At 39.2% G+C, this 144,179-nt stretch overlaps 1 protein-coding gene across 1 annotated transcript; it reads left to right on the top strand.

Annotated features, from left to right (window-relative positions):
* Positions 1-818: 818 nt before the first annotated feature.
* Positions 819-120,380, top strand: DERA (deoxyribose-phosphate aldolase). Its single transcript, XM_032391742.1, has 9 exons — positions 819-943; positions 52,764-52,861; positions 54,225-54,372; positions 55,834-55,929; positions 57,901-58,035; positions 73,988-74,116; positions 115,072-115,184; positions 118,982-119,131; positions 119,450-120,380. The coding sequence occupies exons 1-9, from the start codon at positions 913-915 to the stop codon at positions 119,504-119,506; spliced, it is 957 nt and encodes a 318-aa protein (XP_032247633.1). The 5' UTR covers positions 819-912; the 3' UTR covers positions 119,507-120,380.
* The last annotated feature ends 23,799 nt before the right edge of the window (positions 120,381-144,179 follow it).

A 144,179-nucleotide genomic window follows, 5' to 3' on the forward strand; every position in this document is an offset into this window, starting at 1 on the left:
CTGCTCACACTCTCATGCGCGTGCTCTCTCAAACAAATAAAATCTTTAACAAAAAAATAAAATAAAAGCACCTCGCACAGTGACTGGCTCATGGTGGACAAGCCACAACTGAGTTTTCTTTCTCCCTACCTCTGTGAGTAGAGATGAGTTGACTAGTAGTCTATGTTGAGTGACTCTGGACAATTTTAACCCGGTTACAGAAGAGTTAGGCTGAAAAAATGTTAGTATCACAGATTCAAAGTTTAGGGCTCCAAGAAATTGTCAAGGTCATTTCTTAGAGATGAGGAAAATGAAGCTTAGAAAGGCAATTGATGTGCCCAGTGTCCCACTTAATTACTGTCAGTGCTATGCTGAGAAACCGGACTTCTCACTCCTAGAGCCCCCTCCCCTCCCGGCCCCCCCCTCCCCAGGCAACGGAGCGGCTTCACTTCATGAGGTCTAGGTTAGAGTGACAGAGTGCTCTGAGCCCTATTTGCTCGCTGGCCGCCCTTACACGGCCAGGGGATCACCGCTGCCCTTCAGGTATGGGGCTGCAGAGCTCTGCGCTTGGTCAGTAACTGGCAGGGATCCATCCCCCTCTCGTTACTTAATCTTACAGTGAAAAGTTTCCAAACGTCTTTATTCAGTGCATTTGGCAATTCAAACATTTTAAAACGGGTTTTGGTAGCATTATTTCGGGAGCCAGAACTCGAGTCCCGCACCTGGGGGAAGAGGGCAGGAGAGGGGCGGCAGGATTTCTCCGCAGGGCAGCGGGCGGGAGTCAGACCACCGGACCGCGATCCGCGGCCCCGCCCCCAGAGGGAGAGGGGCGGGGCGAGCGCGGCGACGCCGCGGGGCGGGCGGGAAGCAGGAAGGGCAGGGCGGAGGGGAGCTCGGCGTTGAGGAGCTGGCGACTGCTGCAGCTGCCCCACCATGTCCGCGCGCAACCGGGGCACGGAGCTGGGTAAGGGCCCCGCGGGTCGTCCCCGCCCGTCTCCATCGCCTCGCGCGCCCCCGCCCTCTGCCGCTCGCTAGACTCGCCTCGCCTGGTGCTTTGGCGTCGGCCGCCGGGGGTGCTCGCCAGGACGGGAGGCGGCGGCGGCGGATCCGTCCGCACCCACCCTGAGCAAAGGCCGGTCCACCCAGACTTAGGAACTCGTGCACATTGGCACCCAGGCCTTATGTGGTGAACGGAAGACATGGGAAAGGATTCGACTTTTTCATTTTCCAGCTTAATTTGTTCACCTTCTAGCTCCCTGGTTGCAAAAAACAAACCAAACCAAAAAACCAAACCAAAACCCAAGCCCAAAAAACAAAAAAACAAACCCTCAAGCCCCCAAAACAAACAAAAACAACCCAAATAAAACAAGATAAAAACCTTCCTTACCCACTCAATGGAACCCCTGTGCGATTTAATGCGGGATTTCCGTAGATAATTTTACCACTGCTGTATCCCTAAAACGGCCATGCTGGTGGAAAAGTTGTCAGACCTTTGTACTGTATAATTTATTGTAAATTGTGTATGATTTTAGAAGTACAGAGGTTTGTGAAAGTGCCTGAATTATTTCATAATTTTTCATCTTACAGATATTATCAAATATGACTGGGAAGAAAAATTTAGTTTTGATTTCCTAAAATGTAAAAAATTTGTAATTCAAACGTAAGCAGAACCATAATCAGAGCCAAAGGTTAAGGATCTCAGTTTAAGTATTATAGCTTGGATATCTGTATCCTGGATCTTCAATTTAGCTGTGTGACTTTGGGCAAATTACTTGATCACTCTGTGCTTAAATTTCTTAATCTGTAAAATGATTATACTTCATAGGGCGGTTTGGAGATCAAATGAGAGGATTTAAAGTGTTTGGTACTTTGTGGGTACCTAGTAAGTTAATTAATAGTAGTATGATACAGAATTCTGATTTTAAGGCCTGATTTTCAGAAAATTAGCTATGATTCTATATAACACATACAGGCACTTTTTTTTTTTCCTTTAAAAGTGATTATTCTAATGAAATAGGCTAGACTTTAAGAGGTAGTTCAGGACTTCTGTTAAATGGTAAGCGTCTGTCTCTATAAAGACACTTGATTTCTTCACCAAATTGATTCTCCTTTAGTCATTGCCCTTTAGCATATTATGTTTTAAACTCTAGTTGCATCCCTGAAATGTGGACTTTAGTAATAAAGGAGTATTTCCCTAGACTAGGAGATCCAGAAAGATGGTGGATGGAGTACAGGGATGGTGTAGGTCTTACCTTGGTATCCTCAGGGATATGGCTCTCTAACTCTGTACACATCGAGGATTTAACGATTATTTTTCCAAAACTTAGACGTTTATTTATTTATTTTTCAAGAAATGCAATTAAAGCCATTTTTACTTTCTTTTTTTAATTGGTGTAATTGACACATGACATTTTGCTTTCTTTATTTGCAAGAATTAGCGTCACATCCATACATTTGTTGAAAAGTAACAGTCAAGACAAAAGACAGTTGCTATGTAGAATAATAGTAAATTTGATTTTTATGCAGCTATTTAAAGGATCATAGTTTTGTTTTATTCTCTTTGTTTAAATAAAATCAGATACATTTCAAGGATTTTTTTTTCCTTCACTGGTATTAATCATTAATCCAGGCAGAGGTTTAGCCTAAAATGTAAAATAAGTTATTTGAATTATTTATGTACTAGGAAAAAAAAATCATTCAGTATTAATTTATGTGGTATATTAACTGATGCCTTTTATAGTTTTCTAATTAAAAGTCTTTTTGAATAAACACTGTCACTTCTTTTTAAAAATAAATTAACTTGTATTCCTTTATTACAAAAGGAATTCATGTTCATTGTAAAAATTTTAGAAAATACAATTAGCACAAAAAAACTAAAATTATTAATAATCCAATCACTTATTTATATTTTAGTGTATATACTTCTAGTTAATAGACTTTTTTAATAAATAGGCTCATTTGAGACTGAACCTCACCCTCATGATAAAACCCTTTAGGGAAAACATTCTTTTATCATGGCATTTAGATATGTGAAAGAAAGAACAAATCCTCTAATGTTAATTTTTATGTCCGTGTTTAGTGATCAGTGCTGTCTGCTTAAGGTATTTTATACTTAAAACGTTCATTTCTGATTTTCTCCAACTCAAAGCTAAAAAACCTTTTCATTGGGCAGTGTTTGCCTTAAGTGGATAAAAGCTTGTCAGTTTGGAGTCAGAAGGGGAAAAAAAAAAACCCTAAATCTGGGCCTGGTTTTGAGTAGCCTAGGGTTCTGGCCAAGTCAGTGGTTGTCAAAGTTTGCTTCCTGGACTAGCACCATTGACATTGTATGAGAGCATATTAGAAATGCAAATTCTCAGGCCCTGTTGAGATCTTAATGAATCGGAAGCTCTGGGGTGGGTTTGGGCCTTCTGAGTATTGATTAGTCCTCTGGGTGGTTCTCAGCACACCCAGGTTTGAGAACCACTAGCTTGATCTCCATGGTGCTATGGAACGCTTCTGGCCCTACATATTCTATTAAAATGTTATTCTCTTTATTCTCCTAGATGCCTCCAAAGTTTTGCCTAAAATGTAGGTACAGCACAGGCAGTGATCTTTCTTTTTGTTCAGTGATGTATCTCAGGCACCTAGAATAGTGTCCACCACACCAGAGGCCCTCAAACATGTCTGTTGAATGAACAAATTAATTTAGAACTACTCCTTGCTTGGGAGAACTGGGGCATCCACGTGGGCCTTTCTGTGTAGGCAGGTGCTGGTGGATGTACACCTCCCCCTTTTCTGAATATTATTAAAGTTTAGATTTGTTACTTTTGTCTCAAGAGGCTTATGAAGGATGTTGACTATGGGGCTTCCTTTCAAATGTGATTTTCTTTGGAGGCATCTGGAAAATAGGGCTGTTGTCTTAGGTGACTTCTAAGGACCTCCCTACTCTGTATATCTGTAAGCTCTTGTGTGCAGAAAGAAAAATTTCAAAGATATCTGAAAAACAATAGGAAAAAAAGTAATTGAAAGCTGATTTTTAATTTGGAGGGATAGGAACAGTTCTATGGCTTTCCTGTATTGCATTAACAAGAGATGGTTTTAGGCATATATCCTCAGTTGGAATAATCAGGGACCATGATTACTGAGGAATATGAAGATTATTTTACTCTGTGGAGGCACTTTCTATAGTGCAGGTCAGAACAAACAGAAAGGGTAGCTTATTTGTTTAAAACACAGATAAAGGAGATTAGCTTTGGCTAGTTGCCAAACCAAGAACCGTGATGGGATTTTGTATTTTACAAAGCACATTTATTCATTCAAAAAGTAGTTATTGAGTACCATTTGTGCACTGGGTAGTATTACCTTGGATACAAGATGGACAAGGATAGTTCCTGCTTTTACAGACCTAGGTCTGATGCAGGAGCTGGGCATCACGCCAGAGCTACAATTAAAATAATTGCAAATGTGATAAGCAGTTATTTTTCATTTATTTTTGTCTTTTTAAGAAATTAGATAGATGTGCCTAAACTGTACCATAAATGGATTGTGATAACCAAGTGTTCTGCCTTCTTACATTATAACTTTTATTTTTCCCTTGAAGAACTCAGATAAGAACCAAGAATGTAGGGAGTTCCTTTTTGCCCCTCCTGCTAAGGCATAACTTTGATGTAGAATGTAGATTTTGGTAATAGTGATTTTTCCACTGCAAAGTTATATTTAAACAATTTAAAAAATATATTTGGAATGCAATTTTAAATCTTAAAGTTAGGCCAAGCACAGGATGCTTGAGAATAATTCTAGGTACAAAGATAGTGGTTAACATAGAGCTGTAGCTATGTGCCAGGTCCTGTGTTAAATACTTTTTGCGTTATCTCAGTTACTCTTCACCACAGCCCTGTGAAGATTCTATTATGATGCCCTTTTTACAGATGTGCAAACTGAGGTACAGAAGAGTTTTAAGTAACTTGCCAAAAACCAGTTAGGCAGAGCTTAGGCAGAGCTAATGTGGCAGAGCCAGAATTCAAACGTAGGTGGTTTGGTGCTGACGCTGCTTGCTTAACCACCACATATTGTCTCTGGGTGCTAATTGGGGGCATTCAATCTGTAATGCGAGAGAAGGGAAGTCAGTAGCTGGTGACTCTCTTAGGTTTTGTCTGTGTCTTTGTGAGAGCTTTTTGTTTTCTTACCATAATCCACATCTTTTTCTTTTTTTTTTTTTACCTTTTTCTTTCTTCTTCGTTTTTTTCCTTTTTTAAAGTAAACTCTATGCCCATTGTGGGACTTGAACTCATGACCCTGAGATGAAGACTCGAGTGCTATACAACTGAGCCAGCCAGGTGCCGCCCACCTCCCCCTTAATCCACATCTTTTTTTTTTTTTCATAATCCACATCTTAACCATTGCAATTTGTTTTAGAGAAGATGAAGTTTATCTTGAGAGAGAATGGAAATATCCAATCTTTGGCATATTAGGAGAGTAGGTTTACATGTCACTGAATAAGACATTTTCTGGGATGACATGTAAAAACCAGCCTTCCTCTGGGAACTTTTTTTTTTTTTTTTAAGATTTATTTATCTTGAGAGAGAGAATGAGAGAGAGAGCAGTAGAAGGGGCAGAGGAAGAGAATCTCAAGCAGATTCCCAACTGAGCATGGAGCCCAAGGTGGGGCTCGATCCCACGACCCATGGGATCATGGCCTGAGCCAAAACCAAGAGTTGGATGCTTAACCAACTGAGCCACCCAGGTGCTCCTGGGAATTCTTAATGTAGATGTGCTGATGTGCCTCAGAGCATCATGGGTGAGACCTGGGAGTGATTGCCAAGTGATCAGAGTAAAGGGGTTTTAGGTTTTTTAATTTCTTTTTCTTATCTCTTTGTATGTTTATAAAACCCCAGTTCTCATGTTTCAGTCTTTGGGCTGACCTTGGCTTGCTGGGTTTAAGAACCAATCCTGTCTCTTGATGTCATCTTAAGATTAAAAAAAAAAGAAAGAAAATAAATACTGAAAATTTGGGGCACCTGGATGGCTTGGTCAGTTAAGTGTCTGCCTTTGGCTCAGGGCATGATCCCAGGTTCCTGGGATCGAGCCCCATATCTGGCTCCCTGCTCAGTGGGGAGTCTGCTTCTCCCTCTCTCTCTGCCACTCCCCCTGCTTGTGCTCACTTGCTCTCTCTCTCTCTCTCAAATCAATAAAATCTTTAAAAAAATAAGTACTGAAAATTTGTAATAATTTTGTTGATTTGAGATGACTTTTTTGTCCATTTTGTTTTTTTGGATTTCTAAGTCTGAGACCTCTAATTTCCTGAGAACTGAAATCTCTTTAGTTGTGAACAAGGCAAACAGTTTAAGGAATCTATAGATTTTGGGGGAGAAATGACATAAATCACTCTTCAAGAATTCCATTTATTTATTTAGTTAGTTAGTTAGTGAGACAGAAGGTTGTTAAAGTTTGTCTTTGAGTTACAAAAGTCAATCCCTGCTTAAAAACAAAACAAATTGTAGGGTAGCAAATTCTTTATTAGGTGGCATATGAAAATTTGGCTATAGTTCAAGTTAGGTAAGAATAGAATTTAAAGATTTATAGATTTCTGTAGGGAATGGCCCAAGTGGAGTTGAGATTTTTTTTTAACATTAAAATTGATTTGTGCAATATTTTAAGTTAGTGTAAATTTTGTATCTGAATCCAATATTTTTTCTCCTTAATACTTAACATATGTATATATTTTTTAGTTTTAAAAGGGTAATTTTGCAAACATTTTCTCTCTTAATTCTCCTAGTAATCCTTTGTGGAAAGATACTAATTATCTTATAGATGAGAAAACTAAAGCATTGAGAGCATAAGTAACTTGTTTAATGTTTCATAGTTAGTAAGAGTTGAGGTCATGATTCAAATCCAGAACTTCTGGTTGAAAGTTCTTTGTACCATAGCTCTGTGTGTGTGTGTGTGTGTGTGTGTGTGTGTGCGCGTGTACATGTGCATGCGCACGCGTATACACTTAACGTACGTGTGCACAATATTCTAGGTGCTAGGGAAGAAAGATAATATGAAAGTAATTATTTTTATGTAATTATGATGTTGGTAATGATGCATTTATTATCCTCCCATTAAATATAGATTATAAATCAGAATAACAAAATTTTTATTTTTTTGCTACACTTTTTTCTTTTAACCTTTAACTTTTAGCCTCAAACTTTTAGGAAAGTCATAAGTATAGTTGATTTTTTTTCTCTGAACCATTTGAGGAAAATGGCTGATTGACATGATGTGTCACTACCTCTGGATATTTGAGTATTTCCTTGAGGATATTTTTCTCAATAGCTACAACAGCATTGCAGCCATTAAAATGAGAACATTAACATTGATGGATTATTACCATCCAGTCCATGAATTTCATTCAAGTGTAGTCAGTTTTTCAAATAATGTGCTTTATTAAAAAAAAATCCAGCTCAGAATCATACGTTGCCTTTGTCATGTCTCTTTAGTCTTCTTCAGTATGGAGTAATTACTCAGCCTTTCACTGGCTTGCAGGATCTTCATGCTTTTGCAGTCTACAGGCCAGTTACTTGGTAGAATTTTCCTCAGTTTCTGTCTGCATTGTTTTTTCGTGGTTAGATGTAGGTTATGCATCTTTGATAGGAATATCAGAAAAGAGGCTGTGTTGTTCTTTTTGCATCCTTTTAGGTAAGTACACGATTTTGATATGTCTCATTATGGATGATGTTCATTTTGATCACTTGGTTAAGGTGGTATCTGCTAGCCTTCCCACAGTAAAGCTCGTTTTTAACCTTTGTAATTAATATGTATTTTGTGGGGGTGGTACCTTTTTTTTTTTTTGGGGCATGGAGCCCAACACAAGGCTTGAACTCATGTCCCTGAGATCAAGGACTGAGCTGAGATCAAGAGTTGGATGCTTAACCTGCTGAGCCACCCAGGCATCCTGTGGGGTGGTACTTTGAAACTATTTAAATACCCTGTTCCTCCGCAAACTTCCAATTTATTTATATTTGCTTATTTATATTAGTATGTATTTGAGGTTTCTTATCTTCCCAATGGGTCGTAATTGTTACTATTATTATTTAATATTCAGATTGTTCCAGATTTTGCTAATGGGAGCCCCTTCAGCCTGGCTTCTCTCTCTTTTTGACCTGACCATTACTTTTAAGTACTTCCTCATTTTCCGGCTTCACAGGTTATTCCAGGCTTATTTTATATTTTCTCTGCCCCAGCACCAGAGCCAGCCATTTCTCCAAGGAGTGTTTCTTTTGGTGGATAATGGTATTTAGAAGCCAAGATATGGGCGGTTGGTATGCTCATGGTAAATGGAGTGTCTCTGTTCCCAAGCCTCCCACTTGGCAGAGCTAGAGAATGTATGTACTGCCCATCCCATACACACACACACTTACTTCTATATTCATCTAATTATCATCTATATCTCTCTCTATAATGAAAACCTTGCTTATGCTCTCCCCTCTTTTGCCCTCCCCAAACAATGGTCAGGAAGGGAAAGGGAAAGGGGGGACAGAATAAACTTTTAGAATTTATTTTTATATATTATAAATTTCTACAGTTTTTTAAAAACAAACTGTGTGGAGTGCCTGCTGTTCCTGGCACTTGTTTCTGGATGTTTATAGTGATGGCTGGGGTATCAAAGTAAGCATTACCTGTTCTCTGCTCTCCCCGGAGCTCCCAAGGGAGATAGTCCTGTAAATCATTACAGAGGAGTAGTCAGATTGCAGAGATACAGAGGAATTCATAGACAGTTCAGGGGAGGTTTTTTGGTAAAGGATATTTTTGACACGGAGTAGTTTCTGCAAAGGGACTGAGTAAAACCAGTGTGGGCATGTTTCGTTAACCATAGGAGCCCAATTTTAGGTTTCTAGTGTAATCTTCTCATTCTCTTATAATGGCTAAGAGTAATATTTTAGTGAAGAAAGAATCCTTCGTATTTTGTGTATGAAATACACAGTCAATATAACGATTATGTACATTTTCAGATTTTAAATTGGGCATCCTTTTATGAACGCTTTGATTTTTACCTTATAAGTCTTCTACTTATGAGCGTGAGTGATGAGGCTGTCTTTTATTATTCTGATACTGTTCTGATAAATAGAAAAAAAACTATAAAGTAATAATTGGGGTTGGTCGTATAATTAAATAATTGAAAGTCCTTCATGGTGCCTCCTAAGTTAAAAACATTTTTTTAAGCATCTAAGCCCCATAGATTTTAATTGTTAGGAAGACGAACTTCAAGCAATCACTTAAAGTGGGATGCCTCTGCCAAGAAAGAAAGACTAGTAAATAGGACAGCAGATAGAGCCTTAGAGGATGCGATTTAAACATGTCACTAGAAATTGTTTAAGTGGAGAGCTCTGGCCCTTTTAAAACACTGTGTGTCACTTGAGGATTGGGTCACCTTGAAATGTGTTCGTCTTTGAGTTAGAGGCATAAAAAGGCACTTTGAAATTTCTCAGTTAACTTTGGCGTGTGTTGTGTGTGTTTCTAACGGATGTACCTCTCGTCAGCCTGCCTCAGCTGTAAGTCGGTCCCCTGGAAACCAAAGTGCTTGCAAGAGAAGGATAAATGTTTCATCTCAGCTCCAGCAAGCTATACAGAATTTTTAAAATGTTGAGATACTGGCTGCAACTTCTGACTCTCTTTGTATAGTCAGGTCTTCCTCCCCTAAAGCAAAGTCTGAGATAAGAGTACCTTCTGGTAATTACTTCCTAAAAGAGTGCCACTTAACTGGTGCTTTGGTTCTTTTGGAATGTGGTTAATGATGTCAAGATTGTGGTCTTTAGAGTCTGGTAAGAATATCCGAATTAACTATTCTTGTAATCCAGATTTGGATAAGCTTTTCAGTTGAACACCTAGTGGACACACTCCTGCCCCCATGGCCACAGGTAGGAGAGTGTGTGTGTGTGTGTGTGTGTGTGTGTGTGTGTGTGTGAAATTTCATTCAGATTTAACATTTGACACTAAACTCGGTGTCCGGCATACTTAAGGTATGCAGACCCCTCATCTCAGGTGTTGAGTTCCTTGAATGAACGTTTTTGAGCCCCTCAATAGCTTTAACTATCCATAGCAGGGGGAGGAGCCCAGGAATCTGCATTTTCACAAGCTCCCCAGACAGTTCCTTTGAACACTTCAGATTCAGAACCCTTCAGGAAATTGTAGAGTCATCCAGATTAATTAGAGATTCAGAGAATCTTCAATTACTGTATATCATTTTTGACAAATCCTCTGTCACCTTTATGTTTAATTACTTTATCATATTTTTTATATTTGGTTAGCGACATTTCTGTAGGCAAATTTAAGAAGAAATTAGCCTTTTATTTTTTGATTGCAGGAAGTGAAGAAATGAGCATGAAGGCATCTTGGAAAAATCGGGGGGGTGGTTAGGCAGTTAAGTAGTTGCATCTAACTGAAAAGTGCATTGTTTCTGAAAAGGAGCATATTTTATTCAAATAATGCCGGTGACTAATGGGAAATAGAAGTGCTCTTCATGGTGATTTTGGAAATTGACATGAGTGTATCTTCTCCATGGTCTCAGGCACTGGAGCGGACAGACCCTAAAGATTTCTCATTACCTGAAGATGCAAGATGATCTACCAGAAAGAGTGATTTAGTTAATTTCCTGGTGGAAAAAAAAAAAGAACATATTGATGTTTCCTTGGAGATTATTAAGTTTGTATTGTGAATTCAGTGGGACGGTAGGTTGTGACAATTCTCATTATATTTGTATTTGGCAAAGTAACTCAAGCTCTGTTTTGATGTGTTGAGGGAGGTATTTTTTCTCTTTAGTATATAGGGAGAAGCTTCATTGCTTTTGATAGTTTTCCAAAGAAGAAACAAGAAACGTATCTTAGTCGTCTTCTTTATAAGCAGAGTTTGTTTTCCTTTTTTCTTTTAACGTAAGCTCCATGCCCAGTATGGAGCCCCTTGCTGGGCTTGAGCTCACGACGCTGAGATCAAGACCTGAGCCGAGGTCAAGATTCGGATGCTTAACCGACTACCCAGATGCCCCTATTTTCCTTTTTATTTTTTCAACTTTTGACTCTTCAGGATACAATCATTATTATAATTCAAATTCTTTTATTCAGCAGGGATATATATGGAGAGGGTACCTACCGTATACTCTGTACTTTCCATGTCTTTGTGAAAGACACAAGAGCAATAGAAGTTAGGAGGCCCTGCCCTCGAGAAACTTCCCTTAATCAAACTAAAATATCACTGGGGAGGCGCACTGCTGTACACAGAGCAGACCTTGCTGGTCATCAGCATATGCAGCTGCCCTGTTTCAAATGATGAACCAACCAACATTGGATTATTAACCTTTAGATAATCAGTTTAAAATACTGTGGGAAATCTCTCCATATAGGCAAAGATCTGATACGGACCTCTATGAGTGAAAACGCCTCCATAGATCTGGCTCCAGGAAGAAAAAAAAAATCAGTTTCAATCTGTAGATGGATACTGTGTTTGATTGGTTGTGGTATTCCTTTAGTAATTACATAATATAGAGACTGTGTGGGACATAGTGATTCGCATGTAGAGTCTAGACAATAGGCATCGATGCTAACAATGCTGATGATGTCCCAGAGAAAAGCAGAGTTCTCTCTACTCCCAAAAGAAAGTTGTTTTGGTACGTGACAGTGGTTACTTGTACAGACCAAGGTGAAATTTGGTATCCTATGGGATGAATGATGGGAATACGTACTTGGCCATGTAAGCTTCACTGAATGCGTTGTGGTTTATTTGGGAAGAATATAGGATTGGGACTTCAGCATTTTGGTCCTACCTCTGCATCTGGCCCTGTGACCTTGGGCAGGGGACTTCAGTGTACTGGTTTATATGATGGAGGTTCATCAGTTGTAACAAATGTTCTTCTCTAGTGGGGGATGTTGATAACGGGAGGAGGCTGTGCATGTATGGGGGCAAAGAGAGATGGGAAATCTCTGTACCTTCTGCTCAGTTTTGCTGTGAACCTAAAACTTCCCTAAAAAATGAAGTCTATTTAAAAAATTAAACAAGGGCGCCTGGGTGGCTCAGTCGTTAAGCGTCTGCCTTCGGCTCAGGTCATGATCCCAGGGTCCTGGGATCGAGTCCCACATCGGGCTCCCTGCTCAGCGGGAAGCCTGCTTCTCCCTCTCCCACTCCCCCTGCTTGTGTTCCTGTTCTCGCTATCTCTCTCTGTCAAATAAATAAATAAAAATCTTTAAAAAAAAAAAAAATAAAAAATAAAAAATAAAAAATTAAACAAAAAAGCAGACACATGATCTCTGAGAATCCTTTCAGTTCTGAACTTCTTCGAGTCTTCTGATCATTACTTAGAATTACTCTTCTGTGGAACTCTAGGTGTGTGATGTTCCCTGTGCTTGGAATTCATACGTTTTTATTCCCCCCCTGGCAATCACAGTCCTCTCTGGCTTTTGAGGCTCTAAGTTCCAGTGATTGGAACATTCCAGTGATTTACATTCCTCCCACCCCCTTTCTCTGATGATTGAACATGATTGAATACATAACTATATATTTTCTTTCTCTCTAGATGTTTCATGAGTGTGCATCTTGACTTCATAAATCTTTATGTAGGCAGAGCCTTTTATTTTGTATTTATTCCTCTGCATGGCAGAGTATTGATTATAGTCTTACTGTATCGTCCATAAAAAATATCTTGTGGATTCACCCTTTTCTCTTTTCTTTTATTCCTGTGCTTGGCTTGTTCTATGACACACCTAAATCACAATGGTGGCCTCGTAGCTGATTTCTCCACCTCTGGTCTGTCTTATCTGCCTGCCCCAGGAAAATCTATATTCGGCTAAACTTTTTCTTACTGTTTGTTCACACAGAACAAATTATATTTATCTTCTCAGATTTGCTATTTTGGTTATTCGGTTTCTTTAAGATGTACTTCCATTTCATGAGAAGTATCTACCCCTACTTAATCAAATTAACATAACCACTGTCTTTAGTCAAAGGAAATACTTGAGTTAGTGGGGACAGCCAAATAGTGCTGGCAGGAAGTGGTGAATGGCTTTAGCCAGGGAGAAATTCTCAGAAGACTGGGAATAGAAATGTCTGTTAAATTCTGTTAAGATTGTATGTCAAGTAGTTGAATTAGTAAATGTGTTTCTCACTCTACTGATTGTATGTATAGCATTCTAGAAGTAAATTGGGTTTGGAATCCTAGAGACCTGTGTTTGAATCTTAGCCCTGACGTGTCCTGCGTGATCTTGGACAAGTGATTTCATCTCTGAGTGTCAGTTTCCTCATCTGTAAAACGGACCGAATGCCTACGTGGCAGAGTTAGTGTCAGTATTCAATGAGAAATACAGTTGGATCACCCTTAACTTGATGAGTGACTAATAGATGGTAGCCATTATTCCAGTAATCTTCCTAAAATACTGCTTACATTATTTTATCTCCTCTGTGAAGACTCTTTGTCTCCTCTGCTGGACTGTTCATCACTCATCTGCTGAGGTCCTCTGCCTTCTCTTCTGATACCTACTGATTTCCATCTTGTGATTATAAGTTATAATGATACTTTATTAATAAGCCACTTGAGGGTAGGACCTGTGTTTGTTAGGCCTCTGTATCCCTCCTTGCACTTAGAACAGTACTTTTCATGATGTAAGTAATTTATCAGTGTTTATTAAATGGAATGAATGAAGAAACATTGTCGCCTTTTCTAGGAACTTACAGAGTGGCTTTTTATTGCCTTGTGTGCAAATTCCAACACTTCTGCTTTTTCTTTCTTTGAGGATCCTGGGTCATTTGGCCTGTTCCTACTACCTCTACCCACCTCTGCCCTTTGAGGTCAGGTCTGATCCCCGCCCCCCTTTCATGAAAACTTACTCCTCTTGTTTGATAGAAGTCTGTTAACAATTATTTTGATTTTTTTTCTCTACAAGTTTTCTTCTCACCATTTTGATCACATTTTCCTTAACACTAAGGACAATAACTACTATATAAGATACATATCTATCTGTGAACTTTGGAGAATGGATCACTGTGAAATGATTTAAAATGTTTAAAACTTATGTCACCTGGGATGAAATTTTCATAAAATTAAGTATCTTTAAAAAATGTTTTGGTCTACTTACAGAGGTAATACACAGTCATTATAGAAGTTTTTGAAAATTCATAAATATAAAGAAGGAAATAAAAATTCCCTGGTATCATCCCATGGAGCAGTAGAACTCTGAAAGTTTAGTTCCTGTCTCAGGAAGAGTACACTGAGTAGAATTTTAAGAGTTTTGGGGGACTTGGAGGATCATCGTTACAAGCTAAACTCCTTGTGAGTTCTCAATATTGTAAATACTCAGTAAATATTAACTTCTAGTATGAAAGGCATAAATGGACTCCTGAGGCTTTTAGAGCTACTTCCCTCTAATTAGGTGGCCAGGCTGCTCTGTTTTTTTGGTTCACTGAGTGTATTTTTAATAAACTTTTAAATTTCTCTCCTGTGTTCACTCCTCTGCTCTAGAGATTCCTACCTTCTGATTTGTTTGTTGTTTCTAATATGCTTGAGACAAGAGCATCAAGGTTACTAGAAATAGAGCAAGAGGGTTCTGTGTGTAGGTTCTAGCAGCCTTCAGCAGTTGGGGTTCTGCATAAGAATTAAGCCTTACTGCCCTAAGGCATCCATTATATATCACAAATTAACTTCTCTCTGATGCATCCAGAAGGGTACTAGTTCTCCTTTGGGAGGAATGAGAAAATAGTCATTCAAATCATTGTTTTATTCTCTAGTTCAGTTGAGGAACCCTGTCTGAGAAATGCTGCTGGGCTCTCCTGATGAGTCCTGTGCATAAGCACCATCTGTGGATGCTGTGAAATCCCTATTCACAGATCAAAGCCCTTCCCTTTCCTTGTTCTTTGGTTCTTGGCAACATGCCAGAAAGGTAAAGTTGATGCCTCCCTGCTTTTTCTTTTTAAGCAGTGGTTAACTGTTATCTCATGTCACCAGTTCTATATTGGGCTCCTGGAGGATTCTTATTATATACTGATGGACCAATTGATTCTTTTTAACCTTTTAATTATGAAGGTTTTCAAACATTCACAGAAGTGGAGAGATTAGTGTAATGAACTCATATACCTGTCCCCCGGTTTCAACAGAAATCAATTTTGCCACCCTTGCTTCACTAGCCCTCCTTTTTTGCTGTAGTAACTTAAAGTAAACTCAAAATGACATCATGCCATTTTGCCCCTACTACTTTGATATGAGTCTCTAGAAAAACATCCTGTTGTTACACAACTACTTGATTGTTATCATGCTAACAAAATTAAAATTGGTTTACTTAAAAGATTTTGAAAGGGAGATGATCTTGTCTTCGTGAAGATAATATAAATATGATAAAAGTTAATATTTATCGAATACTTAAAATATGCAAGGCATTGTGCTAAGTACATGGAGTAGCCTGTGCTTTACTCTTCCCAACAATTTTATGTAGTCAGGTTTCATCCTGGTTTTACAAATCCGGGGGCTGAATTTTGAGAGGTAAAGCATCTTGTGGTCATACATCTAGCAAGAGAGTGGTGACTTGGAATTCAGCCCTGGTCTCTGTGACTGAAGAGACTGCTTCTACCCTGAGAACCACACTGCTTCTATATTATTTAAAAAAAAAAAAAAGTTTTTTTACTTATATTTTTTGTTGTTGATATCACCTCACATTCCACATATGACCACTTGCTCATGACCTGTCTTAACTCGAAACCTGAAATGAAGGGAGATAGGATATTCTATAGATAATCTCCAAATGTTATTTTATTTTTTTATTTTTTATTTTTTTTAAAGATTTTATTTATTTGACAGAGAGAGAGAGAGTGCACAAGCAGGGGGAGTGGCAGGCAGAGGGAGAGGGAGAAGCAGGCTCCCAGCTGAGCAGGGAGCCCGATGTGGGACTCAATCCCAGGACCCTGGGATCATGACCTGAGCCGAAGGCAGACCCTTAACTGACTGAGCCACCCAGGCGCCCCTCCAAATGTTATTTTAATTAATAATTTTTAAATTTCCTGTTCATTCTTCCTCTTAGGGGGATTTTAAAACAAAAATGATTAAAATTCAGCTCTGTATATATACATGCTGGACATGCCATGGGCAAGCAATGAGAACGGGAAAAGGCCAGGGGCCTAGATCAACCTGTTTGGATCATCAATCTCTGAGTAGTTGAGAGTCAGCTGGTATCAGGGATACTCCTTGTGAGGCAGGGGAAATTTTGCCTCTGGGTGCACCAACCTCTTGTTGCACACTTTCTGCACCTCTGAGGTGTCTACTTTCAGGGTACCCTTCCCCTTGTTTAAACACTCTCTGGGAGAACAGAAAATTCACTTCCCACTCATGTCTGAGAGATTGATGACATCAAGAGCTGCCTTTTCCTGGGAATGCTAGATTGAGTAAGTACCAAGGAATGATACTTTAATTGTGTAATTTGGAATATTTACCCGTAGGGAATATTGGGTGATGGGGAGCCTTCTTGCTAGACCTGAAATCCCACCATTTTCTCTTGTGGCTGCTCTGTGTTTTGTCTAGTCGACCTAAAGTCAAGTCTCTCAGCCTTCTCGATCTGTGGCTGTTACATCCAGCCTGCACACAGGGGTAGCCTTCTCTGTGAAAATTGGACAAGACCCAGCTTCCCTAGAAGGCTGACTCAGTCACATGACTTCCACAGCTGCTTCAGGTTGCCCCAGCACCAAGGAGCAGGCTGCGGGAAGCCCAGTGTTGCTGTGGTGCCCCACCAGGGGGAATGCTTCCAGATGAACGTGGCCGCCACGTTGTTATCGTAGAGCTCACTCAGACTAACTTCTGAGTTGGCACATCTAATGACTTTGTAAAAGGAAGGGTGGTGGGGCTTTAAAGTTTCTGGTGACTTGTCACAGAGCATCTGAAAGCACCGGGAAAATCAGCCACTTTATCAAAACCTGTGCCATGAAAGAACTTCCTGAGGAGACATTGCAGAAGGAGATGAGGTGCTTGGGGGAAGCGGTGTTTTGAATCAGCACCCAGCAGGTGGTGAATACCACTCAGATTCAGTTTGGAACAGATATTCCCAGGCAGTGTTGGCAATCGTTGTGCTCCATAATGTAGCAGGGGTTTGTTTGTTTTGGAAGACAATATCACCTCGAGCCCTGTCTGCTTACAGGCAGGGTATTTTAGCACATGTTAGATGCCTGCTGCTTAAGGGGTACACCTACATGCCAGGCTCCTTCTGCGTGTGTTTAAATATATTTTGAACACATATAAAGGCATTACCAGAGAGCATGAGACGGTGGTAAGTAGGGATCTGGAAAGCATTTGATATTTTCTGCAAATCAAAGGGTACGGAGGAGGTGATATAAGGCTTGTATTAATACATGTGGTAGCTCTACCAGAAATGTTTCTCGTTTTTAAATTTTTCTTTTTCTCTCAAAACTTATTTCACTTTGGCTGTTCACTTAGTTCACCTAGTTCAAAGGATGATTTCTTATTTAAGTTTGAGAATTTGCTTCTGTAGTTCTAGATGACCCGGATTAAAATTTTCTGCAAACAAATCTATGCTTGAGATGGTTACCCATTTAATTAAATAGAGCTTTTTGGGGGAAAAGGAAGTTGGACTTTGAAGTCAGACTGCCTGGGATTCAGATCCTGATTCATCCATCTATGATTTTTGAGTTTGCACACCTAAAATAAGGTGGTGGATAAAAGCTATGTTATAGAATAATTGTGAAGATTAAATGAGGTATTACAAGTAGAGCAGCTGGCATGGTGCCTGGAACGTAGTAAGCCACAATGAGAATAATTTACCCTTCCCTTTACACAGATGGTGTAGGCATGTTGGAAAGTTCTGACCTTAAAGCTAAAGAACTGATTGTGAACAGGTGTATTTGTTGACTAGACTATAACATGGGATTATGAGGAAGAGATTCAAAGGGTCTGGAGCAAGTGGAGCCCCAGTATATGCTGGAATGTAATGGGGGTTGAAACTAGATATATACTCAATACCTTTATAGTGATTTGCTTTCCTTCATACTGAAATGTGATAAAAAGTAGATATCACTGGGTTTTTTTTTTTTTTTTTTTGCCCAGATGGGAATTTATTCATCCCATATTCTTTTATTTTTCTAATTTTTTCTTCTGTTATCAACATCTGTGGAAATTGATCAGTACACAGACTATGGAATAGGTGTTCATTCAGTAAGTCTCCTTGGTGCCACTCTATGACCATTTTAGGTAAATAATCATAGACAAGTACTTATATGCCATTCAACTGAGAATAGCAATATTTTTTGGTAAAAGTAGACATGGGTTTCAAAATCCAAATATACAAATTTTAGTAGCAGAATTGTACTGATTCTCAGTAGGTCATTTAAAACATATTTGCCCAAAAGGTTAAGTATCAGGAATAATATAAATTCACAAACTTTTGGAAATAATTCAACATCCTTTATAAAACTTGTCATTCATTGTTTACTATATCTTACCATAGAGGTAAAACTTAAAAGTATAGGTTCCTGGGAGAGGTCATATATTACCTTAAAATCATGAATAAAGTGCAAATGACCAATAATAGATTTTTCCTGAAATGAGGTTTAGGTGAGATAGTGTATGGTGAGAGCAGAAGGACATTGCGTACTGGGCAGTGGAAATGAGGCAATAGGTTTCAGGAAAAATAGGAATAGGTTTTATATAAATCCTAGGTTTCGTTAACAGGTTTATTCTTTCTTTTCTTTTTTTTTATTCTTTATTTTCTTGAGCTTAATGTACTCATTTAAATTTAACTGAAATAGAGTTTATTATTATTGTTTGTTCTGTTCTGTAGCATTTAAATTATGTTTCTGATATTTCGATGGGGTGAGTTGTTTTAGCGCGTAAGTGTCCTTGCAGACTCTTAACTTGTGTGACTAGCACAGCATCTGGCACAGGTAGCAGCTTTATGAATAATCTTTTCTGTTGCCTTATGGTAGGAACTCATTAAGTAACAGGGCATTTTTGGACATTTTCAGATTTTAATTTAAGAAAGTCTGTCATCAACTTCTCATTGGGAGGAAAGAGTAAAATAGATTTTCTTGGCAGCTCTTAGCTCCTGGAATAATTGATCAAATCTTCTCAAAGGACTGAGAGTTGTATCTTTACCCAACAGGGGGCCACAGTTGTCTAGCTTCTTGGTGAATTTCTCTGAGGTCTAATGATTCTTTCTGAACACTAGGCACATTTAGGGGCTTGGGGAAATTCTCATCAGAAGTTTTCCCGGAGTACATTAAATTGAAAGACTGTGTATTTGGAAATCCAGACATGGTGTATCTTCATGAGAGTGTAAAGGAGTAAAACCAAGATCTTGGCAATGAAATATCTTGTGATATGGGAAATTTTGTCTATTAGCAATTTTATTTAAGATGTTAATTTGACTGAAAAGCGTGGAAGAAGTGATTTTTAGGTGACAGTTTCGAAGGGTATTGTCAGTTTAAGGATTAATTCACAGCAGTGTTTGGTATGTAAATGTGTGTGTGTGAGTGTGTGTGTGTGTGTATGTGTGTGTATGTTTCAAATTTGACAAGGATGTATGAAACCCATGTAGATCCCTAACTTGCTTTGCCTGAAAAAGTCACAGGCACAGATAGAGGTGAATAACTAATACTTGATTTGGGTGGACAGAGTAAGTTCATTTCATAAAGGTAAAGGACAGGCCAGTTAGGCAGTAAAAGAAACTGTAAAGGGGCACCTGGGTGGCTCAGTCGGTTAAGCGTCTGCCTTTGGCTCAGGTCATGATGATCCTGGGGTCCTGGGATCGAGCCCCAATCTGGCTCTCTGCTCAGTGGGGAGTCTGCTTCTCCCTCTCCCTCTGCCCCTCCTGCCCCTGCTCATGCTCTCTCTCTCAAATAAATAAATAAAATCTTAAAAAAAAACCAAACAAACCCAACTTTTTGTCTTCTTGCTTCTGGGATACTTTCTCTTATCCTTATAAAGCAAAGCATCTGGAATACAGTGATATTTCAGTCATGGTGTAAGTCCATATGTTAAGTCTCGAATGTAAGTCCTGATGGTCTGTAAGAAAGGAAGAGCTGCCTCATTTAGGAATATAATGGTTTCTAAGGACATTGCTGAAATAGAGGGAAAATGAAGTAGCAGAATGGAACTAGAGAATTATTGGGAGACAGTCAGTGACCCTTAATGTTGGATATGTCCCTGGCAGCAAATCTCTTGGGGGAATTATTAGAGTGATAAAGGAATTTGTAAATATCCAGTAGTTTATAAACACTAAGGAGAGGTTGGCTCTTTGGTTTTAATCTTGGGCTCAAACTCTCACACCTGAGTTTTTTGGTCAGCTAGTCCTTTGAGAGAACAAGAGAAATGTAATCATGTTCTCCACACCCTTTTGTTGTAAGCCTGCTGGTATTGTCTTGATTAATTATAAAATGCTTCCCCTTCCTCCCTTTTATTTATTTATTTATTTATTTATTTATTTATTTATTTGACAGAGAGGGACACAGCGAGAGAGGGAACATGAGCAGGGGGAGTGGGAGAGGGAGAAGTAGGCTTCCCGCTGAGCAGGGAGCCCGATGTGGGGCTCGATCCCAGGACTCTGGGATCATGACCTGAGCCGAAGGCAGACGCTTAACAACTGAGCCACCCAGGCGCCCCTCTCCTCCCTTTTAAAATATTATTTTTATTGACCATATGTGTGAGTATGTGTGTGTGTATGTATGTATATATATAAATATATATATATATATATTTATTGACCATAGGTTATACTCTCTAACTCCATCCATGTTGTTGAAAATGGCAAGATTTCATTCTTTTTTATGGTTGAATAATATTACATTGTATGTATATGTACCACATCATCTTTATTCATTAATCTATTGATGGACACTTGAGGTGCTTCCATAATTTGACTATTGTAAATAATGCTGCAGTAAACATAGGGGTGCATATATCTTTTCAAGTTAGAGTTTCTACATTCTTTGGGTAAGTACCCAGGAGAGAAATTACTGGATCATATAGTAATTCTATTTTTACTTTTTTGAGGAACCTCCATACTGTTTTCCAAGTGGCTGTACCAGTTTGCATTCCCACCACAGTGCACAAGGTTCCTTTTTCTCCACATCCTCCCCAACACATGTTATTTTTACTGTTTTTGATTTTAGTCATTCTGACAGGTGTGAGGTGGTGTCTCATTCTGGTTTTGATTTGCATTTTCCCCTATGATGAGTGATGTTGAACATCTTTTCATGTGTCTGTTGGCCATCTGTGTGTGTTCTTTGGAGAAATGTCTGTTCATGTTTCCTGTCTATTTTTATTTTTTTATATTTATTTATTTTCTTTTTTTAAAGATTTTATTTATTTATTTGACACAGAGAGAGAGATAGAGAGAGAGCACAAGCAAGGGGAGCGGCAGGCAGTCAGAGGGAGAGGGAGAAGCAGGCTATCCGCTGAGCAGGGAACCTGATGTGGGGCTCGATCCCAGGACCCTGGGATCATGACCTGAGCTGAAGGCTGCTGCTTAACCGACTGAGCCACCCAGGCGCCCCCTGTCTATTTTTAATTGGATTATTTTTTGGTGTTGAGTTGTGTAAGTTCTTTGTATATTTTGTATATCAACCCTTATGGAATATATCATTTGCAAATATCTTCTGCCATTCAGTAGGTTGTCTTAATTTTGTTGATTGTTTCCTTTGCTGTACAGAAGCTTTTTATTTTGATGTAGTCTCAATAATTTATTTTTACTTTTGTTTTCCTCGCCTCAGGAGACATATCTAGGAAGATGTTGCTGTAGCCGATGTCAGAGAAATTACTGGCTGTCCTTTCTTCCAGGATTTTTATTATTTCAGGTCTCACATTTAATCCATTTTGAGTTTATTTTTGTATACAATGTAAGAAAGTGGTCCAGCTTCATCCTTTTGCATGTACTGTCCAGTTTTCCCAGCACCATTTGTTGAAGAGACTTTTTCCCATTGCATATTCTTGCCTTCTTTATTGAAGATTAATTGACCATATAATTGTAGATTTATTTCTGGGATCTCTCTTCTGTTCCATTAATCTATGTGTCTAATTTTGTGCCAGTACCATACTGTTTCGATTACTACAGCTTTGGTAGTATGTTTTGAAATTTGAGATTGTGATGCCTCCAGTTTTGTCCTTCTTTTCCAAGATTGCTTTGGCTGTTTGGGGTCTTTTGTGGTTCCATACAAATCTTAGGATTGTTTGTTCTAGTTTTGTGAAAAATGCTATTGGTATTTTGATAGGGATTGCATTAAATCTGTAGATTGCTTTGGGTAGTATGGACATTTTAACAGTATTTGTTCTTCCAATTCATGAGCACAGAATATCTTTCCATTGGTCATCTTCAATTTCTTTCATTGGTGTTTTATAGTTTGCAGAGTATAGATCTTTCACTTTCTTGCTTAAGTTTATTCCTAGGTATTTTATTATTTTTGGTGCAGTTGTAAATGGAATTGTTTTCTTGATTTCTCTTTCTGCTGGTTCATTATAGTGCATAGAAATACAACAGAATTTCTGTGCATTGATTTTGTATCCTGTGACCTTACTGAATTCATTTATCAATTCTAGTAGTTTTTTGGTGGAATCTTTAGATTTTTCTTTTTTTTTCAAAAAGGATTTTATATATTTGAGAGAGAGAAAAAGCGTGTATGTGCATTTGGGCAGGGGGAGGGAGAGGGAGAGAATCTCAAGCAGACTCTGCTGCGTGTGCACCAACACGGGGCTGAATCCCATGACCCTGAGACCATGACCTGAGCCAAAACCAAGAGCCGGATGCTTAACTCACTGAGCTACCCAGGTGCCTTGAGGTTTTTCTATATATAGTATCATGTCATCTGCAAATAGTACAAGTTCTACTTATGTCTTTGGATGATTTTTATTTCTTTTTCTTGTCTGAATTGCTGTGGCTAGGACTTACAGTAGTATGTTGAATAAAAGTGACGTCTTGTTCCAGATTTTAGGGGAAATCTCAGTTTTTCACAGTTGAGTGTGATGTTAGCTGTGGATTTTTTCATGTATGGCTTTACTATACTTTGTACTGTACTTTGTTGAGGGCTTTTTTATCGTAAATGGTTGTAGTACTTTGTCAAATGCTTTTTCTGCATCTATTTACATGAACGTACAGTTTTTATCCTTTCTCTTGTTGAGGTGATGTATCACATTGATTTGCAAATATTGAACCACCCTTACATCCTAGGAATAAATCCTACTTGATCGTGGTGAATGATTTTTTTTTAATATATTGTTGAATTCTGTTTGCTAATATTTTTTTGAAAATTTTTTCATCTGTGTTCATCAGAGATACCGGCCTGTAGTTCTTTTTTTTTTGTAGTATCTTAATCTGGTTTTGGAATGTTGACCTCATAGAATGAATTTGGAAGTTTTCCTTCTTTTTTTGGAATAGTTTGAAAAGAATAGATATTAACTGCTCTTTAAATGTTTGGTAGAATTCACCTGTGAAACTGTCTGGTCCTGGACTTAGGTTTGTTGGGAGTTTTTTGATTACTGATTCAATTTCATTGCTGGTAATTGGTCTGTTCAAATTTTCTATTTCTTCTTGCTTCAGTTTTGGGAGGTTACATGTTTCTAGGAATTTATCCCTTTCTGGGTTGTCCAATTTGTTGACATATAATTTTTCATAACATTCTCTCATAAACCTTTGTATTTCTGTGGTGTCAGTTGTTATTCTCTTTAATTTCTGATTTTGTTTGAGTACCCCTCCCCTTTTCTCTCTCTCTTTTTGATGAATCTGGCTAAGGGTTTATCAATTTTGTTCATCCTTTCAAATAACCAGTTCCTGATTTCAGTGAACTGTTCTATTGTTGGGGTGCCTGGTGGTGCAGTTGGTTAAGTGTCCGACTTTTGGTTTTGTCTCAGGTCATGATCTCAGGTTTGTGAGATTGAGCCCTATGTCGGGCTCTGTGCTGAGTGTAGAGCCTGCTTGAGATTCTCTCCCTCTCCCTCTGCCCCCCACCCCGCACACTCTCTCTCTCCCAAATAAATAAATAAATCCTTTTTTTTTTTAAGAAATGTTCTATTTTCTTAGTTTCCATTTTATTTCTGCTCTAATGTTTATTATTTCCTTCCTTCTACTGGTTTGTATTTTGTTTGCTCTTCTTTTTCTAGCTCCTTTAGGTGTAAGGTTAGGTTGTTTATTTGAGATTTTTCTTGCTTCTTGAGGTAGGCCTGTATTGCTATAAAATTCCCTCTTGGAATAGCTTTTGTGGCATCCCAAAGATTTTGGTCTGTTGTGTTTTCATTTGTCTCCATGTATTTTTTCATTTCCTCTTTAATTTCTTGGTTGACCTATTCATTGTTTAGTAGCATGTTATTTAACCTCCATGTATTTGGGTTCTTTCCAGACTTTTCCTTGTGGTTGATTTCTAGTTCCATGGCTTTGTGGTAGGAAAAGATGCATGGTATGACTTCAGTCTTTTTGAATTTGTCGAGACTTGTTTTGTGGCCTAATATATGAAATATTCTGGAAAATGTTCTGTGTGTACTTGAAAGAATGTGTATTTTGCTGTTTTAGGATGGAATATTCTGAATATATCTGTTAGATACATTTGGTCCACTGATCATTCAAAGACACTGTTTTCTTGTGGATTTTCTGTTTGAATGATGTGTCCTTAGATTAAGTGGGGTGTTAAAGTCTTGTAGTATTTTTGTATTCTATCATTACTTCCTTTATGTTTGTTATTGGCTGCTTCATGTCTTGGGTGCTCCTGTGTTGGGTGCAGAATTATTTACAATTGTTACCTCTTCTTGTTGGACTGTTCCCTGTATGATTATATTGTCCTTTGTCTATTGTTACAGTCTTTGTTTTAAAGTCTGTTTTGTCTGACATAAGTATTGCTACCTCAGCTTTCTTTTCCCTTCCATTTTCATGATAAATGGTTTTCCATCCCCTCACTTTCAATCTTCATGCCTCTTTAGGTCTGAAATGAGTCTCTTATAGGCTGCATATAGATGAGTCTTGCTTTTTTATCCATTCTGGCACCCTATGTCTTCTTTTTTTTAATATTATTTTATTTTATTATGTCCGTCACCATACAATACATCATTAGTTTTTGATGTAGTGATCCACGATTCATTGTTTTCGTATAACACCCAGTGCTCCATGCAGTACATGCCCTCCTTAATACCCATTACCAGGCTAACCCATCTCCCCATCCCCCTCCCCTCTAAAACCCTCAGTTTGTTTCTCAGAGTCCATAGTCTCTCATGGTTCGTCTCTCCCTCCAATTTACCCCCCTCCATTTTTCCCTTCCTTCTCCTAATGTCCTCCATGCTATTCCTTATGTTCCACAAATAAGTGAAACCATATGATAATTGACTTTCTCTGCTTGACTTATTTCACTTAACATAATCTCCTCCAGTTGCATCCATGTTGATGTAAAAGTTGGGTATTCATCCTTTCTGATGGCTGAGTAATATTCCATTGTATATATGGACCACATCTTCTTTATCCATTTAGCTGTTGAAGGGTATCTCAGTTCTTTCCACAGTTGAAAGTGGGATAATATATTCATTTATCAATTCTAGTAGTTTTTTGGTGGAATCTTTAGATTTTTTCCATTGCGTATATGGACAGTTTGGCTATTGCAGACATTGCTGCTGTGAACATTGGGGTGCATATGGCCCTTCTTTTCACTACATCTGTATGCTACCCAGAACAATCTATACCTTCAATGCCATCCTGATCAAAATTCCAATGACATTTTTCAAAGTACTGGAACAAACAATCCTAAAATTTGTATGGAATCAGAAAAGACCCTGAGTCGCCAAGGAAATGTTGAAAAAGAAAAACAAAGCTGGGGGCATCACGTTGCCCGATTTCAAGCTCTATTACAAAGCAGTGATCACCAGGACAGCATGGTACTGGCACAAAAACAGACATATAGACCAATGGAACAGAATAGAGAACCCAGGTATGGACCCTCAACTCTATGGTCAAATAATCTTTGACAAAGCAGGAAAAAATATGCAATGGAAAAGACAGTCTCTTCAATAAATGATGCTGGGAAAATTGGACAGCCACATGCAGAAGAATGAAACTCGACCATTCTCTAACACCATTCACAAAGATAAACTCAAAGTGGATGAAAGACCTCAATGTGAGACAGGAATCCATCAAAATCCTAGAGGAGAACATAGGCAGACGTAGTGAAAAGAAGGGCCATATGCACTCCAGTGTTCATAGCAGCAATATCTGCAATAGCCAAACTGTCCATATATACAATGGAAAAAATCTAAAGATTCCACCAAAAAACTATTAGAATTGATAAATGAATATATTATCCCACTTTCTTCTGGCCTACAAAGTTTCTGCTGACAAATCAGCTTAATAGCCTTATGGGGTTTTTCTTGTATGTAACTGTTTTCTTTTCTCTTGCTACTTTTAAAATTCTCTCTTTATCACTACGTTTTGCCATTTTAATTACTGTGTGAATTGGTGTGGACCTACTTGGGTGATTTTGTTGGGGGCTTTCTGTGCTTCTTAGATCTGGATTTCTGTTTCCTTTCCTAGACTCATGAAGTTTTCAGCTGTAATTTTTTCAAGTCATTTTTATGCCCCCTTTTCTCTTTCTTCTCGTGATTGCTATAATGCAAATTTATTATGTTTGATTTATTATTATTATTTTTTCTCTCACCTGCTCAGCTTGATTGCTTTTCATTACTCTTTCGTCCAGGTCACTGATCCATTCTTCTGCTTTCTCTAGTTTACTATTTATTCCATCTAGTTTATTTTTAATTTCAGTTATTGAGTTCTTCATCTCTCATTGGTTTTTCTTTACATTTTCTGTCTCTTTGTGGAGAGTCTCACTGAGGTCCTTCAGTCTATTCTCAGGTCCACTGAATATCTTTATGACCATTATTTTAAATTCTCTGTCAGGCATGTTATTTATTTCCATTTCATTTAGCTCTCTTGCTGTGATTTTTGTCCTATTCTTTCATTTGGGACATATTCCTCTGTCTCCTCAATTTATCTAACTCTTTGTGTCTGTTCCTGTGCGTTAGGAAAGTCAGCTATGTCTCCTGCTCTTAAAAGTAGTGGCCTTGTGAAGAAGATCCTGTAGTGCCCTAAAGTACCATGTCCCCTGTTTACCAGAACCTGGCACTATAGGGGTGTCTCACGTGTGTGTTGTGTGCACCCTGCTGTTTTGGCTGAGCCACTTTTGCCTTCAGTCCAGTTGTCTGCGATGGCTGTCTTTGCCTATTGTGGCCAGGGTTTTGTCCCTGTGTTGTTAGTGGGCCAGTCTGGGACCACCTTGGGCTTGAGTTGAGTCAGACCAGGCATTTACCAGAGATGCAGTAGCACTGAACTGTAGGGCACTTTCCTTGTGTTGTCCCCTGAGAAGTGTTCTTTGGTCAGTGGGGCCTGCAGTCAGACCAGATGTCTGCCCCCAGCCCACTTTTGGGGCCATAGTCAGACTGGTGTGTGTGGTTATGTTCCCCTCTCCTCAAGGCAGGAGTCACTTTGGGGTGGTGCTCTCCCCTCTCAAGGCTGCTTGCATACTGCAGGCTTGTGGCACCACTTTGGATGGGATGTGACCAGGGTTGTAGTGGAGGGGGCAAGTCTGCTGGAGAATGCTGGTCTGTGGTACACAGTGTTAGCAGGGTTGGTATAGGTCTGCTGTGGGAGGGAACTTGGAGCCATTTTAGGAAACCCATGCCGCAGGACTGGAAGGGCGTGGCGAGTCCTCAGCAGAATGCGGGGGTGGGATGCATAGTGTTAGCAAGGTTTGTGGGGTCTGGAAAGGAGACCTGGCTGGAGGTGGCCAGTGCACAGGAGAATGTGGGGGCGGGGTGCTGTTAACAAGTGAGGTGGAGAGCATTGGCCGGTGCTGGTTCCTACCAATGTCCATGTGTCTGGGTGGGGGGCAGAGGAGGAAAATGGCGACCACTAGCTCTTTGGTTCTTGGAGAGGTCTTGCAAGGATCCCTGCCTCTCCAGCACACTTTCTGAGATTAGTAAACAAATCTCCCTTCCGCATACCCCAGGCATTTTCAAACTGCTGCTTCTGTGCTGTATCTCCCCAGGGGCTGCTTGTTGTGCCCTCTTTCCAAGGCCAGAACTCAGTTTCCTCTCCCCGCTGCCCTTTGACTCTCCCAGAGCTGAGCCTGCTGATTTCTAAAGTGCCAGGTGTTAAGCCCTGCTGATTGTAAGGACTCATGAAATTAGGCCCCTCTGGTTTTCAAAGCCAAATGTTATGGGGATTCATTTTCCTGGTCTGGGTTCCCTGTACCTGGGGTGCTTGGGGGGAGGGTCTGTTTTTCTCCCCTCTTTGCACCTGCATGTCTCTCCCTCCTGAGGACAGTCTGGTGGTCTGCCCTTCTACCCTCTTCTGTGTGGCCTCTTCTCTGCATTTAGCTGTGGAGAGTCTGTTCTGCCAGTCTTTGGGTTGTTTTCTGGGTTATTTACACTGATGTGGGTATTATCTAGTTGTATTGTGGGAGGAGGTAAGCTTAGGATCTTCCAATTCTGCCATCTTCCCCAAAGTCTACCGTATTCTAGACTCTATCGGTGTTCCTATTGACAAATTTGTTACTATTCTTTTTTTTTTTTTTTAATTTTATTTATTTATTTGACAGCAGGAGAGCACAGGCAGGGGGAGCGGGAGAGGGAGAAACAGGCTCCTCACTGAGCAGGGAGCCCGATGTGGGGCTCGATCCCATGACCCTGGGATCATGACCTGAGCTGAAGGCAGTTAACCAACTGAGCCACCCAGGCACCCACATTTGTTCCTTTTCTCATCCCTATCATATAATGTGATCTCCTTTATTTTTCTTTCTGGAAGGTGGAAAAATTTTCTCATTGTCTTCAGGGTTCTGAAATTTCATGGTGATGTACTTTGGTGGTGTGAACTTCTCATTTCTGCCATCACATTTTTAATTTCTAAGAGCTCCTTAGCTTTATAAATGTTTCTTTTTTTCTTTCTTCTCTCTCTTTTTTTTTTTTTTAAAGTATCCTCCATGCCCAGCATGGAGCCCAACGCAGGGCTTAACCCCACAACCCTGAGATCAAAACCTGAGCTGAGATTGAGTCAGATGCTTAACTGACTGAGCCACCCAGGTGCCCTTAAATGTTTCTTTTTCTTTCTTTCTTTTTTTTTTTTTTTTTTTAAAGATTTTATTTATTTATTAGAGAGAAGGAGAGAGCACAAGCAGGAGAGAGGAGCAGAGGGAGAGGGAGAAGCAGACTTCCCGCTGAGCAGGGAACCTGATGTGGGGCTTGATCCCAGGACCCCCGGGATCGTGACCTGAGCCAAACACAGATGCTTAACTGATTTGAGCCACTCAGGTGCCCCAAATGTTTCTTTTTCTTAATAGCTTTCTTTTCTCCCTTTGTGGATGAGGATGTTACTTACAGTCATTTTTAAGTTTTCTTGGCTTCCTATGAAACTTCAAGTTTTCTTCTGCTTCCTACAATGTTTCATTTCCTCTAAGTGGCCTCCACTCTCTCCTCTCTACTCCCCTCCAGTTGTTTTTATTCTGCATCTTTCTTATTAGAAGCTTTCCTCATATATCAGGCAATCCTTTTTTGTCCATTTATATTTAAGAATGAGACACTTGTGTGGTAAAGAATTTAGTCTTGTCCAAAGAGGTGTCTCTTTTGCCCTTGGCCCATATGAGGTAATCTTAAGCTCCTGAAATGTCTTGCCTTGTAGAGTGTCTTTGTTTATTTGGGGGCTTTGGGCCATGCCAGATAGTCTAACAGTGTGGTTCATGTTGAATTGCTTTGGGTCAAGTGGTCTCAGTTCTTACCCCAAAGGGCTGGAGACTGACCACATCTTTGTGACCAACCCCCAGTAAAAACTCGGGACACCAAGGCTCAGGTGAGCTTCCTTGGTTGGCAGTACTCTGCATATTCTCACACATTGCTACCAGGAGGCGTTAATGCTGTCCATTGCTCCACCGAGAGAGGACAGCTGGAAGCTCTGCATTTGGAACTCTCCTGGACTCTGCCTCATATGTCTCTTCCCTTGGCTGAATCTAATCCATATCCTTTTGTTGAGATAAAGTATCACCATGAGTATAACAGTTTTCTAGCTTTTGGTGAGTTCTGTAAGCCTTCTGGTAAATTACCAAATCTGAGGTGGTCTTGGGGATCCATGCCCCACAAGCTTGCAATTGGTATCAGAAGTGAGGGTTGTCTTGTACATTTCCTCCAAGCTTTGTAGCAGTAAGAAGCTCATTAGAAGCTTTCTGGACATGGATGGGCTTATAAGCCATAGAGTGATCTTGCTGGGTCGTTTCATTGAAATACTCCAAGTTCAGTGTCTGTGGGTCTTTTTTCTTGGCCTGGGCAGTTTTTGCAGAAATGAATCCTCCAGTCTTTTGCTTAGGTGAGCATAAACCTAACTGCTAGTATGTTCAGAGTTGAGTAGGGGGAGGGTAATAGCACTGAATATTGACTTTCATTTATTCCTTTTATTTTTCTCTATAATAGTCTTAACAGCAGAAGCAGCACAGGGTGTTGAGGGAGTACATTGACAGGGACACTGAATGTATATGGGGCATCAAGGAAAGATTCATAGAGAATGTTTAAGTGGATACCGACGGGTGGGTGGAGGAAGCTAGCTAGGTGAGAATGGAGGGAATGGTATTCTAGGCAGAGGGCTCATAAATTTATTTGAATATATGTGTCAGTTTTACTTGGGAAGGGGGAGCAAGTAAGGTGTCAGTTTGTTATAATGGTCCATATAATCAGAAAAATAGTACCAGGGATATAATACCATAGGCAATTTGTAGATTATAGGCAATACCTCTGTTGGTGGTTAATTGTGTTAACTAGTCAATACCATATCTTTTTCATATATGTATATAAAGGCATTGAGGACCTAAAGTAAATTTTTGTTTAGGAGTCAGGATTTAAACTTACCACACTGGGTAAGTTGAATATTTACATGAGTCATATATTTTCTTGTTAATCTGTATTGAGTTCTTTGTTGAATTTGGCTTCCAGATATCATGAGTTTTTTGTTTTACAATGGTAATGTGGCCAACTAGAGTAGTTTTAAGTAGATACTGAAACTTAGATTATCTATTGCTTATACCTTAGTATTTAGATGGCTTGAAGAACTTTTGAATTTACCTTTAGAATACTAGGGCACTAGTAATATACTTCCCAGGTTTAAAACTTTCAATGTCGGGGCGCCTGGGTGGCTCAGTTGTTAAGCGTCTGCCTTCGGCTCAGGTCATGATCTCAGGGTCCTGGGATCGAGCCCCGCATCGGGCTCCCTGCTCGGCGGGAAGCCTGCTTCTCCCTCTCCCACTCCCCCTGCTTGTGTTCCCTCTCTCGCTGTGTTTCTCTCTGTCAAATAAGTAAATAAAATCTTTAAAAAAAAATAAAACTTTCAATGTCTTCCATTTGTCTATTGCATTAGATTCAATATAGTGTTAATCTTCCAATCTTCACCTTTCATGATATGTTCCCAACCTGTCTTTCAGCCTTTGTTTCTGTCTCTATGTTAAAAAAAAAAAAAAAAAAGTTTGATTATTCCTGAACTAAATTTGAGTTCTTTCCCTTCGGTGTCTTGCTTAGAATGCTCTTCTTGCCTTCTCAGCCACCACCCCCCACCTTAGAGAATGCATGTAAGTGTTCTAAGTTATACTTGTTCAGAATATCCCTTCAGGATATCCCCATTTTATTTATATCTTCATTTGACATTATAATTTGATATCAAAGGCAAAAGAGCCCGCCCATTTGGCCCAGCCCCCCTCCCCCATTTTTACCTTTTTCTTTTAACCATTTTATTTATTTATTTATTTTAAAGTTTTATTTATTTAAGTAATCTCTACACCCAACATGGGACTTGAACTCACAACTGCGAGATCATGCTCTTCCGACTGAGCCAGCCAGCCGCCTGTCTTTTAACCATTTTAAACTAAGCTTTAGTTTTTCCCTCCCAGGTTTTTAAAGAAGTAAATGTTCATTATACAGAACTGGGAGAAATTTGACCATAGTTTTTCCCTTTTTCCATTCTACCGTCTACACCAACTGATCAAATAAATTAATAGCGACCCAATATTTCAAGTGTGCAGTGTCTTGTGGCTGAATTTCAGGATTCTCTGTGACCTGGTACCACCTTACCTGTGCAACCATATATTTACTCTCAAACACACCTTTTTGCCATTGTTAGTATTCTGGGAACGGACTATACCCATTCCTATATTGGTCTTCATTCAGATCATACCCAATAGTTGAAATGTCTTCCTTCTCCTTGACCTGTAATTAATTTCTACTAATCTCTCAGGGCAGGTTGGCTTGTTGAAACCTTCTCTGGCCAGCCTGGAGTTCTCATTATGACAGAGTTGGAGCTAGTACCCGGTCTCTTGCCTTGTTTTTCATTGTCATGCCCTCTGCACTGTCATGCCAGATTGATTGAATGATGCCTGTGGTTAAGGTAATCAGAGAAGACCTACATTGTCAAATTAGCTATACTGGGATAAAACATTATAGGACCCCTACTGAGTGCCTGGCATAGGGTCGGTGCATCATCAACAGTTGTCCATGGTTTTCCAATTCCAAATCCAATGATGACACATATCACAGAGCCAGAATGTGGAATTCCTTTCTGGGTAGTGCTGTGTACCCAGAGCTGACACCCCCACGAGCCTATGAATCTGCATTGTTGCCAGTCCAGTATTAAGCCCCAGTAGATAGCTGATAGGTTCGGGTTGTTACCACTCTACTGTTGAAGCTTTTACTGTAAACTCACTCAGAACTATAGTAAATTAAAAACGAAATAGGTGGGAAACTGTTGGATATTTTAACTGCCTCTTTCTTTCACTTCTTGATTCAAGCCAAGAGAACATTTCTCAAACAGCTTTGATATGTGGATTGCTGAGGAAAACTATAGTGTTCCAACCTGGCAGGTTAAGAATTCTTTGAAATAGTTAATGAAATGCTTCATACTGGGAACCTAGTAGAAATGCTTAGTTTCTGAAAAACCTTTTGATAATGCTTCCCTTAAGAGTTTAAGAAAAATGCCAACAGAGTAAAAAAGTATTGCTTTTTTCATAGATTTGAACATATTTAAACAATAGTAAAAAAAAAAATGCCAGTGAAAAGCTGCTGTTCATTCCCCAGAGAGGTCAGCCATTGGTCAACACCAGTTTTATTATAGTGCATGGTATTTTCAGTGCTAACAGAACTCTTTGGAAGACAGTTTAGAAAAACAATTGGTGGAGATCAAGTTTTGAAAAGCTAAAAAATACGCAAGCTTTGTAAATAAATTTGGCTGAATTTAAAAACATGGGTGTCCATCACAATGATATTTAGCTTCTAGAGTTTCACTAATTTCTGAAAATAAATTTAATTGAAGTATGTCTTAGTCTGTCCAGACTGCTGTAACAGAAATACCGTAGACTGGGTGGCTTATAAACAACAGAAATTTATTTCTCACAGTTCTGGCGGCTGGGGAGTCCAAGATCAAGGCACCAGCAGATCTGGGTTCAGATGAGGACTGGCTTCCTCATCGATGGCTGTCTTTCACTGTAACCTCATATCTCTCTGGGGCCTCTTTCATAGGGGCACTAATCCCATTCTAAGGGCTTCATTCTCATGACTCATCAATTCCTAAGGGCCCTACCTCCAAATGCTGTCACACTGGGATTAGGTTTAAACATATGAATTTGTGTGTGTGTGTGTGTGTGTGTGTGTCAGGGGAAATGACATAAACATGCATTCAGACCATTAAGACATAATATATATATGGTGAGATGTACTAATCGTAAATATATGGATACCTGTACAAACGAGTTTCAGTATAATTTGATTTGTTCATTTCCATTAGTGGAGTGTTAAATATTTACATTTTATTTTATTGTTTTAAAGATTTTTATTTATTTATTTGACAGAGACACAGCAAGAGAAGGAACACAAGTGGGGGGAGTGTGAGAGGGAGAAGCAGGCTTCCTGCTGAGCAGGGAGACCGATGTGGGGCTTGATCCCAGGACCCTGGTATCCTGACCTGAGCCGAAGGCAGACGCTTAACGACTGAGCCACCCAGATGCCCCAAATATTTATATTTTAAAGTTTGGGGAAAAAAATAACTCTTAGTCTGTCATTTTATACTTGGGACGCTGTTTGCTGTTGGCGCCTTTTCATATTGGTTTTTGTATGTTATGTATTACTATGAAATAATTGGCTCCAAAACTTAGCAACCTAAAACAATAACCATTTATTATCTCACAGTTTGGGGGGATCAAACTTGGGAGTGGTTTAGCTGTGTGGTTCTGGTTTGGGGTCTGTCATGAGGGTGTAGTGAAGTTATCAGCCAAGGCAGTAGTCACCTCTGCTTTCAAAGTGGCTCCCTCTGATGGTTGGCAAGTTTAGTGTTGGAAACTGGTCAGAGCCCTCAGCTCTTTGTTATGTGGACCTCACCTTAGGGCTACCTGAGTGTCCCTGTGACAGGGCACCTGGCTTCTCCCAAAAAAGAGTGATACAAAGTAGTAAGGTCAGAGCCACAATGCCTTTTATTACCAAACGTTGGAAGTCATACACTATTTCCCCAGTATCTTAGTGGTTACATAGGTCAGTCCTAATCATTGTGGAAGGAGCATGAATACCAGGAGACGAGAATCACTGGGGGCAATTTTGAAGACTATCACGGTTTCCCTTATTCATTATGTTATTTATTTTAGCTTGCCTTTGTTTACCGTTTCCTTTAATTACTAAAAATTTCAAACATTCTGAAAAGTACGACTAATGTAAAATCACCCATAGATACCAATCACCTAGAGGTAATAGCTGTTAATGGTTTACAGTTTGCTTTGGCAATTTTTTCTGAAATATTTTAAATTAAAATTATAGACATCATGACATTTCATTTATAAATACTCGTTTGTGTCTTTAAGGAATAAAGATATTTTCTTACAATATCATATCATTATCACAATAACCAAATCTGAAATAATTCCCTGATATTATCTAATACCAAGTCTTTATTTAGATTTCTTCACTTGTCCCCAAAATATATTTTGTAGCTGGTTTGTTCAAGCCAGAATCTAAGTTAAGGACCATGCATTATATTCAGTTGTTGTATTTGTCTCCCTTCATCTGGAATAACACTCGTTTCTTTTACTGCCGTGAGTTTAATGATTAGGGGTTATCTAACTTGTAGATTGCCCCAACTTTAGGATTTATCTGATTATTTCCTCATGATGTCATTTAACTTATTTTTCTCTCTCCTGTATTTCCTTTAATTTGGAAGTCATATATTTCGGTTCTCTAGAAAAACAGAATCAGTAGTAGATATATGAAGAGATACAAATATAGATGAAGAGAGTTAATATAAGGAATTAGCTCACGTAATTATGGAGTCTAGGAAGTCCAAGATCTGCAGTTAGTGAGCTAGAGACCTAGGAGAGCAAATGCTGCAGTTCTAGTACAAGTATGAAGGACTGAGAGCCAAGAGAACCGATGATATCAGTTCTAGTCCTAGTCCAAAGGTCTAAGACACAGGTGAGCAGATGGTATAAGTTCCAGTCTGAGTCTGAGAGCCTGGGAACCAGAAGAGCCAATGGTGTAAGTTCTAGTCCAAGTCCAAGTCCGAAGGCAAGAGAAGACCAATGTCCCACCTCAAAGATAGGCAGAAAGAATTCTTTCTTACTCAGCCTTTTATTCTATTCAGGCCTTCAGTGGATTGGATGATGCCCAGCCACATTGGGGAAGGCAACCTCCTCTACCCAGTCTACTGATTCAAGTGTCGATCCCATCCAGAAACACCCTTGTAAGACACACCTGGAAATTATGTTTAAACAAATGCCTGGGCATCCCATGGCGCAAAGTTGATGTATAAAATTAGCTATCACATATTTAAAACCTGATTAGATTCAGATTAAAGAGTTCTGGTAAGAGTACTTCATAAGTGATGCTGTATATTTTATATCATGAGGCTCATAATGAGTGTCTGGTTATCCCACTATCAGTAATATTAAGTGTGATCATTTGTTTAAGGAGATTGCAGCTGCATCTGCCAATTGTATAATTCCAGTTTACTCCCCCCTTTTTTTTTTAAGATTTTATTTATTTATTTGAGAGAGAGAGAGCAAGCAAGAGAGCACAAGCAGGGGGAGCGGCAGAGGGAAAGGGAGAAGAAGGCTTCCCCGCTGAGCAGGAAGCTGGATGTGGGGCTCGATCCCAGGATCCTGAGATCATGACCTGAGCCAAAGGCAGACAAATGACTGAGCCACCCAGGCACCCCTCCAGTTTACCCCTTTTGAGCTACAAGTAATGTATGAGGTGATACTTCCATACCATGTGAATATCTGGCTCCCCACAAACTTTTCACTCAGTGTCTTCTGCATCCAGGTCTCTGGGGATTAATCTCTCCTACAGCATTGATTCGGGCTGCCCTTGACTCACTTTAACCAATAGAATGCAGCAGAAATGAAGCTTTAATAGCTGTTTTTATGATTTTGGGAGCCCTGAGCTGCCTTATAAGAGGTTCAGCTACCCTGTTGGGGAAGGCACTTGGAAAGGGAGAGGTTCTGGTCCTAGATAGAGACCTACCTTCCCAGCAGAGCTTGCCTGTATCCATTATTAAGTGTGGCAAAATAATGTAGTTTGTTTTAATTTGAGTCTTTGTGTTAAGTCCCACATTTTTCTTCTCCCTTCCTCTCGGATGTCAATACTTCTTCCATAGTCTTTGCTGTTTTTGAATCCTTCTTCCTTGTCCTTTCATTCTGAGGTTTTCTCAACAGATAGCTATGTGATGAATCTTGGTTAAGTGAATGGCTGTAATTCTTTTGTTCTAGTGTATCAAGGCTTCCTCAGACTGTCATTCCCCTTTCTCTATAATCTATGTGCGTTTTAAAAAAAGATTTATTTGAGAGAGAGAGAGAGAGAGAGAATGCGGGGGGAGGGGCAGAGGAAGAGGGAGAGAGAATCTTACACAGACTCTGCCTGCGCTGAGTGCAGAGCCCAATGTGGGGCTCGATCTCACAACCCTGAGACCACAACCTGAGCTGAAACCAAGAGCTGGCCACTCATCTGACTATGCCACCCAGGTGCCCCTATAATCTATGTGTAATCATTGATTCCTCAAGTGTTTATAGATGATTTGCTGCGTGTCACTTAAGTGCAGTGATGGGGAGCTGGGCTGGGGGAGGTAGAAATTTGTATACTAATGAAATGGTCTGAGTCTCTTAGCTTTGTGGAAGCTTCTCATGTTGGCAACATCTAAATTGTGCAACAAACAGTCCAACATAACCACTAGATTATGGGCTCGTGCCTGATACATAGTAAACACCTAAATATTTGGTGACTGACTTGGGTAAGAATTGTAATTGTATATTATCTATTAAGGTTCTAGTGGAGCCCAAAGGAAGGTTTTGTGCTTGAAAGGCTTGGGTAACTTGCTCAGGTGAACATAGAGTAGGAGTTTTGATAGGGAGAACCTAGCGTGCAAACTAGATACTTTTGACAGCGAAAAAGGGCGTTATAGTACTTAAAATGATATAATTAAAAATATTTATTTCTTGACTGACAAATTGTTTTTATATTTTTAGTGACCTTCTATTCAAGAGAAAATGGTTCTATTCAAAAACTTTAAAAAAAACATTTCACTCTAAAACAAAATATATTCATGTACATCAAAGCCAAAAAATGTATTCATCTTAATTATCTCAACGTATAAAACAATATAAGTTGAGTCATTGCTCTGCTTTAACCAGTTTCTGAGCTGTATCAATCTGTTATGCATTGGTATCTTTTTGAAGAACATTGAAAAAATTTTTTAAGTAATTAATGTGTTCGTCAATTTTTTTAAAGTTGCAATTTATGTTTCTTAAATTTGAAATTCTTGACAATTCTTCTCTGTGGAACATATTTCTAATTGAGAAAATATTTTCTCTATGGATGCTGAGGTATCTGGTAAGCTTAGAGCAAATTCTGTAAGTAGAGGTTGTTCTTAGTTCTCATTTTTTAAAAATTGAAATGTATAAATATTTTGGCACAAATAGTTTCACAGCTAATGTATTTCTCTTCTATGCCAAGGTAAAATAATATATATTTTTATAAGACAAAACTTGTCAAATAAAATGTCTCTGTTTAAGGTTCTTTTGAATGTTTTGCTAAATCTAAATACTATAAAATCTCAAGCCTTCTCAATTACATTTCTTTCCAGTACAGAATATAAATGTATCCCATTTAAAATAGGAGTTTGTGGTAACTAGTCTCCAAAGATGGACCGGGTCTCTTGGATTGCCGTCCCCTATAGCATTGATTTGGGCTGCCCTTGATTCACCTTGACCAATAAAATACCGCAGAGGTGAGGCTTTAATAGCTGTTTGTATGATTTGGGGAGCCCTGAGCTGCCTTGTAAGAGGTTCAACTACCTTGTTGAAGAAGGCACCTGGAAAGTGAGAGGTTCTGGTCCTGCATGGAGAAAGAGAGGGACACCTAGTGTCCCAGCAGAGCCCAGTCTTCTAGCCGCCTTCTCTAAGGCACTGGGTATGTGAGTGAAGCTCTATTGCATGTTCCAGTCCCACTCAACCCACAGAATCAGGAGAAATAATAAAGGGGTTGTTGATTTTAGCCGGGACATTCTGTGGTGATTTGTTTTACAGCAGTAGATAGTTAAAACAGATAAGTTGTGGTATTCCAAAGTGCAATTTTAGAATTTTGAAACTAAGCCTTGTTTACTGGTTGAAATGCCCTCCTCATTTAATTTGTTGAAATCTTGTCTTCACTTCTGTAGGGATACATTTTAGTGTCTTCCTGTTTGCATTGTTTACAAACAGTTGTCATCAGTAATTGTGGTTCACAAAGTTTCAAAAGCTGGAGGCTTTTGGTGTTTTATTTACTTAACAGGTTTTTTTAAAAAAAGATTTTCAACTGATTTTGAAAAACAATAAAGCCAACTTTAAAGGTCTGATTTACAAAATAGTTCAGGATTAGTTGTACATCAGCTTAGATTGACAAAATGGTTCTTCCAAGAGTCAAAATGTTTCTAATATTCAGCTGATGATGATCAGTAAAGAGATAGTACATACTGCCAGGAAGAAGTATTTATTTTTAATTAAACATCAGCTTTCTCACAAAGATCAGGTAGTTCACTTATTCTGTGTATATATAAAATATTTAAAATTTGACAGCTACAGCTTGCACTTTGTTACAATATGGAAGCTTATTTGGATGAAATTATAAATTATTTGTCTATCACAACCATATCCAAGTGTATTTCTGCTCTGTAGGTTTCTTAATAAGAAATTTGTTTCTATCATGATACTATATTCCAACAAAATTTGTATCCATGTTATCATTGCAAAATCAAATAATTATATGTTCAACACCAGCCTATTTAACTGAATTTATGGGGGCAGTCAAAATGATGTCAGATGTTTTACCTTCAACAAAATAGACTTCTAAAATTTTTCTTTGGGCACCTGGGTGGCTCAGTTGGTTAAGCGACTGCCTTCGGCTCAGGTCATGATCCCGGGGTCCTGGGATTGAGTCCCACATCAGGCTCCCCCTACTCAGCGGGGAGCCTGCTTCTCCCTCTGCCTCTGCCTGCCAGTCCCCCTGCTTGTGCGCACTCTCTTTCTCTCTCTCTGTCAAATGAATAAATAAAATCTTTAAAAAAAATTTAAAAAATAAAATTTTTCTTTGATTTGATAAATTAGATTTTTAAAATGAGCCAATATTTGAGTTAATCTAATAGATTTTCTCTTTGAAGCACCTGTGCCTCTGATTTAAAACTGGTATTTTCTAGTTGTGAAATTCTGCTTCTGAGGCCAACAAATTAATAACTATTTCTTTACTTTCTATACATATACTAGGAAATTTGGATGTAAAAATGAGCTATATTTAGAGGACAGATCTTCCTCGACTTATGGTGGGGTCATGTCCTGATAAACCCGTCATAAGTTGAACATACTGTAAGTCGAAAGTGCATTTAATACAGTCACCCACCGAACATCATAGCTTTGCCTAGTCTACCTTAAACATGCTCAGAACACTTACCTTAGCAAGTGGGCAGGATCATCTAGCACAAAGCCTAGTTTATAGTAAAGTGTTGAGTAGCGCATGGAATATATTAAATACTGTACTGACGGTGAGAAACAGACTGGTTGTTGTGGGTACAGGATGGTTGTCACTGGATTGGTGGTTTCCCCTCGTGACCGCATGGCCGGCCAGGAGCTGTGGCTGCCGCTGCCCAGCATTCCAAGGGAGGATCCTACCACATGTTGCTAGCCTGGGAAAAGGTCAAAATTCCAAATTGGAAGTATGGTTTCTACTGAATGCATATTGCTTTTACACCATCATGGAACTGAAAAATTGTCAATCGAACCATCGTAAATTGGGGACCATCCATACTCATTTTATCTAACTGGAAAGTCATGCTTCAGAGCTTTCTGTCACTGCATCTTCTGAGGCTGTGTTAAATTGCCATCTTTAAGTGCAGGCTTCTTAACATAACTGCTAATTTTTGCAGTGTATAAAGATGCTTGTTAGCAGATTTGGGTCTTGGAGTCAGTGATATCTCTGTAGAGCTATTTTGGCACGTGATAGATGTTGAAAAGCATTTTGTGCAAATTACAGATCATCAACTTTTCTGAGAAATGGAAATTCAGAATTTAATATTTCATTAAGCATCCTTTTTTGGAGCTCATTGTTGCTAATAGATTTTTTTTTCAAAATGAAAAGGGTAACCCTAAATAGGTTTAGATTTATAGAATATAAAAATGACAAAAGCATTGCTTTCAGTTAGTTCCCCTCTAGGAATCTAGATATTCATACTGCTTATTCACCTTACCTATAGGTTCTCATACTTCTCATCCCCTACTGACTGGGGGCGTGGTGTGTCTGTGTCTTCTGTGGGCTTGGGCCCGGGCCAGGGCACGACTGGCTCGTATCTTCAAATGACTGCAGAGACAGAGCATCGCGTACTTCTACCACCACCCAAGACTGGAAGGAATCAGCTGTTTTTTTCTTTCTTTCTTTCTTTCTTTTTTAAGATTTTATTTATTTGTCAGAAAGAGAGCGAGCGAGCACAAGCAGGGGGAGTGGCAGGCAGAGGGAGAAGCAGGCTTCCTGCTGAGCAAGGAGCCCGATGTAGGGCTCGATCCCTGGACCCTGGGATCATGATCTGAGCCAAAGGCGGACGCTTAATGACTGAGCCACCCAGGCGTCCCAGCCAGCCATTTCTAGCCATAAATATTTCAAGTGCCCTCAGTTGTCTGTGAGTGCCCTGCATGCCGGAAGTGTTAATTTTTCTGTCTGGGAGATGGGGAATAGTCGAGTTTTCTCCTTACCGAGTGAACCACATGTTCAAATGAGGTCTCTGTTCACTGCACTTTCCTCTTACCCTCTGACTAGAGAATGTGGTAGAAGCTGGTGTCTACGAAACCCAGCCTGGTTTATGTTGTTTATTAAAACATGAAATATAGAAGCAAATGCTCAACTGGATGGGACAGGGAAGGGTAAATGGGGCACATCCTGGGCAAACCAGGATGATGGGGTCATCCTAGTGAGGACCAGAAGCTCAGCAGACGGAGGATTGGGAAGAGTAGTCGATTTTACTCCAGCAGTCAGGGCCTGGAGGCAGGGGGTCAGCTCTGATGGTTTGTTCCAGTCTGTGAACTCTTCCATACACAGACTTATCTGAGCACATTTATGGGTCCTGACCAGAAGGAACTCTTCCTTGAATTTTGTGCTCTGTGAACCTTGGAGCTGCTTCTGGAATATCAACTTTTCTTGGACTGGTCACTCTCCAGACCAGAGAATGAGCAGCTCATATTTGTTTGAAGGCAAATTTTAAAGACAGAATACAAATGCTACAGCCAGTGCACTGACGAGATTTTGACCATTCTCTCCTCCCCACTACTATTGTTCTGGTTCAAGCTACCACTTGCTGTTGGCTTACCCTTAGCAGCCAGAGGGGCTTTTTAAAAATGTAAATCTAAGTGAGATCATTTCATTCCTCTGCACAGAGTTTCTGAAGACTTCCTGTCTCACCTCTAAAGTCCTTTCCATGCTGAAAAAGTCCTTCTTGAGGGGCTTTCAAACCTTACGGGCCATGCCTCACAACAGGCCATGTATTTTATATTGCCACACAGGACATGCCTACATATGTATAATTGAAACAAAATTTCTGTAAATGACCCCTACTTGTAGTATATATAAGGTGTCCTGATGTTTTACATTTTATTGTTTCTTCTTCTTTTTAAAAAATACTAGTGGCAGCTGACAAACTTGATTTCATGACATGTCCATGAGTCATGACTAGAGTTTGGAGGACATTTATATGATCTGGTCCTTGCCCTGCCTCTCTGACTTAATCTCCACCACTCCCAGTCCTCCTTGCTTACTGTCCTCCAGTTACACCTGTGTCCCTACTCTGCCACAAATATGACATGTTCACTCTTGCTTTAGGGCTTTTGCATTTGCTCTTCTTTCTGCCTAGAACACAGTTTCCCCAGGTTGATGGTCTCATTGCTCATTTCCTTATTTTTTTTAAAGATTTTATTTATATATTTGACACAGAGAGAGAGCCAGAGAGCACAAGCGGAGTGAATGGCAGAGCGAGAGGGAGAAGCAGGCTTCCCACTGAGCAGGGAGCCTGACATGGGGCTCGATCCCAGGACCCTGGGATCATGACCCGAGCCCAAGGCAGACGCTCAACCATCTGAGCCACCCAGGCACCCCTCCTTATTTTTTGTTTTAAAGATTTTATTTATTTGAGAGATTGAGAGAGAGAGAGAGAGAGCACGAGGTGGGGAGGGGCAGAGGAAGAGGGAGAAGCAGGCTCCCCACTGAGCAGGGAGCCTCACGTGGGGCTTGATCCCAGGATCCCGAAGAGGATGAGCCGAAGGCAGATGCTTATCCGACTGAGCCACCCATGTGCCCCTCACTTCATTATTTTATAGGGGACTCTGCACAGTTGTTTTCTTATAGGAGACTCCCTGACCATTCCCCCCATCTCGCCACTATCCATTCTCTTATCCTGTGTAACTTTTCAATGTAGCCCACATATATTGTGTAATAGATTCGACATATATTTACATGTTTGTCTCTTTTCTTTTTTTTTTTTTAAGATTTTATTTATTTATTCATTAGAGATAGAGAGAGAGAGGCAGAGGGAGAAGCAGGCTCCCAAGGAGCAGGGAGCCCGATGTGGGACTCGATCCCTGGACCCTGAGATCATGACCTGAGCCGAAGGCAGACGCTTAACCATCTGAGCCACCCAGGCGCCCTGTTTGTCTCTTTTCATGAGAAGCTTTGTGAAAGTAAGGATTTTGGTTTTTCATTCACTGCTGAACCCACTGAGCCTAGAGCAGTGCTGGCATCATCATATGTATCCCTTTTTTTTTTATTAGTTGAATGAATGAATAAAGGTAATTCATAGACAGATGTATATTGACCAAACTTTCTAGGAGCAAAGTCCCTAACCTGTCTTCTATCTTAAGTTTAAGGTACGGACTTTGGGTCGGGAGACCCCTGTAGACTCTGGGAGCAGACCAAATGCCATTTGGTCTGGGAATTCTGGGGTCCTGCGCACCTTGCACTTAGACTGGAAGGAGAATGTGATCTCGGGGAAAGTCTGGACCTTTGACTCCATAAACTCCTTAACTATGGGGAAGGGCATTGCTATGGGTGGGCCAATGAGGGCCCGTCTCACTCAGGTGTGATCTTTGTATCATCTAGGATTTATATACTAATCAGGTTCTGTCTGGTGGCCCGGGTGCTAATGTTTTAGTGATCTTTTCTATGGGAGCAATAATAGTGGCGTTCAGAGGTTATCATTTCTGCCTGGCATCATGCAGCTAAGTCAGACTGGATTCGTGGAAGGACTCAGTGGCAGAGTTTGGTCATGACAGATTTGGGGTGTGAAATGCCCCAGGGAGGCGTTGTACGATGCTGATGCCTGGACCATAGCAACAGCCATCTCGCTGGTTTACCTACTGTAGTCTCTTTCTACCTGTCTTGCACACTGCTGCTTGGCAATGCCTCTCAATTGAAAAGAGTTAAGTATATTTTGTTTTTACTGCTCAATAAAGTAATGCATACTCTTGGTAAAAATTTTCAGTGTTATGGAACTGTATAACATGAGAAAGTAGAAATCTTACGTAATTCTAGCTCTGAAGAGAAACTCTTCTATCAATTTGGTATATATTCTATTATTTTTTTGCACAGGTACCAACAGATATATGTTTTATACTTGTATTTTTGTTTTTATAAACATTTTTATTTTAGAAAATCACAGCTGTGCAGGCTACTTGTTTTCACTGAGTAAAGTATCATAATCGGTTTTCCATGACAGTATTTACTGATCTACCTCATTCTTTTTAATAGCGGGTCATATTCTATATTATGGATCTGCTATATTTGAAGCAATCATGGATCTTGGTGTCACAACAATACTAACATAAATACCTTTTCATATTTGTACTTGCATTTTTGTGTAAGCATTTCTATGGGACATATTCTGTATGCTGATTATTTTTAGAAAATACTTCTTTAATTCTGTTACAGCCCAGTTTGGAAATCTTCGGTGGCTCTGATCACTTACAGGATAAAGTCTAGCCCAGTGCTGTCTAAGAGAAATATAATATGCAACAAAAGTAATTTAAGATCTTCTAGGGTGCACATTATAAAAGGTGAAAAGAAACAGGTGAAAATAATTTTAATACTTTTTATTTAACCAAATGTATCCCAGATATTATATTTTTGGTGTATAATCAATATCAAAACGTAATTACAGAGGGGTACCTGGGTGGCCCAGTTGGTTGAGCATCCAACTCTTGATCTCAGCTCAGGTCTTGATCTCAGGGTTGTGAGTTCAAGCCCCACATTGGGCACCACGCTGGGCTTAAAAAAAACCCAAAACCAAAAAACATAATTACAGAGATATTTTATGTTCTTTTTTTGTATTAAATCTTTGAAATCTGCTGAGTACTTTACACTTAAAGCACATCTCAAATTGGATTGTTCCACATTTCAAATGCTCAGATGGCCACATGTGACCAGTGGCTACTGATTGGATAGCACAGATCTAGACTCTTAGCCTAGTACTTAAGCTTTACAGATCAGCCACAGTGAATCAAATAGAGCCAGCTTGCCTCTGTCTCTGACACTCCTGTTTCCCATAAACCTTCAGTGCTTCCTTTTTATTTTTCCCGAATCCTGCCCATCCTTTGGGTAGGGTTTCTCAGCTGTGGCACTGTTGACACTGGGGGCCAGTTAAGTCTCTATCATTGGGCTGTTCCATTGGTCCTGAGACTGTTGATGGTAGCGCCCTTGGTTAGGAATGCCTGCGGTGCTCACTTGGGCACATCACCTGTGGCAAATTCCATAGACAGTTCCCCTCCCGGGGCTCCTACTTATGGGTGGTCTGTCTTTTCCGGTTCTTATTATGACTGCAGAACACACAGTTCAGCAAAAACCATCAGGGATCTCTGAGGATCAGGATTTATTACTCACAAGTCCTGGAGAGTGCATGACATACCCAAGGGCTGCACTGTGAGGTTTCGGGTAGAAAGAGCCAGTGTGCACACGCAAGCAATGACCTGAGTCTTATTAGGGTCTGAGGGTGGGATGTCTAGGGTTTTGTGCGTTAACTCTTTATTGGCTAATTTAAAGCAAAAGAGCAGGGATTGGGGCATGCGAAGGGGAAGCAGGGTCACTTGAGCAGGCAGTTATTTAGGTTACCCAGGGCTTTCTGAAAGAGGAACCTTCGTGTGTGGGAGCTGTCTAGTTCTGTGTTGGTTGGTTGGTTAGTAGCTGTGTCATACGACTGGCCATATGTTTATTGGATGGATGTCTTTTGAAATGGATCCCTCAGCAATCAAAAGCTTAAGGTCAGGCACTTATGCTACAATTAGAAAGCTTAGTATCAGGCACTTACACTATTGAGAGACTGTCTTGTACATTGTAGGATGTTTACCTGGCCTCCACCCCACTAGGTGCAAGTGGCACCAAAGATGTCTCCAGACTGAGAACCTCTGCTTTAGCATCAATTGCACATCTCCACTTGATCTAAGAGTTTTTTTTAGACAACTGGATGAGCCTACTCTGACTTTCCCTTTCTCTGAACTTGACTTACTGTCCATCCAGTGTGGTAAGCATATGTTCCAGGGAAAAAGCCAAATGTGGTCAAGTGTTTGAGAAATGCCGAATCAAAGACCATTCGAGAGATTTCTTTCCTGTGGGACTTTGTCATAGAGTCTAATGTGCCCAATGCTTTATGCATCTCCAAGAGAAGCCAACCCATCTAGCATGTTCCAAACTCACGCTCATTGTAATAGAAATTTGTCATTTTCTGCCTGGCCAGCAACCAACACGCGTCCTCTTAGTATTGGGTCATTCTATCTATAGAACGTAGATCAGGTTGGAGGCACTACAGAGGAAGGAGTGGATCTTCCCTCTTCCCTGCCCCCCACAGGCATGCATGGGTCAGGCTTCGGATGCTTTCCCATGGAACTTGAGGCTCTGAGTGAGTTGGGGTAAACAGCAGTGGTGTTGTTTGCAGCCGCTGCTGTGAAATCTTGGCCAGGCTGTTGCTGATCAATGCTGGCCTTGTTCTTCTAGCTTTGTCTCTGTATTGATGTCTTCGGTTCCTGTCTGTTGTCTGAGCTTGTTCTTCCAATCTCTTCTCAGTTATCTGAGCTTTTACCATCCTTCCCGTTTTGGTCCCATCACCAAAGTCAGTTTTCATCATTTTTAACTGAAAGATTCCTGACTGATGTGACCAGTGGGACCAGTTGGAGATGTTGGTTAAACGCATTGATTGCTCTTTGTCCCCATATGTTTGCTTATATTTTCTCTAATTCAACTCCCCCAGGTGGTGGCGTTATTCCCTGAGCTTTGTCTGGACAGCAGCAACCTATTTCAGGCCACTGTGTTTCTTGCATTGTGTTGCACGGAGCCTGCACACCAGAAAGGCTAAATGCAGAGGCGGTAGGACTTGCACATGGGCGCCTCCCTCTGCTGAGGGCTCGTGGCTCTCTAGCTACCTAACTGCAGCCACCACCTGCTGCTGAACTGTGGAGGCTGGTGACTGAGTGGTGAAGGGCATCCTGGGAACAAGTGGAACAGAAATAGGCAACCTGGGGACTGCACTGAACAGTATGTTGATGTCAGAATAAGTGACTAGGTTCTCCTTCTAGTGCCTCGATCAACCTACAGACATGAGCTGATGATCGAGAAGGAGAGTAATCGACAGAAATTGATTAGTAAAGAGCAGCGATAGCCGGGAAAGGGCTAATGTCTCAAGGAGGGATGAAGGGTAAGAGGAAGGAGGGAGACCTTAAAATCCCCACATGATGCTACTATGTGAAGCCAGGTCCAAGAGCACACGTATCTTGTAATGTGAACCCAGACTCTGTTCCACTGTGATGATGTGTTCTGAGAATGTTATAATCCATGTGGCTGTGGATACAAGACATACTGGAAATGACAGTCAAAAGGAAGAGGAGTATAAGCAGAGAATATTCAAGGTTGGTACTGAAGGAACAAGTGAGCAGATCACGTTGGCCTTTAGCTTGGTGCCAGAAATCTACATTGAAGTATTTTAGAGGGTGTAGTAAACTCATCACTCACCTGGACTTGGATTGATATCCTAAAGAATGGTTAGGGATGGAGAATGTATGTGGGATGGGAGTTGGAGATTAGAGTCAGAGCAGCTGTGGGGAGATGTCATAGTAGTAAGGCTCTGTGAGCGGTGGCAATATATGCTGTCAAGTTGTTGGTGTCTTTGTTTCTAGACCATCTCTCTGGGTTCTAAGGATTGGGCTTACACGGTAGAGTGTTAGAAGAGTTGGCTCGTGTCCACTGGGGGCATAGATGCCCTAGAGAGCTCACCCGGGGCTTATGGGGTGGTAGACTAGACTTTGGGAAGAAAACAAATTCTAGTTTCTACCTGTTAGTAAGGATGAAGCTCCCGGTATGGTTTCTGTCTTGTGTCTTTGGTTAGGAACTGGACAAGGCCGAGTCTGCTCGTTTATAGAAGTTGAGTATCTTCTGAGCCTGAATGGATCAGGCATGCACTGACATCCAGGGCTCTTTTTTCTAGCCAAGCTAACCTTTTCCAAGGCTAAGATTGAAAGACTAGACATGATCAAGTTGATATTTCACTGGTTTCAGTGTCTGAGGTAAAAAATAGATGTATTGTGATGCAAGGGGTTTATTGAGCAACTATTTCTATGCTGGGCACTTGCACATATGGGAAGTTGTGGCTGATTCCCAGGAAGTTGCAAATTAGAATTGAAAATAAAAAGAATGAAAAGAGAAAACATGGGAAATTTAATCTTTCTTTTCCCAAATTTGGGAAAAAACAATCTCTAGTAACATATCACAATTTACTTCTCTCCATTAGGAACAAAGGTAAAATCAAAATGCAAAATAAACCCCCCTTCACAGAGTTATCGTTTGGTGTTCGTGTTTTAGGAATATTGTGAAGAAGCACGAGAACATCCATGGGAGCATCAATGGACGTGGCAGAAAGACCACATGGTGGATTTGTAGGGAAGTGATTTGTCTCCACTGAGACATAGGAAAAATAATAATAATAAAAAATTGTGAGAAGAGTATTTGAGAACAAATTTATAACTGACAGAAGGGCCCGAAAGCCACCCAAATGACATACTAAGAGACACAATAGGATATTTTTTCACGGGAGAATTTTGAGAAAAGAGTATTATTGTTCCAATTATGGCTTCATGTCTCTTCTCCCCAAAGGCACGTGTACTTGAAACACTTCTTGGCCCCCGTAAGAGAAGATTCTATGGTACTGATGAGATTGTGTGCATTAGAATCACTTCTCCTAGAAAGGAGATGCTAAAGGGTACTCGAATAAAATATTAAAAATTATGAAGGACATAACAAAGGCCAATCAGTCCTTTCTTTTCCCCAGACCCCATAATATGAGAACAGGGGTTATTTGATGAAATTAAAGAGTAGCAAATTAAGTGCTAATAAAATGAGATAGTCACTTATATAATTCATTACCATGGGAGGTCACAGAGGCAAATTCTGTGGCTGGATTAAATATGGGGCCGGATAATTTTATGACCGCTAATGATATTTTTAACAGTGGAGGCTGATATTGCAAGAAGAGTAATCCTATTACATCCTCCAGGAGGTGGTTCACAGGGACCTCTGGCAAGTGGTGTCTGAGAATTGTGAGAGCAGGCCTCGTGGGTTCTAATCTTTGGTGGGGAATTGTACTAAAAATTAGTTTTTAAGGTGGATGCCCTCAGGTATTCTGTTCATGCTTCAGTCCCAGCTTCTCTTGTGGAGATCCACAAGTTCTTTAATCAGAAGCAGTTGGGGTGCAGAGTTCCATCATTCAAGGTGAATAAGTTCCAGAGATACAGTGTACAGCACCATGACTATTGTTTTATGTTTTTTTTTTAAAGATCTTCTTTATTTATTAGGGAGAGAGAGAGAGAGAAAGTGAGCCCGGGGAGGAGCAGAGGCAGAGGGACAAGCAGACTCCGTGCTGAGTGCAGAACCTAACGCAGGGCTCGATCCCATGACCCTGAGATCATGACCTGAGCCGAAATCAAGAGTCAGACTCTCAACCGACTGGGCCATCCAGACACCTCCAATGTGACTATTGTTAATAATACTGTATTGTTTGGTTGAAATCTGCTGAGAGAGTAGATCTTAAATGTTCTCAACCCACTCAAAAAAGGAAAAAAAAAAAAAGGGAAATGTGTGATGTGATAGATACGTTAATTAGCTTGATTGTGGTGATTATTTCACCGTGTAGATGTATATCAAAACATCAAGATGTATATCTTGAACATATACAGTTTTTGTCAATTATACCTCAATAAAGCTGGCGGGGAGGGACGTCAACACTAAAAGTTTTTTTTTAGAAAAAGCAGTTGGGAAAGATATTGCCCAGAATTTGATCATTTCTGGTCTCGGGGAACTATTCATTTTGTTTATTGAATGCCACCCACGTGTCAGGCACTTTGCTTGGAGTTTTAAAAATCTGTTGGGACTGAAACATTTTGACAAATCAGTGCATTCAGTATAAGGGGCCGTCACTAAAGGTAGACTGTAAAGTTGCATTAAGTGCATAGAAGCAAAGGAATAGCTCAGCCTGCATGGTTCAGAGGAAGTTCACAGAGAAGGTGGCATTTGAACTAAGTCTTAAAGGGTGGGTGGGAGTTCACTCTGTTGGCAAGATAACGAAGGGCAGAAGGAATAACCAGCACGCACAGGTCCAGAGACGGAACGTGACATAATTGCCAGTGAACTCCTGGTAGTTTAGAAAGGCTGTACCCCAGGGCTGGAGGGGCAGAAAGGGAGAAGAGGGGTCTTACGAGGGCAAAGGGAGCCAGGTGGTGAAGTCTTGGGATTGCCGGAGGTGTCTCTCCAGTAGCCAGGCTTCCTACGGTGGTCGTGTGGGTGGGGAGTAGAGAGGAGGTGGGGAGGGGCATCCAGGAAGGGTCATATGATGGATAAAGGACGGCCCCTCAGAGCCTTGCCCCACCAGCACAGGCTTCCCTCTTTTGGCCACTGTCAACAGTTGCTTGGTGGTGAGCCTTGTATTTCACACAACTCTGCCTCGTTGATTGTCTGAAATGATCTTTACCATAAACCTAATCACGATTAACAGTTTTTTTTTTTTTTTTTTTATAAAAAAGAATCTCCCCTGCCTTTGGGTAGAGAGGGGTTCTTATAGGTCTTGTAAATTAGGATGAGTCTGGTCTTACTTCTTTGGGCTTTACCTAGAACCCATCTTTGGATGGGGAAGAAGAGGCAGATACCATTTGCTTGACCTTAGATTCTGTGATGTTAGCTCAGCAGATGAGCAGGAAACCATACAGTGTCTTGGAGGAGCAGATGGATTGAAATGATAAAACTCTGTTTTGTTATATGATTTCAGCTAACAAAATATTTTAATTAGGAAAAAAAAAAGCACCCAGACTCTGCTCCTTATTCAGTGGTATTTAAATAAGCCTATCATTATTAATCACTCAGACTCTGACTTGGAATTTCTACAATATTAATATTGATAAGAATCAATTGGAAATGAGAGAGAATGTCTTTTGTAGAAACATGGTCTTATTTTTGTGGTGGATGCAAATACTGTATTATTATTATTATTAGTTTGGTTACGTAGTGCAGTATGCAATTAGCGTTTTCCCCTCCACATTATAGAGAATTGTGTATGGTAGTCCCCTCTTACCTGTGTTCCAAGACCACCCCCAGGGGATGCCTGAGACTCTGGACAGTACTGGACCCTACCTATATATATATTGTATTTTTTCCTATTCATATACACCTATGATAAATTTTGATTTATAAATTAGGCACAGTAAGAGATTAACAATAGTAACTAATAATAAAATAGAAGAGTTATAACAATATGGTATAATAAAAGTTATGTGAATGTGATCTCTCTCGGGATATGTTATCGTATTGTAGTCACCCTTCTTGTGATGATGTGAGATGGTAAAATGCCTGTCTGATGAGAGGAAATCAGGTGAGCGATATAGGCATTGTGACGTAGCGTTAGGCCGCTATGACCCTCTGATGCCTCAGAAGGAGGATCATCTGTTTTTGGACTGCAGTTGACCATGGGTAACTGAAACTGCAGAAAGGAACATCATGGATAATTGGGGCATATTTCCTTTTCCACAGTAGTTTTTTAAGGCTCTTCTAAGAAGAAGGTGCTTGAGGGATATAAAAATGAAGTTATTTAGGGGCGCCTGGGTGGCTCAGTCGTTAAGCGTCTGCCTTCGGCTCAGGTCATGATCCCAGGGTCCTGGGATCGAGCCCCGCATCGGGCTCCCCGCTCCGCGGGAAGCCTGCTTCTCCCTCTGCCACTCCCCCTGCTTGTGTTCCCTCTCTCGCTGTGTCTCTCTCTGTCAAATAAATAAATAAAATCTTTAAAAAAAAAAAAAAAAAAATGAAGTTATTTATAGAAGGTAAATGGGTAAGTGCTCAATTTACTGTGAAGTCACTGTTGTGATAGAGTGTTGGTGGAAAGTGAAATACAATTGAGATACACCCTGTGTTTGGTGTTAGTCACTCAAAGATAAGATCGTGACTCACAATATAGTAAGGACAGGAGACCATTTTACCATGACTCCTTGATGAACTAAATCCCAGTTTTATAGTACAGCTGTATCCAGATGTTAGCTCTTTCTGGGGATCTGGCAGTGTTTTCACAAAAGCTAAGGTGTAGGCTGGGTTTAAAATAGAAATTACATTTAACTCAGAGAGATGGAGGGTAGGATCGGGGTAGGGAAGAGCCTTTTAAAACAGAAGCAATAGAGATGTCTCCCAGAATTTTGAACACCTTGGTTTTTGTTTTTTTTCTTTCCCTTTTTCTAACTTCTGTTCTATCAATGTTGTAACTTCTAATACATTCTGAAAAAGTCCCTTTTGAGGAAAGCATGGGCTTTATCATATATCATATCATATCATATCAGCATCTAGTAGATATAAATCTTATCAGTAAGGGGAGTAGTGATCAAGGATTCCTTTAAGCCCCAACATTAATTCACTTAAGTATTTATTAATCATTTGTTCTCCTGCACTGGGCACTTACAAATAAGTCTTTGCTGTCAGAAGTGAGGCACGTGGCACGAGTAATACAACATTTTCCTCCCCTGTTAGACATATCTATGTAATGAATCAATACAGGTTCTTCCAGTTCCAAATGTACTTGATTTTACATGAAGAATGGCTTTTCAGGGCTGGGTTTCTTTCAACAAGGTTCTTTATTTGTAATTGTGCAAAAAAGAAGCATAGGCTTTAAAAACAGCTTTGATGCAAAATGATATATCCTTTCAAGGACCACGTAAAAATAGGTGAATATATTTAATAAGAAGTGTTCCTCTTTCCCCTTTAGACCTTAGCTGGATCTCCAAAATACAAGTGAATCAACCTGCAGTTCTGAGGCGTGCAGAACAAATCCAGGCTCGCAGAACCGTGAAAAAGGAGTGGCAAGTAAGGTTTCTTCTTGAGCATTCTGTTCCTGTGGTTTACAATGCCTGGTCTCTTCCCTCAAGGCCACAGTATTGAATTTCACTCAAGATGCATCTAAACTTAAAAGATTGCAGCTGTCCATGACTTATTTTAATAATTCATATATGATGATGATGGGTTGGAGAAAGATAACACATTTATCCAAACAAGTTAAAAATCTTATCACTCTTGAGTGGCAAAGCCGCAAATGAATTTGAGGCATCTTTATTCATGAGTGAATTAAATGGCATATTTCCTCAACACATTTATTCAGTTCCTTAGACATACCTTCTTTGGTTGTCTTCTATTTTAATTTTTAAACCATAACATCTAAACCTGGTGTGTCTGCTGTTGAGGCACTTAGGCATAAGAGTTGACCTCCTTTGACCATTGTGTTTACCTTACTATTAATTTTCATAAATCATTTCCCAAAACTCAAAAAGTGATGTTTCATAGGGTACTTGTGGTCAGCATAGCCTTCAGTGTATACTGACCAAAGGTGTGCTATGCATCACAGGACTAAAAGGAATTCAGAGTTCATTTCACAAGTGAGGCAAAATAGTGTGATTGAATCCTTTAGGATGACATTTTACATTTTGTTCATCCTTGGAAATATTCCAATTGAAAGATAAAAGGAAATTCATTAGAATGAGTTATGAACTATGAATATTGTTTTAGAAATGGAATTGGATTAAAGCGAACAACAACAACAACAAAATTAGAGACTCTTTTTTAAAGAGTCTCATCCCAGATCCCAAGGCTGGAGGTAAAATATCAGATAGAGACCCTCTTTTTCCCAGGTTCTGTCATATGGTAGCCATCAGGGACCCCTAGTGGAGGAGATGGAGAGGTCTGGTGTGGAGAGGCTTGATCTATTAGGGATTTCACTTTGGGATAGCTATGGAAGGAAAAATAATTTTTTTTTTAAAGATTCTATTTATTAGGAGGGGGGAGAGAGCATGCATGGGGGAGGGGGAGAAGAGAGGGAGAATCTCAAGCAGACTCCGTGCTGAGCCCAGAGCCCAATGTGGAGCTCAGTCTCACAACCCTGAGATCACGACCTGAGTGGAAATCAAGAGTTGGACGCTTAACTGACTGCACCACCCAGGCACCCAGGAATAGTAATTTTTAAGGCTACTCTGTATCCCTCTTTTATTTTGTTCTATGCAGTGTTCATCTTGTTGGTCACTCTTGAGCAATGTTTATATCACATGTGAGAAGGACATGCCTTAGGACAGGGTAGACGTCAGATTTTAGCACCCACGTTTGTCTAATGATTTTCCACTAACTAACTGGGTTGGAGATGAATTTTTTTTTAATCTTGTTTTTACTTTCTTTAAACCAGGCTGCTTGGCTCCTGAAAGCCGTTACCTTTATAGATCTTACTACACTTTCAGGCGATGACACATCTTCCAACGTTCAAAGGCTCTGTTATAAAGCCAAGTATCCAATCCGGGAAGATCTCTTAAAAAGTTTAAATATGCATGATAAAGGTAACATCATTGTGTATAATCTGTCTGTGTTTACCTCTTTATGGTACTGATCACTAAATCTAAGAGGATTTGAGAAGATTCAGTTGCTAAAATGATAACAGCAATAAAATCCACGGTAGAATTGTGTACATAGACAAATAATTGGGATTCTTCTCTGAAAAACAGCAGGGAGAGAATCTGAGTCTCATTTTTAGGTCAGTTCTTTCCATCCTGGATTAAAGTTTCTGGTAGAGAGTTTCTTTATTTTTCTTTCCAGTTCTTCAGTGTGGGAAATTTTCTATCTAGTGACTCTAAAATACTGATTCTCATTCCCTAGCCACATGTGCAAAAGCCAGTCTCATTACTTAATAATCACATCTCATACATAAAGTATTTTCTGTGAGTAAATGAAATACTTTTGAGAATAAAATGCAAATGGGGAATATTGCGTGCTCGTATATTAGGTTAAATCTTTTGAAAAAAAGTTATATTCACTCTCTTAGTATACTTGAAAGAAAGGACTTTCTAAAGTTGCCTTAAGTTTAGAATCTTAACATCTTAGGAATGGAGGAGACCTTTGAGAGTTGATCCCCTATTTCTAAACGAGGAAACCGAGGTCTGGAAGGCTAAAGGGTGTTTCCAAGACCATGTGTCATGGTACTCACTGGACTGATTTTAGGAGCCACATCTTTCGATGGAGGGATGCTTCATGATTCCCGAGTGCCTGTCAGTAATGAATATGCAACTGGAGATGTTGCATTGGCCCAATGCAGGTATTTTATCCCAAATAATTTGAAGATAATTTATAGAGCTAAACAACTCCACAGCTTTTGAAAAATATTTATTATGTGTCTTTTGGGTTGACAATAAAAACACCACCTATGTATAGGCATTGTTATACAAAATTGTTGAAAGTAGCAACTTTATAGAAGTCTATGTTCTTGCTTTGTTTTATAGTGGCTGTTTGATTTTTATTTGATTTTTTTAAATTTAAGAGCTTATTCCTCCAGGTGAGGGCTCCAGATCCAGATTGTATTATTTCTTGCAAGAGAGGGAATAGGATCAGTTCAATGTCATTTTGCTATACTACCCTGTCAGGTTCTCATCCACTTTTTTCATCCACTGTCTGTTAGCTGTACAAATCTGGATTTTGTTACCTACATGAAATACAATATTCTCATTGAGTCAAGACCATTAAGTTTACCGCTTAGGAATCTTTAAAAAGTGGCATTATATTGACCTCCAAGACCAGTGCATCACAGTTATTTTATTCCGTGTCTTGAACAAGGAGAAAAAGATCCCTATTGTCAAGAACTGGAAGGGAATGTTAGGGAGTCAAAACTTTTTCATTCAGTGCAGCGTCACAGGGATATTTCTCCTCTCATTTTGATTTCTGCCAGGGTGGTGGTGTAAATAATTAAAAGCCTATTGTTCAAGTTGAACTTCCCATAAAGCAGGCTGTTACGATTTCTTTCGTCACAGGCCTTACGACCGCTGCTGTTTGTGTCTACCCCGCGCGGGTGTGTGATGCGGTAAAAGCGCTGAAGGCCTCGGGCTGTACCATCCCAGTGGCTTCCGGTAAAATTGTTTTGGCTTTTGCTCTTGTCTCTCAACCTGTTTCCAGTTCTTCAACTCAGACACCTGGGGGTTTTATATACAGTTTTATACTATGATTTTAATTAGCTTTATATATTTAATGATTTCTATTTACTCATTCTCTCCATATCTGCTTGCCTCCTAAGTAGCAGACCACATTCATTCCCAAGAATATAGAACCTTATCCCCATCCTTAAGGAAACTTGGTTGTTTAGGAGGAATAAGCAAGTTTAAAACGTCATAATGCAGGATATGTAGTAATATATATGTAAAAGATGACAATAAAGATACGCAGAGGTACAGTTATAACTCGGAGCAGGGAGTGATTTATTTTGCAGAGGTTGGTGACACTCAGAGAGTAAGGGAATTCTTTACAGGGGAGATGATAACTGCTGGGGGTCTCAAAGGGGAAGGGGGAGTTGACGGTGTTGGTGAGACAGGGAATGGCATTTTAGACAGAGGAATTAGCCTCTGTGAAGGCACAGAAGCACATTCAGGGAACCACAAGTAGTTTGTCATTGTTGGATCTGAATTGGGATGAAGTGGGGGGTGGAAGGGGGCTCTGGGAGTTGAAGCTGGGAAGGTAGATCGGGGCCAGATCACATAGGGGAAAATGGCCTGGTGGTGGCATTTGGGCTCTATTCTGGTGTTGGGGAGGATACTGCAAGATTTTCAGCAAAGGCATGTCATGATCCGCTGCATGATGTAGTGAGTTACGGGGGTGGTCGTGGATCCAGTAGAGTGGGGTGACAGGGAGTTAGGGAGACTTATCACAGTCCAAGTGAGACGTGTGAGGAGTGCCACTCCAAAGCCTGGGAGGTAAAGACAAGAGAGTATGTTCAGGAGTTATTCCCTTAAGATAGACTCAACAGGACTGGGCATGAAAGACAAAAGAGTCTTTAAAACTTCTGTGTAGGTGAGTGTGTGAGTGTGTGTGAGTGTGTATGGATGGATAGATATAAAATTAGATTGTACTTTTAGAAGATGTTAAGAGGAATATCTTGGTTCTTTAAAAAAGGAGTCTAAAAAGATGATTAATTTATTTTATTAGGGATACATCAAAAGAAACACATAGTATTGATATACAAGCTATTTGTGAAGATTCCGAAAGTGGCAGCTACCTTAAATTTTTCATCAGCCTCATTCAATTCAGCTTTTCTTTTATACAACAGGGAAACATGCTTTCCTCTAAGATAGCAGACCCAAGGAATTTAATAACATCAAGGAAATACAAAAGGTTATCTTTAGTAATGGAAATGGACTTAATGATGCACGTGTAAAAAATGTTAATGGTTTTTCAGAAGTGTAGCTGTATTTTCATTTTTTTTTAAATTTGTATTTGGCCTTGCTCTTCCCAACTCGCCCCCGCCCCAGTTTTGTGGACAATATTAGGTCTTTTTCCCTCTTGCAATTGCTTCCCTTTATTCTCATCTGCTTGGTCTTCATTTTAAGATAGGCAGTGGGAAGAACCTGTATTGCAATTTGGTTGCAACAGCTATAAATGTGAGTGATTAAATCAAGAATACAGTGGTAACCAACTTAATTAAGAGTAGGATCAATAATTAACCAGTGTCCATCAAGACAGGGCTATAGCTACTGTTTTATGACTATCACTGTGAGGATACATATTTTCTTAATTTCTATTTACTTAAAGCCCCCTCATGAGCATCTCTGCAGAAACTTAATTTCAGGTTTTTCAAATTATAAAATACTAATATTCATCCTAACACCAATACTATATGAGATGACATTCTATTTCTTTGCACTTCGCTTTGTAAGATAGGCTGAAGCTCTTTAGTGTCATTAATGCTTTGGTCAAAATGCTGTTTTGTTTTTTTGTTTTTTTTGTATGAAATTCCTTATTGAGATACTTACCAACTGAAATTTGTCTTCCTTCCTTCCTTCCTTCTTTCCTTCCTTCCTTCCCTCCTTTCTTTTTTCTCTCTCTGCTAGTGGCCACTGGCTTTCCAGCTGGACAGACTCATTTAAAAACACGATTGGAAGAGATCAGATTGGCTGTGGAAGATGGAGCTACGGAAATCGATGTGGTGATTAACAGGACCTTGGTGCTGACTGGCCAGTGGGAAGGTAGGTGCAAGTCCTTACCTAAAAGGGAGACTAAGTTTTACCTGCATGAATCAAATGGTGAGGATTGGAAAAGAGGCAGCATGTTTTGGAATCGTTCTAGGTTACAAGTTACCAGATTAGAGGGTGAATTTCAGAGAAAACATGGCTGGTATTGCTCATGGCTTGTTCCCCTCATAAATCCTAAGCAGTTGCCCACCTGCATGAACTTTTTAGATCCCTTTGAGTGCTTAGGTGAGTGGTTATTTCTATGCAGTAGGTTATTAATTTTTATTCTATTCTCTACTATTTTATTACTCAATACATAAATCACTCTAGGCAAGTCATTTATGCAAAGTTTATTTTAATAGGTGGAGGAAACTTCCCTTTTTTAATGTTAATCTTTGTGGATTTTGAGAATGTGGGATTAGTAATGAGTATGCTAAGTCTGTTTTCACTCCTACTGTTCTTACACATAATTCCTATGGATACTATTTTATATTTACCTTTGGGATTCATGATTTACTATCACACCAATTATGATAAAACATTACCCATTTCAATAACAAGCTATTGTTTTTATAATTAGATATTAAAAAAATAGATTTGACCTGTGCCTTAAATATATTTTGTATATTAGAGATTGTTGATAGCTAAAATAAGTATAATTTTCTACTTTGAAAAAATCATTATAAAAGTAGTTCAACTAAAAATTTTTAATAAAATCATAAGATAAAGCCAGAATAATATGTTATCTCTTTAGATATGTGAATATCAAATACGTGGCATATTTTATTCTAATTACAGAGGTTATACCTGCTCGCTGTTAAAAACAAAAATTCTAACCAGTAATAAAGGAAGTAGATGTTCTACATAATCTCGTCCACTAGAAATAACCTCAATAACAGTATAATACACAATTTCAGACTTTTTTCTCTTCATGTATACACATGCAACTGACACCCTTTTTAAAAGTTTAAATAAAAAGTAGGATTATACTTAATGTATTTTTTCTTAATCTACATATTGGACTTGCTAGTATTTCATGGATATCTATTTTTAAAATTTTTATTTATTTATTTATTTGAGAGAGAGACAGAGAGTGAGAGAGAGACAGAGAGCATGAGCAGGGTGAGGAGCAGAGGGAGAAACAGACTCCCCGCTGAGCGGGGAGCCCGATATGGGGCTCAATCCTGGAACTCCGGGATTTTCTTTGTGTAAGAAAATAAAGCCTGGAGGTAGGTATTTCAGGGGTACTGTGGCAGTCCCACAAAGTCCTTGGTGACTTATGCTACTTTGATCTTCCACTTCTAAAGGGTGTGGCTTCTACCCTCATACTTAAGGGCACTCCATTGTCTAAGGTGGCTTCTGATGCTCCCGCCTTTCCACCCATCTCCCAAATAACAGGAAAGAAGGGCTGTCCTATTCTAAAAACCTCCCACAGCATTTTTGCGTCTACCTCCTTGGCTCAGACTGAGTTATGTGGCCACCTTGGCTGCAAGTGAGGCCGGAAAATGTAGTCTTTTAGCTTAGAATATTAACTACGTTCCCGTACATTCTGAGTAAGTTAGATGGTGTATATTTCTGTGCCCAGATGGAAAGGACTGAGGGGAGTTCTAGCACGGAAGGACAGTGTGCCATAAGGAGCTCAATGGGGTCTGACAGTAAAAAGCTTAATAGCAAAGGGCCTTGTGAAACAACAATAACACAAATATTTAAATAAAAAGAAACAGGAAGTCAAAAGGCAGAGCACTGTTAACTGTGGGGTGGGTCACCTCAGAGATTTCAGCAGCTCGAAGAGCATCACAATCACTGATACCACAGTTCTGAATGATCTAGAAAAAAATGTTAAAGCCATTCCTATTGCCCCATACTCCCAACTATACTCATCAACATTTTTAATCCTTACCCTGTTTAAATTCTTGACTGTTCATAAATATCTTTTTGTGCTTTTGATTTTTGTTCCTTTTTTTTATGGTTCATGTGAGCTTTGGCCAATTGCAATCATTCTTAAAAGACATACTTTAAATAGATGTCCCTTATCCCTATATATTGATTCTTGTTTCCTTCTAGTTATAGATTTCAGTTAGGATTTCAGGCCAGAGTAAGAGGGAAAAAAATGAATATGCATAATATTGAAAAAAATTTGGAAATAAACTACGTGATTTAGATAAAAAAAAAAAAACTATATGCCCTTTATGTCTTTTTTTTTTTTTTTTTAAGATTTTATTTACCTGACAGAGACACAGCGAGAGCAGGAACACAAACGGGGGAGGGGGAGGGTGAGAAGCAGGCCTTCCGCTGAGCCCCGCCAGGCGGGAGCTGGATGCGGGGCTCGATCACAGGACCCTGGGATCATAACCTGAGCCGAAGGCAGACACTTAACGACTGAGCCACCCAGGCGCCCCGCCCTTTATGTCTTTTATTAAACAGTTGTAGACATAGAAGTGTAGTTTCTATTATAACTTGTGCTCTTGTCTCTAGAATACTAATTGGGAAATAAAATATAATAGGAGATGGGTTTTGATGTAATTGTCTGTCCCTTAATGAACTAGCAATGGTTGTTTTTAGGAACTGATTATTTCCTAATAACAGGCATTCATGCAAAATATAATAACACATCTTTGTCCTAGACCATACTTTTCTATTAACTTTTTTATGGTGTTAATAACCTCTTGACCCAAAACAAATTGAAAAAGAACATTTAATACTAGAAATTTAATTCTGAATAGAAACCTGCAATGACTGAAGCCTTTTTTCACTGCAGTATTTTGTCTTAATTTGCCTCAATTTGATTACATATTATATTTTTCAGTGTTACGCTTTCTTATTAGCTGTTTACTAAAATATGAGCCTAAAATTGATTTCTTGGAATGTGCTGACAGAAATGTCTGTCAGGCTAATACACATTCAAATCCAGGTCCCTCTCCTCTGTGCACTGAGGTGTGTAGGGCACTGGTTGAAGCACAAAAGAAAGAATCCTATTTTTAAAGCTGGCCATTCAGAGTGTATCCTAATCATTTCTCATGGCCGCAGAGTCCACAGTTTCCGGGGTGAACTCAAAGAGGAGACTGGAGCGGGGGCTTGTACTCCTCTTGAATTCTCCCTGGTGACAGTTTAAAATCTCTGCTCTCCTCAAGCTTCTAATTCTTCTGTTCACCTTGAGGCCCATTCCCCCTTAGCAGAAGACCTAGCTGCTACTTCTCAGAGAAGACAGACACCATTAGACAGGAACTCCCTCAGGGTCCTTGCAGCAGGGTCTGTCTTCATTTGTTCCTCCCTTTCTCCTCAGTCCAGTCCCTCCGCTGTGCGGTGGCTCCCATTTCCTCCCACATTTTCGGAGGCCTTACTCCATTTCTCGGCCATTTTTTTTCTGCTGTGCCTTTAGTCTTTGTCTCTACTAGCTCATTCCCATCAGCATCTAAACATATGTAAGCTTCTCTTCTCCATTTAAAAAAAACTCACATGCCAACATTCCCCCTCATCCCCAGCTAAGTCTCCCTTTCTGTTCTTCCCTTCGTGGCTAAAGTTCTTAAAAGAGTCATATGTATTTGTTTCTCTCGAATCTGTACTAACCAAGATGCTAATGACCTCTTATTTTCCTGTGTCCAGGGAATATTCTTCAGTTGTTTGTTTAGCTTTGCCATTCAGCATTTGACACAGTGCACTGTCCTCCTTCTGGAAACACTCTCTTGTCATGCTGTCCATGACCCTAAATTCTTCAGGTTTTCTTCCATGTTTCTGATTACTCCTGCGTCCCTGTGCCTTGTTTGCGAGCTCCTCTACCTCCTCTGTCGTCCCTGAAGTGTTGGTGGTCCTCAGGTCCTGTCCCAGCAAACTCTCAAATTTCTCCTCAAACTCTGCGTACTCTCCCTGTCCTCACCTGTTTCAGCAACATTCCCTGTGCTGGAGACTACAAAACCTCCTGAGCACCGGAACCTACATCTGCTGACTCTGGAACTCGTGCTCTATTTACCCGCTAAACCATGTTGCTTTTCATGCATCATTTTATAATTTTTTTAAAGATTTTATTTATTTATTTGAGAGAGAGAGTGAGAGAGAGTTAAGCACAAGCAGGGGGGAGGGGCAGAGGGAGAGGGAGAAGCAGACTCCCTGCTGAGCTTGGAGCCTGCTGCAGGGCTGAATCCCAGGACCCCGAGATCATGACCTGAGCCGAATGCAGATGCTTAACCGACTGAGCCACCCAGGCGCCCCTCATGCATCACTTTTACATAAGTAGAACAGTGACTCTTGATCCAGTCAGAGAATCTAGCCATTTTAGAAAGAAATCCATTAAAAAATATTTGACTTGAACGCTTTCTCTTAAATACAGTTTAATTTCAGAACCGTGGTATCGGTGACTGCATTATCCTGGAGCACAGTGATGCTCCCTGAGCTGTGGAAATCTCCGAGATGACCCACCCCCTGGCTAACAGTTCAGGCTGTTGTGCCTTTTGACTTCATATACCTTTTTATTTAAACATTTTTGTTATTGTTGTTTTGCCTGGCCCTTTGCTGGTAAGCTTTTTACCACCAGATCCTGATTTGCTCGTTATGGCACACTGTCCTTCCCTGCCTGTACTTCCCTCAGTCTTTTCTATTCGGGCACAGAAATGGACACCACCTACACCATCTAACTCATCCCTCGGGACCGTAGTTGTAACTAGATAGGGCATAGAATATATTGCTGGTTCTCAGAATTCTCTGACAAATGTTTTCAAATTACTTGCCCCCAGTCGTCTCCTTCCAGAAGCTAGCCTTTCCCTCCCTGAGTGTAGGTGCTATCAGAACTGGGTGTTGGAGGTGAGGGAAATAGATTCCTGGGCTGTGAAAATTGCTCCAGGTGATTTTGATCCCACCCCCGCCCCCACACCATCCTATAGTCGTAGAGAATCGCTAACTTGGAGCATCTATTTTTTTTTTTTTTTTTAACATACTCCTTGTTCTTGGTTCCACATAGTTTCGATGCAGGGTACTTGAAGCATTGTTGAATTTATATGTTGGTTAATTAGTACAAATAGTATTTCCTATGTGTTTCTATTTATTTAGCCTGGATCTGCAGTTAGCTGTAACAGAAGGCTTAAGGGATAAAGAGTTACTGCGGCAAGTTTAGCCAGAGAGTACATCTACCTCTTAGGCTCTTGGGAAGAGGATGGCTTTCCTCTCCCTGGGAAGGCTGGGCTGGACTAGGAGAGAGGTGGGGGCACCCAGCCAGCCAGCCAGGCAGCCAGCATATAAGCCAGTCATGACTGGAGGCGGTCAGACCCAGAGCTGACCCAGAACAAATATACTGTGGAGTAAGAAGGGAGCATAACTCTGGGAGACTAGAGGGTTGAAAGCACATCTTTGCATCAGACAGACCTTGGTTGGAATCCGGGCGCTACCATTAGTAGCTGTTTTCTCTTAGGCAAGTTACTTCTGTGTGTCTTCCGTTCCTTCTCTGTGAAATAAGAATAATGGCATACACTTTATGATGGGGATTCAGTTAGATAACGTATATAAATCGATCGTCCCAGATGAATCCCTCCATACCAGCTGCGGTTTCTTCTCTTTCCTTCTCCTTCTGGTGCTGATAGTGTGTTATCAAGGGAAGTAACCATGATAGTACGTGTATTGAGTAAATGAAGTAGAACTCTCAAAGACTTGGATTTTAGTCTTTGTAATTTTGCTAATTTATACCTAGTCCTTGGGCAAACACTTCACTTCTTTCTGCCTCCATTTAAATAAGCTACCAATGAGAGGATAAAACTTAATGATTTCTACAGTCCTTTAGAGCTATAATGGCCTGTGACTTATATATTTGGCGTTTTCATTGTCTGGGAGTATTATTTCCTTGATAAGGACCTGTAATACAGTATTTTTTCATGATGATATTAAAGTTGACATCTAAGTTGCATTTCTTTAAACAATTCTTTGAAGAAAGCATTCACCAGAAGGGGTTCATCATCTCATAAATCTTATTGAACAGGTTTTGAAAATTAAATGCATTCCATGCTCTGTAAATACAGAGGTGTTCATTTTTTACTTTTTTTATGACCTCTCTCTGCTGCATATATTTACCTTAATATATTACCAGTGACTTGGAAATGGTATCAGATTCCGCCTCTTTCAAGAATCTTCCAGTTCTTTGAGCTCAGGACCTAGAGCTGAGTTTACTAGTTATTGGAAACCCATTCCCTACTGGAGCACCATCAGACACAACCCCAAAGGTGCTTCTTCCGTGACATTTTTCAGCATAGTGTGTTCAGTGTCGCACTTGGAAATATTGTTTGTGTCCTGTATCCAGAGCCCTATTTTATCCTCTTCAGTTCCTCAGCCCTGACTTGCTCTCCTAAACTTGGTTTGTGGAGTACATGCCTCACACTATCAAGAGTTTTAGGGTGAGAGAATGAAATATTTGGGCCAATGCCACAGTGTCTGTTGCTGTGTCTTATGAAGTGGATCCTAAAAATCTTGCATCCGGGCAACAATTTATTGTTCTTATTTGCTTGTTTTTGCACAGGAAGGATGGTAGAAGGAACATCTCTTAAAAGAAACTGGAATTTTTCTTTCTTTTGTAGAGCTGTTAATCATAATATCTTATGAGAAAAGCAATCTTTAAATCTATAGACACTGTTTGGGGAGGAATCACATAATCTATAATCTGTGTTTTCTCTGTTTGGGGGGTTGTTTATAACAGAAAAATTCTGGAGATACTTATGGCAGCTATAGGCTTTTATGGTTTTTGTTTTTAGGCTACGATTCTTTAAAACTTCAAATACTATTGACCAAAATGTGTGTGTTTTATCTCTTGTAGGTTATTTTACTACCAGGTGTTTTAGCTCATCTCTGTTTTAGTCTTACAAGATTAATTAGTTACCTTGGTGGATGAAAACTGTTCTTGAACATTTTGTGACTTTTTAAGTTTCAAAGGTTGCTATACAATTTATATTAAGTGTTTTACTGTACATATAATTATCTTAAGAGTTATTTTCAGGCCATTCTTTTGCAGTGTTGAACATCTTTCTGGTACTCAAAAAATAATTGCTTAGATATATTCATTAACAATTATTTTTTAAGTGTCTTTGAATAGCATTAAGTATAAAAGGAAATCTACTTTATGACTTTTAGATAGGAAACATGGTCTTTAAACACTTGGATTTTTACTTAAATCATAATTTGTATTCATGAAAGCTTTACTAATCACATAGTTTTCTTTGTCTATAGCAGTGCTTTTCCAGAAAACCTAACTGATTGCCAGGAGCCTCAAAATTAAGAATCTACTTTCCTTATAGGTGGAAGCTGGAGAGAAATAAGATAATTTTGAATAGAGAAAAGTAAAACACTAGAGATGCAAGTTCCTGCTGACACAGGGAGGCAGAAGGTAGAGCCAGTTGTCAACTGTTTGGGATGCTGTTTAAAACAGATGCAGTGTCACCCCCTCTGCTCCTTGGATCTACATTCTCATCACACAGGCCTTTCCCATTGTGGCTAGGTTCTCTGATTCCTGTCAGTGAACACACTCCATCAGCACAGCCTCACTTGTTTTTCAGCTGGGAATGACGAGCAGAAGGTCAGGCTACGACCTCCATTTCTCCTCCTCAGTGTGGCACTAGTAGGAGGGATGTGAGGGGACAGATAGGAGACAACTCCTCTGCTGGTCATGCTACTATATTGATTACGCATCTACAATGTAATATATCCTGGGTTTCTAGTACACCCACTTTTGCTACCCCTGAAAACCTCATTATAAGTCAAAACATTTATTATCAGGTTTTTAATGTGACATCACGGTGCCAGCCACTTCTCTGGTGTATGTGTTTTGTTATATTTTTCATTATTCTGACTAATTTGCAGTCGTGGTGTTTGAATTCCATTTTCGTTTGTCAGTCATCTTTTATAATGGCCTTCCAGATTATTATTTTTCTGTTACGTGCAAGAATTATTCTTTCTTTTTTTTAAATGGGGGAATTTTTAGTTTCTGTAATGTTTGAATTTTTAACAATGAACGTGGATTACGTGTGAGTATGGGAGCAGAAAAATTAATAAAGGCTCCGGGGAATGAGGTCATGATGTATGCAAAGATGTAACCGTAGGATGTTTACTGAAGTATTATTCGTAATAGCAAAATATCTGAAACCTTAAGTATGCAATAATAGAAAAATGATTGAATAAATTATTTATAACCATGCAGTGGGAGATTGTGCAGCCATTAAAAATTGTGCTACAGACCTATATTTTTTAATATGGAAAGATGTCTGTGATATTTTGGGGGGGGAAAGCAGGTTACCAAATAATATGTACCATATATAATCACATTTTTTTTGTCTAAAAAACAGGATGACTGATAATCTCAAAAGCCCTTCTGTAAGAATAATATCTAGATGTTAAATAAATTACAGCAGTGTATGTGAAAAGTGTCTTTTTAACATTTATTTTTGAATAATTTTAAACTTACAGAAAAGTTGCAAAAATCATACACACAACTTTTACTCTTTACTGATATTCCACAATTATTAAATTCTGCCCCATTTACCTTTTGCCTTTTCATTGTCTGTGAGTATGTATACGTGTGTGTGTGCATGTGCATATATATAAAATTATGGATGTGTAATTGTTGTTTTAATTATTTGAGATTAAGTGGCAGACCTGTCGATCCATTACTCATAAATATTTCAGTGTGTATTTTCTAAAAACAAGAACACTTGTACCAAGCCACAGTACACCTTCAAAATCAGGAAATTAACATTGATAGCATACTACCGTTAAATCCGTAGACTTTGTTCATTTGGCAGATTGTCTCAATAATGTTTTTTATTAGTTTCAGGATCAATTGTTACATGTCTCCTTAGTCTTCTTCAATCTGAAACAGTCCTCAATCTTTCCTTGAGTTTGAAGAATAGTGCCTACCATTTTGTAAAATATGCTTCATTTGGGTTTGTTTGATGTTTTCCTCATGATTAGATTCAAATTATATATTTTGGGGAGAAATACCACAGAAGTTTTGCTCAGTTCACCTCAGTGCATTATTTCAGGAGTCATAAGATGTTGATTTGTCCCATTATTGATGATGTTAATTTTTAAATGGCTAAGATGCTGTCTGGCAAGTTTCTCCATTATAAAATTAATAAGTATTTTGTGTTTTAATAAGTAATTAATATAGTATATGAATGGAGATATTTTGAGACTATGTTAATATCCTGTTCCTCATCTAACTTTTATTCACTAGTTTTAGCATTCATTCATAATTCTTCTGTTGTTACTCTGATAGTTGTCAAATGGTGATTTTCTAATTCTTCCATTTCTTCTATACTTATTAGTTAGCATTACCTTCTCCTCCCCCACTTTCTTCCCCTCTCTTTGTAAGAACTCGTGGAGTTCTATTTTACTCAATTGGTTATAATCCCATTACTGTCATTGTTATTTTGGTACTCAGATTATCCCAGATTTGGCTAGTGGGAGCTGCTTCGGATGGTTCTTCTGTCCTTTTGACGTGTTCTTATTACTCGTTGAGAACTTCCTTGAATTCTTATCAAAGATATTTCAGGCTTATCTTTAACTTTTTCTCCCTGAGCTCTGGAATCACCCATTTTCCCAAGGAGCTCTGCTTCCTTTTATTGAAGACTGGTATTTAGAAACCAAGATTTGGGTGCTCAGTGTGCTCCTTGCTGCAAGGCTGTGGTTTTTCGGCTTTCTCAGTGGACAGATCTAGGAAACACATGAATGTTCACATATACACGATGAGCATGTATAAACACACATGCATTTATATCTATTTATCTATTATCTATCTCTATCAGAAACCATGAGTTCACACTGATGACTTCCTCACAAGCCAACATCATATGGTTATTCTTGCCCTTTCTCTTCCTATATTGATGCCCCTCTTTCTTGTCACGAGAAATCTTGTTCCCATCATCCTCAGTATATTTATTTACTTGATCAGTTGCCTTGTATGTAACAGTCTCCTGGACGCGCGGCCTGTCTCCCTGGTCCAGTACTGCACACTCAGGCTGGTGGAGCTTGCCAAGTCCTCCAGAACTCCCAGCCCTCACTGATGAGGATGTCCACCCCCCGACCCTGATCTGGCAGCATGTGAGCCCAGAGTTTCCCAAGGCCCCAGTGACAGTGCCAGTCCCAAGTTTACCTCCTCCTTCACAGCAGCATGCAAATGAGAGTACCTCTGCTCCCCCACCTCTCTCTGGCTGGGAGTGCCCACGGAGTAGAGTTCCAAATTGTCTTTTTAAACCAATAACAAGAAGCTGTTTGGTCTTAATTGTAAAAGTATAATGTTTTAGAGCAAATCATAGTTTATCTTCATTTTTATAACTGCTTCTTATTAAAGGTGAATCCAAGAGAAAAACAGTTAATCGATTACCTTCATAATCATTTAAATAATTACTTTTACATTTGAGATGTCTTTGAGCTCCAAAAGTAAAGATCTTTTATCCAATCTTGAGTAGAAAAATGATGCTTGGAGAGGTTCAGTAACTTTCCCAAGTGACACAGCTAATTAGTGGGCAAACAAGTGCAGAAAAGTCCTGATTCAGACAAGTGAATGTCACTACAACATAATGTGCTGTTCTCATCCCATCCAGAAGGCTCATAGAGCAATTTATAGATTTTTTTTAGTGTATTGAATCATACAAAATTAAGTATTTTATGTTTCTGAATTATTCTGGAACTTTTCAATTTCCTCAACTTTGTTTTCCCTAGAAGAATGAAAATCAGGTTCTAGGGTTGTGATGCTCATCTGTAATGTTAGTAATTTGAACTAAATGGGAGTTGACATCCCTTTAGGTTCTAGGTTTTGATTAGTCTATTCATTAAGTTCTTCAGTTTATTTCCTTGAGAATGTATTTTAATGACAGCACGTGTGTACCTGCCTGCATGTATGTATGTGGTGAGACAGAGGGAGAAAAGTGTGAGAAATTTTAGGCAAGTCATTCATCTGTCCACATTTCACTTTTCGCGTATGAAATGTGGAGGTAATTTGCCAGCTACCCCACAGGGATACTTAACTGATGTGAAGAAAACACTGAGCATTGTTGAAGGAAGATGCTTTGAAGACTTAGGGGGTTTCTCATTCTTTTGAGTAGCTGCTCCTCATGAAGAGTTTTTTGGAAAGAGGATCTATTGAACTTGTTAATTCCACTGTAATTTCCTTCACATGTGTATTCCGGGAGCAATTATATAAATCCACATCCTGCTGCTTCCTTTCCTGCTGATGTGGAGGAAAATCCACCCATTCGTTTTTCCATTGTTTTACTCATCTATATTGAAAGGAAAGTGACAGTTGAGTATGTTAAAGGACATTATGATTCGAGATTGTGTAGGTTACATTTCAGCCATCAAGCCACTTGGATTTGCATATGTCATCTATCACTGTGATGCCAGGGTGCTTAAAACTACCTGGACACTAATAATGCTTATTTGTGGCTTCCGTGGTTTGTGTTGGAGTAAAGTGGTCTATTTTCCTTACATGTTAAATTTGTGAGTTCTGATTATGCCTTCATGAGTATTAAGACAGTGCCTGCTCCGTTTTGTTTTTCAAAGTTACTTTTGCATTTCTGGAAGTATATAAGGAAAAGTTTGGAAATCTAGTATTGAATGATTAAATGCCTACTAACTGCCTTGTTCTGTTCTAGCCATATGTATTATTTTATCTAATCTTCACAAAAATATGTGAGCAAACTGCGGCTCTCTAAGTGATCAGGCGTAGGAAATTTTAATGATTCCTATAAATTTGCATAACTAGCAAGTAGCAAAACTCTTATCCTAGAAGTCTGGGAGCATGGGCTCCAAGTTAAAAAATGTTTGTGATATAGTAAACATTTTTCCCCCAGCCTGCTTTCTAGGCCCTAGAGAGGTTGTGTTTATGTTCTTTAAGAAACGTAGGTCACTAGAGGGTATTATGCTAAGCGAAATAAGTCAATCAGAGAAAGACACATATCATATAATCTCACTGATATGAGGAATTCTTAATCTCAGGAAAGAAACAGGGTTGCTGGAGTGGAAGGGGGTGGGAGGGATGGGTTGGCTGGGTGATAGACATTGGGGAGGGTATGTGCTATGGTGAGCGCTGTGAATTGTGTAAGACTGATGAATCACAGACCTGTACCTCTGAAACAAATCATACGTTATATGTTAAAAAAAGAAGAAGATAGTAGGAGGAGGAAAATGAAGGGGGGGGAATTGGAGGGGGAGACGAACCATGAGAGACTATGGACTCTGAGAAACAAACTGAGGGTTCTAGAGGGGAGGGGGATGGGGGGATGGGTTAGCCTGGTGATGGGTACCAAAGAGGGCATGTTCTGCATGGAGCACTGGGTGTTATACGCAAACAATGAATCATGGAACACTACATCAAAAACTAATGATGTAATGTGTGGTGATTAACATAACATAATAAAAAAATTAAAAAAAAAAAAAGAAGGAAATGTAGGTCACAGTATCCCCTGCTTTTATAAGTCCCTCTCTGTCAGAACCTAATAAACACTCAGCAGTAACTGTAACAGCACCACCCCCAAGGCCAGAAACAGGAAAACAAGTAGCTGACCTTCCCTGAGCATTAACCTATGTCCCAGAAACTGTCCTTAGCACTTTATACATATTAGCCTATTTAATGCTTAAAATAACTCCTTGAGGTGTGCGTACCTCTATTATCCCCATTTTATTGAAAAGGAGACAGAGGCAAAGTTTGAGGTAATTGCCCAAATCAAATAACAAATGAGTTTTGGAACTGGAGTATGAACCCAGGGAGTGGGGCACCCACGCTCTATTGTCCCACACTTATACCACACTTCTCAGTAAGTATTTGTTTTACTAAAATTCTGAGTTGGAAACTAATGAAACCAATTCAGATTAAGTTAAACGGAAAAGGTGTCTATTGGGCGGACATAGAGTAGCTCACCGAGTCAGTAAGAAGCCTGGAGAACCAGGCTTGGAAAACAAGCAGGACCATGAAAGACTGGGGCGCAGAGAACACGGCCGGATGTGCCACTGGAAGAGTGGTTATGAGGCCACTCCTGGTGCTGCCACCACCGGCTGGTGGCCCCTGGGTCATGGCGCTGTTGGATCTGCTGCCATCGGTGATCCCGCAGTAGTAATACTAATGAACATCCTGACTGCATTGTCATCTTAGCATCACTCAGGAAGATTCAGAGGCCCAGGTAGAAGCATTTGCTTGATGGAGTCCAGGTCACATTATACAAAGGACAGGTTCGGTATATACTTTTTGATTGAATTGTTCTGGTATACTCTGGGCAGAATAGTAACAGGAAAGAAAGTGACAAACAACTTTCCAGGGTGGAACTCTAAAGATTAAGGTACTTGCTGAGAAAAACTGGACCCTGTTATGTGGTGGAATAGGTCAGTAAAATGATTTGAGGAGTTGGCAGGTAGAGAATGAGAAGGCACTGGGTTACGTATTTGTTTAAATCCAGTTACCCTCTGAGTGACCAGTTTGGATCATGGATTACAGAGCATCACTTGGTGGCTGATGATTGAGTCATAAAATACATCTTTTTTTTTTTTTTTTCCCCTGGTTAATTTTAACGGTAGATGAAGAAATTGACTGGGTATCAAAAGGTGATACCTTTTAGAAAAGGGCTGATGGTTTTGTTCATAAATATGATCAGGATCACTGTTTTAAGAATTTTGTACAGATCAGACTTCACCTCCACAAATGTTGTAATAAAACATTTTCAAGCCTTATCTGATGACTCACTGGTTATAAGCACTAATCCATATAACAAGATTTTGGTCCAGTACAAGGAGTTGGGTCAGGCCACGGATAAGATTTGGCTTTTATCACACAACACTTAATTGAAACTCATTTTCCTAGAATTCTGAGCTTAAGAGTCATGGTTAAACTTTCTGAGTGCTTACAATCAGCCAGACAACGTGTATTTTGTATATATCTTCCCTTTTAATCCTCATAATAACCCAATAAAGTATTATTATTGACACTTCAAGGAGGGGACTGAGGCTGAGAGAATAACTTGCCCAAGGTCATGCAGGAAGGGATGGAGTTGGGTTTTAAATCCACATTTGTCTGACTCTCGAGCCTGCTTTTGATCGCAGCGCTGTACTGTGGAAGAAAAATCATTAATTAAGTCTCAGGTTAACTCTGGGTTAGCATTCTTGAATTTTCAGATCAAGAGATTTCCTTGTCACCAGTTCTTAGCGAACAACTTTCTGTTTTTAGATTCAGTAACTCGAAAAATGTCATTCCATCCAAGATTTGTTCCCTGAGTTAAAAGAATATAAATTTTTATTGCCACTTAGTCTTTGCTGTCTATACCATCCTCACATGTTTTCATATTGGATGTTGGGTGAGATGACTTCTCACGATTTGGGGAGGATGGGCAGGCAGGGTGAGGTAGTCAGTGTGGCATCTGAGATCATCTCTAATGCTCCAAACCACTGATTACTAGGGATTTGTGAAAATACTCAGTCCTTTCTTGAAAAACCTTCTGTGGGTGCCATCTCTTGACAGTGACAAACACTAAAATTTGCCAAGCATCCTGTAGTAGAATATTTGCTTTTATTTGTGTTCAGTTTTCACTTTGAGCTTCAGGTTAAGTTCAGGTTTTCTAGGATTGGGAAGCCAGGTTTTCTTCACCTTGTTATAATTTTCATGGTTTTGACTGAGTTTGCTGACTTGTGACTAATTTTTAGTATTTTACATGTACTTTAATAAACCTGTGAATTAGGGAAGTCTCATGTCCACATTAAAAACTGCTTACCCTAACCCTAACCCTTAATTATGAATGTTTCTTTCCTGCTCAATTTCGTCCATGTGCTTATATCCGACAAAATATGCACATATACGGAGGAACAAAAAAGCCCTGATAGTCCTGTTAGTGTGGTAATAGCCCAAGTTCAAGGAATGAGTGCAGCTGACCTGATGCAGGGTCAAAGCCAAAATCCACTGGTATCATGACAGAAGACTATGTTAAGTAATTTTTCAAAAATTTCATACTCATTAAACTGATTTTGTTTACTAAAAGTCTGTCAGTTTTGTTTGAATATGAAATGTTTTCCCCCTTGATTCTTTTTTTGTGGTTGAGTATAGTTTTGCGTTTTTCTTTGGTGTATGTATATATTTTTTTTTTTTTAAAGATTTTATTTATTTATCAGAGAGAGAGAGACAGAGGGAGAGAGAGGCAGGCAGAGGGAGAAGCAGGCTCCTTGCTCAGCAAGGAGCCCGATGTGGGACTCGATCCCAGGACCCTGGGATCATGACCTGAGCCAAAGGCAGACGCTTAACCGACTGAGCCACCCAGGCATCCCTGGTGTATGTATATTTTTAATCAAGCTGCTTTCAGGGTGCAATGTGGAGCCCTCAAAAGCCAGATTTGGTACTGGGTTCAGGGGTTAATAGATTCAAGACTGCACCTGCGAGTCTCTCTACAACTGGCTTTGTGCACATACATCCAGCATACCTGGCTAGGCTCGATGCTTTTTTGTCAGATATTTAGACACATGCCCTGGCGGATAGTGGGGAAGGTGGTTATGTCTTTATTGTCATTAGCAGAGCTCTCAGGAAAGGCCTGCTTTAGATTCTAACAAGAGAACTTATTATGTGTGAATGGAAGAATTAATAAGGACCTGAGGATTTTTTTTTTTTTTAGTTTGCAAAGTGGGACACCCCCATATATGATAGATAAATGTCTTTTTTCTTGTAACATATGGGAGAGGTAGAAATTATTTGTAATTTGCATGTCATTAGAACGATATTTAAAAAGCTGCGTGGCTCTGGACCTTGGGCAGGGGCTTAGAAAGTTCCACGGTAGCAAACTAAGCATTTCTTATAACGGGATGTGAACGGCAACAGAATGCTCTAGGCGATATTAAATTGGGGTGATTTTTAGAAAGTGACAAATGTTTTATGTTTCCTAAATCCGAGATGGGTTCTACCAGCTGCACATGGCTGCCAAGTTATGTTATCACTTGCCTGCTTTGTAACTGCTTCAATTCCTTCCTCCCCCAGCCCTGTATGATGAGATTCGTCAGTTTCGCAAGGCCTGTGGGGAGGCTCATCTCAAAACCATCTTAGCAACAGGAGAACTTGGATCTCTTACTAATGTCTATAAAGCCAGTATGATAGCAATGATGGCAGGTAAGTGTTCTATATTCAAATGACGATATCTATTGAATTGATGTTTTTAGGAGAAATAAGTAAGCTAAAATATTTGGCTATTAGCTAAAACATGCTAACCACTTGGAAATTTGGGTGGGAGGACTCAGATATTTTGTGAATACGTGTACAGTGTGAAGTGGTCACAAACTTGGCTTTCTTGCACGTTTTTTGTGGCATTTCATCGCTGCACTATCCTTGTAAGACAGTAGATGGCTCTCTTGTTAGTGAATTGCCTTCTTGTTACTCTTTGATTATTCATTCATCAACATATGTTAGACAGGAATTTCTTTAACTCTGACTTATTTCTCCCTGTGAATTTAAGTGTTTGATTTTTCTCAGAGATGTGTATCTCTACTGGTTCAGGCAGCCTGTGCTTTTGTTTGTGTTAATTTTTCTTTTAAATGTGGCGCAGTATCATTGCTTTTTATGCTTTGAAATGCAGGTTGACTTATTCTTCATCTCCTTGAACAGAAGGCCTGTCCATTCATACATCCAAGCTTGAAACCTGGGAGTCAGGCTTGATTCCTTCTTTTCCTCGTCTTCCCCTAAACCAGCGAATGAGTCTGGAGAACTCTACCTCTTCACTGTATCTAACACATCATCTCTGTACCCTGCGTGCTCCCTTCTCTGGCCATTGCTGTACCCCACACGCATCACTTCAGTCTCCTCACTGCTCTCCCCTGCCTCCGCTTTTGTCCCCTTCCAGTCTGTTGCCCACACAATTGCCAGAATGGTCTCTTAAAAATGCTAATTGGGTTTTGGTCCTGCTTGCTTAAAATCCTTCGGTGGCTTACGGTGCCTCTGGACCCAGCTGGAGACAAAGGAAGATACCTGTGCACCTGTCCACTTGAGCTCATATTTGCCAGCAGGGCACCTCAGAAGCTGGTGAGCTTTATGTAATCTTGCCACCAAAGGATTCTTTTAAATGTGAAGGTGTAGGGCAAATGAGAGAGGTGACGGAGGGGAGCAGCCTTCTTTTCAGCAAGATGTGAGGGAAATATAATTCACTTCCATAAATAAGAAACAACACACACACAAGGTCTTCACCAGAAGCTGCACTCTCCACCCCCTGCCCCCACTCTCACATCACTGTCAGAGTCAGGGTCACCACAAGCCTCACGCGGCCTGCCCACTCAAAAAACAACAACAAAAAGTCCTTCAGTGGCTTCCTTTCATCGTCAAGGTAAAATGTAAATTCCTTCAGCCTGATTTTAAGAAAAGGTCCTTCTTAAGACCCTGCCTGTGCCTCCACAGGCTCCTCATTTCCCCTTCACACCATATGCTCCAGCTCTATGAAATTCCTCGTAGTTCTCTGCTGATGGTACCCTCCAAACCTTTCAAGGCTTCCTACGTGCTGTGCCCCCTGCCTGGAATGCCTTTTGCCCAAGTAATTCCTTCACATCTTTGGCTTCAGCACAGGTGTCCCTTCTTTCAAGAGTATTTCCCCAATACTGCTTCCTCCCTCGCCACTTGGTTCAGTATCTCTTCTGTGTGCCCACGTAACATTCTGTTGAAACCCCTGTCAGATGACATGTCCCACTATCGTGGGATCGAGTACTGAGTTTCGAGGTGCCCTACTAGTGGCTCTGTACGTGGGTGAAGATACCTAACTTCTCAGTCTTCAGTCTGGGCCTCTATTGTAGTCCCCCTCTAGATTTTTAGACTCGTGTACTTTTTGAGTCCTGTCAGACCTAGCTTCATTCCCTGGGGCTCTACTGAAAATCAGCCTGCTAGGCATTCATGAAGCTATTGCTGTGCTCATTGCCCCTGTATCCAGATGATCTCTGCTCTGGTTGTCTCATTTCGAGCACAGTCTCTGAAAATCTAAGGTGAGGGATGGAACACGTTAAACAGTGGGTCATCTGTTATGTTGGCATTTCAAAGGTCCACAATAATAGAAGCCTCACTGCAGCTCTTATGAGCCTGGGTGAAGCCCCCTGAGTCCTAAGTACACAGGTAACTCCCTTTTCATGCTCCTTGCCGGGACAAGGGATTGTTAGCCTAGAGTGCTGTGATCTAGGTCGCAATGAAAGTATATTCATTCTGGGAGGTCAGCCAACCCTGTCCTCCTCACTGCACCTACTGCTCATGATAGGAACGTGGTATTTAGGTCATCATTCCAGGAAGTCCCTCTTCTACCCTCCGCCCCACCCACCCACAGAAAAAAAATGTGAGTAGGTACATGCTCTCCCCTGTCTCTTCCTGTCTGCTTGGATCCCTGTCCATGTTGTTCCTTATCTCCTTCATTTCTTCACTTAAGCAGTGTCTGTTGAGTACTTACTATGGGTAATAAAACTTGTATTTGTGGTGTGCTTTACCAGATGCTTTAAAATAATATTCCTTAATCTGCACATCAACCCTGTGGTTGATGAAGAAACTTAAAAAGTGACTTGTCTAAGGTCACAAAGCTGATAGACCACAAAGAGTCATTATTTGGACCCAGGTCTTCTGGCTCCAGGAGTATTGCTTTCTCAGCTGTAACACAGCTGTCTCCCGGGGCACTGTGCTTGACCTTATAATGAGTTAAAGACATACACAGTCTTTGCAAGGTATAATAAGTGAAAGCATCCAGCATACTTCCTGGCCCATAGTTTCTGGTTCCTATTCTCTTAAGAAGGTATATAATAGAAATGAGGTATGTTTTGAAGAATTTTTAAAAATTTTCGACTAAATTTACATTTATATAAGTTACAGCTCTACTTTGGCATTTTTAATTGATTTTTTTTCCCTTAAAAATCAGCTGCATTGAGGTAAATTTATACACATTGAGGTGTTAAGTGTCCAATGTGATGACTTACAATTTGTATTTTTCATCATCCCCAAAATATCCTTTGTGCCCCTTTGCTTTCAGTTCCACTCTTTTTACTTCTGCCCTAGCTGCAATCAGTGCTCTGATTTTATCACCATAGATTGACTTTGCCAGTTTTAGAACATCGTATAGTTACACAGTATGCACTCTTTTGTGCTTGTTCTCCCTCCACCCCCAAGATAATAGCTGTGAGATCTATTCATGTTGTTCTGTGTATAAGGAGTTTGCTTAGGGGTATTCCATTGTACAAATATACTGAGTTGCCAAACTTACTGATATAAAGTTCATAATATTCTGATGTCTATAGGGTCTGTAGTTATACCTCCTTTTTTACTTCTGGTGTTGTCATTTTTGTTTTCTTTCCTGTTGTTTCTTTCTTTCTTTCTTTTCCCTTTTTTTTTTTTTTTTTTGGTAGAAGAGTTTTGCTAGAGTTCTGCAATTTTATTAATCTTTTCAAAGAGCCAATTTTTTGCTTTGCTGTTTTTTCATTGTCATTGAGTTAAAAATACTTCTAATTTCCCTTTGCTTTGCTGTTTTTTCATTGTCATTGAGTTAAAAATACTTCTAATTTCCCTTTCTCTTGATATTTAGAACGTTTTTAGAGTATTATTTAGAATAAACCTTTACACTGGCACACCTAAATACATAAAGCAAATAGTAACAGACATAAAGAGAAATCGACAGAATGTTTAATTTCCCAGTATTCTGTGCTTTTCTGGATATCTTATTGTTATTGACTTACAATTTAAAATTCTTTTATGCTCCGGGAATATCCACTGTAAAAATCTTTTGTCTTTTGAAATTGAAGAAATTTATAGGCCATTTTTATGGTATATTTAAGTATAAATACGCTTCAGGTGCACTTGAAAAGAATGTCATGTATTTGCAGATGTTAGTGGTAGTATTCTGTTAATATCAAGTAGGTCAAGTTGGTTGATCATATTTTTCAGATCTGGTTTTGTTTTATTTTGTTTTGGTCTACTTATTCTATTTATTACCAAGAGGACAGGGGTGTTAAAGTCTCCAAATATGATTGTAGATTTGTCTACTTATCCCTTTAGTTTTGTCAGTTTTTTCTAAATGTATTTTGGAGCCTTCATATTAAGTATATACACTTTTAGGATTGTTATGTTTATCGTTGATTTAGTGCATTCATTATGACATGTCCCTTTTTATCTATGGTACTAGTCCTATCTGAATGTCTACTTTCTGTGTAGACATTGTCTGGTATTAATCTAACCACACCAGCTTTCTTGTGTGTTTCTTACCATTTGCATGGCATATCTTTTTTCTATCTTTTTTTATGAAAAAAAATATATATGTGTGAAACCTATAACCCATCTTTGATTATATATTTAAAGCCATTTCTTGTAGGCTTTTTTTTAATCCATTGTGAGAATCTGTACTTTTTAATTAGAATGTTTTGTTCATTTTCATTTCACACAATTTTTGATATGATAGGAGTTAAGTCAGTCATCTTGAAGTTAGTTTCCTATTTGTTCTGATCCATTTTTTGTTTTGTTTTTTTCCTGCTACCTTTTGGGTTCATTAAATATTTGATAGCACTTCATTTTATTTTTTTCTGTTGGCTTTTTATCTACAGCCTCTTTGTACTTTTCAAGCACTTGCTCAATTATAATATGCATCTTTAACTTACCACAGTTTACATAGATTTAGTATTATTCTGTTTACACTTCATGTGTCATGAATGTAAGAACCTTAACAATAGTTGCGTTTACACCCTCTTTAGTCCTTTGAATTATTTTAGTGTTCTTCTTCCACCTATTTATAAACTCTTCAATATGATGTGATTTTTGTTTTAACAGTCATTTGTCTTTTAAGGAAATTAAAAGAAAACTAAGTAAAACTAGTCTTTTATATTTTCTCACACATACATCATTTCCTTCTTTATTCCTTCTTGTAGGTCTGCTGGTGACTAATTCTCTTAGATTTTGTTCATCTGAAAATGTCTTCATTTTACACTCATGTTTCAAGGATTGTTTGCTGAATATGGTGTTCTAGGTTACAGTTTTACTCTTATTTCAGTACTTTAAACATGTCATTCCATTTCTTGGAATTTGGCTTTTTCTTGTTTTCCTGTAAGTACTGTTTCATCTTACTGTGGCTATGGTCAATCTGTATTTTCTCTTTATTTTTCACTAATTTGACCGTGATGTGCCTAAATATGGTTTTCTTTGTACTTATGCTGCTTTTAGTTTGCTAAACTTGGATTTGTAGGTTGATGTTTTCCACCCAGTTTTGGACATTTTATAATTATTTTTTCACAAATGTTTTCTACCCCATTTTCTCTCTCTTTCCCTTCTAGGACTGTAAGTACATGAGTGTTAGATATTGTCCCACAGGTTACTGAGGTCCTGTTTATTTTTTTAAAGATTTATTTATTGATTTTAGAGAGAGCATGAGTGGGAGGGAGCAGAGGGGGGGAGAGAGAGAGAGAGAGAGAGTCTCAAACAGATTTCTCCCTGAGCGCGGACCCTGGTGCAGGGCTTGATCTCATGACTTGAGTTGAAACCAAGGGTCTGATGCTCAACCGACTGTGCCACCCAGGCACCCCCTGTTCATTTTAATTTTAATCTTTCTCCTCTCTCTGTTCTTCTGATTGGTTCATTTACACGGATCTTCAAGTTTATTGACCCTTATTTTCCATCTCAAATTTGCTCTTAAGCCCCTCTAGTGAAATTTATTTTATTGTACATTTTTAGTTTTAGAATTTCCATTTGATTCTTTTTTAGGGATTTTCATTTCTCTGCTGATGTTCAACATATTTTCTCTCATAGAGATCATGTTTTCTTGTAAGTCTTTGAACATATTTATAGTAGTTGATTAAAAGTCCTTATCTGCTAATTTATATATCTGGATTATCTTGGGGTCTGTATCTTGAGCTGCCAGTTTTCCAGTGCCTGAAAATAGTTGCCTTTTGTATTTTGTTCAGCTGTGTGGTTGTTTGTAGCGGGAGGGTAAATCTGGTACACTTATTCTGTTGTGTCTTTGTGGCTTTTGTTTTCTCATTAATGTAGCATGAAAATCTCAAAAGGAAAGGTGTTTTATCATTATATTCGTAATTGTTATCTTGTTATATTGATAGCCATTTAGATTATTACAGAAAAATTCTCTGGAGAGTAAGCTAGAGATATGTAACTATATTAGTCTGATATCATACATCATTGTAAATAAAAAGTTAACCTAGGTGTTCACATTTTTGGTCAACTAAATGTTTACTAGCTTACTTTTGGTTTAATTTTGTTTAGGAATCTTTCGGAATGTTTTAGGGGAAGGAGCCATAGGTCATGGGAGCTAGAAGACTTGGATTCTTGTTCATTTTTGCATAATTTATGACTTTAATTGAATCAATTAATCTGATTATTATAGCTGCATTATAAAGTGTAAAGTAAGTACATTGCAGGTTATTAAAAAATATCAGCATACCTTCCTATGCTATCCTACCTCAGTCAGGAAGGAAACATAATTGAATTGAATCTTTTTTTTCTAGACTATTACAAGGCGTTATTCAGACTGTCACTTTTCAGAACCATTTGGTGTAGCTGCAGGAGATAGAATATATTGAGTTGGATTCCATTCTGTACTGATCTCAAAGCTTATTAATATGTTAGTATGATTGTTTAGTGAATCTTTTTTTTAATTTTTTTTAAAGATTTTATTTATTTATTTGACAGAGAGATACATAGCAAGAGAGGGAACACAAGCAGGGGGAGTGGGAGAGGGAGAAGCAGGCTTCCCACTGAGCAGGAAGCCTGATGCGGGGCTCGATCCCAGGACCCTGGGATCATGACCTGAGCCGAAGGCAGACGCTTAACGACTGAGCCACCGAGGCGCTCCTGTTTAGTGAATCTTAAATAGGAACTTGTTTTGCCAACTTTTGGCTCTGTCTTAAAAAATAAAAGTTTCGAAAGAATGATTAGTTGAGAATCACCATTAGATGTGGCCCAGTTAATTTTTTTATGCCACACTTCTCAGCTATGGTTATTTGTCATATCTTCTAATTCTTTTACTCTGGATAATATAGCAGCCATCTTAGCTCTTTAGATGTGTATCAGAATAAAATATTTAACTGGAGATCACTTCCTCAACAGCCATAATGATCCAGAACCAAGCCAGGAACAAGGAGGAAAAAAAGAAAGAAAACATTTCAAAGAGATGAAATATATATAAGATAATCTACAGTACAGCAGTAGTAATAGACAGTAACATTTCTTGAACATTTACTATGTGATAGATACTATTTTTAGGACTTTATGTATATTTACATTTAACCTTCACAGTGACTCTCTAAGGTAGGTACTTTTCTGCGGGAAAATGGGAACATCAGTTAAAAAGGATTTTTTGCTGCAATTCTACATGGTCATTATTGATATTTGGAAACATTCCAGATACTCTGTCTTTGTTACATCATTTCCTCTGTCTGTTATAGCTTTCTCTTCTCCTCTTAGCTGTTTTTAAAGATTTAAATATAATTTTCATCCTTTGTCAAATCTCTCCATGATCCTCTAGAGGCAGAATTAATTAATTGTTCATACCATCGTGCTCCTAGGACAGTTGTAAATATCAGTAGCATTTGTCACATGGTATCATCATCCATTGTTTTAGCTGTTGAATCTTTTGCAAAATTATGAACCTTCCTGAGTCAAGGACTATATCTAACTTATTTATATTTCTCTGTGATTACTGCTATGCCTGGTATCTAAGAGAGCCTAAGAAAATATCTTGATATACACAAATGAATGAATGGATGGATGGATGAATGAGAAAGAGATAAGGAAAAGTAAAAACAGGCAAAGTAAATGCTGAAGACCTAGACTCATCTTTCCAGATGTGCCATGATCTTGTAGACTTTGGACATGTTATCTTGAGAGCAAAATTTTACTTTAGTTGAACAAAAAGATAGATAATTTATACCATTGACAAGGAGATTATGTATTTGAGGCATTGTTTGGACGACCTAAGCAGTGGTGTGACATATAAACAGTTTGTGCGGCTCTAGGGCTAAGAAAGGACTAAAGAAAACTTTCTGCCTTGGCTTTTTGGATCTGACTTTCACATTACTGGCCATGTGGTGAGAGAAATGCAAATAAAGAAGGAGTGGAGGTAGGAATAAGCAATTCGAAGGGAATATAATCAGGAAAGAGAAACGAGAGCCATATTTTTTCATCAAACAATCCAAGAACAAGGTGATAGGAAGTAAGATAGAAAGGGAAACATGCTTATAGAAAAGAGAAGTCTAAAGCAGGTCCATCTACTGCTAAGGGATTTCAGCCCCGCAAATGCGCACATTAAGAATAATGCCAGAATGTAGAAAAGTGCCTTTATCTTTCAGTAGCGGTGGACTGTTCATACACACGCAACAGCTAACAAGCTCCGCTCTGAAGTTATTCTAGACCTTATCTTTGGAAATAATGCAGGCATGATAAATAAGGTTGGAGTAGAAAAGCACTAAAGATGCAATCATAATGTCATCAGGTTTGAATTGCTGATGAAGATCTGTGGGTAGAGTACGAACACAAAAATATGGGGCTTGAGAAAAGCAGACCTTGAAGGAATGCAAAATGAGTTTTGAACTTGGCTGGAATTTTGTAATGTATAGGAAATCAAAAATGAAAAAAGTAGGAACCAGGGGAGGGGATATTTGAAATTCAACCCAATAAGATCAGAGTAATTCAGAAACTATAAGATGAAGCAGAGAAATAAAAGAAAATATAAGGGAAGCCATTAAAAAAAATAAAACGAAGGGGAAAAAATAAACAGTGGGAAACTTGTTATGACTGAAGGAGACCAAAGCTCTAAAAGAAATGCTGTGATTGGTAGCAAATTAACATCTAAGACTTTTAAAAAACCATTTTTAAAAATTTAAATAGGAGTCAAATAGTAGAGTAAATGACAGTGTACATTTCTTTTTCTAAAGATTGTCACAAGTCACACTGAGTCCTTCATCTTGGGCTGCAAATCTTTGTACACTCAAGAAGTATTGATCCAGATGGCACATCTAGACCCCTGTGGTGATCCAGCCTGGTTTTCTTGTTTGGGGGGTTTTTAAAAATAAGATCTTGCCTTTCATAGGAAAAACATTTAATTTATGAAAAGGTATGCTACAGTTGAAAGTTCAGCACTGGGGAAAGCATAAGAATATAGATGTGTATTGGGGGTAAGATGTAATGGATTTAAAACATAAATTCATTTACAGTTCCTTAAACTAGCCCTGAGAATTAAACCACTTCTAGGGTAAAAACTGATTAACTTGCCATCTCATTCAAGGAGCAAATTTAAATTTAGCGCCCCCCACCAAGCAAAAATTTCAGAAGGTTTACCACCTCGCACCCACCCACCCACCCTACCCTGCAGTCCTCATCCACCCTCTTGCCATCCTTTGTTGAATGCAAAATAGGAGAGAGAAGCTACCATGTTTTCTGGCCTCCCAGTGGTATAGGAACCTCTGATGGTCCATTTTGGTATATGTGTATTATTTTAAAGAAAATCAGTGTACATTTAAACATAAAGTGTTTTCTTTGCCTCTTCATGGCTGGGCTTCTAGGGAAAAAAAGAAAAAGCTTGTAAGCATAGTTTTGTATGTGGTGTATACTAGTGTTTGTAAAATTTTACTGTGTGAGATTTTTAAAAATATAAGCCACCTGATTCTAAAATCTTATAATGGCCTTCTCCAGACCTAGTTTGCTCAGAGGAGTTTATGGGCGTAGAGGCTAGCACATATAAGTGCCTAGGAAGTGCTTGTGGATGGGGTCAGTTGTCAGGTACAGGGGCATCAGTAGATACTTGTAAACAACATGTATAAAACATGTATAAAATTCAGTTTTTTAATAAATCTATATTTTGCATTAAAAGAAACATTAAGGGACTTTTTTCATGTCTGGGTGAAATTCTGATACATGACATAGAGGCCAAATACTAAATATTTGCTCATGTTTCTGAGTTTCTATTACTCATTTGTCTTTGATTCCTAACATTCGTTATTTATTCTTTAATGTCTGTGCCGGATAGTTACTGATCAATTAGCCAACTCTTAAATGCTGGGAAACTGGAATCCTTGAATGGGTCTCTTAGCATATTTCACCAGGTAGATACTTGATATGCATTTTGTTGAATGAACAAATGAATAAAAATTAATAAATCATGTGAGGTTACTAGTTCACAGATTCCTTTTGCAATTGTCTTAAGAGGGAACTAGGGGAGGTACCTTATCACCTTTTAAGGGATGAAAACCTGACGCTCGGAAGTTAAGTGACTAGACCAAGGCCATACATTGAGGAAGTGGCAAAATTCTGAAGCACTTCTTGACTCTAGATTCTATACACAACCCTGTTCTCCACTCTGTAATTGCTCTGTATGTAAGATATTATATATAAGCTATGTGTAATCTTTGGGGGCACAGATGTATTTCTAGAGTCCCTGAATGAGATTTACATGTTGAGCTGTATTTTTTTATTGACAAGCAAAGTAAGGACAATATAGAAGAAGTAAGGACAATAGAGAGACACGGTATTTAGAGAAAAACTATAGGGGGTGGCAGACATGAAATAAACATGAAAGAGAACAATGAAAGCAAGCCCAGGGGCCCATACATGATAGGCCCACAGTAAATCCTTGTTGGAATGAAAAGGAAGGGTGCCAGGGGCACCCCCACCTCAGGTACATTGCATGTTTTTGTGTGTGTGTGTGTTTACCTGCTCTGCTGATGGTCCCATGATGATGCCCTGGGAATCCATCAGTGGGGTCATGACTTAACGACCGCTGCTCGAGTTCTGCACTGAAGTTCTTGGTAAATTTCATATTCCCCTTCCTGGGTGCTGAGAGGACAGCTAGGGAGTGATTTGGAAAGTGGACCTTTCTCTTAATCCACCCGATGGGGGCAGTCTGAGAATGAAGGAGCAGAGGGGGTGACATAAGAGGGTATGGGACCATGGTAATGGCATTGGAGCATATGTGGAAGAATGTCCCAGCATAGGATGAGGGTCATGGAAAACTTCCTGTGAAGAGGGATCGAAAAGAAATTGGGCATCTTATTTGGGAAGATGGCAATCGCTGGGGTTTTGATACTGTATTCAGATACTTGTATACACCCATACAAAAAGGATGAAAAAGCATGATTGTTCTCTATGATCCCAGGGTAGGAGGACTGGGACCCAGCTTTTAGAAGTTATAGAAAGATGGATTTTGGCCTGGTATAAGGCAGAGTTCAGTGAGGGTCCAGATTTTCCAGAAATTGGAAGGGCCACATCAGGAGATAGGAGGTGTTTAAAGCACAGGCTAGATCATAGCCTGATGGAGCTGCTGTTATATATGTGATACTCAGTGCCCATTAGAGATGCTTGCTATTTCAGAGCTCAGTGTGATCCTATACAGAAGAGAAAAACATCTCTCTCTCTCTCTCTCTCTCTCTCACACACACACACACACAAAGCTGTTTATATGTGTGTGAGACATTTCAGTGTAGATTATGATCCAGTATAGACGGGGCCCCAAATATGGAAATAATGAGAAAAGAGGAGTACATTGGTTTCCTTGGTTTCTACCTCAAACTGGGTGGCTTGAAACAACAGAAATTTATTATCATGGCTCTGGAGGGTAAAAGCCTGAAATCAAGCTAATTGGGCATCTTATTTGGGAAGATGGCAATCGCTGGGGTTTTGATATTGTAGTCAAATACTTGTATATACCCATACAAAAAAGATGAAAAAGCATGATTGTTCTCTTCCTGCCACGCTCCCTCTGTAATCTGCAGGGTAGAATCCTTGCTTGCCTTCTCTAGCTTCTGGTGTTTGCTGGCAATCCCTGGCATTCCTTAGCTTGTAGATGCAACACTCCATTCTGTGTCTCCATCAACACATGGCCCTGTGTATTTTTGTCTGTCTCTTCCTTTTTTATAAGGACACCAGTCACTTAATGGCCCCACCTTACTCAGCAAGACCTTGTCTTTACTCAACTAATTATGTCTGCGATGACCCTATTTCCAAATAGGTCACTTTGTAAGGTACCAGGGATTAGAATTTCAACATACCTTTTTGGGGGGCAAGATTCAACCCATAACAAAGAGAAATAGGGTTCTTGTGCTGTGATTCTCTTATTTCCTGTAAATACTTGAAGAAGTTAGAAAAAAATACTTTGAGTCAAACCAGCAAACTTAAATTCAGGTACAAAAGATTGATTTTTCCCTCAAAGCAATGTTGGATGGTTTTGTGGATAGGGGAAATCTAGTAGATATTAAATATTTTTATCTGCAAAAAGCATTTGGTAAGGTTCTCAATGGGAGATTAATGGCTAAAATAAAGAATGAGGCATTAGGAGATAAATTTGCTTATGAGCAAGAGACAGAGACTAACAGTAGAAGGAAATACTTTTTAGATTGGAAAGGAGTGACATACAGCACAAGCCAGGAATCAGTTTTGGGACCTATGGGTTTTTCACTTTATTTTTATTGGACTTTGTAATAAAAATACAGATCTTCAAACAGTCCAAGACAGAGTGAGTAATACTACAAGCATCAGTAATCAAAAGTTATTCTCTATCATAAACTAAATGACTGATAATAAATACTGACACAAGACTACACAATGTACCATAATATTATAAAATGGAGCAAGCGATTCTCCTGTGTTCTGTTTTCTTCTGCATGGGTGAATATTTCTTTATTTGCTTTTTAACAAGTATTTGCACGTTTCTAGGTTTACTTTATAAGCCAAATAAATGAAAAAATATATATATTTTTTAAACTTAGGAAGATGTGCTAGCTGAGAGAAAAATTGGTTGAAGCAAGACAAAGGTTATATCGCCATTTACTAGTATAAAGAAATTAGGGACCCTGTGTGTTAAATTGCTTAGCAAGCTATTCAGTAAAAAGACTTAAGGAGTGAGGGGGCGTTCTGGAAATCATCAGCTTATTATGCAGTCATGACTTTAATGGAAGCATATACAAAAAAGTCATTGTTAGAATGATGAAGCTATGTATCTGAGGCAGGGAAATATCATAGTACGGAACTTTTCTCTCTTCTTTTCCATTTTAAAAATTTTAACAAAATGGATTGAAACAATCCATAACATTCAGTGATTGTGTAGGTAACTTGTGTCCTCCCAGGAACTAGTTAAGTAGGTGGGAAACACACTTGTGAAATTGGACTTTTGCTTGCAACTCCTTTTGTCTAAGTCACGAAAAGGTCTTTACAAATTCATCTCTGTTTTTCCTTGATTTGTACATTGTCAGAGGAGACGAGAGAAACAGAGCCACTAAACATTTAAAAGTTATCTTGTAAAAGTTGCAAATGCTTTGAAAACTGGAAAGGATTATAAGGTATAAAGAAGCCTCATTAACTTCAAAGCTTTCATTTTATAGGTGAGAAAACCAAGATCCAGAAAGGTCAGATTCACAAGGAACTTACCCAGGGACAAATATTCTAAAGCCAAAACAATCTAGAAGGAGGTTCTCAACCCAGGCTGCATGTTAGGATTTCCTGAAGAGCTTTTTAAATAAGCTATTTAAAAGATCCTACCACCACAGATCCTAATTTTAATTGGTATTAAATGGAGCCAAGAAAATTAGTACTTTTAAAAACTTTCTTGAGTGTTCCTACTGTCTAGGCAGGAATGAGAACCTCTATCTGGAATCTAGGTTTCCTGATGTTAAGATAAGAGTTCTTCCCACTCACCCTGGTAGTTTCGAAATTATTTAGAGAAAGAATTTCAAATGCGGGGGCCAGGGGGGTGGTGGAATTCCGTGAGCCTAGACAGCTCATAGTTAACAAATCGATTGTCCTGGTGGTTGGCTCCTTTCCAGATTGCTTGTTTGGAACTCTAAGCTTGCACTCCCATAGCAATAAAATTGTAAATGGTCAGATGTACAGCTGTAGGTCCTCACCAGCACACAAAACAGTGGTTTTGGAAGGACATGAATTTATATTTTTAATTAAGTCTCCAAGAACTTAAGGATTAAGGATTTTTATTTATTTTTTTAAAGGTTTTTTTTTTTTTTTAAGATTTTATTTATTTATTTGAGGGGGGGGGGGTCAGAGGGAGAAGCAGACTCCCTGCTGAGCAGGGAGCCCGATGTGGGACTCGATCCAGGGACTCCAGGATCATGACCTGAGCTGAAGGCAGTCGCTCAACCAACTGAGCCACCCAGGCGCCCCAAGGATTAAGGATTTTTAATCCTTTCATCTCCTTGATAGAAGTATCTTGGTTTCTCCTCCTTCCACCTTTAACATATTAGGCATGGGGTTTGAATGGGGTCTCCCCTAGATCCAGGCTGTGCCAGGAAGGAAAAAAGGGGCTGAGGGGGGTGGTGTTGAGTCTGTAGTGAGGACTGAGGAGCCAGGGGAGAGGGAAGGAGGCTAGTCAAGAAGAGAAGGGCTAAGGTGTTCTGCCATCTTGATGCCTGGAGACATTCCTTTCTGTTGAATAGGCTTATGCTATAGGCAAGTATTTAGTGAGCATCTGATGTTTATCAGACGCTATTCTGCACATGGGAAAAGCATAAGAAGAGAGAAAGGGGAGAGAAAAATGAGAACCCCTTCCCTTTAAAACACTGACAGTATCTCTTCGTCCGATGAGGACGTGAAAGGTGAGGTTTACGATTGCCTCATTGGCAACCTGTTAGGAGCCACAGGGACATTTCTGCCAAGTGCTGCACGAGCAGGGCTACCCTCTGGAGAGGCATAGAAGGGTTCGCAAAGCAAGTGGCATTTGTGTAGGTGTCCTTAAGTGCAGATAGATGTAGAGGAAGGTATGGTTGGGGTGGAGGGTCAATGGAGAAATGGCAGGAGAGGCGGAGGAGGAAGTTGCTAAGTTGCTGGGGGCTTAAGGCCCTGCCAAAGAATTTGGGTTTCCTGTTTGTAGGTAGGGAAAGTTTTTAAGCCTTGAGAGTTTCTAGCCTGAGAAATTCATGCATCCAGCTCTTCATTCACTAGGGTTTATTGAAGTCTGTTCTGTGTTAGGCCCCCCCAGGGATAAAGATCATAAGACACCCTTACTCCACATACTTTGTAGCAGTGCCCAGATTTTCATTTTAGGAACATGGCCTTTGGGCAGTGTGTTTAGGCTGCCAAACAGGGAAGCTGTTGGGAAGCTGTTATTACAGGCTAGTTGACCATGACGTGGGGCTGAATTAAGGGAGTGCAGAGGGGATGAAGAGGAGTCCACAGCTGAGGGAGCCGTTCAGGGGGTAGCATGAATAGTATTTGGTGAATGATTCTAGGCTGAGCCGGGGTGGGGGGGCGGGGGGCAGGACAAAACAGCTCATAAGGGTGCCATTTGTCCACACCCTCACTGCGGTCACTCATTTCCACAGGGTAGGGAGTTCAGGACAAATGAGGCTTCTTCCCAGCCCCGGAACCCGAGTCTCTGCTGCCCTCTGCTAAGACCTCCGCCTGTTCATTCCTTTGCTGGCTTACTGCAGAATGCATCAGAGTCTTACCCCTTTTCCTCTACTTTTCTTGTAACAAGGAAAAAAATATTTAGTGTTTTTAAGGAAATCTGATTAAGGCTGTGGCAGTGAAAAAGAGAGAGCCTAATTTCTACTGAGAACACATGAACAAGACAAGGCGTATAAAGCAAAACGGAGAGGAGGAAAAGGAAATTCATGCTTTTACTTGAATTATCGGGGTGATGCTTTGCTTTGCTAGTGGCCCAAGAATGAGTGTTATAGTATGCTTTTTGTAAAAAATTTATCATCAACTGGGGCATCGAAAGGAAGTTTCTTGTGCTACAAAGCTGCTAAATTGGGCAGGGACAACAGAAGAGGCACTGAATAGTCAATGAAATTGGAAAGAATTTAGATCATCCGTGTCACACAAAGCCTGCAAAAGGCTGTTTGTAGAATGTTAGCTGCTATCACACTGGTTTGATATTAACATTCTAGTGAATAATTAAAATAGTCCTGTTTATTTTTTAATAAAAAGCAAAAGCATATAAATTACCTCAGAGTTTATAGTGTTACCTATAGTTGTATTCACAGATGTTGAGGTTTCTGCCTAGGATTATAGATTAGATAATTTAGGCAATTAAAAAGCAGATTTTCCTCTGCCTTTCTTGGTGTTCTTATTTTATAGTATTCATTATTATAAGGCCTTTCAAAAATATTAAACAAAAAATCCTTAAAACAGCTAAGACATTTTCATTATAGATGGTATTCTCTAAATTGAGTGGTTATTAAGTATATTCTTCTACTGGAATTATTTTTGAAGTACATTTCTCATTTTCATCTCCTGTCCATAAGCACACACCCAGGCATGGCTGATACTGGATTTCTTCCTGCCTGGCTTTTTAACCAGACTCCCATGAAGTGATTAGGTACCCCTTATAACAATATAATTTTCAGTTACACCCATCCCTTTCCACTAACTGTTTTCTTTGGTTGTTCCTTCAGGGCTAGACTGGAAAAGTTCAGCGTTTTAATTCAAGACAGTTGGCTCAGAGAAAAGAGTGCCTCCCATAGAGACAGGAACAAGATTCATGCTCAGAAACAAAGAGGGCAACAGGCGCTTGTGAAGCCATAATCTTATGGTCTTGTGCGATGCTGTATTTGCTGCTCTTAAGGTGTGCGGTGTTTAAGTAATCTAGACATGGATGCAATCACTGGAGGCTCTGCCTGAGTTTATGTCTATTGGATGGTAGTCAAAGAAGGGAATGCAACTAGGAATGCAGTAGTATTAGAGGAAGAATTTCCTAAGAGGGCGAGGTAACGAGAGAACATAAGACTGACCACCCTGCCTCCTAGTCCCCAGAGTTGGTCATGGCTGGGACACAGGGGTCGGGGGGCGGGGCGGGGAGGCATTTGGCTGCAAAGTTGTTGAGAGTGTGGGTGTTCTGGGAGCTTAGAAAGGAGATCTCAATGTGGACTTTTCAGACCAAACATCCCTTTCCTTAGTGCCCCAAATAGGTCCAGTTAAATAAAGTTAGGATGGTTATCAAGCACTTTAAACAGCAAGATTATAAACTCTATAAACTACTTGCTAGAGAAATTACAGATGTAGAAGGAAATACCAGGTAGGACCCAATGTTAATAACCTTGACTTAAATGTGGCTCTTCTTCATGACCAGGGACTAGGAAGAACATTGGCAGAGAACTCGGGAATGTCCCTACTCCTCAGAGCTGCCCTCACCACCCACTCCCCCCACAGACCTGGATACCCAGCCCTTCTCTGCCTTGTCATCTTGAGATTCCTTGTCCAAATGCAAACCCTGTTGGTAATTTAAAGCTCAGTGTGACTCATCCCCAGCCTGGCAGGTGATAGGGGTGTTGGATTATAGAGATGGACAGTCAGATGTACCCAGGCCTTCCCCTCTTTTCTTAGGGGAGTTGCTATGCAGAATGCTTATGAGGGGTTAATAGAACTCAGGTTCAGTAAAGGTAAAACGCTTTTGGGGGCTGACCTGGGACTTACTATCAGAGGAAATATTGTTTATATGGAGAAGTACAGTTTGATTTCCAGGCAGCCATGAATTTACAAACTATTGGAATGTAATCCATTTCTAGATTGGAGAATTATGTATTAAACCTTTCAATTTAATAATTAAAGGTAGAAAAACATAACTGGTTTATCAGTGTAGTCAACTAACAGTTTAAAATATGCAGATCATTTAAATCTGAATCTAAAACCAACTATGCAAAATACAAATACAGAGAAAAAAATTAAAAACACACATAATTTCCTCCAGAGACCTTACATGAGGCAAAACTAAACTAAAAAAGCTTTAACCGCTCCCTGACAACCCTGTTACCCCACCAAATCTTGTTTCTTTAATGTATGAATCTAGAAGTCTCATGCCCCCTGGTCTTTAGTAAAAGATAACTTTTAAATGCAACAATTCTCAATTTTTGTTGATGAATTGAAAAAAAAAATGAAGCTAATGAGGAAAAGGGGGGGCATTATTTTCTGACATAAGAGAACTGGCCATCTTCCTAAATTTTTATTAGTAATCACTGTAACTTATAAAATTGTATGCTGTCTTCTTAAAGACAAGAGGGCGTTTGCAAATGTATTCTTTGTACAATGGCAACAAATGACTTAGTGGGACTTTGGTTCTTTGTTGCATTCTTCTTTTTTTTTTTTTCCCCCAAAATTAACATGGATTATGTTTATGAAAAAAGTTTTTTTAAGAATTAAAGAAAATCCTACTATAAATTAAGTTGGATACCTTGGGAGTTTTCAAAATCAAGGTTAGGAACCACTGACTTATAAAGATCATCTGTGTATGTGTGTGTCTTAGTGCAAGGGGTTAGAAACCTTTTGAAAATTTAAGGAGATTTGTGAACCAATTTTAAGAATTAGTCTGTGAATAACTAGATAAAGAAGAAACAGCAATGATGATTTGGTTTCATGTCCTGTAAAGCTCAAATAAAATTTTGCTAAAAAAAGAGTTTTAGAAGTTTGAAAGATTGTTTTCTTTCTTTTCATGCAGTCTACTTCAAAACACATTTTCAGGGGCGCCTGGGTGGCTCAGTCAGTTAAGCATCTGGCTTCGGCTCAGGTCATGATCCCAGGGTGCTGGGATCGAGTCCCGCATTGGGCTCCCAGCTCGGCGGGAAGCCTGCTTCTCCCTCTGCCTGCTGCTCCCTCTGCTTGTGCTCTCTCTCTCTCTCTCTCTCTGACAAATAAATAAATAAAATCTTTAAAAACAAACAAAAGACAGATTTTCATTAGCTAGGCAATATAATGAACTCGACAACACATGGCCTTGGATGATTTGGAATACTGGAAAAGTAGAGTCAGAACTGAAAGGTTGTAAAGGCCAGCTTGTCTCCCAGAAATGAACAAAGAAAGGTTGTGTATTGGGGGGCAGTTTTTCAGCTAAAATAATGATTTCTAAATTGTGTTCTGTTACACAGCATTTCAGTGAAAACTTCTCCGACAAACGGGTCTCATGGTCATACGGCTTTGGGGATACTGTGTAATATATACTCCAGTAAGATACTCCTAGTGCATGTGTATTTAGAAAAGACCCCGAAAGCTTACAAAAAGGAAAATTGTGTATTTTTGTTTAAGCCCATCATATCAAACATTTCAAAGTATGGCAGAGTTTTTCTCATTACCATTATTAATATTGAACCAAAGAATAGAGTAAAAGAATACTCATTAGGTTCTGTCAGGTCCTGTAGACAGAGGATTGCGGTCTTTGGAAATGTAACTTTTTAAGCAGACAAGATTACAGTTAACACACAGCTGTAGAAGCATAAGCATACCATTCATTGTAAGGGGCCAGTTGGAGAAAACCTCCCTTGCGATCTCTGGTAACATTGCCCCCTTCCCCTTCCTGTGGCTCATGTCTGAAATTCCACTGTTAGATTCTCATTCTTTAGTTTAAGCCTTTTAAAATTTAAATCTCTGTGAAAGAAGTACATTCAGTAACTGTGACATTACTTGTGCAAAACTAGTTGATAGGTGACAAGAACTAGGTGTGGACTTCTTGAAAATATTTGATTAAAGAAAATCCATTGAGCTGAAACCATAGGTTACAAACCCTTCCTCACCCTGTCCTCCCTCCCCACCAGTCAAGTCAGGACAGTTGTCCAACCCAAATCAGAAACTCTTCCAAGAAAAGAGGAAATTTTCTCTCTAGGCTGAAAGCAGCCTTGCCAATCAAGGTATTATGTTCATGTTCTAAATAACTTAGAAAAGGAGAGCGGAAGAAATTTAATATAAATTTGCTCTGTTAAGCTGATGGAAACGAGGACTAAAATCAGATAATTGAAACCCAAACTGTACCAGTTAGTGAGGAACCCTAATTTTTTTTTTTAAAGGTTTATTTATTTATTTATTTATTAGAGAGAGAGAATGAGAGAGAGAGAGAGCACATGAGAGGGGGGAAGGTCAGAGGGAGAAGCAGACTCCCTGCTGAGCAGGGAGCCCGATGCGGGACTCGATCCCAGGACTCCAGGATCATGACCTGAGCCGAAGGCAGCCGCTCAACCAACTGAGCCACCCAGGCGCCCAGTGAGGAACCCTAATTTAGAATGTCCTGGAACTAAATTGTTCTTTCTCCATCTACTGTTCCTCCGGTTCCGTTGGCTGAGGAGAAACCTCAGCCCCTCACTCCGTCATGTCATATCTTGTGGACTCCAACCTGTCGTTACACCCAGTTGTACTTTCCAGCTGGGTCCCTCCCCACTCCAGCACTCCGTACAGGCCACTTAGCTCTCCAGATGGAGCCACTTCCAGTCAGGGAAGCTTCTTAGTCATTGCTGAGCACACAGCAGTCATCCACAAATACTTGTGTTGGGACAGACTAGGTTGAGGAAAGATCCCCGAGTCAGGAAGCATCATCCTGTGTTGCCATCAAGGATTTCTCAAGATTTCTTCTTGATCACGTTAGCCTTCAAAATATGTCTTCCCCCTCTGTTACTCCCAGAATTTCTCAGCAAGTTGGCTTCATTTGGAGTCGGAAGCGTCTGATAACTGCTTTATTTGTAATGATTTGTCAGGTTATTTTTAAAGCTCTTAGGGCAGTGTCCAGCACATGGTAAGTGCTGTGTTAAGTGTTGATTAAAGAAAATTAATTAAATAAAAACCATTTGTTTATACAAGTAGGCAGCTGTGGAATCATTGAAGAGTTCATTTGTGCTCAGTGTGGTCGTTATGTTTCACTAAAGCTTGACTAATACGGAATTCATGTGGATTGTGTCATTATTAAGTTTATACTATGACCACTGTGCTAGCTGCGCATGGCCAATATCATGATGACAAATGAGGTAGTCACGGCCCTCAAAGAGTTGTCTTCACTGGGCTGAGGAGTGAGGGGCAGACATACGTAGAAATTTCTCAACTTATTCAGGCCCCGTATCTTCTCCAATTCTCTTTAAAAGAAAAAAAAAAAAGACTTGTACCTTAGTTTCTTTCTGCATTTTCTACTATTGCTAGAGCTCTTTATATTCTCTGTTCATTGATAAGACTGTTCCTTTCTCTTAGTTTCTTCCATAACTTGTTCACACAGTTGGTATATAGAGGCTTCGTTGACTAGTCTCTCAAATGGTTGCTTCTCTAGCAGAAATCTCTGCTGTTCTGTGGCTTTTCACTTTTAGCTTTTCCTAATAATTCCTAATAGCTTTCTTGAATCTCCTTTCACTTGCTACTTTTCCTTCCACATTTTATTCAGCTGGACTCTGACTCCTGTCTGATTAACCAACGTAGACAGAGTGGGGAGTTAGAGGCCTGGATAAGCATAGCTGGTGGTATTGTAGGGTCTCAGCTGGGCAAGCAGAGCATGTGTGTGTGTGTGTGTGGGGGGGGGGTTGGATAATACTTTGTGTCATGGTTGCAGAGAGTAATGCCCCGGGAAATTAACAGATGTAGTATACCATTGGATTTCTAGGTCAGCAGAGCGAAAATGAATAATCCAGAGATTGCATCAGTTAGGTTTGCATATGGCTGCAAATTGCCTGGAACTTGACAACAGTGACTTAAATAAATAAGGAATTATTTTTCTTACATAACAAGAAGTCTGGAGGTAGTAACCAGTCACTGCTGTTGGCTCATCATCAGTACCAGGATTGATGCCTGTTATTCTCTTGGCATTTCCCTCATGGTTGAAAGATGGCTGCCAAGCTCCAGTCATCATGTTACATTCAAAACAAGAAGAAAGCAATGATGGTGCCATTTCCTATTGAAGGGAACAGTTGAACTCGGCCAGATAGGATTTTGACAGGGAGGGAAAGAATAGAGAGTACAAAGTTGATAGGGTAGAGGGTGTTTCTGCCAAACAGTAACTAGGCGGGGTTAGGAGGCAGGGGTGTGTAGTGGTTAAGATCCTGGACTTAGAAAAAGCTGTGTTAAATTCCATTCATGATGTTTAAAAACTGTGGTCCTAGATGAATTCCTCAATATCTCTAACCCCTGGTTTTTTTCATTTGTAAATGGAGATCCCGAGAGCACCTGTCTTTGAAGTTATCCTAAAGATTAAATGAGGGTAGATGTATGAAGTGTTTAGCCGGAGCCAAGCACCTGGTGAGTTCTCAGAAAGGGGGACCTATTCCGTCACTACTACCACTGTTACTGCTGTGTCATCATCAGCATCAGAGTTTCCTGGAGTCCGAGATACTTGTGAGTGAGTAGCAGAAGAGAACAAAGTCCGGGGTACTTGCAAGTGAGTAGCAGGAGAGAACAATGCAATACTAGATTAGATTCAGATCCTGGAAATCCTAAAGTTTTATTCTTCAAGCAGTTGAAGGTTGAAGATGAACAAAGGCCATGATCAAACCTGTCTTATCTGTCCATTCCATATCAACACTTTTTAGCCCCTCATACTTAAAAAATGTGCTCTTTAGTTTCCATGTGTAAGATAAAAAAAAAAAAAAAGTGGGCCAGGTCAACTCAGAAACTCTTCTTTCTGAAGAGTAAATTTATGATATTTTTGACAGAAACACAAGTAAATGGATCTCCAACATTAAGTTGACACTGTGAACTGTCTCTCACCCAGTTTTTTAAATGCCATTTTACCTTATAGGTTATCATTGTGAATCCCATTTCCTATTTTTGGTCATAAACTTAACAGCTGAATTTTTTTCTTCACTGAGGCTTTACATTTTTGAGTTACCTGTGTGTTCACTTTGGATTTTGACATTTAATGGCTCCCTGAAATACCTGGGAGAAATTATATCTGTGATATAACATGTGCTTTAGAGGGAGGAAATAAATGCCACACTCAAAGCAATTATATAGGTAATATTAAAAACATTAAATATGTATCAGGAATTTTAAATGTAGGTTTAAAAGGAAGGGTAGGTAAAGACCTAACTTACACATGTTAAGGAACTTTATATTCTGTTTTCTGGTGGGGGGAAATCGCCTAGAAATGAATAACCTTTTAATCAAACCTATTAGTTTTGTAATAGGAAGTTCTGTGAGAGACAGATAAAACCTCCGTGTGAAGTGTGTAGTGTAAGCTATTTGTCTGAAATATACATCATTACTGTATGGTTATATGTTATTTCTATTTCTATTTAGTTTCGGAAAAGAACCCATAGCCTTTCTGCTGTGAGGGAAATTCAGGCATATATATTCATTGGCAAGGCAGTGCTTTAAAGAAAAAAAAAGTGTGTGTCATCCAGGGAGATCCTAGATGAGTTCGAGTGAATATGCAAAATGGATCCAGCTTGCAAGCGTGTTGTTGTATTAGTCCATGACTTTTGCAGAGTCTAGGTCAGGACTGTTCTTCCTGCCTAGTTCACAAACTGCCTCTTCCTTCCTTTCTCCTCGCCTCATGTGTTTTCAGGCATTTGTGAGGGATTCTGATATCCCAGTGATGCACATGACTCGGCAGAAGTGTGTGGTGACCCTTTGTGATTATGGGCGCTCGCCCATAGAGGAGCTTTGCGGGCCTCTGTCACTTTCTACTTTGCCAGCACATACCTCTCTTGTGGAGGAATCAAGGCCTCTGGTGGTGGCGGAGTGAAAAGGAGGAAGAAAGCTAAAAATGAAGGCATGCCTCGTTGAAAAATAGAGACAGAATTTGAACGTGAGAACTGCTTGTGAACAGTAGGAGAGAGTCGGCATTGTCTTTGGAAGTGGTTGATGCTAACTGCAGTAACCCCAGTGGCCAACTGCAGAGCTCCACATGGCAAATATTTCTGTTCTGAGCCTTTTCAAGGTGTGCCCATCTGTAGATCCACTAATGGGAAGCATATGATAGGAGTCTCCAGGTACAGCGAAACAATTGCCTTGAGATAAAACTCCCCACAGAAAAATTAACACAACTTCTTTTATGAAAGACAGGTCACTGTAGAAAGTAACTCTACATACTTATCATCCATTGTTGGGGAAAAAAAAAAAGATTTATGATGACATTGAGGTATGATAATCTCAAATATGCTCTGCATTGTTTTTAAAAGCTTTGTGTTTAAAATTCATAGCACTTTCTAATCCTGATAAAGTAGCCTAATTTTCTAGCTTGCTTTGTTCAGTAAAATGTATTTCTAAATCCATTTTAAGCAGCTATTTCTTCAATTTGAGTAATTTTCTCTCAAGTTAATAGATTCCACACAAGCATACCTGACTTTTAATGTTAATATATACTATATATTCCAAACTTGCTAGTGACAATAGAAAGCACAATCAAAATGAAATTCACTTGTTTGAAGCATATCTAGCTTGTTATTTTGTTAAAATGCTTCTTCATTTTACTCTTCTTTGCCCAAGTATAGTGATACCAAATCACATTTTACCTTGTATTGAGGCTCCATCTCCCTCTTCCCTCCCAGCAGATGTGGAGGAAAAAAGAATGTGTTAGATATGGTTGTGTCATTTTAAGATAAGATGACTTTAAAACTACCATATCAATAGAGGACATTTGCTTAACATAGTAAATCCCTACATCAGTAGGTTCGGCTGCAGGGGCTGGCTAAAAAGGAAAGCATTTTGATTTTGAGGCATTTGGCCTCAGTAACTTGATTTACAGATTGATGTTTTCACTTTATATTGAGTCTAAAACACTTTACTACTTTATCCAAACCATTATACCTATACAATAACAATGCCTGTGGGTATTTCTGGCATTTTTGTTTGATCATAGGGTACTAGCCTAATCTCATGAATCTCATTTTTTTTCTTCTCAGCAATGCCACAGTGCTCTCTGAAAAACAGAGGGTAATGTGATGGAGACAGACAAAGATTTTTTTTTTTTTATTTAAATGGCCAGACTGAGAGAAAGCACATATAACTTCTATAGCTAAGTCAGTGTTGCCTCTCACGGTACAGAGTCCTGTAAAGGAAAGCCTCGGCTTGTACACGTCGCTGTGTCTATGTGCGTACAAAGGTACTGGCACGTAGTAGGTGGTCAGTAACTATTAGTTGAATGTATATGTAAGGGTTGAGAAAGAGAGTGGTTGGGTTGAACACGGAGCTGTGAGTACAAGTCATAATCAGTCAAGTGTGGTTTTAGAGGTAGTCCTGTGTGTTTGAAAACTGAAAGCAAGGCCAGTTCTAGACAGGATTAAGGGCTGGCCAGTCTCCTGGGGTGCTAATCCATAAGAGACATTGAAACCACTGAAAATGTTCCAGACAGAGAAAATTGCAGTCACTAGAATTCCTCTGCAGTATATGATTGGAATTGGGTAGAAGATATTCCAGGGACATGCTCTTAGGTTCTCCAGGTGGATAGTCCACACTTTTCAAGAAAAGTGGGTCTAGTTAATTACAGACCTTTTGTTTGGCTGAGCGAAGGATTCAAATTTGGGGGCAGAGCCGAATTGCTTGGATAAGAGAGAATAGTTAAGTGCCATCACCAGGGATCTTCTTGCTCTATCTCTAAGGCGGAATTAAACCTTTTTTTCCTAAATAGATTTAAACCAACATGTAAAGGATATTAGTTTAAAAAGGATATCAAATTGTAGCCCACGCAGGGTGATTACAGACTTTGGTGTCTCATTGAAGCTCTAGACCAGTGCTGTCTAATTGAGATATATAATTTAAAAAAGTGTAATAGCTACATTAGTAAAGTAAAAAGAAACAGGTGGAAGTAATTATATCATTTCAGTGTGTAATCAATATAAAACTTATTTATGAGATATTTGACATTCTGTTTTTTATACTAAATCTTCAAAACCCTTCTGGCACATCCCAGTTGGGATCAACAACACTCAGTAGCTGCACTGGTGAGGACTGCCATGTTGGACAGTACGGCTCCGGACTGTGCACAGGGTGGTCTCTGAACCCCAGCAGGCATCATGAGCTGGTCCTGAAAGGTCCTTTCATTAAAATTCTCTCTCTTTGACCAGCATGAAATTCTCAGTGTTCGTGCCACTCTTCCAAAATCTTTTCAAGGAACTATGATGATAAATGTGTCGAAGTAATTTTTCTTTAAAAGTACTGCTTCAGGTTGTTTAGTACTCTGAATATGAATGCTGTTCATTTGGTTAACTTCCATCTACTGAGTAAAGCATTATCAATGGGTACCATATTGATTTCAGCCAATGACAGCTAAATGTTGTGTTGTAATAGTTGATGACAATTAGAGAGGAGGCCTGGATTGTGGATGTCCTACTTGGGAGCTGGTGGGAACCACTTACAGAGAGGACCAGGAGTTGCCTTAAAACATGAGTTCAAGAAAGGGGTGAGGGTACAGTTGATTATATATACTCGATTTGTCAACTTACTGATAATTTTACTTAGAGTTAGTTTTATTAGATAGCTTTTTTCCTCCCCCTTTCTCATGAATACATTCTCTTTTGCTTTTTTATTTTAAGTTGAGATATAATTCCCATAAGATAAAATTCACCTTGAAAGTGTGCAGTTCAGGGATTTTTAGTATATTCACAAAGTTTTGCAACCATCCCCACTATCTTAATTCCAGAACCTTTGTTTTAATTGTAAATCTTCTAGGGCTCACTTATCTCAGCTTTCCTTCCCTGATAGCCTTACTCAAAAGAGGGAGTGGGAAGAGGAGAGGTAAGAACTCAGAAGTGCGGCATAATTTTGGGAGCTCATTTCTGAACTGTAAACTCCATGTAGATATTCACAAACATCCTCAGGAGCACTAATACAATGTTAAAAATTAGGGGTCCTTGGGTCACTCGGTTGGGCTTCTGACTCTTGGTTTTGTCTCAGGTCATTATCCCAGGGTCGTGGGATGGAACCCTTTGTGGGGTTCCGCGCTCAGCACGGAGTCTGCTTGTACCTCTCCCTCCCCCACGCCCCTCCTTCTGCTCCCACACGTGCTCTCACCCTCTTTCCCTCTCTCCCTCTAAAATAAATAAATCTTTAAAGAAAAATTAGAGGAAGCGAAGAGCTAGGTTTAGGAAACATTCTGTTGTTTCTCAGTTTGCTGACAATATGGCCTTGTAAACAGCTGAGTTAAATCTTTTTCCAAATTTGTAAAAAAAAAAGAAAAACAAAGCAAACAAAACATTTAGAGTTGTTTGAAAGATTAAACAATTTAAATCCACTCTAAAAGAGATGTTGTTTGCATTGACTGGAAACTCATCTCTAGCATTAGTACGGTTCTGAAACCATTTCAAATCACCTAAGTTTTAGAAGTGAAAGGAAACTTTTGTCACATTAGACATAACTCAGGGACTCTTGTTTGTGTCAAGCAATTCTAACACATATCTTTGTATGGTTAGCATAATGGTTTAGAATATTCTCCCAGGGACATTACTGTCAATTACCAAGGATTATATAGTCAGAGTCCCCACCTTGTATTCCATTTGAATCATACTGTTCTGCATTATTTTAAATGGCCACATTTTTATTTTTATTGAGGGGAAGGCAACTGCAAGGAATGTGGTTATCATGAACTAATCTTACCCTTGGGGTATTTGAGATATTTTCTAACTCCGAGATTGTGATTGCTTTCTGATTGCCATTCTGCTTGAACATGCCTTGCTGCTTAATTATGATGCTCTGTTGCCTTTCTCATGTGACGGACTAGACCAACTGAGGAGTGTTTTCAGAGCTTACCAGTTAGATTGAAGGAAAGAACTGAGGAAACAGGTTCTTTTATTTTTCTTAAGCTTTTCCTCTCTCTTTTAGAAAACTTCCCCCTTCACAAGGTTAGTTATTATCCCTGGATCATGTAAGGATGTCTTTGTGGTTTAATTGTCTCCAGATTGACTATTAGCACCATACCGATACCTCCCCCCGGGGTCTTCTGCTTCCGTCTTACTCTGGCCAGTTCTCCAGCCATAACACTGGATCTTTATATCTCACCCCAAATTATTGTCAAGCCTGTGTTGAGTGAAAGAACATAGTATCAAAGAAAATGTTTTAATTTGGGGCTTCATATTTTTGTGCATTATATTTGTTTAAAAAAAAAGTGTCCCATTGCAGATTGCAAGTATAAATTAGTGTCAGAATTACCATACAAAACTCTCTTGCTAACTTTAATCTGTAATTTCTTAGAGAGCGATAGAAAACATGGTGCTAATGAATAATGTGCCCAGAAGCTCTTATTATAGGGTTGGCATGAATTCCGCTTAATGACAAGCTTTCTCAAGCAGCAGTTGATTTTAAATCCTATTTTTCATTAGCGAAGTATAAAATGTTAATAATACCTTCCATTGTGCTGTTCTTTTGTAGCACAGGCGCATGGGTCTTCCATGTTCACCACGACTGTCTTTAAGATCCTGCTAGCAACTTCCTCTCTCATAAATAAGATTTGTTCGGGAAATAAAAATGTATGTTTTCCCATTGTTAGCTATATGTTTTTCTAATAATCACATCTGAAGCTTATTATGCAGTAATAGCCTTAAGATATTATTTTTTTTAATGTACTACTGTGGTCTTAATACTAGTTTTTAATCTCTTCTTGTTTCTGTGAAGTCTGAATGAGATTTTCAAAATTGAATAATAATTTGATCCGTTAATCTTTTGAAGCTAGTAATTTTATTTTCCTCTCTTTGCAGTCTCTGAGGTTCGCAAATGAATAGAGCTTCATTACTGCAGTCTGCATTTAATAACCATTATCCATTATCTTGTAATTAAGACTCCCTGTAACGAATCATGAGGACAATGCAAAAATACATAGTACATTTCTTTAATGAACTGGAAAATGTTCATCTTGTTCTATTTAGTAATGAGTTGCTGAATAGTCATTAAATCCACTGGAGAATAGAACTAGATGGATTTTGAAGACTGTCTTGAGTTTGTAGTTAATCTATTAGAATTAAAATTTCATCTTCTATTTTTATCAACAGCTGATTAGAAGTCATTCTGTTTGACCAAATTGATTAGAAGACCATATACAAGGGCAGCTGTTGTTTAATGAAAGTTTTTAATGAAACTGTACCATGGAGACTTGTAATTATAGGCCTTAGAAAAGCTTTGAGTTGCTTTAGACCACAAAAAAAGTACTGTGCTAGAGATTTCAGATTAAGAAAATAAAAAAATACAATTGAATTTAATACTATAAATTTATTATTAATGTTAATTTCAACTAATCACAGTTGAATTCTGGTCCATTTAATGTGTTACTTTGGACTTTTCAGGCCTTTTATCTCCTAGTTTAGTCATTTCCTTGAAATTGTGGGCACTGATGGAAGAACATTTATATAGATAGCTGTTTTAATTGTGAGATATTTCTCAGAAGGTTTTTTTCCCAAAGCTGAGCAGAGGTGAGCTTGGTTAATGTTGGATTTACATGAGCCCTGAGGAGAGTTTTTGGTGCTCTGTGATGTTGGTAATTTGAAATCTAGCATTTATTTCTCTAAGGTAATTTTATTTTAGCAGAGGGGCAAGGGAAGCAATATTAAAATAAGTAGTAAAACAAAAGTGTGTGCCCACTTAGTCCCACTGGAAAATCCATTGTTCTTTTGACAGTAGTAAAATACTAATGTACCTTCTGAAGTATTTTGTGTAATTAAAGCTAAGACTTATTCCTGGACATAAAGAAATAGCTGTATGTCCGAACTGCTGTTTTAATCTCCTGTGAGGTCTCTGGCTCTCAGTTATCCTCAGCTGATCCAACACACACCAAATTTACTGTCTTTAAACACTAATATCAGGTGGTTGGACCTTATGCTTCCTAAAGAACTTAGGTCTCAGGGCAACCTGCCACTTCAAAGTCTGGAGAGATAATGACTGCTGAGAGTCAACCAAGATCTGCTAGAGCCATAAGTAGGTAAGAACACTTAAATGATAATTTTAACAACTTGTTGGAAGCTGAGTGTGGCTCCGGCACTTTTGGGGGTCTTACCTCCAGGAACCCCAGGTTCTCACAGTGAAGAGCCGAGAAAGATCTTCTCTTGGCTGTGGCAGGGGGAGGGGAAGATAATCTTTGCAAAATATGTACAAAGCATTCTCCTTAACAAACACCTGCTCTCCGGGGCAAAAGATTTTGCTAGAATCTTACCTCACTTGGGAGAGCATTTCCCTTTCACTGTTCCTGGCTCATCAAAGTGGGAGAGAAAAGCTAAGACACATTTGTGAAGGTTACAACCTAGAGACATGCATGGGTCCACTAAAAGACTGAAGTTTAATCAGAGGATTATGAAATACTTGCTCTCCCCTATACATTATCACCACACCAACAGAACTCCAGTAATCTAATGGATTACAACTAACAGAGCTTAAAGACAGAGACTCTCTCTGAGGAGAAAGACTTAGGAAGCCTAGAGTAATAAACAGGGCGGACAAAAACAAGGATACTGTTGCACTGAAGACTTTGGTAATGGTGACTACAGCAGATGTAAAACACAGCCTAGCTCCTAGCCCGATTAGCATAAAATCTCGCACGAAAGGCCTGTTTATCTCCGTTCCTAATATCTCATGTCTGGCTTCCAACAACAAGTTATAAGAGATGCTAAAAGGCAAGAAAAAACACAGTCTGTAGAGACAAAACAAACATCAGAATCACATTCACACATGACATAGATTTTGGAATTATCAGAAGGAGAAATTTAAAATAATTGTGACTAATATGTTAATAATTCTAATGGAAAAAATAGACAACGTGAAAGAATGATAGGTCATGTAAACAGAGAGATAGAAACTCTAAGAAATATTCAAAAGGAAAAGCTAGAAATCAGAAACACTGGAGCAGAAATGAAGAATGCCTTGATGGGCTCATTAGAAGACTGGATAGAATCAGTGACCATGAAGATAGAGCCAAAGAAACCTCCAAAACTGAAACGTAAAGAGATAAAAGGACGAGAAAAACAGAACAAAAACTGAGGGACAATTTCAAAAGTTATGACACATGTATAATTGGAATACCAGAAAAAGAAAGAGAAAATGGAGCAGACAACATATTTGAATTAATGGCCAAGAATTTTCCAAAATTAATGACAGTAAACCAGACCATAGGGGCGCCTGGGTGGCTCAGTCGTTAAGTGTCTGCCTTCAGCTCAGGTCATGATCCCAGGTTCCTGGGATCGAGCCCCACATCAGGCTCCCTGCTCAGCTGGAAACCTGCTTCTCCCTCTCCCACTCCCCCTGCTTGTGTTCCCTCTCTCGATGTCTTTCTCTCTGTCAAATAAATAAATAAAATCTTTAAAAAAAAAAAAAAAAGAAAGAAAGAAAGAAAACCAAACCATAGATCCAGGAAGCTCAGAGAACACCACAGGATAAATAGGGAAAAACCAAACCAAACAAAAAAATCACACCTAAATATGTCAAAATCAGCCTGAAGGAAACCAAAGACAAATAGAAAATCTTGAAAAAAGCCAGAGAAAGAAAACACCTTACCTATAGAAGAAAAAGGACATAATTATAATAGACTTCTCACTGGAAGCCATGTCAGCAAGAAGTGAGTAGAATGAAGTACTTACATGTTCAAAGAAAAAAAAAGCCCAAGCAAAAAATCTGTATCCGGTGAAATTATCCTTCAAAAGTGAAAGAGTTCAGACATATAAAACTGAGGGAATAGATTGCCAGCAGACCTGCCCTGTAAGAAATGTTAAAAGAAATTCTTTAAGGAGAAGGAAAATGATATATGTCAGAAACGCTGATCTACATTAAAAACGGAAGAATATCCGAGAAGGAATACATGAAGAATAAAAATAAATTACTTTTCTTTCTCAATTGACCCAAAAGATAACTGTTTAAAATAATAGCAATAATGTCCTGGGTGATTAATACCACATGAATGGAATAGGAGGGAGGAATTAGGAATACTTCGTTGAAGGTACCTCCAATACCTGTGTAGTGGTAGAGTATTATTTGAAGGTAAATTTGTTAAAAATGTACATTGAAAACTCTAGGGCAACCAGTAAAAAAATGGACAAAAGAAAGTATAATTGATATGCTGAGAGGAGATAAAATGGAACCATATAAAATGTTCAGTGAAAGCCAGAGAAGGCAGAAAAAGAGGTGAAATAATAAATAAATAATAGATAGATAGATAGATAGATAGATAGATAAAAAGAAAGAAAAGAAAAGAAAAGAAAAGAAAAGAAAAAATAAGGCAAAAAGCCCTATCTTGGTGAATGTCCTATGTGAACTTGAGAATATGTAGTCTGCTGTTACTGTTTTTAAAATTTTCTATAAATATCAGTTTGATCATGATAATTGATAATGCTATTAAAGTAAAATATATCTTTGCTCATATTCTACTTATCAATTACTGAGAGAGGGGTTTTGAAGTCTCCAGCTATAATAGATTTGTCTGTTTCTTTTTTCAGTTCCACCAGATTTTGCCTCACATATTTTGATGCTCCATTATTAGATGCATACATGTTAGGATTGTTATGTCTCCTTGGAGAAATGACCCCTTTATCATTATGTAATACCCTTTATTATCCCTGATAATATTCTTTTTTCTGAAGTCTGCTTTGTCTGAAATTAATATGGGTACTCTACTTTACTTTGATTAATGTTGTATCTTTTTTCCATCCCTTTATTTTTTATTGTTATGTTAATCACCATACATTACATCATTATTTTTTGATGTAGTGTTCCATGATTCATTGTTTGTGCATAACACCCAGTGCTCCATGCAGAACGTGCCCTCTTTAGTACCCATCACCAGGCTAACCCATCCTCCCACCCCCCTCCCCTCTAGAACCCTCAGTTTGTTTTTCAGAGTCCATAGTCTCTCATGGTTCGTCTCCCCCTCCGATTTCCCCCCCTTCATTCTTCCCCTCCTACTATCTTCTTCTTTTTTTTTTCTTAACATATATTGCATTATTTGTTTCTGAGGTACAGATCTGTGATTCAACAGTCTTACACAATTCACAGTGCTCACCATAGCACATACGCTCCCCAGTGTCTATCACCCAGCCACCCCATCCCTCCCACCCCACCCCCCACTCCAGCAACCCTCAGTTTGTTTTCTGAGATTAAGAATTCCTCATATCAGTGAGGTCATATGATACATGTCTTTCTCTGATTGACTTATTTCGCTCAGCATAGCACCCTCCAGTTCCATCCACGTCGTTGCAAATGGCAAGATCTCATTCCTTTTGATGGCTGCATAATATTCCATTATATATATATACCACATCTTCTTTATCCATTCATCTGTCGATGGACATCTTGGCTCTTTCCACAGTTTGGCTATTATGGACATTGCTGCTATAAACATCGGGGTGCACGTACCCCTTCAGATCCCTACATTTGTATCTTTGGGGTAAATACCCAGTAGTGCAATTGCTGGATCGTATGGTAGCTCTATTTTCAACTTTTTGAGGAACCTCCATACTGTTTTCCAGAGTGGTTGCACCAGCTTGCATTCCCACCAACAGTGTAGGAGGGTTTCCCTTTCTCCGCATCCCCACCAACATCTGTCGTTTCCCGACTTGTTAATTTTAGCCATTCTGACTGGTGTGAGGTGGTATCTCATTGAGGTTTTGATTTGGATTTCCCTGATGCCGAGCGATGTTGAGCACTTTTTCATGTGTCTGTTGGCCATTTGGATGTCTTCTTTGGAAAAATGTCTGTTCATGTCTTCTGCCCATTTCTTGATTGGATTCTTTGTTCTTTGGGTGTTGAGTTTGATAAGTTCTTTATAGATTTTGGATACTAGCCCTTTATCTGATACATCATTTGCAATTATCTTCTCCCATTCTGTCAGTTGTCTTTTGGTTTTGTTGACTGTTTCTTTTGCTGTGCAAAAGTTTTTTATCTTGATGAAGTCCCAATAGTTCATTTTTGCCCTTGCTTCCCTTGCCTTTGGCGATGTTTCTAGGAAGAAGTTGCTGCGGCTGAGGTCGAAGAGGTTGCTGCCTGTGTTCTCCTTTAGGATTTTGAGGGACTCCTGTCTCACATTGAGGTCTTTCAACCATTTGGAGTCTGTTTTTGTGTGTGGTGTAAGGAAATGGTCCGGTTTCATTCTTCTGCATGTGGCTGTCCAGTTTTCCCAACACCATTTGTTGAAGAGACTGTCTTTTTTCCATTGGACATTCTTTCCTGCTTTGTTAAAGATTAGTTGACCATAGAGTTGAGGGTCCATTTCTGGGCTCTCTATTCTGTTCCCTCCCTTTATTTTTAACCTTCTAAAAATTTATTTTTAAAGTCGATTTCTCATAAACAGCATATAGAAGGGTCTTGTTTTTTGTTAATCTCTGATTTTAACTAATGCATTTAGACCACTTTTAAAGTGATTGTTAATTTTCAAGTTGGATTAATATATGCAAGGAGAAATAATCCAAATAAGCCCATATCTATTAAAGAAATTATTTTAATTTTAATTTAGTTTGTAAATATTATACATAATAATATATAAGCACATATTTATTTACATAAAGTATGTTGTAACCTGTTATAAAACTATATTTTAATTCTAGAATATTATAAAATAATTTTATTATTTATTTAATACTTTAATAAATTATTGAAAAATTAAAAATTTCCAAAAAGGAAAGCACTGGCTAAAGATGGTTTCACTGATGAATTCTACTAAACATTTAAGGAAGAAATATTACGAATTCTCTATCTCTTCCAGAAAATTGAAGGTGAGTACTCACTCTGTGAGACCATCATTACCCCAATACCAAAGCCACATAAAGACATTGCAAGAAAGGAGAACTATAGATCACTATCACTCATGAACATAGGTGCAAAATCCTCAACAACATATTAGCAAAATGAACTCAACAATGTATAAAAAAATATATGCCATAACCAAGAGGGATTTACTCCAGGTATGCAAGCTGGTTCAGTGTAATGTAATCCACCATATCAATACACTACAGGGGAAAAGTCATATGGTCATATCAAAGGACACAGATGAGGTATTTGACAGATTCTAACATATATTTATAATAAAAGCTCTCAGCAAACTAGGAATACTAGGGAACGTCCTTAGCTTGATAAAGAACATCTACAAACTTTAGCTAACACACTTATGAGAAACGGGATGCTATTCCCCTAAAGTCCCCCTAAGAATAAACCAAGAATGTTCCTATTCGACACTGTACTGGAGAGTCTTAGCTAGTGCAAGAAGACAGAAGAAGGAAATTAGAAAAATACGAATTGGGAAGTGGGGTAGGCTAATAATGGCTCCCAGAGATATGTCCATATCCTAACCCCCAGGACCTGTGACTATTACCTCATTTGGGAAGAAGGGTCTTTGCAGATGTGGTTAAATGAAGGATCTTGAGATGAAGTGATTATCCAATCCAAATGCCATCACAAATGTTATTATCAGAGAGAGGCAGAGCAAGATGCAGTTTCTACCCAGAAGAGAAGGTGATGTGAAGATGGAGGCAGAGGTCTGAGTGATGCAGCTGAGGAATGCTGGCAGCTCTAAGAGGCTGGGCGAGTTAGGGAACAGATTTTTCCCTAGAGCCTCCACAAGATGTGCAGCCCTGCTCACAACTTGATTTTGGACTTCTGCCCTACAGAACTGTGAGAAAATAAATTTCTGTTGCTTTAAGATAGCAAGTTTGTTATAATTTGTTACAACCACCACAAGGAATTAATACAGGAAGAAAGATATAAAGCTGTCTTTGTTCACAAACCACATGTCTGTGGAGAAAATGCACCCCCAGACCAGCAAACTCTTGAAAACTACTGAGTTTACCAAGGTTGCATAATACAAAGTTAATATAAAAAGTCTCTTGCTTTCCTATCTACCAGCAGTGTGAACAATTGGAATTTGAAATTCAAAAAAACTATCATTTATAAGAGCAATCCATAAATTGATTACTTGGGTATAATCGAACAAAAATATGTATGTAATCTATATGTACACCTATTAGATTGGATAAAATCCAAAAACTGATAACACCAATTGCTAGTGAGGATATAGAGCATCCGGAACTCTCATTCACTGCTATTGAATACAAAATGATACAGCTACTTTGGAAGATAATTTGGCAGTTTCTTTCAAAACAAAATATGGTCTTACCATATAATCTAGCATTTGCCCCTCTCAGTATGTGCCCAACTGATTTGAAAATTTATGTCCACACAAAATCCTGCATATGAATGTTTATAGCAACTTTATTTGTAATTGCCAAAAACTGAAGCAACCCAGATATCCCCTAATAGGTGAATTGATAAACAAATTGGGGTACATCCATACAATGGAATATTATTTATCAATAAAAAGAAATGAACTAAAAAAAAAGAAAGAAATGAACTATAAAGCCATGAAAAGGCATGAGTAAACCTTAAATGCATATTGCTCAGTGAAAAGGCGGTCTGAAAGGCTGTATGATTCCCGCACATGACATTCTGGAACAGGCAAAAGGTTGCAATAGTAAAATGATCAGTGGTTGCTGGCGTGGGTGGGGGAAGATGGAAATGTGGTACATGCGGGTTTTTATCTTGGTGAAAGTGTTCTGTGCGATCCTGTAATGATGCGTGTGCAACACTGTACATTTGTCAGAACTACTAGAAGCTCCACAAAGAGTGAACTTAAATGTATGCAAATAAAAAAAAATTGTTCACGTGATCAGGGAATTCCAGGATAGAATGTGGACTGTGAGCAAAGAATCTAACTGTATTACAAATATATGAAACAGCCTCCCTGAAGGAGGTAGGAAAAAAGATGGTGACCTACATAACATTATAAATGAGGGTGGGCTGGGCACCTGCGTGGCTCAGTCCGTTAAGCATCTGCCTTCGGCTCAGGTCATGATCTCTGGGTCCTGGGATCCAGCCCTGCCTTGGGCTCCCTGCTCAGCGGGGAGTCTGCTTCTCCCTCTCCCTCTGCCGCTCCACCTGCTCTCTCTCTCTCTCAAATAAATAAATAATCTATAAGTGAGGGTGGGCTATAAAGGTAAAGACAGGGGAAAGTGCACATAAGCACTGTGCAGTAGTTGATAAAAGTTGTTTCCCATGGTGTAGGTAACACTTCTGATAGCGCTGTATGCAGATACTGGATGTGAACAATTAACTAAAGGGGTGACAGATGTGAGTGCTAGGTTTCTCACTGTTGAAGTGGGAGGTGGGAGTTTACAGATAAAGAAGGGGAGGGGGCTGGAATGATCCATGCAGTAATGGGTCAGAGTTGGAGTCATCAGTATTATGCATGTTTAGTTATATCTATATAGATGTAGATAAATGTGGAATTATTAAAAGATGTGTGTATATAAATGGGTTAGGATACACAGATTTCCTTGCTAGTCAGCAGAGAGAGCTGGAAACAAGACCGTGCAGTAGCAATGAGTACACCTAGCACCAAGATTTTGGCTTCTAATACCATTCTCTGATAAGAGGAACTAGGGCTCTTTGGAGAAATGGCTTATTCTAGGAGTGGGGCAGAAAGCCTAAAAGATGAGCCCAGAGCATTTGGCAATACCAAAGGAAGTACTTTAAAAAACAAAAATTCTGTGTGATGGAGGTGTGTTGAAGGAATATAGGAAGCAACTGAAAGAGCCCCCAGAGGCCAAGGGTAGAACCATTTGAGCAATGAAATAAAGTAATATTGGATTATAAACCCAAGTATAAGATAAGTGTCTTTGAGTCTGTACTGATATAAATGATTGTAAATAAGTAAAGGAGAGGAGACAAATCTCCCATGCAAAAAAGTCCACATAATTTATATAGTTATTCCCCCCAAAGGTGGTAAATTATAATTCCTCATTCCTTAAGTGTGGGATACAGATAAGGGCTTCTTTCCAAGGGGTACAGTATGGAACATAGGGAAAAGAAAGTGACTTTGCAATAGAGAAGCCTGGCAAGCACTTCCTCCCAAGTTCTTACGGTCAACATCAACAGTGGTAGATCATGTTGATGGTAGGTATATTTGATATGATATGGTGAGAATGGCAGTTTACCTCTATGGTCTTCATCCCCCAAACGCATAACCCCAGTTTAATTATGAGAGAAATGTCAGACAAGTCCCAATTGAGGGAGATTTTGCAAAATACCTGACCAGTACTCCTCAAAACTGTTAAGGTCATAAAAATAAGGCAAGTCCAAGAAACTGACACAGCCAAGAGGAACCCATGGCAATATGATAAATGTACATATCAGAGTATCCTGAATGAGATTGGATTCTAAGTAAAACTAAGGAAATCTAAATAAAGTATGGATTTGGGTTAATAGTAATATATCTATATTGGTTCATTAATTGTAACAAATGTTAATAATAGGGGAAACAACTTTGTACTACCTTGATGTTTCTGTAGCTTTACTTCTGTTCTAAAATTTAAAATTTACTTAAAAATAAATAAAATGATATATTCTTCTGAGCCACCTGTCCAGTTTTGTTACCTGAACTGGAATGAAACTCAAAACTGTCTTCCCTTTCCCATTCGTCAGTTAAAGATGGGAAATATTGTAGTTTGCTTTTTCTTGGTAGCTGTGGCCATCCATCTATCCATTCCTCCGTCCATTCGTCTGTCCATCCATCCATCCATCCATCCATCCATCCGTCCAAAATTCCTATTGAGACTTGCATGTTTGTCATGCTCTGGGGATACAGAGTTCACAGAAAGATACAGCACCTGCCCTCAAATGTGCTTAAAATACAATCAAGAAAGGGGGACAGACACATGATGTGTAGGCCATTGTTACTGTCAATGTGTAGGCTCTTGTTGCTCTCATGATAGGTGTTCTGCTCTGCTCCTCCCAAATATATTAGGAGGAGAGTCTCCTCCCTTATCCTAACTCTGGACTCTTTCAAAGGAGTTGGGCTCTTTTGGTTAACTTTAAATTGTGTGATTTTTAAGTGACCATACCTTTTTTTTGTTTAGGTCTCCAAATTTGGCCTTGGACTTGTAATAATCTTCTCTTCTAGGGTGCTTGAAAGAATTTAGATGATATCTGGTGTTGTACCCAAAAGCTTTCTAATGATTCAGAAGACAATGTCGCACCTTAGGAAAGCACATCATGGTCTCATTGTGAATTCGTTGGGGGTGTTCCCCTCACCTCTTACATCTGTTTGGAGGCTTTAATCTCTTCCCCTTGATTGTCTTATTTCTGGTGTTATAGGGAGCAGGACTTGGTTCTGTGATCCTATTCATTCATTCATTTATTAATCAGTTTAGCACATGCCTACTTCAGGGCCTTCATACTTGCCATTTCCCTGCTTATGGATGTTCTTTTCACAGATTCCTTTCATTCAGTCTCTATTTGAATTTTACTCTTGAGAGATGCCTTTATGATAACTCTGTTTAACTATAGCTACCTCTCCCCAACTCCGCCACTCTCTAACTCATTACATTGCTTTTTTTTTTATAACACTTATCTCCACCTGACATTTATTATATATTTATTTGCTTATTGTCTTTTTCTTCTAGAAAATCTTCTTACAAGGGTGGGAACTTTATTATTTTGTTTAGTGTTCTAGGACGTAGTAAGCACTCAAAGACATAGTAAGCGCTCAGTGAATATTTGGTAGATGAATGCATGCATGACAATGGCTCCAATTCTTCCAGTGGGCCTACAGACTCCTCACCTCAAAAGGCTTCTGATGACCTGCTTTCGTAAATCAGAATTTCTGTCATGTTTTTACATATTGAAACCCTGCTTCAGTCCTTGATCCATTTATATTTGTAAATGCTTGAGAGTTTTCAGAGTGCTTTCACATAGATTGTCACTTTTAATTCTTTGTAGGAATTAAAGCTATGAAGCAACTAACAGTTTTCAGATGTATTTTACAGACATGAAGGTTTGGGAGGTGAAACCAGATCTTCTGACTGCTAGCTCATCAAGTGATGACCCAGGATTTATGTTTCATCTCCATCTGTACCTAGAATGTATGCTTTTGAGGGCAAGGGCTTGAATTATTTGTTGTTTTATTTTCCACTATGTCTTACATACAGTGTTTTTACTTAAAGGTGTGTTGATTTGAACCTTTCCATCCACAGAATAGTTGTGGAAGTATCTTTTCCATTTGAAACGAAAGGGGAACATTTTAGCCCCTTCTTTCCCCCACTTCTATTGACCACTTCTTTGATGGACCTTGGGAGAATCTCAGAGATGAGCCTTACCTCTGGTCCCACAGAATCAGTGGGCTAGGGCTGTGAATTTCACAGGAATCATGTAGGAACCTTGTTTATATTCTAATTCTGTTTCAGTCAATCTAGTACAGGACCCTTAAGTCTGCATTTTTAGCAGGCGCCCTGGTGGTGCCCATGCTGCTGGTCTGTGGTCCGCATATTGAGCATGTCAGGGGTAGGTAACCACATGAAAGATGGAATCTCTGTTTGGCTACCTGACTTTGTCACCCTGGGTAAGTTTCTTGGAGACACTATAGTCTATTGGTTAAGCTGTATTTCTTTGGTTAGAATTCTACCCCCCTCACTTACTACTGTAACACATAAATAACCCAAGCAGGTTATTTAACCTTTCTGTATCTCAGTCTCATCTTTTAAAATGGGGATATTAGTACTTACCTTATATAGTTGCTGTGAGGAATGACTGAGTTGTTACTTGTAAAGCACCTAGAATAGAGCATAGCACACAGTGAAACTTAACTATTATTATCATTTGTCTCCTTGTGCTATTCTGTTAAACTACATCAATAGGTTTAAGATACATGTGAGAGACAGAAAGTTGTTTGAAGTATTTGTAGGTTATGAAATAGCATGATGTCTTCTGTGAAACTCCTAATCTTGCTGGAAGACACAGTGCTTTCATTAATGAGCAGTGCAGTACAAATCATTCTTCTTGTGTCGTCACAGCTGTACTGTGTAGTTCCCATCAAGTGCAAGAAAATGAGTGGGCACTCCAGTTTTGTAGTAAAGTGTCGTGATATATGATATTAAGCATGGGGCATAACATTGTATTATTCATCTCAGTTATGCATTAAATAAACCAACTTGATTTTCATTGATGATATGGAAATATGGAGCCAAGGGGCGCCGTCTGCCTTCGGCTCAGGTCATGATCCCAGGCTCCTGGGATCGAGCCCCGCATCGGGCTCCCTGCTCGGCAGGGGGCCTGCTTCTCTCCCTCCCTCTGCTTCTCCCCCTGCTCATGTTCTCTCTCTCTCTCTCTGTATCTCTGTGTCTCGAATGAATAAATTAAAAAAAAAAATCTTAAAAAAAAAAATCTTAAAAAAGGAAATATGGAGCCAGAGGCCCCAAGAATCAGTGAGAACCCAATTGGTTCTTAATTTCATTCATCTTATAGTAATGGGGAGGGGGAAGTATGGACAGAATTATTTCAAAGAGAGATTTTGTTTTTCCTTTTTCAAATAACTAACGAAAAATAAAGTTATGTTCCTCTGGAAAAAAATTTACATAGCTCATTTCTTTCACTGACTAAAAAGTGTAAGAAGTAAGTTTTTAATTAACACAGAGGTTTTTTTTTTCCTTTTGTTTTAGGATCAGATTTTATTAAGACCTCTACTGGAAAAGAAACAGTAAATGCCACTTTCCCGGTAGCTATAGTAATGCTACGGGCCATTAGAGATTTCTTCTGGAAAACTGGAAACAAGGTATATTATTGCCAGCAAATCTTTCTTCAGAGTAAAGATGATGTTATTTATAATACTAGTTACAGCCACAAAAACTGTCTTTATATGCAGAAGGTGTGAATGAGTTACCTTTATGAAGATAAATGTTTAATTTACCTTTCATTACAAAAGAACACATTCATGGAGAAAAATGTGCGATTAACAGAAAGTGAGTGTGAGTGTGGGAGTAGGTATGTGTGATCAAGATGTAAACTCACTTTATGTCCTTTTATTAACTGAAGACAATTTTATCACTGACAAGAGATTCCTAAATGGGTTCTTTAACGAACTAATTCTGCTACAACACAGAGGCTTTCTGGTAAGGCGTTGGCCAGTGAAAACAGGTTAATGCAGAAATTAAACTTCCTTGAGGAATGGAAAGAATTGCAGAGTAACATTTATTGAATGATAAGCTGTGGTGGTGATATGAAAAGTATGCAATATAATGGGAAATAATCTTTTCCTGTCATTATTGAAGGACACACATAAATTGGTTTTTCTGTTGGGAAACCCCCGGTCCAGAAAAACTTATTACTTTTAATAATATGAGGTGAAGAGAAAATTCTCGAGGAGATGAACTTATTAAACAAAATAATGAAATGCTGTGAAACAGCAGGGAAAAGGTAGCTAGACGTTATATAGCTCTTGAATTAAATATCCATTTTTGCGTTTTATGGCAGTTGGATGTGCTCTTTGGAAGACTGTTAAGCTGAGGAGGGTATGTGCTAGCTTTTGTCAGCTTTTTGAAAAATAATACATATTTTTTGAAACATATGAAGTTAAAAAGAAAAATGTGTATGAGGTTTTTTAAAATGAGTTTGGATTTTCCTTTTCACTTCAAGTTGCTTGTTTAGCTGCAAATTATCTCAAAGGATTTTTTTTTTTTTTACATCAGGAGAGAAAGGTAGTTTGTTCGGGTTTTTTTTGTTTGTTTGTTTGTTTAATGAGACTGTCCCTTCCTCAGAAGGCATCTTTTAAAACCAATCTCTGGATTTCTGCCAAATGGAAACCCAGAAAAGACCTTTAATCCTTCGCCAACTAGATACGATGACTTTATATGTGACTGTATCTTCGGTTCATTTTAGGAACTGGAGACCATTTTTAGAATGTACTGGGTTTGAGAGGAAATGAACTCCTTCCAGAATTTTCTCCTTCAGAATAACTTCCTCTCTTAAAAAAAGTACAAATAGGAAAGATAGCTACTGTGACCTTACATATGACAGTTGACTCCATTTGAGTAACCTCTTTGTTGGTAGCCTTTCTGCACTGATCCAAATAAAAAAATGTTTAGCCGTCAAAAAGAGAACTCTATCTTTGGTCCCATCAGCTGAGACCACCACCATTTTTAGACCAGTGGTTCTTATTTTCCACCAAAGTACAATAAAATAAATGTGCAGCTTTTTACGCTTCTAGATGCCTGGGCCCTCATCCCTAGCACTTCCGGATGAGAGGTAATCCTCAGGCATCTATATGTTTCATAAGCTCTGTAGTCAGGATTAAAACTCACCATTGGAGACCCAATCCTGCTGTGTTCTCAACAAACATTTATTGAGTAGTTAACTGTGTGCCATGTTAACCTATGTTAACAGGGATACAAAATGAACAGGTCCCTTCCCAGGAGAGCTCGTAGACAACAAGCAAAGAATTTCAATAAAAGTTTTAAGTGCTCAATATTCTAGGCCAGAGTGCAGTAAGAAGGGACTTTTTTGCTGTCTTTCAGTACTTCTTTTTAATTGTAATGACCCTTTCCTCAGATAATAAAGTTCATCCCAATTTTATTACGAAACAGACAGATGCAAGTCAAATCATATTCATTTTAATCACATGTGATTTCATACAGTGAGGACCTGTGTATATGTCTGCAAATCAGGTGCATCCTTCCAGGTTGTTGACAGGTTGCCTGGGCAGCCCTTAGACTGTAAACTTTCTACATCATTGATTTAAGGGGTGTTTTAAAATGTGATGGGCCGTCTTTCAGACCATGCTTAGTGTCACTCTGAGCGGCAGAGGTTTAATATTTCATAACTGATTTCATTGCAGATTTATGTTTTCCATATTCTCTCCCTTAAAAAAAAAAAAGGATAAACTTATGCTAGAACCTCTTTTTAGAAACGTTGCCAAACAGACTTGCTGACACAACTGAACTGTATAGAAAAATCTATATGCAGCACAGTCTAATTGACAGAAAAGCGCTTATGATTAACATGTATGCTAATATCAGCTAATTGATTTTGGGGGCCTCTTCTCAATAAATAATCTCATCCTATTTATCTCCCCCACTCACCCCGTGCCCCCTCAGTCTTTCAGAGCCACTTGGGCTCCTGGGTAATAGGCAGATAGGGTTAGGATCAGTGCACAGCTGCTGCTTAGCCATGTGGTAATGAGTGACTGAGGCGGGGAAGCCGGTCAGGAGACCGACCGGTATTAGTGAGAACTAGTGAGGGTCTAAATGAAAGCGGCAGAAGTGTGTGTGGGGGTGGGGGGAGGTACAGAAGTTAGGGAGGGAAGAGCGGTAGGACTGGACTGTTGATTGGGTGTGGTGTGGTGGGGAAAATCGTGGAGTCCAGGTTAACCCTGAGGTTTCCAGCTTGGATTAATTATGGGACCATTCATTTATTGTCTCCCTTCTCTAGCATTCTTTTAGCCATAAACCCCGTGTTGGGGCTACCCATCGAATTAACGGCTCTTAGTGTTCGAATGCCTGAGCTTTAGGACTTGGGCTATGCAGTGTTTTCTCGACTGCTCGTCTCTAGAGTCTCTCCTCTACTGGATTCAAGTTCTTGAGACAAGTAAATCCAGATAAACAGGTTTTACTGTTTATAGAACACATTTATCCATTTCTAATGGACTCAGGGACATCATTTGTAAACATCAGATATGGGCTGAGTCGTGCTGTTTTATGCTCACCTTCAAAGACTACTGAACTGTGAAGAGCTCCTACACTGTCTTTTTCTACTGTGCTTATTTAACCGGTCTGGCTGCTTCATAGAACTCTTTCCACTTACAACTTATGAAAAAGTCCCTACACTTAAGTTGATGAAAATAACTGTCAACACTCCTTTCTTATTGCTGCCAGTTTGGTTAGTGTGGCCTCCCTGATTCTCTTCTCTTACTTTGAATACATGTATGTGTCTTTTGCACCTCAGGATGAAGGGCTGAGAGGCGACTAGACAGGCTTACTTATAGAAATGTAGGATGGATGGGCTTTTGTGGTCTGTTTTTCTTAGTTATTGACACCTCTCTTGTTTATCCCCGGTTCACAGCTATAGTCTAGATGGTTGAGGTTTATGACTTTTCAATAAGTGCAATGTTAATGAGGGTTATTAACGCTCATTAGTGTCTCCTCAGAAACAGTGACATTCTTCCCATTAATCTTGGAAAAGTCATTTTGTAGTGTGAATGGGCACGAGTCAGTGATCTAAGCTCTTTTGCTGGGTGAAGTGAAATAGACTTTAAAAAAAGAGAGAAAGAGAATCGAGACCCTTTACTAACACAGTACCATTTTTTGTTGTTGTTAAAGATTTTGTTTAGTTTTGAGAGAGAGGGAGAGTGTGCATGAGCAAGGGGAGGAGCAGAGGGAGAGACTCTCCAGCAGACTCTGTGCTGAGTGTGGAGCCTGACGAGGGTATGGATCCCAGAGCTCTGAGATCATGACCTGAGCTGAAACCAAGCGTCAGAAGCTCAACCAACTGAGCTACCCAGGTGCTCCCATGCAGGACCGGTTTTTAAAGCACTCCGATAACATTAGACCTTGCTCTCTTTCCCACCTTTCCTTATAGGTAGGCTTTAAACCAGCAGGAGGCATCCGCAATGCCAAGGATTCCCTTGCTTGGCTCTCTCTCGTGAAGGAAGAGCTGGGAGATGAATGGCTGACACCAGAACTGTTTCGAATAGGTGCCAGTACTCTGCTTTCGGACATCGAGAGGCAGGTGTGTAATAATCCATTGTCCTTGGGACAAGTTGACAAGTGTGTTTTTGAGAAAGAAACGAAAAATCCCCTATTGGGCTATGAGAGCTAGAGAAAAAAACTTATCTGATTTACCTCATCACACCCAAACTTCTGCTTTCGTCCAAGCAAACCTCCACCTGAAGTGGGTTGAATGGAGAGTCTGCGGAAGTGCATAATAATATGGGGCTTTATAAGGAAGCATTAATTATAATTATTAATTATTTAATAGTATAATTATTAATTGATATATATGATACATGGTAATTATTAATTAACTAAACTCTGGTTTTCCTCACAGATTTACCATCACGTTACTGGAAGATATGCGGCCTATCATGATCTTCCGATGTCTTAAATCAGCGACCAGTTCCAGAAAAGTGCTTTACAGCAACATATAAAATGTGTTTTTCTACGTAATTGCTAAAATTATTTAATTAAAACATGAGGGAATGAATAGATAACTGACTTTTTTTTCCCCCTTAAAACTTTCACTGAATTTAATTCAAAGAATAAAAGAAAAAAACAACTAATCCATACATGGTATTCTTTTCAGGTGCCTCTGAATGGTCCTAATTACTTGAAGATCTGTATTGTTAATTTTGTGAAGATTTTCTCTTAAGAATTCTGAGTAAAATATTATGATAGCTTTGACAGCAATAAATTCTAAGGGGGAAAAAAAACGTTAAACTGCCCAAGAAATGTGCCTTTAGCGAGAGAAAACGTAGCATCCCTGCGCTGCTGGCCATACTCTGATGACTTCAGGAGTCACTGACTTGGCACTGATTTCCTGCCATGAAAATCTGTCTTTAATTTTTGCAACAGATATGCTCTCTTATTAATTGTTTTGCTAATGAAACTCCTGTCGTTGTTACATGATACTATGGCGATTGCATTTTTTAAATAAAAAAATCTCTGTAGTTTATTTTTTTGGAAAAAAAAAAACCACTTTAAATTGTAACAACACCAAATGAAAAATAATCCATTAAACACAGAAAGAGGTTTTATCAATGACTTTCTGAGTCTGTCTAGTAGAGTCTGCATATTTATATCATAAAGCACCTCAGTAACACTATTAATGAACACAACTTACGTATATATCCTGAAACTTTTAAGATTTTCTGGCGTAGTGAATGGGGGAAAAACAGCCAACGCTAATGTAGCACTTTAATACATGCTAAGCTCTTTACATAGATCAGTGTATTTAATATTTATTTAATCCCTGTAATCAGTCAGTACTGATATTATCGTCCTTTTATACAGACAAGGGACTGAGGCACAGAGAGCTGAAGCAACTTGTCAGAGATCACAGAGCTCACAACCAGCAGAGTCAAGAATCAAGCCCAGGCCCAGTCTGGCTCCCAAATATGTGCAGTCACCCGGGGGGGTGCACCACTGTCCCTCAGCACACACAGGCTCATCATCAGAGCTTACTGTCCGCTCTGGGGAACGGTCATCTGCTTTGTGGGCTACTCATTCCTTGGCTCCCCGTCCCTCCCAGTGTTCCCCGTCTGCCAGTTTGGCTTGCTAGCAACTCTCCCACATGATAGAACCTATGTTTTCTTTTCTTTCTTTCTTTTTTTTTTTTTTTAAAGATTTCATTTATTTATTCATGAGAGACAGAGAGAGAGAGAGGCAGAGGGAGAAGCAGGCTCCCCGCAGAGCCAGGGAGCCCAATGCAGGACTCAATCCCAGGACCCTGGAATCATGACCCGAGCCGAAGGCAGACGCCCAATCAACTGACCCACCCAGATGCCCCTAGAACATACGTTTTCTTAAATGGGGATTTTCATGGAGCGAGTCTCCAGCTACTCCTAAGTGGGAAATCCCAGACTGGGCATCTGTATTGGTTACACCTTCTGATTGTGGGATGGTAGCCAGCTTCTCCCTTGTTCTAGCCCTATGACCTTGGTTCAGTCCGTTCACATCTCTGGACCTCAGCTTCTTCATCTGTAAAAGAGAGGGATTGGGCAGGTGCTATCAAGGTCCTTTCAGACCTAAAATTACATTACCCTAAGGATAATTATAACAAATTCTAGAAAATGTTTTATGGCTATAAAGAGAAAACACTTTTGTAGCAATCTAAATTAGAATTTGCCTCTTGGGAATCAATTAGGCAGGTCCCTAAAGCACCTCTCCAACTGTAAATGAAATGACTAAAATAAGAAGGGAGAAGAAATCCTGCTTTCCCCCATTCCCTTAGCAGAAAGCTGACTCTTGACTTACACCTTTGGATACGGTCAGTAGCTCCGAATGCCATATCTACTCTCATAACATGGCAGCCCAGGTGCCCACGGCACAATGGCCAGTCACCTTTGGAGAAGAAACTTTGCAGAAAAATAATTACATTCTATCACCTTTGAAGCTGTTCCAATTTCACAGGGGTTTCTGTTTTCCTCCCATTAAACCCAGCTGGTCATTTTAGTTGATCAAGTGAACAGGCATCATTATCTTCAATTCTAATTTATATGAGGCATCCACTGAAATTGACCCCTGCGGACAATTATAGATTCACATAGGAAATTAAGACTGTGAGTCCGTCCAACCTATTAGAGGCTGATGAACATGGCCTGATCTGAAGGTACGTAATCTTATATTTTGGGGGACAATTTATTCCAAGAACTATCAGGCTCTTCATCATCAATGTCTGCCCCTTACCTGGCTCTTGAAATCAAATGTAACACAGATGACTTTAATAGGAAGACCCTAGTAAATGTTGATTGCTATGAAAACATAAGAGGAAGAGATCATTTTCGAGGTGACTGTGATTTACTACAAGCAGATCTGTGTACTTCAGAACATAGGCAGCAGATGCTTTATACGATCAGAAAATGAGGGCCGTGTCTTCTAAGTTAATAAAGCAACCCCCACCCCAATTGTCCCAGTTGCTCAATAAAGCATATTAGTCCTTAAAGTTACTTTTTAAACAACAAATCATATAATTTGGGGGCTTAAAGAGACTTTAGAGAATATATATTTCTAACTATCGTTCTTTATATAAGAAAAGAAACCGAATGTAGGGAGGTCACTTACGTAAGACCATGTAGAAAGTCAGAGCTGAGACCAGAACTTGGGTCCATAGTTTGGCCGTGAAATATCGTACAAAACAGCCAGGGCTTTGGAATTGAGTTTCTTGTTTATACACCCTCCTGCACCTAACATTATGTTTGTCAGCGTGTGAAATTCAGACTTTGAAAAGACTCACTTTTGCCTCATAAGAGTCTTCTGGGGGCGCCTGGGTGGCTCAGTCAGTTAAGCTTCTGACTTGATTTTGGCTCAGGTCATGGTCTCAGGATTGTGGAATCTAGCCCCACATTGGGCTCTGTGCTCAGCCAGAGTCTGCTTGTCCTCTCTGCTCCCCCCCAACTCATGCTCTCTCTCTCAAATAAACAAAATCTTAAAAAAAAAAAAAAGTCCTCTAAATGGTGTTTTAGAGAGCAACCATCTAAATCTAGCCCAGGTGATGATGTGGTTAATTCCATCCGTTAGACTTTTCCGAATTTGGGGTGACCTCGAAAACTGAAATTAAAAAAAAAAAGTTGCATGTTGCTTTATTGTGTTTGTTATTTTTTTAAGGACAAAACTGAGAAGGGGCTTGTTTGGATTCTGGTTTGTCTACAAATGGAGAAAAAATGACTAGTGCAATCACAAAACAATTTCATAATTACAGTATCTTTGCCTCATTCTAGATTATTTCAGCGCTAACAGGAAATTTAGGCAAATTAGTTTGCATGAAAAATAGCTTCTAAGGAGACCTGTATAAAAGCAGGAACTGTTAGAAATCCTATCTGGAAGTCTCATCCTCTGTGCACGGAGTCTCTGTCTTGATGGAGCAGAACAGTTTGCTAGGCCGTGTGTAGATGTCTTACACAAACCACATCTAGAGAAACCAAATCAGGTTTGTTTTTTTTTTTAAAAAAAAACAACTTACACTGCTAGTACCAATATTAATTTTTCTTCTACCAACCTGATAATTTTTTGATGCAACATAAATAGAGCCAGAATGGAGATAGAAGAAAGAATTTGAATAGATCATACTTTCAAAGGAAATGAAGCATTATGGCCACCTTGGCACTTAAAAAAAGGTATGAGGTGAAATCAATTTCCACATTTGTTTTCCTGATCGTGCTCAAGAGTCTGGCGTCCCAAAGGAAAATATGTATTTTATAACCACCACAAAATGATCCTTTCCAGAAATGACCACAGGTAACATCTGGCCAATATATAAAATACGTAGTAAAAATAATCATTTTTAATTAACTAAAACCTGCTCAGGAGAGAGAGTCAGAGGAATATCCATCTGGTCAATTCTAATTTAATAGGGCAAATGAGGATCAGAATGTTTAATGCAATATATGTGAAATACTTAGTGACCTTACAATAAACTAAAACTTTTTTTTTTAAGGAAGAACAGGGATGAGGGGGAAGAATCAAGATATCTTGAAATGACAGACCTAAAATTTGATTTTTATTTTAGAAGTACATGTACTTTAAAACAGAGGTGGAATATAAGAGACCTAGGTTTTGTGGCATTATTTTCTATGGTTCAATGACAAAGTGTATTTTAATCTATTTGAATGGTAAAATGAGGTATTTTATTCTGGAGCTTGACAAGGATGACGAAGAGTTTTAAGTGATTATAAATAAAGGTAAAAGGAACAAGGAGAAGATTGAAGAGTACTTGATGTCTAATGGTCCCAAGAAAAGTTATATATTGGCTTGTAGTAACCAAAAGTCCTCTATCCCCTCTGTAGAAGAAGAAATGAGTGTATGCTACATGGGAAGTTAGGTTAGTTCTAGGGGAGAACTCCTTTAATAGTCTGAAATATGCTGTTAAGAAGGTACATCTTTCTCTTCCCTTCTCAGGAGTAGATTGTCCTTTGATTGGAGTGGTTTAGTTGTGCTTCCAAAGAAAGTGGTTCTCAAACTTTAGTATACATGAAAATCACCAAGAGAAGTTTTGTTTTTTTAAAGATTTATGTATTTATTTTGGGGGTGGTGGGAGAGGGGCAGAAGGAGAGGGAGAGAATCCTCAAGCAGACTCCCCGCTGAACATGGAGCCCAATGCGGGGCTTGATCCCAGGACCCAGAGATCATGACCTGAGCCAAAACCAAGAGTGGATCCTAACTGGCTGAGCCACCCAGGCACCCCGTTTTTTTTTTTATAAAACACTGAATTCTGGGCCTCACCCCCAGAATTTCCAATTCAGTAAATTGTCTGTGGGGCCTAAGAATTTGCATTTCCAGGAAGTTCCCAAATGATGTTGATGCTCAGGAACCACACTCTGAGAACCACTGGACTGGAACGCTTTGTACTCAATACCTAGATTCTGAACTAAATTCATCTCTTCGTTAGTAAAATTCACCAGCTGCAGTACTTCTTTATCACAGAACTGCAGGATGAATGTGTACATTTTGCTGCTTTTCATAGCCATGAACAAGAGAGGGAGCAATGGAAATGACATTTTACCATAACCCTTTCACAGTAGGCAATGAACTTGACTACACTTGGGGCTTAAATGCAAGCTTTGGAGCCTAGAAAAAACGTTTTAGATGAGTTTAGGATCATTATCCATAAAATCTTCCCAAGACTTTCAGCAAGCCAAGAGTAAGTTTCAGCTGTATTTGATCTTACCTACTTGGAATGCTTTGACTTCGGTGATTCCAGTGTAATTGCACTTAAAACTAAGACCTATTTTTTTTAAATTTTATTTTATTATGTTAATCACCATACATTACATCATTAGTTTTTGATGTAGTGTTCTGTGATTCATTGTTTGCGTATAACACCCAGTGCTCCATTCAATACGTGCCCTCTTTAATACCCATCACCAGGCTAACCCATCCCCCCCTCCCCTCTAGAACCCTCAGTTTGTTTCTCAGAGTCCATAGTCTCTCATGGTTCATCTCCTCCTCCGATTTCCCCCTCTTCATTTTTCCCTTCCTACTATCTTCTTCTTTTTTTTTTTTTAACTAAGATCTATTTTAACCGAGCCCATTCTTTAACTTACATTTAAAGTAGATAACATGTTGTAGGGAAGGAACGTTTCACAGATACTTGGCTTTTTAATTTGAAGCTACTGTGTAAGTGATCTCTAGACTAGGAGCTAATGAAAACAGTAGGTCCTTGGTCTTTTTAACACGAAAGGATGTTTGAATTTTGTTTTTGGCTTTTTAAGTGTGTGTTCTGCCATGATGATGCATTATCAGGCATGGTTCATAGTTGCAAATAACAGAACTCCCCTCTATCTAGAAGGCAGCCAGCTAGGAATAATGCCCAAAGCACTCTTTATAGCTGCTCCACTCTTTGGACAATGCTACCACCACTGGGCGCTTGATATCAGAACCTCTGCCTTTGCTGTCCCTGAAAGCTAGAGTCCTAACTTAGCACAATGGCCAAAGATGGATTCCTCCCATTGCTCTCTTGGGTGTCAAAGTCCTGTGTCGTTGTGTCTGATTGCTGGAGCCTCGGTTACATGCCTGTACTCTAGCTGTACAGGAAGCTGGGAAAGCAAGTTTGGCCTCCTTGGGGAAAGTGGCACATGATATTCCAAAGATGTTGGGTGATCACTCATCGTGACAGTTTATAAACCACAGTATAATAAGGTAGTGCTGGAGAGATTGTTCATATTTTGTGCTAGGGAAGGATTCATTGCCCCTCAGCTGTCTTTCCACTTCTTGTGAGTCCCTAAAGTTGAATTCTGCAAAAGCTGCCCTTTGTCTCTTGGTCCCACACAACAGGGCTAGAGAAGTCCTGTGAAGTCCTTCCTGTAGTCACTCTCATTAGCCATATATGACAGTGCCCCTTCTATTTAAACTTCTATATCTCTGAACAGTTATCTATTGACTTCCTACCATGAGGAACGATGAAATTAGTTTTTCTATTCCTCCCCCATCTTTCTCCCCAATGTACCTGATTCTTGATGATCATATAATTTTTCATATCATACTCTTTAGACTTTGAAATGTACTTGTAGCTTTATTACATGATTTATCAGCTTCAATAATCTTTCTATCCTCTGCTCTAGCAGATGAGAAAATCAGCATATTGACATTACTACCCACCATCTGTCCTCTTCCCCTCCAAACCTTTGCTATATTATTTCTACATCATTAGAGTTTATCACATTTAAATTCTGTTCTGTGACCATAACCTCCACAATTATTTTAGTTTTAGTCCTATAGTTAAATGAAGTCAATACTTAGGATCAGTACTCCACTTATCTCTTTGCTTTTCAAAATTTGGCCTGTAGTAGTTTCTTCAGGAAGGGCTTGGGGTATATTGCCTGAGTTTTTGCAAGCTCAAAAAATGTTCATTTTCATTATACTTTAATGACTCTTTGGCTGTGTATAATTCTTGGATCATGAACTTTATTTCCTGAGGACTTTGCTATTATACTATTGCTCCAGTGTCTTCTAGCACTGAACATTTTTGTGGAAAGTAACAATATGACTTAAACTTTTTGCCTTAATGTACAACAGCTTTTTTCTTGGAGTTCTAGCAACTTTACTGAAACATGATTCAGGGTTGAATGTTTTGTGTAAATTTTTCCCGGGGTTCAGTGAGTCCTCTCAGTCTATAGAGTCATGAGTTATATTTCTGAAAAGCTACTTTGAAGCATAACTTTTTTCCTATATTATTCTTTTTCAACCTCTTCAAGATATTAGTTATTGCATATGTTAAGGCCTTTTTCTGTCCTGTCTAGCTATTATTCTTTCATAATTCTTCTGAATTTTTTTTCTACTTCATTGAATTACACTCTTTTTCTATTCCTCACATACTTGTTTCTTTCCATGTTTTTAACAGAATCTGGTTGCTGCCAGTGAAATGTTTGATTCCTGGGCTCTGCGAAATCATATTTCATTTCCAATTGGTTTGCAGTATCTTCCCTGAGCTCTTGTATATCCAATATGAGCTCTTGCTTTATAGGTATGGGAGCTCTGTTTAGGTCTTTTACCTTTCAAATTTTTGGCAATATTTTTGGCCCAAATATTTATTTGTTTTATGGAAAATTTTTTTTCTGTTGTATATTCTTGGCCTTCCATTTTATCTCTGTTTCTTCTCTTATTTTCCTATAGTAGCTTTGCATGGATGCTTATTTTTGAATGAGGTCATTTTTTTTTTTTTTTTCCTGGACCAGCTACTGGCAAAAAGTTTGTGTGGGAGAGATGCCATGTCCATGTTTTCCACTAGCAGGCATTCTTGCTGTTTTCAGACACATAAGTTCCTTATGGCACAAAATTGTGTGTTTGCGTGAATTCTTTTTCCCTAGCAACCAGAGATCAGTGGCTTCAGGGATTCTCAATGCAGTCCTATCCTCTGGCTCTGTCTCAACGACAGGCTGCTACTTGCAAATTTTGGGTTGCTACATGATTTTTCCTTTAGCCTTATCTTCCCTGCTTTTCTTTGATGCCAATCTGGGTCCAGGGAAACCCCTGCTGCCAGGCCGTGCACCACCTATCCCTGTCAATCCAGAGAAGTTCCGGGTCTGTCTTCCTAGGGTGGGCCACCTGCTTTGATCTGCTGCCTTTGTCTGAGGCCACTAGTTGGAATTTGTAACGATGTTCCATTTAGATAGGAAAAGTTGTTCATTGTGTTTGGGGTGACTATAAAGTCTGACTCACTTTGAAATCAGTAGCAAAGGCAACAGCAATTCTAAAACGCAAAGTGCCAAGAAATGGGAAGCTGTGATGCCCGAGGCAGCCGGCATGACTCAGTATCTCACTCTCAGATAAAACATCTTCCCAGCTGGAATATGGAGGGGAATAATAAATAAGACTGGGCTTGGAAAGTGTCTGGCATGTAGAAACTGTTCAAAAAGTTCTAATTCTCTCTACCAGCATCATGACACTATTTTTAAAAAGGTGGAAAATCACACATGTAAAAATATACTATTTGGGTAAGAAAAATATATATATATATTTTTAAGATTTTATTTATTTATTTGACAGAGAGAGACGCAGCGAGAAAGGGAACACAAGCAGGGGGAGAGGGAGAGGGAGAAGCAGGCTTCCCGTGGAGCAGGGAGCCCGATGCGGGGCTCGATCCCAGGACCCTGGGACTGAGCTGAAGACAGATGCTTAACGACTGAGCCACCCAGGTGCCCCAAGAAAAATCTAATCATTTAATGAGTATCAACAGGCTTCTGCTCTAGTTCCTCCTACTGGGCATCCTTGAAGCCCATCCCTAAGCAGCATCAAGAAAAGAAGATTCAAAATCAGAAGCCATTTCGCATTCTTCCAACTTACTGTAACGACTGGTATCTATCATTCTGTATGTCATCATTATACTAAAAGATTGTCTAGTATTTTTTTCTGATTTCCCCTCTATGGCAGGCAGGTTGTGAGGAGAAGGGAAAGCAAGGGATGAGGAGGGGTCTCAGCTAAGTAAGGTCAGTCTAACAATGCAGAACTGGCAGGCAGATCTCTTATGTGGAGCTTTGCAAGTTTGGGGCTCAAGAGCGGAGAAAAATCCAAGTCAGTCAAGAGGCTCCAAATGTGTCTGTTAATAAATGCACCAACCTGGGGTGTGTATAGGGAAACATTTTCAACTAAGAGATCACAGAATAAGAAGTTGGAGGCAAATGGCAAACAAGTCAAGCAAGAGTGGTCTAGGGCAGAGGTCTAGATCTTCATCATGATGACATAGTGGGCCTGGAACTGGTAAAGGGACAGGGACAGAGCAGATAGTCTTATATTTGGTTTATTCATTTGCCTTACCTTTCTGCCCTCCCTAAATGGGAACCCTGAGGGGTAAACCTGTTGTCACCAGCTGGACCCTCCCTTATAATATCCAGCTAAATACCTTATAAAGAGTAGGTGACCCAGAGTTATTTACTAATTTAAAAGATAATTATCACTTTGGATAAATACAGGGAGAATGTGATTATAAAATAACACCGATCTACAAGATAAACATAAAATATCAGTGCCATCCAAGGAGACAAAAGTGCAATTTTGCTAGTGAATGCAATTCCAAAGTAAATGCATGATACATGTTTTTAGAGTAGTTTTTCATAGAATAACCACACCTTGAGTTTAATGCATTTTAATCTGGGGGGACAATGATACATTTCACCAATGGCTTCTGTAATTTCAGACCTGGGATTTGCTGGATGAGTTGCAAATGTATGAAAAATGGTTTGGGAAAACAATTTTTATTCATTAAGTTGTTTGTTTTGATAGATAAAAAAGCACATATCTTTCTAAAGTGATGTTTATTTCATGTTTTGAGTGGCAGAAAAAATAATTGCATGTTTGAAATCTTTGAAATATGTTTTAATGCTTTTAAAATGACTTAAGAGCAAATGTGCCAAATTTACCCACTTCTTAAGCCATTCTGTGGTTGAAAGTTAGCTTTGCTTTCTAAGCTTTATGGAATTATTCAATATGTTCTTTGATTATATCTTTTAAACTGCAGTCAGTGTCTGTACCTGGTGGTATGATTAGAACATTTGACACACCTATAGCAAGATTTTGCCAAGAAGAGATATTACAGATATTGTGCAAATGCTTGATTGAAGCTCTAAAAATGATATGAATATTTTTGAATATAATAGAACTATACAAACATGGTCTTATAATAGGATTTCATTGGTAGATTCAACATGTATATGCCTGGTATATATACTGGGAATTAGTTTTTAGTAAAGACTAACTGCCTTTCTAATTTGAAATGTTTTTATTTTAATGAGACATGGTATTTAAAAGGATTTGGATAAGGCTATAAAATTCAGACCCAAGTTCGGTCTACAGAACTTCCTGAGTGCCTATTAAACGTGTATTTTAAGTTACTGGGGATTCATGGTATAGCATTCTCTGAACACATATTTGCTGGTACTAACTGGTAATTGATACTTTATTGTACACTAAGTATATGGTAGCCACTGTTCTAAGTGCTTATATATATTAACTGTTTAATCCTCACAACATGCCCTATGAGACGGGTATGATTAGTATCAATTTACAGATGAGTTGATGGAGGCATAGAAAAAGAAGTGATTTGGGACGCCTGGGTGGCTCAGTCGGTTGGGCGTCTGCCTTCGGCTCAGGTCATGATCCCGGGGTGCTGTGATCGAGTCCGAGTCGGGCTCCCTGCTCAGTGGGGAGCCTGCTTCTCCCTCTGCCTGCTTCTCCCTCTGCCTGCCACTACCCCTGCTTGTGTTCTCTCTCCCTCTCTCTCTGGCAAGTGAATAAATAAAATCTTAAAAAAAAGAGAAAAGAAAGGAAGTGATTTGTTTTAAAGTCACACAGATAGCCTGGATTTGAGGCCAGTTACTCTTGGTTTCAGCATCTGTACTTCTAACTACTGTGACATACTACGTGCCAGGAGCTTTGGTAAAATGAAGCTTTTGTGCCATACTTCCAAGTAGAAGAAACTCACCAGAATTAGAGAATTTCAGGGGGGTAAAAGCAGACCCCCCCAAAGGTCATTTAATCTAACCATTCTGCGATGATCGTGCTCTCAAGGAGTCTGCAGGCTGCCATGGAGATGGGGAGAAATAACAATGCAGTGGAATCTCTGTAATGAGCTGTTCAGGGACAGAAACAGTGCCCTCCTTATAGGTTAAACATGTTATATCAGGCTTTTATTATATTTACTGCTGGGTCTTAGGATCTGGGATTTGGCCTATGTTATTTCCAAATCCTTATATAATGAGCTGTGCTACGGCAGTTTTCTACCATTATAGCTATAAATACAATACACACAAACACACAAAGGTATGCACCAAAGTATAAAATTACGAGGGAAATGGGAAGGATAAAAAAATGAATTGTTAGGTTTGAGGGATTATTACTGGTGGCACTGGTCTGGCTAGATCTTGATAGGAAATGAAAGTAGTTTGGAAAGATTTCAGGGGCATCATGCAAGTTGAGTACAGATTTGTGAGGGTCAAATGATGTAGACAGATTTCAGATGGTGCAATGACATGCATAAATTATTTCATAGAAAAAGGGTGTCTGTGTACTTAGTGCTTCCAAATATGTTGACAGAATAAATGTAGGGGCTAAGAATCTGAGAGCTATATCAGAGATGCTGTCATAAATATCATTTCCCCAAGTTTTGGAAGGCAGTAATAGTACATTATTTGTATTTGTGTTCTTCATGTCTCGCATGTAATAGTTTGAGTATCACTTGTTGAATTTATGTGTACAAAATGTTATGTAAGCAGAGGGGAGAATATGTCAGGAAGTTAAATAAAGTGTCATCCAATAGGTAACATTTGAGTATGATAAGGGGGTATGTAGATAAGGGATATTGTTGGTGGGGTGTGTGTGTGTGGAAGTGGGGTGGAGAGTATGTTTCATTCCCATTCCTGTTTTCTTTCATGGGAAAGAAAACCACAAGCATAACACCCCCCTCAGTTTCTCCCAGTTTTTCCCTCAGTCATATGCCTTCCAGAAAGATGGAGTGAGGTACCTACTTGTTGACTCTGGGATAAGGAACTGGGGATTGCATGTAGCTCAAGTATTTCCTCCTTTCTCCTCTTTTGAGTAAGCCCCTTTTCTTTCTCAAAATTTAATAATGAAGGGCGCCTGGGTGGCTCAGTTGGTTGAGCGTCTGCCTTCAGCTCAGGTCATGATCCCAGGGTCCTGGGATTGAGCCCCGCATCGGGCTCCCTGCTCCTTGGGAGCTTGCTTCTCCCTCTGCCCCTCCCCGCTGCTTGTGCTCTCACTCTCTCTCATGCTCTCTCTCAAATAAACAAATAAAATCTTTGAAAAAAAATTTAATAAGGGAGCAGGGAGACTCTGTTGGAGGCCCATAGTTGCCCAGCACTGTCTGCATCTGGGTGGGTCTATCTGTGAAGTTCCGGGAGTAGACTATCAAGAAGCCCATTGCTGCCATATAGTAAGCTAACTCTATTCTTCAAAATCAGCCCTATTGGTAATGAAAGTGATACTTGGTTCTCTCTGTTTTTACTTTTTTGTTTTATTTCTTAGTTCATTCAGAGTTTGGAGAGGGTTATAATTTATTGAGTTCCCTCTAATCTCAATATAGCCACCAGGGACAGGAATTCCTGGAATCAAGAATAGTATTTATAAAAGCATATAGAACTGAAAATGCATAATGTGTTTGGGAAGGAGTCAGACTTCTGCATGGCTGTAAGAATGAGCATGATAGAATAATCAATGACGGTTTAGGGTTGAATCAAGAAAGGACTCATGGCGTGCTAAAGAGTTAGACTGGATCCTTTGGACTTTATGGTTCTCTAAGTACTGTCTGCAGACACCTGAGGTCTCCAAGAACCTTTTAGGGAGTCCATGAGGCCAAAACTACATTCATAATAATACTAAGACATTGTTTACTTTTTTCATTCTCCTCTCCTGTGGGTACAGGAAAGTTTTCCAAAGGCTATATGATGTGCAATATTGCAACAAATTGAATGCCAAAACAGATATGAGACTTCTGTTTCTACTATAATAAAATATCTTTTAAGCCAGAATTAAAGAGATTTGCAAAAATGTAAAGCAATGCCATATATCTCACTAGTGGGTTTTTTTTTTTTTTTTGGAAAATAGTTATCTTTCATAAACATGGTATTTGTGTTAACACATAATGGGTTTATTTTTTAATGAGTTAAATAAAAAATTCAAATTTTTGTTTATATTAACTTATAGTAATATATTTATAATACAGGAAATATTAATAAGTATAACTCATGTAAATAAAAGCTCTTTGGGGCCCTTAATAATTTTTAAAACCATGAAGAGGTCCTGCTACCAAAACGTTTGAGAATGGACAATGGAGAAGCTCTGGAGGTTTTAAAATAGAAAAGCAACACGATCTGTTTCATATTAGACATTGAATTCTTCAAAAGTTACAAAGGATGTCTATGCCCAGTGTTGGTAAAGATGTAGGAAATGAGCATTCTTATGTTCCATTGGTAGGAATATGAATCAGTACAGCCTTCAAATGGGTAGTTTTGGCAATATGTACCAAACAAGTGTAAATGAACATGTATATTCTTTGACTTAGAAATTCCACTTTTAGGGATTTATCCTAAGGAAATAACTGACCAAATGTTAAAGATAGAAACACCATATATTAATATTTATTGTAGTATTATTTATAATGACTAAAAAATTAAAGAAACAACCTAGATGCTCATGTTTTAGGTTCTGCCAGTTTTGGAAATCACCCCACTGCATGGGCCAGACTGAGTCTTGATTCCTTCTTTTAATTATAATGAGATGGAGACTCGCATTTCAAGAGGCAGAGGCTTATGAAAGGTTTGCATGTGCCCTTCATCCTCTGTGAAACTCAGTGCCCAAATAATGTTCCAAACCCAACTGCACTGCCTTCAGCCATCTGCCTCAAGTTGAGAGACTTAGAAGTCCAAAGTGTCCCAACACTCAGGGCTGGCATTGTTCCCCCAGGGTCTGCAAGACAGCAGGGATAGAAATAGTACACTGTTTGGGGCACCTGGGTGGCTCAGTCATTAAGCGTCTGCCTTCGGCTCGGGTCATGATCCCAGGGTCCTGGGATCAAGCCCCGCATCAGGCTCCCTGCTCAGCGGGAAGTCTGCTTCTCCTTCTCCCGCTGCCCCCGCTTTGTTCCCTCTCTCGCTGTGTCTCTCTCTGTCAAATAAATAAATAAAATTGTAAAAAAAAAGAAAAGAAATAGTACACAGTTCTACATCCACGGATTTGACTGGGCTACCTTTCCTAGGGTAAAACTGTAAGCCCACAATAAAATTCTTTTACATCTTCCTGTTGCCCTATGTAGGATGTAAAAATATGAGTTTTTCACAAAATACTTCATTTTTTTTTTTTAAAAAGGAACACAGTTCATAAACTACACAAGCTCTAATCAAAGGATTCACTGAAGTGACTTGTTTTACAACAGTGCAAGTACACAGATTTCTTAGTGTGAGAGCACACTGACTCTTGACAATATTAGATTTGTTCCCACAAGAAGAAAAGGAAACATTCATGGTTGGCACCAGAATTTTCAAGCCCATTTAGTATTTCCTTAGGAAATCCCAGCAGTAATCCACCAATAGGGAATTGGTAAAATTCTGGTATGGAAAGGCTATTAGTAACCTCAAGAATGAAGAAATACGTACTCCTTTTTTTTTTTTTTTAAGATTTATTTATTTGAGAGAGAGTGAGAGAGCAAAGACATGTGAGTGGGGGGAGTGTCAGACGGAGAGAATCTCAAGCAGACTCCTGCTGAGCTCGGAGCCTGTCGTAGTGCTCGATCCCATTACCCATGAGTTCATGACCTGAGCTGAAACCAAGAGTTGGAGCCTCAACCGGCTGAGCCACCCAGCACCCCAATAAAGATGTTCTTCTTATCTTTGTGCCTCTATAGGTAAGATTTTGTCACCCTCCGGTTTCTTTCAGGATTTTTTCCTTTGACTTTTTCTGGTTTAAAATTGATATGCCTAGGTATACTGTTTTTGGTATTTATCCTATTTGGTATTCTCTGAGCTTCCTAGATCAGTGGTTTGCTGCCTGATAATCAATTGAGGATATTCTCAGTCATTATTGTTTCAAATATTTCTTCTGTTTCTTCCTCTCTTTCTTCTCCTCTGGTATTCTTGTTACATGTATATTACACCTCGTGTAGTTGTCTTGGATATTTTGTTGTTTTTCTCAGACTTTGTGCTCTTTGCTTTTTGGTTTTCAAGGATACTATTGGTATATTATCTGAAGACCTGGATGACGAGAAGGAGATGGCCTGGGAAGATCCACAGGAAAGAGGTGGGTGGAGGGCCTTGTAGGCCATGGTAAGGGGGTTGGACTTTTCTGCCTAACTCGAAGTAGGTAAGGGAATGGGAAGCCATTGCAAGAATGTAAGCAGAGGAGTGACACAATCTGAATTAGGTTTTAAGATGATTACTCTTCCTGGATTGAGAATGAATTGTAGTGGAGCAGGCTGCAGAAAGGGCAGCTGGTTAGGGAAACATTGCAATCAACTGACCACCAGGAAATAATAGTGCTTGGGGCCAAAGGTGTGGCAGTGATGGTGAAGGTGGGTGGATAGTGTGCAAACACCTGTATTCACAACAATCTTATGAAGTCCAGGTTACTGCCCCACTTTACAGATGGGGGATAGGGTAATCTTTTTTTTTTCTTATCCTGATCCTTTTGCAGATAGTTGATAGGTTTAAATATTTTCCCCTAATTCTAATTTGTAGTTTTTTCATTCCCATATAGAAAGGAAAACACAGACTAGCACATTGCCCAAGTGTTACCTCCCTATTACAATAAGAAATCCACATTTGTAGCTATCCTTTCTGAGAAGGTGCACATTTCATATTTCTAATTCTAGCCCAATTTTTCTTTTACCGTTTTTTTTTTTTAAAGATTTTGTTTATTTATTTGACAGAGAGAGACACAGCAAGAGAGGGAACAGAAGCAGCGGGAGTGGGAGAGGGAGAAGCAGGCTCCCCACTGAGCAGGGAGCTTGATGCGGGGCTCGATCCCAGGACCCTGAGATCATGACCTGAGCCAAAGGCAGATGCTTAACGACTGAGCCACCCAGGCGCCCCTCTTTTACCGTTTTTACATGTTGTGACAGGTGGCTTAGAAATACTTCGATTTTTGTCTTTTCATCACAACACACTGAATGTTAAAATCCAGTTGTTGGGTTTTTATTGGTTTAACATGTCTTTCAACATTTTATCCCTCAAAATGTCATCAATATTAGAGATATATCAATGTATATCAATAGTACTCAGGTACTCAGAGGTTCTTTCTTCAGCAGTGTCCAGAATAAGACCCTCAAGGCATTCATCCTTTCTGTTGCAGTGTATTTTATCTCTAGCATTTTATTTTGTTTTTTTTTTTCCCTTGGAATTTCTCTCTGCTTATATTGCCCATCTATTCTTGCATGTTGTCTACTTTATCTATTAGCACCCTTAGCATAATAATCATAGTTGTTTTATTTATTTTTAAAAAAATTTTGTTTATTTATTTATTTGAGAGAGAGAGCACAAGTGGTGGGGAGGCGGGAACAGAAGGAGAAGCAGACTCTGCACTGAGCAAGGACCTTACATGGGGCTTGATCCCAGGATCCTGGGATCACAACCTAAGCTGAAGGCAGAGGCTTAACTGACTGAGCCACCCAGGCACCCCTCATAGTTGTTTTAAATTCCCCATCTAATAATTCCAACATCTTTGTCTTGTCTACTTCTGATGCTTACTCTGTCTCTTCAAATTGTGTTTTTTGCCTTTTCTAATGCTGTGTAATTTTTCCTTGATAACTAAACATGATGTACTGGATAAAATGAACTATTATAAATAGACCTTTAGTAATGTGGTGTTGAGGTATGGGGCCAGGGGAAGTGTCCTATATCCCTATGATTAGGTCTCAGTCTTTTAGTGAGACTGTGACTCTGGACTGTGAACTTCACAAGTGTTTCTAAGTTTTTCTCTCCCTCCTTAGATGGGACAAGATGGCTAGAGTGACTGGAGTTGGGTATTTCCCTTTCTCAGGTCAGTTACACTTTGATAATACCTGACTAGGTTAGAATCTGGTTAATTCTTTCCCCTGATGGTCAGTCTTATTAAAAGGAGAATCCTCTGAGGTATTTCAAAATCATTCCTTTCCCTCCCCCTACGGAAGCCCAAGGGGATTTTTCTCCTATATTTACTGTGGGAAGCTGGTTGCGCTCCTCAGGGGTAAATCTCACAATATAGTCAGGACTCCCCTATGACTGGGTCCCTTTGGAATTTTTAACGTAGTCAGACTTATCTGCACTGAGCCTCTGGCAATTCATCAGTTACAGTTCGTATTTTCCTACCCTGGCACTGGTTCGCGTAGTGGTTTCTGCTTGTGAGTCTCTGCTCTCCTAAACTACAACTCTTTGCATTTGCTTGTCTGTCTCTCCAATCTTGGAGGTGGCGATTTGCCCTGGGTCCTCCTCTCTCTTGCAGATCCAAGAAGAGTGTTGATTTTTCAGTCTCTTCAGCTTCTTCCTTGTTCTTAAGGTGGAGTGTCAACATCCAAGTTCTTATATGGTGGAACCAGAAACCAGAAGTGTAAATGATTTAAAAAAAATAAGAATGAATGCATTAAAATTTATGTTTAAAATCTCCATTAATAGATTTAAAAATAAGTGAAGAAATCCATATAGGTCTGTAATCTATTTAACCATTTTTTACCAATGTCAGTTTCTTGGTTTTGATAATACACTACAGTTAATGTAAAGACATTACCGATGCAGGAAACTTGGTACACAGAAACTCTGTAGTGTATTTTGCAACTTCCTGTGAATCTATAACTATTTGAAAATGAAGTTCTTTTTAAATTAAATGAAGTTAGCACAAGAAGAGAAAAAATTCAAAGCCTTGATATATAAAAAGCTTACCAATGAAAAATACATCCTAGTAGAAAAGTGGACAAAAGTCATAAATAGGTATTTTGCAAAACATAGGTAGCTAAATTTATGAAAAGTTGTCCAAACTCACTAATAGTCAAGAAACCACAAATAGAAGACTTACCACTTTCTATTTATCAGCTTAGTAATGTTAACAATGGACATAATAATACCAAATGTGGCCAAGTGTATGGGTAGTTGGGCACTCCATCTAATGCTAGTAGAAAAATAAGTTGGCACAATTTTGTAGGAAGCCAATTTGATAACACATAAAGTCACAAAAAGTTGCAAATTAACATACAGGGATTTATTTTAGGAAATAAGGATGTGTACAAAAACATCTATAAGAATGTCCCTTGGGGCACCTGGGTGGCTCAGTCGGTTGAGTGTCTGGCTCTTGATTTTGGCTCAGGTCGTGATCTTGGGGTCCTGGAATCATCCCCGTATTGGGCCCCACGCTCAGTGCGGAGTCTGCTTGAGAGTCTCCCTCTCCCTCTGCCCCTTCCCCAGTTCTCATGCTCTCTCTCTCTCAAATGAATAAATATATTAAAAAATGAATGAATAAATAAGTAAATAAATAAATAAAATGAATAAATCTTAAAAAAATGTTCCATAAGCATTATTTATAATAAGAAATCTTAAGGAACAGTAACAAGAAAATGATTAAATAAATACAAGCATTATCATCATTGTAGAAGAATTTTAAATGGTATGGAAAAATGATGTCTGCTACAAAAAATCAAATTTAAAAAAATATGAGAGGAGACTTTCCAAAGGCTCTCCTCATGCCTCAATTAGGTCACTACACAACACCTCTTCCCCAACTGCACTTACTATCTTGACTTCTAATAGTATATCTTAGTTTTGCTAAACTTTAAATGCATTCAAACAGTATATATATATATATAAACTATATATGGTTTTTATCATTCAACTTTATAGTTTTGCATTTTTTCCATGTTGCATGAAAAAATAATACATTAATTTTTATAGTTCTTTTCAATTGTATGCATATAATAAAATGTATTATCCATATATTTGTACTATTATTAGTTTGGTACTACTAATAGTGTAAGAAAATGAAAGTATATATAAAGTATGATGTCAATTATATTTGCAAAGGTTATACATAGAGAGAAAAACATGGAATAACAAATAGCAGTAATTGGATATCCTGGGGTAGTAGAATCATGTATGATTTGTTTCCTTCCTTGCAGTTGTGTAAGTTGTGTTTTAAAATATTGATCATTTATTCTTTTTAAGATTTTATTTTTAAGCAATGTCTATACCCAAAGTGGGACTTGAACTCACAACCCGGAGATCAAGAGTCACATGCTCTACCAACTGAACCAGCCAGGTGCCGCAATCATGTATAACTTTTATAAAATCAAACAGACTTAAATAAAATTTGTCATCCAAATTTATTAAACTCCAATTAGTCTAGGTGATACAGGAACAATACTCTTTTATATTTTTAAAGCTTATAATCTCAAAGATCAGCTAATATAAGATGGTAGGAACACCTAAACATGTGTAAGTCAAGTAAAGCTCTATAGGAGAGCCAAGAGGAAATCTGTAAAGAAAAGAACGTGAAGTTGGCAGTTAGTCAGATCTGGCCTTAAGTCCTACCTTTAATGATTTAAAAAAAAAAAAAAACCAAAAAGTTCAGTTTTCTCAGCTAAGAATGGGGATAATAATGTTACATCATCTGAGCTATAATGAGAAGTAAATGACATAGATACATAGATGCCTAATATACAGAATATGTTCAATAATTGTAAGTTTCCTTTTCCAAAGAGAGTTGTGGTAATAAAAGAAGTAGGTTTTGGAAAGTTTGGAAAGAGAAAAATAAAAACACAATGAAGAGGTAAGAGGTCCTAGGTTATTCCGGTGGAGTCAGATAGGGTGGGGTGGGTTTGTGGGGGAGAAAGAAGGTACCAACAAAGACTGAAATGGAAGAGAGCTACCACTTGAGCAAAGTACAGCTTCTGACTGGGGGTGGGCGGTGGGGAGGGATTGTAGTAGAAGGGGAAATGGGAAACCCACTAAAATATTTCTTACTGTCCCACTGGATGTATGCTTCTTGAGGGCGGGCACCTGTCTGTCCAGTTCCTCTTCTACCTCAGCTCCCAGAACAGTGCATGGCACCTGGTAGGAACTCACTGAATATTTATGGAATGAACAGATATTAAATTATAGTATTTATTCATGTGGAATGTTTATTAATACAACTTCTTTTTATTGCCCTGGTCAGAAGTGCGTTATTTATTTATTTATTTATTTATTTTAAGGATTTTATTTGTTTGACAGAGAGAGACACAGCGAGAGAGGGAACACAAGCAGGGGGAGTGGGAGAGGGAGAAGCAGGCTTCCTGCCGAGCAGGGAGCCCGATGCGGGGCTCCCTGGGATCATGACCTGAGCTGAAGGCAGACGCTTAACGACTGAGCCATCCAGGCGCCCCAGAAGTGCGTTATTTATTCATTTGTTTACTCATTGACTGTAATAGAGTTACTGGATGCCTACATGTGCCCTAGAATTGGACCTACAGTAATGAATAACAGGGCGAGCCATGTCCTCAAGCAGGTGTGGGCTGGAGCCAGCTTGCACGTACTTGTGAGGGTCAACTGTTAAATTTTTAGGAATTTTGTTAAGCAGAGCCATTGTAAAAAATTAAATTATATGACTTTATAAATAAAATAAATTATATTACAAATAAAGGTAATAAACACTCAAACATATTACTTCCCAATTACATTTTACCATCATGGATGCTTTTGAGATTCTTTATTCCATCATGTCTGCATAGCAGAAATACTCTATAATGAGCGCCGCTCCTCATCTGTTCCCAACTTCACGATAAATGATGTCATGTTGGTAGCCTGAGTTTGGTCTTGGTGGGAGTATCTCTACCACAGAAATTGATAAACACTATAAATCAGGGTTGTTGTTTTTTTCCTCTGGGAGAATCCATTTTTATTTTTAATTTTTTTGCTTTTTAAATTTTTTAGATTTTATTTTTAAATAATCTCTACACCCAACATGGGGCTCCAACCCATAACCCCAAGATCAAGAGTCACATGCTCCACCGACTGAGCCAGCCACGTGCCCCCAGGAGGATACATTTTTAAAGATTATGAGAACACCATTGCTCTGAAAAAGAGAGTATCTTACCATGCATAGAGATCCCTGGGAAAGAATCCGGTTTGTGGGTTTTATGGTCAGGGAGTAGAAAGTGTGGCTAACTAGGGGTGTCTCTATGGTACAGCAGGGCTTGAGCCACTTTATGAGGCTAAGAGGCAAGGTTTTAGTCCCCCAAGAAGGGGAACCAGGAAGAGCAGAATGGGGCAGAGGTGATCAAAGTGGCAACCTATTCCTGAGATCTGATACATCCCAGCCAGTAGTATGGGGGATCCCAGTGATCGCCCTTTGGCCACCAGACCCCAGGACTTAGTGTCAGCGAAGGGACACAGGAAACCCCATTGGTCAGCATCAGAGTACATGGGAGAATGACTGATATTAAGTCCCCCTAAATATACACATATGCACATGTACATCTATGTGTACATGAATAGGCGTGTGTATATCTGTTGTGGGGGGAATGGAGTTGAGACTATTGAAATACTCACATCTGGCCTTAATTCCCGGAAGAAGTGAGGTCTGAGTCTTTGTGTGTGATGTGGGAGCGAAGATCATCTGACTTGGGAGTGTGGTGTGAGAAGGAAGATGAACGGATTTAACTCTGAGATTCTGGGGAGGGGGCAGAAAGTGAGGAACTGAAGTAGGTGGATGAATCCTGGAAACTGGAAGCCCACGACCTGAATCCAGTTCATATATGTGACTACCACAGTAAACTCTCCTTTGTCCGCTCCTATGCCATGGACCCATCGTTCCTTGCAAGCCACCCGTTTTCTTGTTTCCAGATTGGAGAAGGCTTTCTCTTCCTTCTTGACAACGAGGTCCTGATAAACGTAGAAATATAGTAAATAATCCCTGCACCATGATTCATTTCTTCTCTATCACAATGTGATAAATCACCATAGGTTAGTAAGTGCTAACAAATTAGGTTTCATGTTTTGTCAAAGCAAAGGCTTAACAGCTGGTTTTTCCTACAGGCTTTGGACTCAGATGGATGGGAGTGCAAGTTCCAACTCTTCATATTTAGCCGTGTGATAGCAGTTGCCCTCGATAAACCTCAGTTTTCTTGTCTATAAAACGGGGATAATAACAGTACTGTATCCATTAAATGATACAATGCATATAGAACACCTACTACATATAGAAAGCACTCAAGAATTTAAAATTATTTTTAAATTATTTATTTTAGAGAGAGAGAGAGAGCACAAGCCGGAGGGGGGGGCGCGGTGGCTGGGGGTGGCAGAGGGAGAGGGAGAGAGAATCTCAAGCAGACACCACGCTGAGCATGGAACCAAACATGGGGCTCGATCTCACAACCCTGAGATCACCACGTGAGCCGAAACCAAAAGTTGGTCTCTTAACCGACTGTGCTACCCAGGTGCCCTTAAATTTAAAATTATTTTTATGGACTTAATCTTAATGTAATGATTTTACATTCTTGCATGCCAGAAATTGTGTGTGTGTGTGTGTGTGTGTGTGTGTGACAATAAATATGCTATGGAAATGAGAACCAATCTTTGTGGATATAACAGAATAGTCATTGCCAAGCTGATGATATGCTCTGCTATCTGGTTTCTTTTTTTTTTTTAAGATTTTATTTATTTATTTGACAGAGAGAGACATAGAGAGAGAGGGAACACAAGCAGGGGAGTGGGAGAGGGAGAAGCAGGCTTCCCGCAGAGCAGGAAGCCTGATGCAGGGCTGGATCCCAGGACCCTGGGACCATGACCCGAGCTGAAGGCAGACGCTTAACGACTGAGCCACCCAGGTGCCCCTGCTATCTGGTTTCTTTCAGGCAAGATAGTATCTGTGAGAAGTATCCATATTGTTGCTGTATCAGGAGTAGCATCCGATTTTATGACTATACCACAATTTTTTCACCTGTGGATGGACATTTGGGTTATTTCCAGTTTAAACTTCTGTGAATAAATTTGCTATGAACTTTCTTGTACACATAGATTGTTGTACACATCCGCTTTCATTTTTATTGGGTAAATACCTAGAAGTGGAATTGTGGGGTCATTGTATAGGTTATGTTTAGCTTTATAAGAAACTCCCACACCCATTTCCAAAGGAGTTGTACCACTGAACATTCCCACCAGCAATTTATTTGTGTTCTGATTGCTTCATCTTCACCAATCTTTGGTAACATCCATCTTTTTACTTTTATCCATTCAGCTTATTTCTTTGTGGTTTAATTTGCATTTCTCTGGTGAATAACAATGTTGAGCATTTTGCCAGATTTTTGTCCTCTGTGCTAATTTTGTGTTCTCAATCAAATGGAAATGACAATAATCAAAAATCAAGCACCTCCACAGTGTAAAATACCTCCTACAGTTTGCTTATTGATTTGTCTTTATTCGAACCCCAGTTGAACAAAGTGTTATCATGTATACACCTCTAGGACATTACGTTAGTTTCTGCCTTTTCTGCGCATTTTTATTATTACTACTGTTATCTAGCCGGATTTAGCACAAAGTAACTGCTCTCTTGGTAAAATCCTCCTGATTATTTATATGATAATCATGAAGTGGAGACTTTCAGATTACTTAATGCCTTGTATTTGGAGGCATGCCTTTCTTCAGGAATGCTCAAAGCCCTTTGAAGTTAATATTCACAACATCTTTGTGAAGTGGGTGGGAAGCCCTGGGAGAAGAAACTGAAATTTCAGAAGGCAAAGAGACTTAGCCCAAATCTCAAAGCGAACCGGTGAAATTCAGGCTGTAACTTGAATCACTGTCATCAGATATGTTGCCAGACCTACTGTCACCTCGTAAACCAAGTTATGTCTCTTTATGGGGTCAGACTGATAAAGCTTTCAAATAAAGTCAAGTTGCTTCATCTGCTGATATAAAGTTAATATAGTTTTCCCCCCAAATCTTTGAAAACTGGAAAGTTATCATAAGCCGTGCCATGGAGAGTCCCTGTGGATTTGTGAGCTGATGGTTATAAAGAAAACCAGAGTCATTCTGCCCCATGGAAAAAGATGTGTGAGAATGCAGTAATGTAGAAAAAAAAGTTTCAAAGAACAATGTACAAAAATCTCCTATCCTCTCATACACACATAAATATTTTCAAATAAGAAGACTGTGTTTTGAAAAAAACAACAAAGAAAAGGATCGGACCTCTAGCAATAAAGAAATAAAACACACCAGTGTTCCGGGGTTGGTTTTTCCCACATCTGAACATATTGCATATTTAAAGAGTCACTCTAAAGTAATATGTGTGATGTTTAACAAATATGCCAGAATCCACACACCCAAATAGGTGCTTTTTTCTCCAAAGTAGGCATCTAGGGATGTTTATACACTTACTTCAATGTCACTTTGTCGCTGATGAAAACATTTTTGGAATTGCTATATTGGAATTGCCTTCAGAGCCTTAGGAACATTCTTTTGAATGTCTTTGGGATTCTGTGGCTCCATAAAAAAAGTATGCCTCAAATATTCTCTCACCACTTTATTGTCTGAAGTCTTAGGCTCCTTATCTTGGGTCTCTTCTTACTCACCTTGTAATTCAAACATGACAATTGGCTCTACAATTTTAGCTGCAACCCTCACTTCTCT

Source organism: Phoca vitulina, unplaced genomic scaffold, assembly GCF_004348235.1.
Source record: "Phoca vitulina isolate PV1807 unplaced genomic scaffold, GSC_HSeal_1.0 scaffold64, whole genome shotgun sequence".
In the NCBI taxonomy this organism is placed as follows: Eukaryota; Metazoa; Chordata; class Mammalia; order Carnivora; family Phocidae; genus Phoca; species Phoca vitulina.

Excerpts from the sequence above, each read along its gene's own strand:
- DERA (XM_032391742.1), top strand. The coding sequence starts at position 913 with ATGTCCGCGCGCAACCGGGGCACGGAGCTGG. Across the intron at positions 944-52,763 it reads CAACCGGGGCACGGAGCTGG|ACCTTAGCTGGATCTCCAAA; the intron begins GTAAGGGCCCCG and ends TTTCCCCTTTAG. Across the intron at positions 58,036-73,987 it reads GCTGACTGGCCAGTGGGAAG|CCCTGTATGATGAGATTCGT; the intron begins GTAGGTGCAAGT and ends TTCCTCCCCCAG.